Consider the following 115242-nt stretch of genomic DNA (forward strand, 5'->3'; position numbering starts at 1 on the left):
TAATGCCCTCGGGCCCTGAGATTATGTAAATAAATAAATAAATAAATAAATAAATAAATAAATAAATAAATAAATAAATAAATAAATAAATAAATAAATAAATAAATAGCGTACTCCACCAGTCGCTCGCGATCAAAGACAGAAAGGTCACAAAATAGCCTCGACGGGAAGGGAAGTAAATATGACGCTTTGTTGTTGTGAGGGATCAGCAGATACAAGTCCTTCAATATGTCTCACCCGAGGCCAGAATGTAAGTGTCGTCCAGAACTCCGAAAGGGGCTACAGAACTGCGCAGAAAAACAAGGAAAGGAACACAAACAGAACGTTCTAGAGTCTCAATGTCGTCCACCACTCTTCGTAAGCTCATGTTGCGCACAGTTGGCTGTCCTCCAAGGTTTTAGCGACATATTTGTTGTCCTACCCTCGACAGGCACTTTGGTGCACGTTAACTCTATCTCCAAACAGAGGACTGAATGTTGACCGACGAAGTAGTGTCTCTTTAAACGCACGTACTTTCCTACGTAATCAAAGAGTAAACCACGACGTAAAATTTATCCAGCGTATAGTGCCGGCTAATGAGTGTCTCTAAAGCACACGGACCTTCTAGACAAATAGCGCACGATATTTAGCGGAAATAATTGATTTTCCTTAAATTTCGTGATTGGTTACCAGCAAGACAGAAGTTGAGGGGAAGATGATGGCTTGGAGTGATGAGAAATTGCCGAAACGCAAATGTATCTGGCGCCAGCGTTTCTTACAAGAGTACTTGTCTACGTCAACGGGTCACCCCATTCTTGAGCCGATCGGTACGCACCTCTGGTTTTCGATAAATATATGTGCAAAAAGGAAAGCTCTTCATTGAAATACAGATAACCATGCAGGCGTAAATAAGGGCTCCAAAATGAGAGAGATAGAGAGGTTTATTTACAGAAAGGCTGAGAGGTCGGCCTAAGCGACAGCTTTGGCCTGCTGCTCTACATTGAGGAAGGGGAAGACAAAGATGAGATGAGGATGTTGTAGGTTGCCGGCGGATCTAGCCTTGCGAAACTTGAAGGCAATTGCCCCGCCCGGCAATTGCCTGCAATGGCAGACAAAGAGTAATGAATGACGATCGTAAATTAGGGAGATGAGTATCCAGTCACACTGGGGCAACCTTGAAGTCGTACATCCAGTCCAGCGGCTTGTAGGAAGGCTATGACCGCTCTCACGACCACGGTTGCACTGTTGGCGTCGGGCCAAGCGCCTCACACAGCCTCATCAGTTAATGACACATTATGAAATCGTTCTTGGAGGAAATCAGTTTCTGTCGTTCACGTGCGTATGCTGGGCAGGCACAAAATATGTGACGAAGTGTTTCTGGTAGGGGCGTGCGAATATTCGAGTTTCGAATTCGAATAGTACCTAATCGAATAATTCGGTTGGACTTTCGAATACCTCGTATTCGATCGAAGTTTCGAATAATTCGGCAGGACGAATATCTAAAACGCGACAAGGGCCAATGGCGCGACTTGGTTAGGGTGGGGTGGCTAAAACTAACGCTAACATCGTTACAGTAGGCATTTCGTTAAAATTTTCACCGATATTCTGCTTCGAAAGGGATGGCATGTTTACTTTGAAAGAGATTATGCATTTCCGCAAGAAAAAAGAACCATGAGAAAACTGTCAAGCCCTTCACAACTTCGCTTCCGAAACGAAGGCACGGAATTCTTTCGTAAGTTCGGTTGCGTATGCCGCAAGCGCCGTAAAACGTCCAGACTTAGGCCCGCGAAAACCTGGGTGGCTGGCTTCACAAGAGAAAATTTGTTCGCGCTGTGCAGTCGCCACTGCCGCACTGCACCACTCGTTCAGAAACTCCCATCGTTCCGGCGCGCAGTTCAAACGCTGCTGTGTACGGGCGCCCGTAGATTTTTGGGTCCGGAGAACTCATGACGATGAAGCAGAACATTGCGGTTGTCAAATAAGCCGCATTGCGTGACTATAAGGAAAAAAAAAATCACAGCATATCCACGGAGTGAATGATGATGAGTGGGCGAAGCTGCGGAGGTTCATCGGTAAACCGTGAATCTTCCGTGAATTCTGCCCAGTACATCATCACCGACGTGAGATCGGGCGCGTTTATACTAAAGGTTCGATGAGTTATGACGACTTGCAGCTCACTTTAATTTTACATGTACGCTGTGAATTTTCATTGTTTAGAAAACCATTGCTTTAGAAAACACCTTGCGTCTTTCGTTAAGCAGCTGGCGTCTTTTTCGTTTTGCTTTAGAAACATCTGGCGTTCTTTCGTTTTGTTTTTACAAAACATCTGGCGTCTTTCGTTGGTTTATTTCATCAATCAACGGCGTTTTGAACAAAATTTTTATTGTTTAATCACGCACAGGAGAAATCTCACCAGGCACTACCTTGGAGGTAAACAATGGCTGCTAATGGGAATGAGAGACAGAAGAAGTCGGCTTTTAGCTAACACTTACACTTCTACAGAGACAGAAGAATTCGGCTTTTAGTTAACGCGCACGCTGCGAATTTTTTATTGTTCAACAACGCACAGGAGAAATCTCCCACCGGCACCACCTTGGAGGTCAAAGGGTAAGACTTGTTACTCACTACTACGAGCACGACGAGGGACGAACGGGTGCCGCCTTAAGGAGCTTCGCCCCTAAAACTCGCTACCATACCCCCGTCTGTTAGCGGTTAGGAGGTTAGCAGTGCCGCTGCTGACTGGAATGGAGGCTCTTCTATCAACACGCCTGCGCGCCCATAAAAGATGAAAAAAAAAAAATTCCACAGCATATCCACGGGGTGAATGATGATGAGTGGGGCGAAGGTCTCGTACGGCAGGATCTTGGCGGCGGCGTCGCGCAGCTTCACGCCCAGTACATCATCAACGACGTGAGATCGGGCCGGTTTATACTAAAGGGTCGATGAGAGTCATGGCGACTTGCAGCTCACTTTAATTTTACATGTACGCTGTGAATTTTTATTGTTTAATCACGCACAGGAGAAATCTCACCAGGCACTACCTTGGAGGTAAACAATGGCTGCTAATGGGGAATGAGAGACAGAAGAAGTCGGCTTTTAGCTAACACTTACACTTCGACTTCTACTAACGTTTCCTACTGGAACATGCCAATGGCTGCTAATGGGGAACGAGAGACAGAAGAAGTCGGCTTTTAGTTAACGCGCACGCTGCGAATTTTTTATTGTTCAACAATGCACAGGAGAAATCTCCCACCGGCACCACCTTGGAGGTCAAGATCTGGTACTAGCGTTAAGACTGGTTACGCACTACGACGGGGACGAACGGGTGCCGCTTTAAGAAGCTTCGCCCCTAAAAAAAAAAAACACTCCCGCACAAGCGCGTAATAAAGCTGTCACTATACGCCATAGCGTCCTTGATTTTTCCCTTGTCTTGCCGTAACTGGCGGTACACGTTTCGTGTAAACATACACTATTCGATATTTTTGGCCACTATTCGGCACTATTCGATTCGAGATGAAATTTCACTAATTGCACACCCCTAGTTTCTGGCACTTCACAGTGATCACAATTGGGACCGGTGTCACTGCAGCCGATGATATGTGCATAACGTTCTGAACACAGCGAGGGGGACAGAAAGGCCGCATAGGAGGGCGTGCAAGATCGACATATGTGTACATTGAGACACACGGAAACAAACAATCTGCAATCACTTCATTTTGCCCGCGTGCGCTCGTCCTCTCCATCTGCCCCTATGGCGCACTAGCTTGCCCAAAGCTACCTGGAATATTCTGGGAGGCGCTAACTCAGCTCAGTAGTTACCCGTTCCTGCCCGGCGCACCGATACGTCGCGCTCCCTCGCGTGCTTTCCTTTGGTCCCACACCGTACCGTGCACGGGGTCGCGATAACATCCTACCATGGACACTTGGACTTTATACGGAACATTACGGCGACGGCAACTTTTTTGGAGTGTCGCATGAAGTCGCAACAATAAATGATGTATTTGTTCTCGAGACAAGTCAAATGACGTCATACGATATCTGACTTTTAAAGCAATACAAGCTATAGCCACGTTTTCATACAGATCGCTTATATGAAGCATTTTTCATGCCGTGAGATACTTTCAAGTGAACAGTACAGCTCACTTATGATAATGAGCTCATTTTGAGGAGGATTTGTTGACCCAAATTTGTTCCGTCACCGTGCACCCGGGCATTGCACATAAAGAAGATTGGTGATGGTCGATCAGAAAACACAATTTCTATGTAATCGACACACCCAAGTATAAAACGTTCGAAATGTCCGTGCGACGTGGCCCTAAAGGAAACAAAGTCCTCTAGTGGTAGTATAAATCAATCTCGCCTGCTTTTCCACGACAGAAAGGCCGTGTGGCTTAAACCCAAGAAACGTACAAAACAAACGCAAATCTCCGCGCTCCCGACGGCCTGCGATTTCGACGGACCATCATGGCGACAGTGGCGCCGCCTTTAATGTGCAGGCCACATCCGGCGATTAAGGGCGGGCACTTCCGTGCCACTCGCTTCCTCCTCCCTACTGGCATTCCCTACGATTCGGTGCGCGCAATGGCTTGCAGGCGACTCACGTCCCAGCGTAGATGCGATGCGCACCGGTAGCTGGCGATGACGGAAGTCAACCACCCGTGGCTTCGCGACAGCACTCTCCCAATGGAGCGTTTTCTCTGTCGCCGAGATTAAAGCAAGAAAGAAAAAAAAAAGGAGTGCCTAAACCATGCGCTTCAAAAACATTCATACCGATGACGAGAGGCACGCATTATCAACACTGACGACTTTATTTTTGCATGCGGGTGCGAGTGTAGGTCAGCTTTTGATGGAAACCCACGCAGGCACTGCGCGACTAAATGAGAGCTGGTCGCCGTTCTCCAAACGGGTGGGACGTCATATTTAGCCACCCCTTTGTACACACAAGGCAGACAAAAGGAAATGAAAAGCATTAAAGGGACACTGAAGAGGCAAACGATTTTTCTCATAGTAGTAAATTGCTCTTCCACAATTCCAAAATCACCACGCTTGCCGCGAGAAGACGCTTGGTGTGCGAGAAAACTCGCAAAAAAAAAAAAAAAATGCGGGCGGCGACGCCCCCTTGAAATTCCCGCACCAAACGTCGTGACGTCATAGATTTTGACGGCATCTACTAGGTCCTAAGTAGTTCTTAATCACTAAAAATGAAGCACATTGTACTCTGAGGAAGCCATAGACTTAACATACCAAGTTTCAGAAAATTTAGTTGAACCAATGTCGCCACAATACGAAAAATACACTATGAAATCCGTGACGTCAAGTGCCGCGATTTCGGCGCGAAATTTAAAATGAAACTTTGACCATCTCCTACATTTAATAAGCCTATGATGGTGAAATTAACGACATTCAGGGGTGCAACAGCCGAAATAGGATTTGGAGCAATTTTTGGAGCAGTAAAATGTTGCTTTTGGAGCACAAAAATCCAAATTTGGAGCAGGCTGCGAAAAAAACAAACCTGAACTTTTTAGTCCGAAATCCCAAATTTGGAGTAGTATAACAAAGAAGGCTTACTTTTAGAAAAGAAAACAAAAATACGTAAAAACCATTCAACATCATCTAAATCGTGCACAGTGCACATGAACACTGCTATTTCAATAAAAGCAGTGTGTTGAGCCACCCCACGGTGCGAACAATGACTAAATCAGTGCGAACTAAGTCCACATTAACATTTGCAGGACTTGTCGAATAATTCGACAGGCACTGGAAATGCTAATGTGGACCTGCGAACCTGGCAACCTGGAAATTTGGGAGATTCGTAAAGCAGGAGCAAGTGGGAGTGGAGAAAAAAGAAAACTGGCATACGCTTTTGTCTATTGTTTACAAAGGCCGCAGAAACGCCAAACACAACAGCTCCAAATGATTGCCAATAATATTTTAGACGTCAGCGATCATACTAGTACTCGTAATTACACGGCGCGCGCATGAATGAGTAATTAAGGAACAAAATGTACCATGTCCCTGACAGCTGGTACTAAAAGCCCCTTCTAAATCTCAGTATGCTTTTCCGTAGGACACCTGTGTACTGCGGCAAAAGTGGCTTAAAAAAACATTCTGCACGTAATAAAACAAGCATCAGGAAATTTGAGAGCTACTGTCCTTTTCTATTGCGATAGCAACTATATGGACACTCTCGACAAGTTTTTGCCGCCATCTCCCGTATAAAGTCCAAATTAATAACATATCCCTGTGCATAGTATGTTCTATCGTGGGCAAAAGCGTGCGACGATCGAACGGGGCTGAAGCAGATATCAAACGAGCCAGCCCATCTCCGTCGCTCGGGAAGCCTGCCATCGAAGCATAGAGGAAACGCCCCGCCCGTCTTGAACGAGCATGAAAAGACGCGAGAGGGGGGCGGGTGGCTGTCGCTCGAGCAGCAACTTTTAACTTTGATTCTAAGGGCGTGGGCCCGATCGCTGACGCGCGCGCTATCTCGGCAGCCATCAGCGGGCGGCTCGTTTATCCTGCTACGTGCTGCGCTGTCAGTGCGAAGACGCTGTGCAGAAAGAGCATCTTTCCCTGGAAACGCCGTATTCTCTTACACCAACGTTTTGTAGAGTTACGCGAGATCGGATACAAAAGGGTTTGCTGCCAGCCTCACTTCGTATAGCATTACAATTTGTTGCTATCGCATTCACTGCTTCGTCCTTCCAGTGAAACTGACTTTTTTCTTTTATTACGCGGGGGGTTAAGGTTAGGGTCTGCGCGTCTGTATTGGATGACGATGCCCACACTGCAGATGACCAACGCGGCCTCCATTTCTCGCTGAAATTGGCGCAAGTGAGAAAATTTTAAGCTGGCCGGGCATTTTGGCGCAGCGTGGCGCAATTTTAACAAATTTCACGGTTTTGGCTCAGCTTGGCGCAAAAATAAGGAATTGTATCAAATTGGCGCAATTGGCGCAGCTGTTGCATCCCTGGTCACATTACAGCTCTCACAGTAAAATTTATCAATGTAAACCTGTTCATTGTTTCACTTTAGTGCTCCTTTAAGTTAACTATTGAGGGTCAATTTCAGTCGCCCTACTGCCTTTCGGTGACCTTAAGATGACCTTTACTGCAATATATATGGCCTATAAAACTACGATACCAGTGCGACATGTAGTAGCCTAATACATCATTACCGCTATCAATGCTAGAGCATTTCATTCGAAAGCGCGATACTTTGTTACCTTGTCTCTATAGTCTCAATGGTTTCCATATCGGAGACTACCGTGACCTGCTATTTGTTATGAGGTGTTAGAGATGATACAAAGAGACAAAGAACATGAGAAATGGCGGAACAAAAACTAATAGCTAATCAAGCACAGATGAAAAACAGCGCTACACCGTTGTGTTAAAATGCATAAAAACACACTATTCATGTGTGGCTGGAACACCGTGCGTCCACAGAACTGACGCGCCTCAATATGCGCTGAACTGAACACGGCTGATCATATGAATATATATCTATCATTTGCTTCAGAAAATTATTGTAGCCAAAAGGAGCACAGTGGTGACGCCCACGAGTCGTCTGCACAGTAACTTCAGACAGAACAAGTTAGAATCGCAGAATTTTGCACTGACCATAGGCGTGCGCAGGGTTCCCCATTAGAGGGGGGGGGGGGGCAAAGTCTCATCGCAGCCTCCCCCCTCCCCTTTAGCTGAGTCCAAAGTCATGATTTGCAGTGGATGAAAAAAAAAAATCAGTTTCACCACAAAGGCGAAGCAATGAATGCGATAGTAACGAATTGTAATGTTAGACGAAGTGAGGCTGGCAGTTAACTCTTTTGGATCCGGTCTCGCGTAACTACAAAACGCTGGTGTAAGAGAACACGGCCGCTCCAAGGAGAGATGCGCTTTTCGCACAGCACGTAGAAGGTTATACTAGCCATCCACTGATATATATATATATATATATATATATATCGTATGCTTAATCATGAGCTACACAGACGTGACAGATCTCGAGCATTTTTGTCGTGAGGCACCCCATGCGGTCACCGTGTGCTCTGTATCTCCAACAACAAAAAGCTCTGTATCTTATACCGGTGTCACACGCGCACTTTTGATCCCGATTAGGGGTGATCTAGATCAGATTTCTTGATCGTGATCAACTATCATCGCTGTTACGCGGTCCCAACTAATCTGGATCGAGTTTGGCGCAGACGTCAGTCAAATTGCGATCTGGGACACAGACCACGATCAAAATTGCCCGTGTGACACCAGTACTAGAATCGGCGCCCAGATTTTGGTCATTCTGGATATCGGAATTGATACGTTTCTCGAAACCTGACTAACCCTGTTCAAAGGTTTATTGTTGTCCCAAAGACTTCGTCAGCACGATATCGAGCCATTTATTGCCGCTGGCTCTAAGGTTCCATAAAATAATTTTCTAATATATACTACGTAAGGCATACGGGCACCGCCATCATGGGCTGTTAAACGAATGTTTTCATGTGCATTTTTCAACAGTTTCCAACAGTTTTCATGTGCATACGCCCACCGTAACACTGTTCGCTTAGTTGTTCAACATAAAACACGTCAAGGTTAACAGCCCAGCATGGCGGCACCGAAACCCGTCCGTAAGATAGTCTATATGTAATTGAATTTTTTTTCGTATTGCTCCATTCCTCGGCCTTTTTTCTGGCTTCCCCGTGAAAACAATCTGTCGGCTAGTATACTTTTCATAAACGGAAGTACTTCGACATTACAAAGTAAAGTGCAAATTTTACTCAGTGCATTATATTGAGGTTTAACTGTATTTGATGTAGCTGTTTTGAAGAAATTACGAAGTATAATACAGGCTATAGCATCTGTGATCTAAATTATTTGGATGGTAGATATACACAATGCGATATCAACGTCAACCTTCATGGAACTGATTTAGCAGGATGTATTTTTTATGCATGAAATTCAACACATTAAAGGGACACTAAAGGCAAATATTAAGTCAACGTTGATTGTTGAAATAGCGGTCCAGAAACCTCGCAGTGCTACTTTTGTGCCAAGGAAGTGCTTATTTTGAAATAAAATCACGTTTTACTGGTCCGCATCGCGTTAGCGCACTTCAAATCACCCGCCTGAAAGCGGTCTCTCTCACGTCACTGTTGCCGTGCCCAACGTTGCCCGCCTTTACTGCGCGGCGGCGTGCACCATTCGGGCATCCGGCAACATCACATGCATGCGGAATTTTGTCGAACTATCTGTCAGAGCGACTTTCACGAGTGTGCAAAACATACGCGGCAGTAAGCGATACCGAAACTACCACTGAGACGCGACCGCGTGTGCGAAGCAGGGCGCCGGGCGAAGCGCAGTTCGGCGAAAACGGAACCTTTGAACCACGTGCCGTTCCCCATGGCAACGCCAAGGAGGTTCTTTTTTCCATGAATCAAACAGAAACGAACAAGCAGCATTTTATTACGTCTCTTGATGCACGGAAGATTCTTTTTTTTATTGGCTAGTTAGATTATGAGTAATTAATTGTAGTTAGACTCTCTCACGTCATCGGGATCATTTCCAAAATGTCCCGCTCGTGGCGCTCATAGTGTGATACATTTAGCTTAATTTCTCGGTAAGTAGGGCACTGCTGTTGATAATATTGCCGTTTTTTTGTCACAGTGAAGCTCATACAATGAGCTTTCACTCTGACATAAATTGTTATGCCTTTAGTGTCCCTTGAATGCACTTAGAAGGATCACGTGGATTGATTTTCAAAACTATGCTTGCGACACTTTTTCATAGATATCAACAAACGCTGGGCTCATGAAACAAAGCATGATTACATTTATTGCTCTCTTGCTATATGACAGTCACGTAGAGTTGTGAAGGATCCGGTTGAAGGCATTGTACGAAGATTCCAAGTCAAAGATGAGTTGGCGCACTTGGCTCTCATTCAGCTCGTCCGAAGCGGCCATTGACGACATGGTCTGCAGCCTAGTTCGTTGCAGCAATGAGCAACAACAGCACACAGTAAGAGACATGACTTGGAACATGTGCACCAATAGCATCCGTACATATGAACTACTAGCCTTCAGAAATGGAAGCCAAGCTTTACAATGAACAATGTTAGAGAGGCATTTAAGTCGCCTTAAGTGCATTGAATGCAATATCAGCACAAAACAGAGAGAGACACGGATCCCAATGGTGCGGCCGGTGAAGCCGTGGTGTGCCTGGGCGGCATGTCGACTATATCGATGCCCACGTCACGACATGATCGACCTTGCAACTTAAGGTAGATTGCCACGTGATGTGATAATTGGTCATGTGCTTAATAGGGTGAAGTCAATTCTGGTAGTGGGCTAGGATATGTACGTAAAATCCTGGCAACGCCCCTCCTGTGAAAAATCTGAGACTAATTTTATAGTCTTGGAAGGTATACACAGCGTACAAGTAGAGTGTAATGTTGAAGACCCACTTTTTAAACAGAGCAGCAGATTCCCATCATTGGTCAAGAAATATTTAGTATCGAGGCAGCATGTTTGGATTGGCGCACTCCTCTGGACCATTACTATGCATACTATTTACTGACTTAACTAAACAGGCTGCAGTACCCTGAAAATCCGAGTTTCACATTTTTATCAGAGCAGCGCATTTCCAAGACAAAGCGCATGTCGGCTGCCGACACTTGGCAGCACCTGCCCAATGCAAATGAGACAGAATGCCAGAGGCGGACTGCCGCCACTCCCTCGAAATGGAGGACATTGAGCAATGGTGGGAAAAGAACACTGCAATGTAAGTAGCTCCACTCACACTAGTTCCTTCAAAAAGTTTTCGTTAACATGTTTCTGTGATGCATTCTGCTAATTCTATGAGTGCTTCTGGCACTTTAAAAAAAGGTGATTCAGGGCTCCTGAACAAGACACCCAAGACGACATCAAAAGACATGCTTGTACAGGTATATCTGTGTACTCATGCAGGAGCATTAACAGAAACTGAAAAAAAATAAAAACTGGAACAACTTGTACTTTTTCTTTGTAGATAATATCCTTGCTTTTAGATTCAACTATCTCATTTTGCCTTTGAAAAATGAGAAAACTTTCAGTCACATATTTGATGCATTAGCCAACACACCTGACATTTTCACTGTCCCCATGTCAATTACCCATTTAACAGAACTGCTGGTAGTGCAGTAAACAATTAAACGAAGGTACACATTTACATAAGAAGGATTTTCCCTTGAAGGTAAGACCCCATAAAGAGAAGTTTTTATCTTCAAGCATGTTTCTTACCATTCATCTACCTTGGCTTTGCCTTCAAAGTTGGCTGGTATTAGACTGAGCCGGCTCATGGTCTCACTCAACTCTCTCAGGTCTGGTTGCAGCTGCAATAGGCAAGGCAATGATCAACCAGTCTGCCAAACACTCTTGGACTATCAGCTCACCTCATCCATGGATTTGATCTCCAGGCGTAGCTTATCGATAATTGTGATGAACAGCTGAAAGAAAAAGGCCAGCAGTTGGAGAAGGCGCATGGGCGAAGTGTGCCCTTCACCTCAGCAACAATAACCAGGCATACACAAAAGAAACAGACATGTGTCCTGCCTTTTGAAAAGAATGAAGATGGTACCGAAATAGCACTATTTCACTTAGTCTTATACTGTACAAATGAAACAAACAAAGTGTCCCAAGTTCATTTTCGCATTTGTAAGCTACAAAGCTGGTCCGGCGTCAAGAGGCACAACCTAACAAGACAAGAAAGGGAAGGTCACGCATACCAGCATGTCCGGTGCATTTTCTCCTAGAGCAACCTACACACGTTTTTCAAAATTCCACCTAACACATGGCCTTCATTATGACAACCTTCACATAGTAACACGAAATAGCTTCTCTTTCAACAACTACGTTTATTCTGTCATACCTTTAGAAATGTCTCCTCATGGCATAACCTCTTGTATTCAATAAGGTAACCACCCAAACAACCAATAGACATTATATCATCATTCACCCTCTGCACCCTACCGCATCATACCTTGAGCATGCAGACTTATGTGTCTGTGCACACAATCACTGGGTGGCTAAATGTGTCTATCACTGTACAAGACCAACAGCTAGCTGCACACTCCGAATATTGCCAGGCTTACAGCAAAGGAGAACCAAAGGTGCCGTGAGACATACTTTAAAGCTGCCCACAAACTCCACCACATTAGGCTAGTCTTTGCTGCAGTGAAGTAGTGAAATACCGACACAGAGAGCGAGGTGATATGGTGCACTGGCACCGCTCTTACCGACACAATGTCAGCAATGCATTTGCTTGTGTTCCCTTTGTCATCCTTGATGGTAATAGGCCTGTCCTCACGGATTCGTTCCATGGCAGCAGGGCAGTCCAGCTACGCACAAACCAACCAATGGGAAGCAATAAGGGAGAAGTCAACGAGCATATGAAATTACCAGGCGCGGTGCCAGGACTTTTTTACTGGGGGGCACCCACAACAAGTGGGTGCCCCCCAGTAAGTTTCAGGGGGGCAAGGGGGGGGGGGGAGGTAGGTGCAAATTTTAGGGGGTAAGTTGCCCCCCCCCCTGATGCTGATCTGGAAATGACCTAAGTTGCTTACGAAATAGGCATGACGGTTTATCACTCCCTGCTTCCTGCACGTGATAATACAGAAGCCTTGGAAAGCTGATAGCAATGAGTGTTTTGGAGGGAGCCTTTGACTACGCTTGCTAACGACATTGTGCATTAAATTCTGTAGAATGTGCTCTGCTTTTTGATGCATTTAAGCTTGTGCACACCATAGCTGTAGTCCCACAAATTATATTGCATGCAGCTTTTGATACTGTGACATGACTGCCTTTTAAATTAAGGAGGGGAATGGTTCGAGAGCTCATTTCTTTGTCAGACACAACCTTATGAAACCAACAGGCAATGAAGCCAAGGAAAGTATAGGGCAAAAACTTGCTTGACCCTCACAGTGTTATGAAGCTCGGTGGTGCCTAAGAAAACTGTAATGCTGCACACCTCCTAACTGTTTTACTACGGTAAGCAATGCATTCCTAGATTAACCTTCCCTAGGTCTCATCGGTCTACATTAGCCTCAAGGAACTGTTGTGAAGTGGATACCACTTATCTGCAGCCAGATTTCTAGTACCAACAAATTGTGCAAGAGGTGCTGCTGGCAGCTCCACCAGTGAAACGAAGGTGAAAGTGCAATTTAATGCATGTTACTTCTCAGCATGCATTAATCACAGGTGCACCATTGCTGCCATGTGTACCTGCCCTCACTATTCTGTTCAATCCATGAAAGCCCCAGAATTTTAGTTGCTCTATTGTAGTTTCAAGGCATATGGAAGCCCCTTAGTTGAAACAAGAGCCTTTAAGTTGATTAAAGCTCCTCAGCTTCCAAGAAAAGAGAAATTAGCCAAAAAAAGGAAAGCAGGCCTGCACAGTATGAATGCGTAAAGCACAGGGATGTGTTTAGTGCAGCCATTAAGAGAAGATTTGCACAATACCAGGAACCTTAACCTAGATCAGACATATTTTGAGATGCATTCTCGTGATAAGCAAATAGACAGGCTGACAATAGAGTGAACTTGGGCATGTTGGTGCAGCATAGTGAAACACACAGCGCAAAATTATGATGGGGACACAGGAAGGACACAGCGCTGTGTGTGTTTCCTTCGTGTGTCCCTGTTGTAATTTTGCACTGTGTGTTTCACTAGACAGGCTGCTTGTAATTCTAATGAGGGACTGCCCTGGATGTAGTCCAAATTAATGCGAGCTGGAAATAAAGCTCAGCCCAATATCTCCTTCAATGTGCCGCCAAGATGATCAGTGATTCTGTTTAGGTATCGTAGACAAGAAAGCAACAGTGGTCGCACATTTCCTACACGAGGACTCACCCGAAAGGCAGCCATGAAAGCTTCCACTGTAGAGAATTCTGGTCCTTGCACCTGCTTGAATGCTGCCTTGTACTGGACCAGAAGCTTTGAACAAGCAGCAGTGTACCTGCGTTAACGTTTTTGGTTGCACATTCCAATTAGGCACAAACACAAGCACGCACATAATTACCAACTTACTCTTTTGGCGTCACGCAATCTTTAATGTAGGCCTTCTCTAGGCACTGAAGTGTGTTGATTACAGCATACAAATCAGCCATGTTGTCATACCTGTTCGAAATAACAAAAGTATCAGTTCACTCCACGCGACATGAAAATCGCGCAGTTTCGGAAAGCTCACATAAGCAACTGTGTTGCCACTTTGCTTATTTTGATGTCACCAAATACCAATATGAAACAGCTGTGTTTTGGAGGTCTGAAGTTAGTTCCCTGTAACTTTCGATAACTGCACTGTCATAGATATGGCCTTCCAAGATTATTTCAAGCGGAAAGAAACTACTTTCATGAGCTTCCATTTTTGTGGTATACTAGACAGCTTGCTTCCAGACGTTATCGTTCCGTACGAGACAGTCGGCTATTTCACGAAAACAAAGTAAGCGTAAAGCCTACAGCGAAGATTATTTACAGTTACGTAAGATGTGAGCCGCAAGCGACAGCTAGGATCTGGTCGATAAGAACAGGCTTGCACAGCTAAAAAAAGAAAAACCGTATCGCTGCAGGACTCACTTCTCACGCTCCCGTGACGTTCTCTGAAGCCGAACTTCTTCGTACAGCTCAGGACGGTGCTCTGAAAACGAAACATCGGTGCAAGGTGAATGACTCAACCGTAGTTCAGGGCGGAACAGGGGCCCGTACCTTGGTTGTTGGTTTGCGACATGAGAGCTGCGAAGGAAGCCATGATGTTGTACTGCCGCTCGGCTCGAACGATTGCTGGGCTTATTAAGCGGGCACCGGTACACGTTCACCGCGTACAGCTATCGTTTATAACTGTCAAAAGCGATATGCACCACCGCTGACATACCACAGCTTGCAGAAACAACAGAGCAATCAACTTAGCATTGGCTTCTGTGTTGGCTCGACTTGGCATGACAGATAATTATACGTGTGGTTTTATACAATGAAAAAAAAAAACAACCAATAGAAAATAAATCAGGCTAAATTTTTTTATATATGATTTAAATTTTGTTATTCAATCCATTAATTAAAAAAACATACATGTTTTTTTTATATTGAGGGCGCTACATACAATTCTACTTCAAGAGACTCGGTAGCTTTGTTTCTCTTGCAGACATGTAGCTGCGTCACATCCACAGTCACATCCAAGGCTACTTTCTTTCCTAGCTAGCAAGCGAGCTTGTGTTGGCGCCGTGAAACGATGGGTCACGAAAACATCTGGTATTCCCACCCCAGGAAGTATGGACCTGGCTCCCGGTACTGGTAAGTTGATAAATGCACTACCTGCTACTCGTTAAACGTTTGTTCGGGGAAATATATGTTTTCATTAAACTGCTGCACGTCTCTGAAATGCCTGCAGTCACTAGGCCTAGCGTCTGTAGTATCCACGTGTGACCATGCATTGTATCTTCAGTTACTGTGACAAAGCCGCCGCGCTGTTAAAGGTTTTCAGCCAGCATCAGCAAACGTGTGCTCGTTACCAAAATTTGGTCCGTTACAACACTGTACCATAGAACAGTTTTTGGGTGTGTGTTTGATGCCCGGTCGGCGCTGCCGGCCTGGCATTCGCGGTGTTCAGGGTTCGTGCTTGACGCTTCCGCCCGAGGCTAAAAAAACCTAAGAAGCAGCAGTGACGACTGTTTACACATATATTATGTATACACGTGTTTGTCCTGGTAACTCAGTGAATGCTTCGTGGCAACGTCATTGTGAGCACCCTTAGCTGTCGATTACGAATGTGGCTGTTACATGTACCCGGTTGCAAACGTTCATGTGGTCGCAAAAAGCCTTATATCTTTTCTTTTTTACAGCCGAGTCTGTGCCAACCACCACGGGCTCATCCGCAAGTACGGCCTGAACATCTGTCGCCGTTGCTTCCGACAGTACGCAGCTGACATTGGATTTAAGAAGGTAAGTGCTTCAGAACCTTTCCCGTTGCATTCTACGTTTTGTCTGAAGCAGTAAATTTTTGGTTAAAAGCAAATGACCGCGTTTAGAGCTTGTGTATCTGGGACGTTGTCTTCAGTAATCACGCAAAGTTAAACACGGTGAGACACCCGATTCGAAATGCTCTATTAATTTCCATCAACATTGTAATACATGCATAACTAAAGCTTGTCTCTTCAGATACTTTCGCAGTTAATTTGAGAGTTAATTACATAACGAAGTAAAACGGGTTTTTCGGAGGCCCATGGTTTCATTGATAACTGGATGAGCCATTTGTATGCCATTGTATGCATGGCGCAGAGCATCTACAATCTTCTGACATAATCATTGCCTACAGTGTTAATGTCGAACCGTCTACATACATGTATGCACTAGACTGCTTCATGTTTGTGTTGAGTAGTTTTTGCGCTAAAAGAATACAAAACTGCAAGGTGGAAGTATGAGGCCCGACATATCATTCCAGAATAGCATTTCTCAGCCTGTGGCGACTTGCATTGCCAGTACACTGCAAAGTCTAGTTAATAGCAAGCATTCACTGAGCTCCTCCCGCCAGGCGGCGCCAGCGAGTCCGATGCTGTGGTCATTCAGTGATCTGGCATATGACAGTCTGATGTTTGGCGGCACTGCACCTCACTACTCCATTTTCTTGGAAAAAATATCAAAACATATTTTGTCGAGAACTTTGGCTGTAGTCAAACGATCACATCCGCGCGCGACGAGTATGGCGACTGCCACACTAGAGCGCACCCCTTGCGGATGTCACGTGAATACCTCCTACATGAAGCCATAGACACAGAGAATACCCTTGGTTCTTTTGACACCCCTCAGCCAATCCAAATGCCCTCGTGCCGTCCTTTGATTATTTTTTTTTTTTAGGTTCTGCTGATGTCCTTGGTTATGTTCGCATCCAACTTGACCATTGAAGGCTGATCTTTGTGGATAGGGTCGATATGATCATTATAGGGGTCATACTTTTAAAGGAAGCCTATTCTATGTCCACTGCAAGATTAAGGCCTCTCCTTATAGTCTCCAAAATTTGCCATGTCCAGATTTCATTTTACGCTCGCATATTTCTTAATTTCATCACACCATCTTTTGACATCCTCTGCTCTGTCTCCAATCTCATGGTCTCCATTCATGATCTCATCATTACCCGCCACGGTGGTCTAGTGGTTATGGTGCTCGACTGCTGACCTGCCCGTCGGGGAGATGGAATCCTGGTCGTGCGGCCGCACGTTCAGTGGGGGTGAAAATGTTAGACACCCATGTACTTAGATTTAGGTGCACGTTAAAGAACCCCAGGTGGTCGAACTTTCCAGAGCCCTCCACTACAGTGTCTGTCATAATCATGTCGTGGTTTTGGGACATTAAACCCCCAATTATGATTTCGTCATTCTGACCATAGGTTATATATCCTTTGCATTGCATGGCCAGCCCATGTCGTTTTTTCCCCCCAATTGTCTTGTGATGCAGCCTAGCGTATTCCCATGTCTAATGTTACGCCTGTGATTTTCAGCGTCCATCGCAGGCAGCTAGGTTCTTAGCTTCTTGACTCTCCTTGGCAACCTCAGTTTCTGCTCCATATATTACTACCAGCAGTATGCAATGGTTGCATGCTGTCTGCTTTAGTGGCAAGTTACCAGTCATGATATGGGAACGCATGTGCTCCAGCCCATCTTTATTCTGGGATGAATTTTCTTTGCATTAAAAGCCCCCTTTCCCCTTAGTAATTGATCTAGATACATATACTCGGCATGGATTTTAGGGTCCAGAAAGCAAAAGGAAAGTGACACCAAGATTTGTCTAGATGCTGCTGACCAATTCCCCTGCATATATGTACCTCAGACCCAGTACTACTAGTGTAACACAAGAAACTGCACTGTGTTAAACAAGTGTACTCCTCATCATTGAATTTGAAACACAATTGTATATCTAGTCAGTTGCAACCACCACAATGTGGCAATAGTCATAAATGTTCGGTACATGTCTTGAGGATACTAAAATTAGTTTTACAACACTATACTTGCGGACAACTTTTCTTGGCAATGAAGGGAAGGCTAGAGAGCCAAACTGCGCATGTGCTACCACTGAAGATTATAGTCCCACAATTGCGTCCATGTTTTCTGCGTGAGAATAAAAAAAACATTACTTTATTTACTATGGGACGCTGTTTGAAGAGGGTCAGCGCGCACCAAGGAGATATTTATATTTGTTTTGCTTTATGCGTTGTCATTTCGCGTTTTTGCACCTGTGAAAACGTCTCACCTTTTACGTACACCTCACAGTCAAAATGGCGTCTTCGTCTTCGGGTGAGTGCTCATCACCCTCCTGCTTTTCCAACAACTCGCCGAGGGAGCTTGTGACGAATTTCACTAAATGTCTGTGTAAGCCTGTGACGGCCGCTCGAATAATCAAATGGCCGTCACAGGAGGTACGGAGGGTTCACAAATGAAAACTAAATTCGAAACGCGCCGACTGGACTACTTCGCGGAGCAGTACGTGTGCAGTAGCTCCGCGCCTGTAGCCTTTCCTTCGTTGCCAAGAAGAGTTGTCCGTGAGTATAGCATTAATTGTTTGTTACGTTAAGAGCATTTATAGTTTCATTACGCAATAATCAGACGTGGTCCTACTCGTTCCAGCATAAAAGCTGATTTTACATAACTTGTCCTTTAATCTAAGCACGAGCATGTCAAATAGGTATGATTGTTGTGATGCAGTGCCTGTGCTCGTAAAAGTGTTGTTTGCCAAACAATATCGATATTGCAAGTTTACTTTGTTGCACAACTTGAAATCAGTTGGATTAACTGTGCACATAAATGCCAAGATCTCATGCTTCGTAAATTCTTTTTCTTTCAGCTGGACTAAACTCTGGAGGTGGCGACTGTGGGATGCTAATTAAATAAACCACCAGCCTGCCTAAGGCAGCCCTGGGCCAAAAAAAAAAAAAATGAATGCCTCAGAGCCTGTTTGATTGGGAGTATGTTTATTGTATAAAAAAAAATAAACGTGACACACCGGGACTACATGAGGTACAAGCAAAATAGGAAGGCACTTCTGAGCATGCTTTATGGCCAGCCCCAGTCGTCTGGGGATGACTAGGGGGGGTGCCCGTTGTCTACATCTGGGCTCAGGTACATCTGCAACCAGCCAAGGAGGGCCACAAGAAATGGCCCTGTGCACTGCAAGAGGCTCCTTTTTTTTTGTGAGATAAGTATTGCTGCACAAGTTCCTTCAACCTGTGATACATTGGCGAGCCCGATGAATTGAGAACTTGGCATGTAACACCATCGTAAACACTTGGCTCAGTAGTACGAACTTTTGCAGGTTACAAACATAGCAAATTCGCTTTACAAAATCACTTTCATAAGTGTGAAGCTACATGAAAACAGGAGTCTTTCAAACAGTAACTGGTATGAGAAATATTGTGCAGCTATACCATTGACTTCACAAAGTGCTTCCACGTTCAAACATACCGGAGCATCTTTGGTTTTGCGGCTTGATTAACAAGAATACTACAGTGGAAAGGCAACTGTGGTGGATTTGATACCCCATCTACGTAAGGGACGTTTCTCTATGCCTTGGGCATACAGTTTACCTTTCGTCAGAACAAAAATTCTATACTAGGGAAAATCTAACTTTGGCATGCACTGAAACAGGTGGTTAATGCAACAGGAAAGGTGCAAGGCATAACCATAAACTCTGGGTTTACTGGACAAATCCAAATTTCGCAGTGCCAGTTAATGAACGCAGACTTCACGTGCCTGCCAAATTTGTCAAGAAGTACAATACTCTAGGATTGAAACGGGACAAGTCGGGGTAAGTAACGCGCATTCTTTAGTTTCCACAGCCTTAAGTTTGGGTCACATCGGCGTAATTTCAACTCGAACACGTAGTTCAGAGGCAACATCTTTAGAGACCAGATTCGTTGCGATGTGCCGTGATTATCTTGAGCAATTGCGCATATCAGTGGTTATATTAAAAATTTTAGATGTCTGGTTTGAATCCACAAGTACTGTACTTTGTTCTGCAGCCAAGTAAAAGGGACTAACTGCATTTTATTTCAGCATAACATGTTGTCGATGTGTGTTAATTTCTTTTTTCTAAATTCGTAGCAGAATTAGCACCAGTTATTGGTCCTACATATTTACAGCCTATTGCAACTTGAACTTCACAGGTTGATCAAAAGCAGAACAGGAATCCGCATTGCAACCTCTATGGCAATTCCGTGATGCGAAATTTCCATCCAGTACAGCTCCCATTTTTGCAACCTTTGAGAAGCATCTGTGCATGCAACACTTCGTCGTTTCACACAGACTTTTAGGGGTGTGCAAGCAATTCATTTCCGAGAGCAAATCAAATTTCAAGCATGTTTTCAACACTGGAACAGATGTTTGCATGCTTGTACTCGCAAATTTATCATTAAACCACAAGTTGTCCATAAGGAACCAATAAAGAGGTTCTTTGCATGCACATCTCAGAGTACGAAAAACAGCACTGTACAGCTGGAAAACCCTTGCTCACGAACTGAAGTAGCCTGCTGAACTAAAACATAAGATGTTTTTATGTTTTATGCTTATACTATGCCCTTAGGGACTCGCTTGTACTTTTGCACCGATTTTACATTAACTTGGGTATCCTTGGCATTTTGCTATATTGAAGAAATATTGTTTACAAGCAGTTACGATGGAACTCCGAACAATGAAAAGTATATTATTCAATTAAAACTTTTTGAATAGTCTCGCACCACTATGCAAATTGCACATTCCAAAATTAACATGCAAGAAACTGCACATGCTCTCGGAGTATGCCCCCAAAATTTGAATAATACATCTGTCAGTGCTACCTGACCTGTAATCGTAAATAAACTAGCCTGCAACTCGATTATTTTCGGCATCAAAGTACCACTACGCAAATTGCACATTCCAAAATTAACATGCAAGAAACTGCACATGCTCTCGGAGTATGCCCCCAAAATTTGAATAATACATCTGTCTGTGCTACCTGACCTGTAATCATAAATAAACTAGCCTGCAACTCGATTATTTTCGGCATCAAAGTAACACTACGCAAATTGCACATTCCAAAATTAACATGCAAGAAACTGCACATGCTCTCGGAGTATGCCCCCAAAATTTGAGTCATACATCTGTCAGTGCTACCTGACCTGTAATCGTAAATAAATTAGCCTGCAATTCGATTATTTTTGGCATCAAAGTACCACTACGCAAATTGCACATTCCAAAATTAACATGCAAGAAACTGCACATGCTCTCGGAGTATGCCCCCAAAATTTGAATAATACATCTGTCAGTGCTACCTGACCTGTAATCGTAAATAAACTAGCCTGCAACTCGATTATTTTTGGCATCACAAAGTACCACTATGCAAATTGCACATTCCAAAATTAACATGCAAGAAACTGCACATGCTCTCGGAGTATGCCCCCAAAATTTGAGTCATACATCTGTCTGTGCTACCTGACCTGTAATCATAAATCAACTAGCCTGCAACTTCATTATTTTCCGCATCAAAGTAAATGCAATTCATCAGATGCTTCACTCCTTATAAATCCTTGGCCAACTTCAGACATGTAACGATTCATTCAGGTACAAAACATGTTCCTATCGTCAAGTGCACATAATTATGCAACATGGTCGACTTGCATTAATTCAAAACTGCTAAGAGATGGAGCTTTCTTTCGTCAGTAATGTATACGTTAGTTCGTGATAGCAGTATTGTGCAAATGGGTATGTGCACAATAGGTTCACCAGATATCTGAGTCAAATGTACTACTGGTTTGTTAATGCCAATTTTCAACAGTGCAGCTTACAATGATATAGTGATTCTGCGCCAATTCCTTTCCGATTTGAATGGCGCTCCTATTGCACTATCAGTAAGACTAACCAGTCATGAGTGGTATATATAAAAAAACGTAAGCGTTGCTGCTTTATACCAACTATACCCAGCTACATTTTGATCGGTTTGCTCTGTGCTGTGCTGTGAATGCGGCAGCTTAAACAGGCTGCGGCAGAAGGTATAACTTGAACTGTACAATTTAAAAATTCACTGGAACCATGGCAGACCAACATAAACATAAAACTAACCAAAACGTTAAATTGAAAGTAGTTTTAATTATTGCAAGTCAACTCTAGTTTGCGTGGTCGGCTAATAAACAAGTATCTATGCAAAAAGCATTGCAACAGCCACAAATACATTGGGAATGACGTACACCACTCTGCTATAAAACAAGGATGATGGCACAAGTGGCATAGCCGCAGGTACAACGAGAAAAATAAGACGTATTGCAATCTGGGTACCAAGCAGAGCGTGGGCCAAGCCCTCCTTGGCTTAAAAGGGGGTGCAGAAAAAGGCACAAAAATGAACACATACATCACTGGTCTCGAAAAAGGGGGACACCGGAATCTCACCGGGAACAGAGGCAGATCTCCCCTGGAGGTAGTCAACACTCATGTAAAGATAAAATATGCACGTGTGTATAAGGCAACATATATGGCTATATAAAAAAAGACTCGTAAAATACTTGGTGTAAAAGAGCTAAAGAGTAAAAACAGGTACATCATCTGAACACACTGAAGGTGCCGCGCAGGCAGCCGGCGTTGCGGTGTGCACCAATTAATTTCACCTCCATTTTTCAGGGCTTCCCCGCGCCAATGTTGACTCGACTTTCACCGGTATATTCAGGTACGCACGAAACAAAGTGCACTGCCATCAACAGGAGTGCGAGAAAAACATGCGCACTCCCGTGGCATTGAACATCTTGAGGTAGCAGCACATTAAGTGCCTGTATATGGACTGTGCTAAGAGGCATATTCAAGCACAAGAACTAATGGCCTGCTAGTTTTGAACATAGTGACAGACAATGACAACTGATGTCAGTATTCCAAACTTGAAAACACCATACTCTAAATATCCACTATTCTTATTACTATCATGTGATTGGCACTTGACTCCAGCAAGAACTGCTTGGAATGCTATAGTACGCATGCATGTACTCGCAATCAGGAGTGTGAGTATTTGTCTTTCCAATTTTCATTCTTGAAAGAAGGCCTGTGCAAGTGTGATTAAATCTAAGCGTATCTGCTGAAGCACATGCAGGGTGGGGGTGAAGCTCCCATGACCTACATGCTAGTCATTCAGTGTGCAACAGGTTGACATCATAAATTGGCAACAATGGAACAAATGCGGCTAATTTATCTGGCGTTTTAACAACTGCTGGAAGCAGAACTTTAGTAAAATGTGCGTGAAAACGGAACACTTGCTGCAATCACGTCTGTGCCTTCACACTGGCACTTCATGCTTCACTTGCCAGAGTTATTGCAATATGAAAAAAAAAAAAAGATTAGTTATAACACCGGACAAGGCTAGAGAGATCTAGTTCTGCTGCATCTCTTGCACATCATCACAGGCCTTGCAATAAATGGAGGACTTTGTTTTGCAAATGTGCAAAGACAGATCTTTCAGAACAAACACTGGCATAGTACACATGCAACTTGAACTGGCGTTACTGAGGAAGTAGATACCATAAACTGAGGAGATTTAAGGCACTGATAACCAGAGCTTCTGGCCTCGAACTTGAGCACCATCCTAATATTGACAACAAAATGTGCAGGACCAGTGCCATGCTACATGGTCTGATGACATCATTACTGCGTAAACATCAACATTTGTTTAGAAATCATCCTACATGGCGCTGCACCTGCCAGTGGTGTGGTGATACCCGCAAAAAGTTGAAGGAAGGATTATCACTCACAACCCACTAACTGCAGTTGTCATCCATAGTAGTAATAGGGTGACTTCTAAGTCACGCCATGGCGCACTTGAGCGTGTGTTTAGCGTTGCTCAGTGAAGCTGCTCTCGTGCAACACACTTGACCCAACACGTACTGGAAGCAAGCCTAGCAGGACAGGACACAGCTGTTGTCAAGACTTTTCAGCGAGACAAGAGAAAGAAAGAATTTTAAAAAAGGGGGAGGGGGTTGTCGCTTGTCTACTGGAATGCCCGGCTTACAACCAGTGCATTCTGGCAACAAGCGCCGTTTGGGAAACGGAGACCATTTGAAAGGCTCTACTGGAAGGCCTGGCTGAAGTGTGGCAGAGGTGGTGGAGGCGCTGCAACAATGCTAGGCCCGCCACAATAACCACCCGTTAACAAAAGGGTCGGATTGGCCGGCGGAGGAGGCGGGCGATGGTGGTGCGGTGGTTCCTCAGCCATAGTGGCAGCCGAGACGACGCTCATGGCAGTTGTGGAGGGTGCGAAGGCCGTCGCCCAGGGGGCAGCGGCTGCCTGGCCATGGTGCGTCTTCTTGGTGTGACGGACCAGGTGGTCCTTGCGACCAAACTTCTGCGGGCAGAACTGGCACTGGAAGTTGCGCTGGCCCGTGTGCACCACCAGGTGACGCTTGACGTCCTTGCGCGTGAAGAAAGAGCGCTCGCAGCGGTCGCACTTGAAACGGCGCTCGGTGGGCGGCTTGACGAGTCGTGAAGAGGCACCGGAGTGCACCTTCAGGTGCAGCAGGACATCTTCACGGCGTGCGAAGGCCGCGCCACACAGGCGGCAGACAGGGTCGCCCGCCTCCGCCGCATGCAGTGCTGAGTGCTTGCGGAACGAGAGTGCCGAGCTGTACTTCTTGCCGCACAGCGCGCACGTGTGCAGCGCCTTGTTGGGGTCGTGTACCTGCTGGTGCGTCTTGAGGTGGTCCTTGCGGTGGAAGCGGCGCTCGCACGACGGGCACTGAAAGGGCCGCTCACCACCGTGGATGAGTGCGTGCCGAAGCAGCTTGAACTTTGAGCTGAACAGGCGTCCACAGCCCGTGGTCGGGCAGCGATACTGGCGGCCCCCCGCCGGCCAGCTCTCAACCTTCATGCCATCGGCGGAGGCCTGCATACATGCGCACTTCTGTTTTCCTTAGACGAAACGGACAAATGACAATCAAGAACTGCACTGCGGAATGCCACCTTTGCGGAAGACCCGAATGTGTCAGTAACAACTAAGACAATCACGGATAAAGAATACAAGGTCAGGCACAAAGATCCTGAAAATAACAATGGAAACATGCTTCATGTGCGCTTCACAGCAGTCGCAAGTATTGGCTTTGGCTTGATGATCTTGCAAAGTAGTGGATTCGTGGGATATTTTTCGACCGAAGGGCATTGGTGCTTTAAGCAAGAAGGCTCGCAGCCCACACAACCCAACGAAGGTATATTTACTTTTTAAAAAAATCTATTCGCTGCAGTGTTTGTGCATGACGTCACACCTGAGTCTTTGGTTACCTGGACAATGAACGACAAAAGGAGTGCTTTCTCACATCTGTTTTTGCATCCATTAGGGTATGCAGCTCATGGAATTTCTCAAATATTGTACTCGCTACTTTAAATACAATTACGATTTACAGACCTGCCGGCGTGGCTCTTGTGGGAGTTAATGGCTCGAAAACACGCCGCACGTAATTTCACCGTGCTCTACTCGATAAGGCATGCACATTTTCGAACTTGAAGTAATGTTGCTAAAGGCGTGAGGAAGCCTCGTGTGAAGAATGATGTAGGGGCCTTTCGTGTTCGGCCTTTGAACGCCAGGAATCAGTGGAACGTGGAGCAATTAAATGCATGCTGCATTTTATTTCACCTGCTAAAGTGTCAGCTGACCTAACATACATTAACACGAATGTCTCGAAAAAAAAAAAAAAAAAGAAACGATTCGTTCGCATGACCAAAAAAGAATTAAAAAATTAAGGCACCTCAACGCGTGCACCAAACGCCGTCAAGCTCAGTGCGCCGGGAAACATTCCTACCAGCCGAATACAGCATCCAGAGGCGCTAAGTCGCGCACAAGAATTACGTCGCATGACAAAAAATCTATTTAAAACCGTACGTTTAAAACGAGCGCCATAGGCCATTAATTTTAATACCGCACACTGCGCATGCGCGCCACGTGATCACCACATCCGGTGAAAGTGCCGTGGCTTCCGGCGAGCCGAAGCCAAGCACAAAGATTTGGTGCCCAAAGTGTTAAGTAGGCCATGCCCTAAATCCGAGTTTCAACATGTGCGCGGGTTTGCCGGCACTATCACGTGTGCAAGTGCGAAGCGTGTTTAACACAAAATCTGCCGAAAGCACTTAGTACTGCTTTCTGGATGCCGATAATGTCTTGTCCGTCCGTTGGGTAACTCACGCTGATCGGTGTTCAACGGGTTAAATACCTCGCCCCTGAAGATTGCCGTAAGTTCGCCTTTGTGGTTGCTGCTGTTGGTCAGATGGGGCGTCTCCTAAACGCTATTTGTGTTATTAAACGGAATGCGATCAGCATGTGGATCTGCAAGTCTGAAATAGCTTTCACTAGCCGCCAGCGTGGGTTTTGCAGGCGTCAGACACGTGCGTATCGCTCGCGAGTCCCGCCCGTTGTGCGACACCGCGAGAACCGTGGAACTTGAGGTTTTTCTTAGCTGCAATCAAATACGGCACCAATAAAACGGCTGATCCGCAACAAACATCATTGTCGCCGTGCACATGCAGGATGCGGTGTAGCCCTAACTTCTGCTGCAGCGGAAAACGAGTCACGCAGAAGTTCCGAGTGAACGGCAATAAAAAACGGTGCTACACTGCGCTCATTTGTAGAAGACTCGTGCATGCACAATGATGTTGACGACATGCTAATAAAGTACAATCGTACGCACCAAGCGTGGAGCCACTGCCCTTGAAAACGCTGGTCGAGCAGTGCGCAGTGCACGCTGCGGCTACACTGCTCGCAACATCTTGTTCACGCTGTTTAGCTTGCTACCTCGGTGACTAATCCGTTCTGTAAACTGTTTTCGCGTGTTATTTTATTACAGTTGCACAAGACGCAAATACTTAACTAGAGTAACTTTATTTCACAGGGGTCGCCATAGGTATGCCGAGGAAAGAAAATGGCGCTGTCGTGACAGTCGCCTTGTACTGTAGACGAAGGTAAAATGCCTCATGCGACGGCTCATTATTTCCGTGCGTAGCTTAGGATCGTAGAAGTCGGCGTTGGTCCGCTGCTCATTCAATACAAAGCTCGAGTTTTGCCGAGCGTAAGTAAGGTTAATCATTTTCACTTGGTGTCCCCGCAGCATGATGACCCGCACGTCGATGAGGACGCAGTCTTTGGAGCATGAAACTGAACAGAGAAATAATAATCCCTGTTTTAAGGTGAGCAACCGCTGCGTTGTTAAAATGCGACGTCTTAACAGGTACCCAGTTTATTGCGTTGTCACATTTAGGTTCGTGTTGACTTTGCAATTGCAGGAACAGAAGTTGAGTATGAAGTGCCTCGAGGACAACGGTTACGACTATGACAAATGCCAGGCCTACTTCGAGAACTTCAAAGTGTGCAAAGGGTTCTGGGTAGGCCTTGTCTTCTAATGCGTAGCGTTATTTGAAGGGTCGGTCCGAAAAGTTTGTCCGTGGCCGAAAAAAAAAAAAAAATGCGGGCCGATACCCGCGGTGGAGGCAAAGCAGACTCCGCACAGTGCATTACCAAGCCGACCTTTCCCAAAGCACGAGTATAATGTACAGTTTAATCCCAGTGTGTGCACACATGACAACGGCCTGCGGGTGTGTATATATGCGTTGTCTCTAATACCATGCGGATATGCCGGCCACTCTACCCACAACACCAGCAGAGGCAAGCCAAACGAACACAGCTTCACGCATATCTTGCATATCCCATTTTGCCTATCTTGCATACCACATTCGCACATGCACCATGCTGGAATGATACTCTTCGTCTGAGTACTCCTGCAAACCACCTTGCCTTGTGAGCAATTCACGATGAATGCGCTGTTGAAACTTCAAAAACACACTCTTACACTGCTTGTAGGGGTCACCTTGATGTCACAGATGAAGAAAACCAGGACAGAACTTTTATGTTGATGGCTGTGTGGGTCAGTCTGTGTTAAAGGACCCAAAGGAGTTTCAACAATTTTGTACAAACACACTGAGCCAGTAGAGCAAGTCTTTGGGATCATTAGCAGGCTGATTTGAGCTCTCTGCATGAAGTGTGTAATTCATTACAAGACTTTCGAATCTGCGAATTCCTGCAGATCGTGGCATGACGGTCTTTTATCTGCACCTGCCTATGGCTTGTTGCATGGGTCCAATCTGATTGAATTCTTCTTGATAATTTTTCCCACCTAATTGCGGACAAATATCGTTCATAATAGTTCGACACAACCATAATAAAAACCAACAGCCAATTCCCCTTCTCTCGTTCGTTAATAATAGTTTGAGCCCACTATAATTGGCTGTGATTAGAAAACTCACAAGAGAATACAAAATCGCAATTTAAAACTACACTTGGAACCTTCCAGCGGACAGTGAATGTCCCTGTGTTACAATGTGCTCCATGTTGACGATGATTCTATGGCCTAAATGCTGGCGCAATTTTAGAAAACCGCTCTGGGGACCCCTTAACATGAAAGGATGCCTGCAGCATACTTTTTACGCTACCACGGCTGAGGCAAAGCACGTTAGGTTTCCGCGGACAGCAATACGTTGCCACAGATCGTCCGCACATTACAACACTACTTTGCAATTAAGCAAAAAAAAAAAAAAAACGAGAAGGCTTGAATTACTAAGCACCTTTTTTTCTGTAATTATAATGAGTCAATGTCCCAGACTATCAATATCACAGACAGCAGCATTCTGAGTGGCTGTTTCAGTCATGCATCTTATGTACAAAAGCATAGCCAATAAAACAGACTGTGAAGCTCTCTGAACATTCATAATTAGAAATGATCTATTTATGAGTGCCTCACACCTCAGTAAAAATAGAAAAGTGCCCATTTCACCATGTACAAAGAAGCAGCTGAAGTGCGTGATAATTTCAGCTGGCCGTTGCCAAGGACCGACGAAGAAAAGGCATACATCCTGCACTGCCACCGCTTCAAGAACGCGACAGCGTCAAGCAGGAGTACCTAAATCAAGAAGCGCAGAGACGGCGGAGCAGTGGGCAGCCAGGCAGCTAGCTGTTCGTTTATTGGCTACCTAGCGGTTGACCCAGCGGTGCACGGTCTCCTCCCAGTCCGTGTTGGCCGCCTCCTCTTCGTCTTCGGTGCGGACGTAGCTGTCGTCGTCGGTGGTTCCTGGCTGCAGACAGCTGGGAGACAGCTCCTGCGGGCATGGCAAATGTCTCGTAATTGCCCAGTAGTGCCAAGGCTGTTTGTCGCAAAAGAAGCATCAGGCAAAACAACCTTGGCTGAGAGGGCATACTTGAAAGACTCAGTGCTGATCTGCGCACAAGTATGGTGTGATTTACAGAGGCTGTGTATTCGCCTGCACTGGCAGGGTTATGAAGCTGCTTACCTACAAGACAAGATAAAGGATAAGTAGGCCTTATGTTATAGCCTTCAATAAAGACTGAATAAGCCATGCATGTACTTTAGGGTTGCTGCAAATGCTCTAGTCTTGACCTCCTCAAAAAAACGTCGCATTACGGCATTATGTTAATAAAATTATTTGTTGTCACCTGTTCTGTGTTGACAAATTGAAAATTGCATAGTCCACGTGTAGAACATTTCAACCAAGAAATCCTTGTGTTCACGCCACAACAAAATGGGTGACTGTACAAACTTTAAATGCGCTCGGAAATCTCGTGCTTTACTCAAAGCAGGAGGAAAAGAATGATCGAGTCACGTTCGGACATACTGTCAGTTTGTCTGCACTCTATAGAAGTGGCAGTGTAATGTGCTGTTAAAATTTTTTTTCCTTTGAGCTTTACAGTATCTATGCACACATGAAAACAAGGTCATCAGTGAGGCGTTTGAAAAATAGTAAGTTTAAAAATAGCAAATCACTGAGCAAATAAGCATGCATTGGGCTATATCATAAGAAAATGTTAGGCTTGCAAACACGTATTGGGCTGACAATGGATGTACCTGTTGGCCACTGCTTCAGCATGCAATTCTTGTGCATTGGCAGCCACTGAGTGAAAAGTGGTGCCAAAAGCACCTGCCTAACTGACTGACTGATAATATCCAGCACTGCAAATGCACCTAGTTCAAAAGTACACTCGTGAGCAATATGAATCCTCATACTAAATCCTCAAGCAGAAAGGTATCTCTTGCAATTAAAGACGTCCCATTCATATCGGTGCATTACAAGTAATTGTTGACTAAACACGAATTCGGTGTTCCCCTGCAGGACCTCATTAGTTATTTCAATCAATCAATCTCGTATTGCTCACAACTGTACTCTGTGTATGGCTCGGTGAACAAGTTACCTGTGGGCTTACATCTGGGCAGCCGTTGTGCTGGCTTCCATCAACATCGGGTCCAGGCTGGGAGGCTTCATCTTCAGAACCCACACCTACGCAACAACATTCACTGGCATATGTACTTTTGCCAGCACTGTAGTAAAATAATGCTGATGTGGCAATATCTTAACTAGGTTTTTCAAAGGTGGAAATTAAAAAGTGCAGCTGACATTATACAGGTGGGCACATCTTGAATACAATTAAAACAGTCAAAAGTTTTGTGCAGCTTCGCTAACGACTGCTGCTCAGCCTCTCCTAATGGAAGCGCTAGCAGACTGCTCTCAGCAAAATATAGTGGACGTGCCCAGTGTTGCCAGAGCACGAAGCATTATGAATATCTAGGGATGGGCGAATATTCAAACAAATATTACAATATTCGAATTCGCTTTGACACGAATTTATATTATTTGAAATGGATGAACAGACGTATATTTGACTGTATAAAACCACATTGAAGAGCTTGTTTCACTGCAGCACGGGGCTACTGTGCTGTGAAACCACCTCTCCAGAAAAAATCCGCACTGCCGCGAGCCCACACTTAAAGAGGTGGTGCCACCAAATTTGTGATTTGCACGTTCTTTGCTGTAAGCGTTTCCTATAGCTCCAGGAAGCATGATACACGCACCAAGATTCATGTATTCTCGCTAAATAATTTAATATCACCGTTTTATGTGGATAACTTTCGGTTTCGGTTTCTGGGCGCCAAGGTTGGACAGTGACGTAGAAGTGTAGGAGGCTTGGTCAAGTGACCACACAAGGCTGTGACACACTCAGCCAGGGCGCGATCGAAACTCGGCGAGTGATGCAGCAATCAATGTTTTGCTGGTACTACAGTCCCTAGAATATAGTATATTCTAGGGACCATATCGGTAGGTACGTTGCAGACGGTTGCAGAAGTGGCGGACGTCCGGAGGTCACTCACGTCACTACAGCAGATCTGGTGCGACGTCACTACAACTTTCGTTGCCTTTCCTATAGAGCTACTACGTCAGTGTTGGCGCGCTAGCGATGGGTCTCGATCGGGAGAATGGGCATTTAGGTACACTTTGGGAAGTGAATTAAAATATATTCTAAACGTTTGCTGTGTCCGACCCTTCGTGTGAAGTGTCCTTGCATACAGAGGAAACCCACAACAGACTTGTTATAGCCTCGAAATTTGATGGCACCACCCCTTTAAGGTTAAATGTACATATTATACCCCTGTCACACGGCACATGTAATGTCATTCGCTGCGAATGACATTCAAAACGAATGTCATTGCGATCTTGCGTTCCGGGTCTACACGGCCATATGAAATGACATTCGCAATTGATATCAATGTTTATCGGCACGCGGCTGTGATAACAAAAAGTTACAAATTGTGCTTTTAATTTACATATTTTTTCTTGCTTCCGGGGTTCGCATCCATGACTGGCAGATATATATCCAACACGTGCGTGCAACTATCGCTACGGCTACCGCGGCGTTGCTTCACCAAAACAACAGTGAGCGTTTGTAAACGCGGCCACATGGCTGACAGGAGGTGGCGCTAGCGTCAAGTCGGAGTATGGGAAAGAGAATATAGCTGCGCAAATTGCTTCCAACATCGCGTTGTACGCAAAAAAGTTACCGGAAAGTTAACGACAATCTTTAACAAGAACGTTAACATCGTTTACATATTGCTTTAACATGCTTTAAGATATCGATGTCGCAATCTTTTGCCAAGCGCCTGTTGACGAGAGTACACATGTCGCGCCTGAATGAGTTTGGTGAACTCATTCAACGGGCAAATGCCATTAGGTGTGAATGTCATTCGCTATGCCCATGTAGCAGCAACAAAAATGGCATTAACACCTAATGACATTCGCTGCGAATGGCATTACATGTGCCGTGTGACAGGGGTATTACCTGCACCTTAACTGATTACTTTTTAAAATTAAAAGCACGTTATACGGGCTTATATGTGCTAAGTATAGCAGCTTTTAAAATGACACATTTTATCGCTTATAACTTGTGCCCTGTTATGATTCAAATCCTACCACTATTGGAATTTGCTTCCACTTCACTTGTAACCGAAAAAAAGTGACATTCGCACACAGCTAGTTTCAATTCTTAGAAATATTGTGCAAGTTAGTTGGGTCATGACAAAAATGCTTATTTTTCTTTATTATATACTACTCGAACTGTGGAATTCAAAATTATTCGACCAAATCACTATTCGCTTCGAACCTCAAGTTTACTATTCGCCCATCCCTATGTATATCCCTTTTGTACACTGAAATTTACTTGGACACGTTTGTGCATTGCCATTTTGTGACTTTTTGTCAGCAATTGGTGCATGATATATGATCCCCACTCATGCAATACCCCTTGCAGAGCTGCAGTAGGTAAAAATAAATGAGTAAATCAGCAAATTACCTGAATGTAATTCACGCACGAGTGATGACATGGCGTGGGTGACTGAGTCGGCAGCAACGAGCAAGTGGTCGCGCAGCTGCCGACCCTCGGGTGTGCGGCCAAAGGCCATCTGCACGTCCGCACCCAGGCCCACCAGACTGTCCGGGGTCTGCAAGTGTGCGGCCACTATGGGTGGCCGCTCGCGTGGTGATGCAGTGGATCGGGGAGAGCTGCCAGGCGTTGACCGGGGACTCCGCTGATGGTTCTGCATGCAAAAACTCCAGCTTGTGACACTAACTCTGTATCCTACACACAGGTGCAATCAAACTACGAAAGTTAGCCTGCAGGCACACAAAAGTCTTGCGAGCACAGTCTCCTGTGGCCAGTCCGAGCAGCACTGTCCTCCTGCACTATGTACGTACACAATCAAGGCAGAATGTCCAGACCCCCCTGAGCCCCTGATTTGTGTGATTATGTTACTTTACTCAATATTGTTGATGTCATCTCCACAGAAATCATCCATGAGTTTCAAAGTTTCATCCTAAAACCTGGAATACAACGATGAGTGTCAAAAGCACACAATAGGTCAGGGATCTGAAACATGCGGCCCACTGGCTGCACGTTAGCGGCTCGGCCCGAACATGACTGCACATGTATGTGTGTGTGTGTGATTTATTTTTTTTCAATAAGTATGTTCACGAGGTACAGAAACGTGACTGGTCTCAAGCATTACTTTCGTGAGGTACTCCATGCTGTCACCATGTGTTAAACATAACTTTGGAACACAAACTTTATAGTATTTCCGAATTGGTGCCCAGATTCCAGTCATTCTGGAGATCAGTATCGATTAGTTTCTCGAAACCTGACATCAAAATCCCTTTAGAAATTAACTATGAATGAGATATAATATAGGAAAGGCCTTGTTTCAGATGGCGACGTTAACTGACGTTTTGTTGATCCACACCCCCCGGCTGTAACCTTCTTCAGTCCCGGCCCTCGAGGCGACTAAATTTCGTGACTGTCGCCTGCCAGCCCCGGTGAGCTTGAGACCCCTACAATAGGTGATAAGCCACGTTCAAACAATGTGAAGCACGAATGATGACAGTTGTTTGAATTGACACACGTGTGGCAGGTATATAGTCTGATGGTGTGTTAGTTTTGCTGAAGGAAGAAGTGTTGCCTAGTCCAGTGGTACCTTGAGCATCTTCATGAGGGCCTCCAGCTGGAGCATGAGGTCCCTTCGGCTGTCCTGCAGTTGTGCCAGATGTGCCTCGAGATGGGCCTTCCGCTGACGCAGTGCCTGCAGCTCCCCGACCAGCGCGGGGCTGCCAGCACGCATCGACTCTTCTCGCTCCTGCTGCTGTCGTAGCCGCACTATCTGGCCCATCATTTCTCTGCAACATCGAACATGATGGTTTTATGCAAATCCATCCATTCGGAATATTCCCCATTACATTATTTGACAGTAATTACTATTCAAACCGAAAAATTGAGATCCACACCAAGCCAACAATTCCTTCAGGCAGAGGCTCAGCATCTTACCAGTGTTTAACAAATGCTCTTAGACAACAAGACGCAAATTCTCAGCATTGAGAGTGCCAGTGCATCGCACGTCTCAAAGGCCACACAAAATGAGTGGGCTAAAGGGACCACGTGAGTGCGTTACTAAATAGTGCAGGATGTCAAGAGGCAAGCGTGGCCTGGGCAGGACACCCTTCATACATGACTCATTCCAGCAATGGTAATGCAGCGTGTTGCAATATTGTTTGAATGCTAACCAAATTTACGTTACAGTCATTGCGAGATGGGTTCAGCCAGAATTTTTCTCGGTGGCCCATTGGCTAATATTGTTCATAAAGCAAAAATTTCGACGATCTCTTACACTATCGCTAGGACGACCTGAAGAAGAAAGCCTCAATGGGGGTGCATTAAAGATGGAAACGTCGTGGTCAGAATCCGACAAGCCGTTTGGCTCGTTGCGTCTCATTTTGCACATACCTCTTCTGCCTACCACATAATCCACCAGGTCCTGGCTCAGCCTCTTCCATCGTGTGCCCTTTCCACATTACTCCACAGCCGTCAGTAGGCCAAGTCGCACGAATGTCACAGAGATGAAGTTATTAACGCACAACTCGTGTGCCTTGTGCCACGCTTGATGGGTCACATGGTGTTTTTGTACCATTTCATGCTCACGCCTTCATGCCACCATCGAACGAGACATACAAGATTTTTGCCTTAATAAACCATTTAGAGCCAGAGAAGTGCTCTGAGGCAGCAGCATGCTTGGCGAGAGAAGCCACCTGTTTTTCGCCTCCAACTGTGACAGCAGCTCCCTTTGCCTTGCCGTGTCAGTTGAGCCAGTGGGCCTCTGTGCGAGGCGTGCGGCGTAACGGGCGATCAGTCTGTGCTCCTCGTCTTGCCCACTGTCCATGGGTGGACCGATTAAGGAGGGGAGGCCATTATGACTGGCCGCGGGAGACGGAGGCCTGCAAATAAAGCGACACGAGGTCACTGCATAGTTACCGGCATCGAAAATAGAGAAGTGTACGCCATTAACCACTCATTCTATTCATTATGGCAGGCTGTACATTCTGCACTTTGTGCCTTTCTTCTGCACAGTTTCTGTGGAAAGTGACATGCAAGATCCCTGCCTGCTTCAATTCTTCGATAACCCTTTACAACATGGCGTCCTCGTTTGGAGACGAGACTTACTTTTGCCATTTCCGTGCATCGTTGGCAAAAAGGAGACCATGAACACCGAGCTAATGGTAAATTCAACATTCTTGTTACCTAAAGTTCCCTTATATCGCTTCTGCTACACACAACAATCGCTTTGGTGAAGGCAGTACCACGTTTAATGAGACGTTGGATGTGGGGTGTTTCAGCAAGAAATTCAAAATATTTTTTTACCTTTTTGGGAATGCTTGCCGCCACCACATTACTACTGCACGTGGATTGAGTGGGTTGTTAAATTTGTTTCCTGAAGAAATATGGCACAACTGGCTTCACAATATGTATATGGATAATTATGTTCTTGCAATTAATTGCTATAACATACACTATCATTTATTCCAACACTTCCACTCGCTTTAAACTTACTCCCCAGGACCTTAGCATCAAATTATGTAAATTTCATGGATTTATAATCACACATAATGCGTATCTAAAGGGGATAACTAGAATGCCAGCTTTGAGCCTTTCATTGTTCTCGAGTATTCAATATGACAAAGGCTGAACACCATACAGTGTTCCATCTGGTGTTCTCACAGGCAGCAAAGCCATTATATATTTTTGTTCAATATCCTTACTCACTGGATATTTTGCACACTTAAAACAAATATTCCTTCAGGTACGTACACTTATACACTGTCCTTAACGGGTTAGGGCTATGAGTGCAGTGTCCACCAGTGCACAAAAGGGTGGCATGCAAGAGATGCTCACACAATGTGTGCCAAATCCAGCGTGTGCTCCTCCTCCGGGAAATGCGGCAGTGGCCGGCTGGGTCGCTCAGGAACACACCGGAATGACTTGCGCAGGGAGTGACCGAGCTGCTTGCTGGCCGATTTCTGCCCAAGAAAACGAGTCTGTTTTTTGTTTCTTAACCCCTACCAGTACTTTATAACCCCCCCCCCCTTCCATCATAGTTCTGTAATGATCTCTTGGAGAAAAGAAAAAATTAACCTCCACTGAGGTGAAATCGCAGACATTCTCCACAATGGAATTACAAAGAGCTACCACCCATGACTTTTCCGCAAGACAAAAGGGTCCCACGAGGAAGACCAAACAAATAACAGTAATCGTATAAATGTAAGCAGTCGATTATGCCGCTCACTGGTGTGAAAGTCCAAAGACTAAGGCAGACAAGTATCGTGAAAGGGATAGAATTAAACAGACGAATAATTTGTACAGGTGTAACATTCTGATAAAACAGGGGAAGGTTGGAATATTATAAAAGATCAAACAGTGGTCAAGCGTGAAACACATGTGTGGGCACTGGTGATCTAGTTTTATTAACAAAGAGGATCACATCTTGTAAGTGCAGTATGTGCAGGCACTGTAATGTGCCCATTTATAATGTATGCCTGACATTATGTGAACTCTTTGGTTGTTCAATTTTAAGCAGTGGCAGTGTTGTACACATTCCTCCAAAACAAGAACGCGTTCCCGTTACACTGAAAACATTGGAATGTGTCAATAACATTACATTTGTTTTTTTACATTAAAATGTAGTGTCGATAAATCTCGAGTCAAAATAAATAGCAATTGAAAGGTCACATCAAACTACGTATATTATACAAATTTGAACATTGTCGCAGCAGGTTATATGGAAATAAAAATAATCTAAAGAAACGCTCCTAGTGGAATTTTTTCAGAGAGCATTGGACATACTCCAGCATCGGATTAACTTTCCCGAGGAGTCCTCATTTTCTCCCCTTCGGAGCGGCTATGCGGTGTCCGCTTGGACCTCGCACAACAGGGGGCTGCCGTTCCCCTCTTCGCGATTCCCGCCTTGTGAGTCGACCGTGGCCCACAAAACCACCCCTTTCTGGTGCATTAGTGCAATGCACCTTCATAGCGCAGTGCTGCTGTTTACATGAATGCGATGTGCTTGAAAGGCGATTCGACGCGCTTTTGTCACATTCGTGTAAACAGGGCTATTGCCATGTGACAGGCAAGCAGTAGCTTTTTGCTCCGCATGCGGTCACTCATTCACCCTGCTCTGCATGACATGCCGCGTACGTGTGTACATCTTTTCAATGCCGCGGAACATTTACACAAGGAACGCCGTTCCCTCTGTCATTCCTACGTAAACGTAACGAGTTACCGTTACTGTTCCACCAATCCTCAATAGAACAGTGGCATTCCCCAGTTCCTCCCAAAAGGAAATAGTTCCTGGAATGTCGTTCCTTGGAACGCTGTTTTGTACAACATTGGTTTTGAGCACAAGAAAAAAAAAAATTGAAAGGAAAAAGCAGAGACTCACGTAGACAGCATACTCCTTCATCTCGTGCTGGTTGGTGTGCGATCCCGAAGTGCGGCCCCGCCAAAAGCAGTCCTGGCAGAGCTGGTAATTGTAGCAGCGCTGGCACTTGTACCGGAAGCCCAAGAAGGAGTCACGATTGCAGCCGTCACACTGCACCGGGTGCAGCACTGCACCACACACAGCAGGGCTTTGCTACACCACTCTAACTTGCAGTGCGCCTATGACAGACATTTTCAAATATGTGTCTCTAAAGTGGAAAGTGGAGCCATTGTATACTGCCAGTACTAACATATGGGGCGGAAACTTAGCATTGCTGCACATAGTCTGCTGTTGCTTAGGCGCACCGTAATTCATGCTTAAAGATAGAGCATGTATATTATTGGGCATCCCTGATTTATTTTGTATCTTGTGCTTATTTCAAAGTAATAGGAGACTGAGAGTGGCTCACAGCAGCCAGTGGAACCGAAAATGCACATTGAGCCGTGGTGCATGCATGTGCTGCGAACAGCTCTGCACGAACACTGCAGCAGCACACGCTTGATCAACACAATGTTGCATTTTGAGAAAGGGCCTCACTTGTTTGCCAACGTATAAATGCTATCACGCTCACTTTTGCATCATTTGTTGCGTGTATGACTTCATAGGTGCTGCAGATAGAAAAATTCTGATAAAAAATTTTTCATGGTGTTTTCCACGTTACCATTCTATGATTATCCAAAAAACAGCAGGAAGGGGAAGATGGAAGCTTTCAATGAAAAAAAATCCACAAACAGGGAGTGGGTGCTCGAGCCGGCGTTTCGACAAGTGGCCTTGTCTGTTTTGACAAGTGGACTCAAGTGGACTTGTTCCAGCCTTGAACAAGACAAGTCCACTAGTCAAATCACCGACTCGAGGACCTACCTCCTGTTTACGGATTTTTTCATTGCATTCCATGATTACACACTCTGACTAGTAAGCTCTCCGTTGCGCTAAGTACACTGGTGAAAATTATCACGAAGAAAATATTGTCAGGACCAAAGAACTGTGTTTCTAAAGGAAACAGGTACCATAAAAATTGGCTATTTGTCCCTTTAATTACGCATTAGCTTGCTCAATTTGTTTTGGGGACAGGCAGTGTGTGTTCACTAGTGCTTGAACCTAACAGTGATCAACCCAGAGATTGTTCAGATCCTTACCATTCTCGACATTGGCCATGCGATGGAGAAGGGGCATCCAAATCAGGCACTCGGGACCCCCATCGCTGGTCAACACAGACAGGAACTCGTTGAGCGTCACGCGGGACTGCACACAGTTCAACCCGCAACATCTCTTACCAGAGAGAGCAGAACAATCTTCATTTTTTATCATCACAGCTCTTTCCACCACTTGGCTGCGACTGTTTTGCATTATGTCAAATCATTCTATACTTTCGCAACTCTTTATTCTTTTTTTTTTCACACTTCGGTATGTCTATCCTAGTGTCATAAGTTAAACCTCGATGTAACAAAGTAGGTAAAACTGGCAATTTACTTCATCATATTGAGACTTCATTAAATTGAAATTCAACCTTTCATGCAAAGTATAGTCGTCGAAGGATTCATTCTGCCAATCTGAAGGTGAGGAGAGCACTGAGGTGCATTTTTTGCCCCCAACCGCTGCCTTTCTGGAAAACAAGCTGCTCTGCTGTGGTGGCCACTCCCTGGTGTGCAGCACGTGATTTGAAAAATATGTTCACAAAAGCAGCATGCAAGTCAACCATATAACCACTGGCACCAGTAGAAGTTTCAATTTATTGCCTCGGGTCTTACTCTACTATACCCATGAAACTTGTTATGTTAAAATCACGGATAAACACATTTCATGATATTCGGGTTAAAAATGCACTGTGTTCAATAGACATGCAGAAACAATAAATGAAATACTTCATTATATCAAAAATTTTCTTATAGTGAAGTTCATTATATTGAGGTTTAACTCTACAAGTGATGGTGTTCTAAATGTGTTAAAATGGCAATCGAGCTGGAATCAAACAAATATTTCTACACTGGTGCTTTGACCTACACTAAAAGCATCTCCAACCATCACTCTACGCAACCAACAACAGAATGCGCTGAAAAGTACTCAAGGGCTCTGTTATGACGTCATGCCGACTAGTCCAAGCATGCTGGAGCATCTTTGATTATCAGAACTACCTAAACCAACAGACAATTAAGCCAAGGAAAGCATAGGAGGGCATTACTATTTGTCATTTCTTTAACTGTAATGATTTTTGATTAAATTGAAAGGAATTAAAGTGGACGAAAAATCACCCTTTCCATCGGTGAGATCTGAAGTCACAACCTTCGAATTATGCGGGTTCAGATCCCACTGATGGAAAAGATGATTTTTCGTCCCCTTTAATTCCTTTCAATTGAAGTCAAAACCATTAACACTACAGTTAAAGAAACAACAAATAATGTCCCCCTTGGCTTTCCTTGGCTCAACTGTCTGTTGGTTTCGTTCATTGTGTCTAACAAAGAAATGAGCCCCTTGAACAATTCGCCTTCTTTCGTACTTTGATTAGGTGGTGGGATCGAATCCTGGCCGCGGCGGGTGCATTTTGATGGAGGCAAAATGCTAGAGGCCCGCGTACTGAGATTTAGGTGCACGTTAAAGAATACCAGATGGTCAAAATTTCCAGAGCTCTCCAGCACGGTGTCCCTCATAATCATATTGTGGTTTTGGATCCAAAAGCCCAACAATTATTATTATTATTCGTGCTTTGATTATATAAGCATAACCACCGAGGATAATCTACCTGGTGAAAAATGCTGGTTGGCAGTGACTCGGTATAGTGGAAGCTGGGTGACTCGAGCACAGAAGCGGGCAGCACGAGGGCGTCTTCCAAGAGCTGTCCAAAACGGGACACGGGCAGCCGTCCGCTGCCATCAGCCAACAGGGAGAACAGGTCTGGGCAGTCACGGGGCCACATCCACTGGTGTGAGGCTTCAATGCGCCACAGTTTGCAGGCATTTTCCAGGCACAAAACTCTCCACAAACCCTGTGGAGTTACAGAATGCAGCCCCACCTTCATTGGTTACGCTGGCTGAGGTTATTGTACGAGACTTCATGCTGGCTGCGGCACCTAGCTATGACCGAACTGGTTCAGCTCCCAATCACAGTTGAAAAATCAAGAAATCAAACAGAATGCCGGCAGCTGGCATTGGCATTGGGTTGAACCTGGCATTGGGTTAGTCGATTAAACATGATCAACTTTGTTTACTCAAAATTACAAAAATACGAAACAGAGCGTGAAAAAGTTATGCACAGAACGCTAGCACAAGCTAAATGTTTGTGCAGTCTTCTGCGCTTCTTTCGAGTTCGGCTTCTTCCAGTTCGCAAACAGCTCTTCACAAACACTCGTTTAGAAACAGCTTAGAAACTGTTTGCAAACAGTTGTGCTCAAACACTAGCACATAAAGTTGTTAGTTTGCACCAGTGTTACATGCATGTATTTTTTTAGCTGTGTCCAGTATTTTTGTAGCTTTGCACAAATAAAATTGATCAGTAAAAATTTGCAAAGAATTTTTGAAACTGCAAACGCCGGAAGAAGGCACCCCCAACAGGTGTTATACATATATATTAGTCAATTCCTCATACGCCCAGTATGCCAATATCCCCACCCCTCCTTGTAAAAACTACTAAACATGCTTTTTGTGCTAAAGCTAAGTCAAATGTCTAAGTTTACTCCCTGTAGCGACCACCTTTCGTATGTCTTCCTTCATGATTGATTAGGCCAAATTACATGCGTATGATGAACTAGCTCAAGCTATTCATTCACCTCTCCAGTTCAAAGCCTAACATCCCCAATTACCAGCTGAACTTGGTCCAGACACGTGGTATACTGCTAGAACAAATTTCAGATTTTGATCACAACAATGATTTATTTTGCGTGCCTCCCTTGATAACCAGCCACTTTGTCTCGCAGCTCTCCTCAGAGAAGAACATGTTTCTGGGCGAGTTGGTGCTTACTGCTAACAGACATTTTTGCAGTGCTTAAGCACAATCACAAAAGAAAGAAACACATGACGACGGGACAGGCGCTAGGACAAGCTCTCCTCAGAGACAGGACACAGGTCGGAACGACATGACAAACTCCCCTCAGAGAGTATGTCCTCCTGTTTATACGTTTAAGGAATGCACAAGAAAGAAAACTGCAAAGCATGCCAGCAGAAATAAATATATGCATGGTTATTAGCTGGAAGAGGAGGGTGCACTCACAGCGCAGCTTGTCCAGCAGCTTGCCCGCACACAGGATGGCCAAGGCCACCTTGAGGGAGAGCACCCGCAGGCAGCCCTGCTGCTCCCTGCACACAGGAAAGTAGTTTTGTAGGCAGCTCAAGCATGACATCAGTATTAACTAGAGTGAACTACCGGTTATAAAAGCAGTATGTCAGCCAACTATGACCAGATGGCTCTAAGGATGGTGAAGTGCATTATATAATAGTAGTGATCTGCTTTGCACCTACACATTCTATTGCAACTGCAGCATTTAGCCCATCACATTTTTTGTGACACAGCACTTTCATATCAGTTTGCCATGCCAAGTAGTGCTTCTGTAATAGATGCCCCAGTTGGAGATGGTACCACACATTTAGTTTATTCAAACACTGTGTACAAACCAACTCGCAAACCCACAAGATGTCGCAGTGCAACGTTGCTCCTTACTGGGGCTACACCACAGGCTAGAATGATTAGATGGTACTTGAAAAAAATATAAAGAGGTCTTATGCAAAAACACGAAATGCTATAGTCTTACCCTGTAACAGGCAGTATACTAATCCAACTAGGACAAGGCACGTGTAGAACACTTGGAGACGGTTGTGGCTATGATGGTACTTGAAGCACAACATAGATGACAACACAAGTACGTAGAACAGGTAGGACGAGTGCGTCTTGTGACCTTCTTGTGTCATTGTCCACTTTGTGCTTCAAGTACTGTCACAGAACCTCACAAAATCGCCCGTGTTTCTGTTCGATTGCGTCTGCAGATTATGAAGTGGCTGCGTGGCGCAAAAATGGTCAGAATTTCAAACATAAGGTCACGAGTCCTTCTTCTTGAGAGAGCTGGACTTCAGGCAAGAGCGACAATTACGCACACATATGCCCTACATGGGGGCACGAGGGCTTAAGCCTCCCCCTTCACATACCCGCAAAAAATGTTCTCGAGGAGGTTGTGCCCCCTGGAAATTAAATTAACATAAACACTGAAACAGTATACAAGAGTGTGGTGCCACAAGCTACCTCCTCATTTCAAGGAGGACAGCACCCTTAAACATCATCATTATCGTGAGTAAAAAGAATTTGCAATGGGACCCAGTGAGCGGCTTTTTAATAGAACACTTAAGAGAAAAAACATTTTTCTCATATTAGTCAATTACTCTAAATTACTCTATTAGTAAATTACTCTAAATTAATCACCACACTTGCAGTGAGAAGACGCTTGGTAAGCAAGAAAACGTGCAAAAAGAAAATCCGGGTGGCAACGCCACCTTGAAATTCCCGCACCAATCGCCGTGATGTAGATTTTGACGAAGTCTACTAGAGCCTATGTAGTTCCTAATCGGTAAAAATGAACTACATTGTCCTCTGAGGGGGCCAGAGGTTTAAGTTATCAAGTTTCAGAAAACTTTGTTGAGCCAATGTCGCCAAAATATAAAAAATATACTTTGAAATCCGTGATGTCACGAGCGGAGATTTCGGTGCAAAATTTTAAAACTAAACTTTGACCTTGGTTTTCTCCCTTATTAACAAACCTATGACGGTGAAATTAATGACATTAGCGTTCTCAGAGGACAATTTCTCAATCTAAGCCGATTCATTGTTTCTAGGCTTGGACAAATATTCGAGCATTTCGAATATTCAAACGAATAATCCTGTATTTGAATTCGCTTAGACACAAGTTATATTATTCGAAATGAACGAATACACGTACATTTGACTGAATGTACCCCACCCCCCCTGTAAAGGTAATTTCACTGCAGCGTGGGGCTGCTATGCCATGAAACCAGCTATCCAGTATAAATCCACACTGCCGCAAAGCCACACATTAAGGTTAAATGCACATATTACCCTCATCACGATTAATAATTTTTTAAGCATGTTATATGGGCTTATATGCAATAAATCTAGTAAATTTAGAATGTAATGTATTTTACCACTTATAACTGGCACCCTATGCTATTCAAATCTTGCTATTATTCAAAGTTGCTTCCAATTCACTACAAACCAAAAAAGTGAAATTCACAAATGCCTAGTTCCAATTCTTAAAAATTATTGTGCAAGTTAGCTGGGTCGTCCCAAAAATGCTCATTTTTCTTTATAATCTGTGATATATACTATTCGAACTATTAGGTTTGAAATTATTAGACTAAATCACTGTTTGCTTTGAATTCGCTGCAAACTTCAAATTTACTATTTGGCCATCCCTAATTGCTTCGTTTTAGTGTCCCTTTAAGACTGCCGCTAAGCGAAAGAAAAAATGTTCTCGAGTGTGTAATACTGACGGGTCATAGCTGGCCAGCAGCCAGTTGAGCAGCAGGCTGACGCAGTGGGGCAGATCGAGCTGCTGGCTGGGAGGGAGGCGCTTGTTGAGCTGGTAGTACAGGGAGTTCAGTAGGGCACGCACCCGCGTCACCCCAAGAGGCGCTTGCGCATCCATGGCATTGAGCGCATTCTCACGGAATGCCTCAATCAAGTTCCACAGGTCCACTAAATGCACTGCACGACATTCAATGGACAACCATGTGGCCCCTAGACATTGCAAACACATAGTTTTATATCCAGGATTTAAAATGCCTAAGCATGTATGTTGTCATGCAGGCAAAATAATGTACAGTACAGCCATGTATTATAGCATAGCCATGAGAAAGGGAATTGAGAGTGAGGAGGAAAAAAGGAGGAGAGGGAGGGTAAAGCATAGCATAGCCATGTCACTTGACACGGGGGTCTTGAAAACGTTTTTAAAATTCTTTATTGATTGAGATGAAACTTGCTGAGTTTATGTATGTTGTGTGCAGATTTCAAATATACAATTAATTTTCTGGTATGTGTAGCTCTTAAAATATCAAACAGTTTATGTGCTTTTTGGGAGCAAGAGTTGCCTAAACTGAGAGAGCTACAAAATAAATAAGCACATCAGAATGACCTGGAATGAGCACCGAATGCAAGAAAACAAAAAAAGTCACAGTTTCGCCGCAACGGCGAAGCAATGAGTGCGATAGCCACAAAATGGAATGTAACGCGATGAACGGAAAGCAGCTCGAAATTTCCAGTGCATCGCTCGAGCCCAAAGGACGCACGAAAAGAACGCACACAGGACGAGCGCGAACTATCATGCGTCACAGCTCGATACTTGAAGCGCACTGCTGAAACATAAAGCAGGACACACGAACCGAACGAACAGGTATACACAGGACGAGTGCGAACTAAATGTTGCAGTTGTTACCTATTTCTGTTTGAACAGCGCGCTCCTTTCGCAAACGCGGCGAAGTGACCTTCGTACGCTCTGTGACTTCAGCGCGGACATCGTGGGGAAAGCACAAGACATACAACCCCCTGCTCCACCCCCCCGTCTGCCCTCTTCTTTCCTTGAGATAAGCGCACGAAGGCGACCACGCCCTGTAGGGCGAAGAGCCTCGGCATTCGTAGCAGCGGGGCGACGACCTTTAAAGCGTGCCCAGCGCGCACATCGCGCCATCTGGCTGGTGAGTAAGAAAGCACACTGAAGTAAATGGTGTATATAAATAGGTTGCCGTTAGCATGCTGAAAGATGCTACTCTCCGTGGCTTAGCCGTCTACTAACGCCGCGTGTTTCGGAGCAAGAGGTCGGCCGTTCGGTTCCGCGCGTCGGAAAGTATTTTTGAATTATTTTTCTTTGTGGCTTTTCTATATATATATATATATATATATATATATATATATATATATATATATATATATATATATATATATATATATATATATATATATATACACATATATATATATATCTATAGGCAAAATCAGCCGAGACTGTCCGTATAATTGCTATCGCAATAAAAACAAGAATAGATGTTCTACACCTACATGAACAAATGTTGTGGTATACTGAACATTCGTGAGTGAGTCTGTGTCATTTCAGTCACGAATGTTCAACGTATCATAACTTTTGTTCAAATGAGTTTAGGACATCCATTTTTGTTTCCTTGTGTTCAGTGCTCATTCCAGGTTATTCTGATGTGCTTGTTCACTTTGTAACTCTCTCAGTCTAGGCAAACTGTAGCTCCAAAAATGGCACATGGAATGGGTGACATTTTAAAAACTACATATTGTACTAGAAAAACAATTGCATATTGAAATTAGCACACACATATACATAAACTAAGCGAGTATCACCCAAATCTATAAGGAATTTTTAAAGAAAGTTTTCATGCCCTTAAAAATAGTTTTAATATCTGCAGCCAGAAGTCTCCCTATAGTTTGTTTCCACAGGGTCATTTACTGCTATGCTTCTCAACCAACCACTTTCAGAGCAAACTACTTTGTGTTTGTGCCATTTCATTTAGGGGCATTTTAAAATAGGATCGACATTCAGGGGCATTAAAGGAACACATGCGCAAGTTGTCATACAAAATGATCCATGTTATTTTGAGGCACGACTTAAATAAAAGTTGGAAAAGTACATTGAGCACTGACATTTTCAACACCGTTTGTAAACAAATGTTGACCCAAACACACTTCCATCAGAGGACCAATTGATGAGTTGGTTGCAAGCTACTTTGACAACCCCAGCTGAGACCTTAATAGTGTCAAAGTACGAGCAAATACACTGAGAATACTGTAAGGCAATAAATATTTTACAATATTCTAGGAATATTACTAAACCAGTTTCTTACATTGACACCGTTTCTGGATGAAGCGAAGCTTGCAGGCTGTTCGGTAGGAGGCAAACCGGATCACATCAAAGTTCTGGTTCTCTGCACAGGACATCAGACAAGCAATATTACATGAGAAAACAGCATGCTATAAAAAAGTTTAATGTGTGTTAAAAAGCGTGAAATGCATTTCTACGATTATCAAGCATAACGAGCACCACTGCAAGAAGAAGGAGTCAACCAAGCACTGCTTTCCGTCTCTCACTGCATTAATTAAGTTGCCAGTATCACCTATGGCATGTGGTAAGGTATGTGGCCCGTACAGGCTGGTGCATGCCCACATCCCTCAACTGACGCCTCTGAGCCTGCTCTCAAGAAATGCTTAACATTTGAAGTTTCCAGGAACACTGACCTTATCCAATGAGGTATCTCTGCATACACTTCTAGTGGATACTCACAAGCAGAGCAGAAGATTATTGCCTTTGCAGGCTGCACACGTGGAAAGAACTCCAGGGCAAGTGTACAGCGCAAAAGATGAAACCTTTAAGCGCACAACCAGACGAGGATGGTGAAGATGATGGGAGACACGCAAGCACCTACATTGTTTTCATCACCGTCCTTCCTCATCTGATTGTGCGCTTAAGCATTTTGCGTGTTACCAAATTGCTCAAAAAGCCACTTTAGCAAACCTAATAGAATGGGTGCTGAATATTTTGTTGGGACCATGCAAAAGCTAATGTGGCACAGTGTGTTTCTAATTGCTGTAGAGGGTGAAAAAACAGAGCTCACTCATTTCAGCCATGAGCAACTTGACATCTGCCCCTGGCTCTTCATCTGGGTACTCCATGTTGACCCCTGTGATCTGGTTTTCCACCAAAAGAGCAGACTAGCGTCACACGTCAGTCAACTGTGGCCATGTGTCAACTGGCCAGCCGCCCTCCACTGGCCCATAGCACTGCAAACACAAGTTGTTTGTAGTCATCATCTGTTAGACTGCGTCTTGTCGATTCAGATTATATGCAGTTGGCGCTGTACTTTTCTATCTACATGTTATTCCTTTCAATAAAATTTCAGTTGTGAGCATGAGCTTGTCCTTGTATGTTCTTTCTTGTCTCTGTTAGGGCAGCGCTACCGAATCATCGAAATGGAAGGCTTTTCTTGAATGGCAAAAGTATGCAGTTAACGTTAAGAAGGGGAATTTTTTTTCGAGGGACTCGTTTATATGTTAGACACAACTAAATGAATCAAACAGACAACTAGGCCAGGGAAAGCAAAGAGGATGTTAACATCATATAATAATAAGAAAAAACTGTTGTCTTGAACTTTAGTGTACAAATTTTGACATAAATTGAAATGAACTGAAGTGGATGAAAAATCACCCTTTCTGTCGGTGGAATCTGAACCCACAACGCTCAAATTACGCGCCCTCCGTCATGGCTCAATTGGTAGGGCATCGGACACGTAATTCGAAGGTTGTTGGTTCAGATACCACCGACAGAAAGGGTGATTTTTCGTCCACTTCAAATTATTTGAATTTACGTCACAATTTGTTAAAGACAACACTACAGTTAAAGACAACAGTTAACGTCCTTTATGTTTTTCCAGGTCTAATTGTCTGTTGGATTCATTTAGTTGTGCCTCAAAGTACGCAGTCTAACTTTGTTTAATAAAAGAATTTAACCAATGTGCTGACAAGCTCATGTCATACAAAATATACAAGCTGAGACTAGGCCACATACAAAGTAATTTTGGTGTTGCAGAAACCAGGTCACAATCGTCTGCCAAATTTATTCAGGTACTTGTATGTCATAAATGTGCAGTGGAATTGGAGACCATTTGAAAATGCTCTAAACAGTTCAGAATTAAGATTTCCGATGTTGTGAGGGATGAACTCGCGATGATAACTCTGTGACAGAACACAACTGACTGCGAGCATCGGGAAAAATAAATCAACCACAGCTGCACGGACACGCGTTTTCAGCCTCGTGCTTTTGCCAAGAATGTAAAGACACTGCTGCCATTCTGCTCTCTGCGGTGCTCGTGAACTGAAGATTCACTGATTGCGGGCGATAAGCGGCTTTAAAAACGTGTGCTGCAATGCAGCGACAATCCGCTCGCGTTGGAAAGCCAAGAAAAGACGGAAATAAATGCACGGGAGATTTGTCGCCAATGCCATACTTGGGCCCTCCAGAGATATCAATGTAAAGTCACTGCTGCCATCAACGCTTCATCAGAATTTGCTCAAGATGCAACAACTTTTATAACTTCTGGAAAACTGTGGTATGACATCTTTTTGTACATGTTATAATATCCGCCTTTCTGTAATACGCTTAATGGGGTCTTCAAATAAATGAAATGACATGCGTAATCAATTTCAGGTCGACCACTTTGGCAAGCTTTGTAGTTTACCATATGCCCACTTTTTCACTGAACTGCCGCAAATAACGCTGCCAAAGCGCAAATAACGCTGCTCGCACACTCTTGAACATAACCTAATCATTTCATTTTTTTTCAGACAGAATCTAACCACGACAGCCCTCCCCATTTGGTTGTGTCTATCAACTGTTCGCCAATGTTTTTATCAATAACATAGCTTGCAGAATACTTAAAAGGAATGAATAATTTTTTAAAAACCTGCTGTTCATTCCAAGCATCACAGTCCAGTCAAAATTATCTCTAAATAAATTAAACCCTCTGCATTCTTTGTTCCCGTACCTGACCAAATAAACACTTCACACTTTTTGAAAAGTTCAGGCACTCTGTAATTATAAGCACTGGCATAGACCAAAGTCATTTGGCTTTACAATTTCAAGGCATTTCAATTTTAGAAAGGTCCCTCAGTAACCTAATTAGTTTACTGTGAAATAGTTCAGATAGTTAAGTGACTGCTCTGGGAGATAATCAGAAGGGGATTGTTGGCACTGTAATCACCCTCTCGCTTCAATTAAATCACACGCCAGCTGCAATAATAAAAAAGTTCAACACTTGCGCAAATTTGCTTCATTAAAATGTTTGTTTTGGGACGGTTTGAACTTCGAGTTTACAACTTTTTCATCACATCGCAGAAAGACGAGTTAGGTTAGTTTAGGTTAGGTGGTTTCGGTAACGACAGCCCAACAACCACAAACTGCCGATCGCTACACTAAGCCGTGTACGCACATGTTCAACGCCATCATTTACACTTCTTTCTCTCCAAAAATTGGGAGGTTCTTAGCGTAAACTATGAACATGTGCCCGTCTGAAGCGATCAAGCGCATTTAGAAAGCGAAACTCCGCGTCGCAGGGCCCACAGTACTCACTATTATCAGGCAGACCGTGATCGTGCGCTATTTTCTACGACACGGAGTAAGAACACGGCCTTCAGGCCAACTAAATAAGGCTGCTCGTGCACGCATGAGTAAACGAGAAGCCAGCGGTTGGCGCTGATATCTCTGGAGGGTCCAAGTATGGCATTGGCGACAAATGTCCCGTGCATTTATTTCCGTCTTTTCTTGGCTTTCCAACGCGAGCGGATTGTCGCTGCACTGCAGCACACGTTTTTAAAGCCGCTTATCGCCCGCAATCAGTGAATCTTCAGTTCGCGAACACCGCAGAGAGCAGAAATTTGGCGCCGGGTATGATTCCGACGCAGCTCGGTGATAGGCAAGTAATAAATTCAGCGAGTTAACCGCTACGTGCCTGTTGTTACGCTAACGCCACGCCCAAGTCTAACACAGCGTACTTTTTTATTGGGAACTTATGTGTCCCCGTTCACGGAATGCGCGTGCGGACTCGAAGAGCCGTGGAGTAGGCGCGGCTGAAAAAACCACCGCCCGGGAAGAAGGGACGAGTTTGGTTTGAAAAGCGACGAGTACACTACTCACAGGAAAGGTACAAAATCTTCAGCCATTCATCAAAGCTTCCGCGCGGTTCAAATTATTTTTTTCGAGATAGTTTTCTCAGGTCTAAGCGATCGACTAACGTCAAACATGGAAAAGGCACGCCATTTTCGCGTTGCGCCGAAAACAAACAAGAATTCTAAATTTTAAGAAAAAGACGCAAAGCAAGCTGGCACCCACACATTATTACACGAAGAGTTTGTTTTATGCGACAGTAGAAAAGTTAATTCACAACGTTTAGAATTATTGAGAGATGATGGCGTACAAATGCATGGCCTTCGAGATTAATTGGCACTTGTTTACCAATCTTGGATGGCTGCGTAGTTACAACGTTGGTTGTTTGGTAGCGCTACGTATTGCTACGCTTCAAGGATTGACGCAACTACCATTACTTGTCTTGCTTAGTAGGTAGAAATGCATATATTGCATAGATATATAGGACAACTAGGAAAGAAAACAAAGTCGCGTTATGGCGACACTAACGTAATTTAACTTTTCAAGTGCATTCAACACCGTGGTGGCCTTGTGGAAGCCAGTACCCTGCCCACATGTCAAAAAGGAACAAAGTACAAACGGTGTGAGTGATCCTGTAGCATCTACCTGCGAGTGATCGCGGTGACCGTTCCTGTGCGCCGACGCCTACCTTGCGAACTTCTTAGTGGCCTTTTCCTGAGGCGCCCTTTCTACCCTGAGAAGATACCACTTCCTCTTGTGCCCACGAACTCGATCTCAACTATGTCGAGAAAACGTTGCAGTGTAATCACGCAAACTGTCCGTGTTGTACAGGACGTGTAGCTGTGCGCGATCACCTGTGAACAAGCGTGAACTTCATTTGGAGGTCGCCGGGATGGGTAAGTTGACCGTCACGCCCACTGTCAATGTAGTTACCATTGCAAACGCGTTAGCGCAATCGCCCATTGCCGTGAGGTCAAAGACGAACAGCTGTGCTCAGGGGCGCGTAATTCGATTGCCGGAGCACGCATACCGGTATATCGCGTATGTCCGATTATTTGGGTGCTGCTGCCTTCGTCATTTTGACGTAAGCCTCTGTGCTTTTCGGCAGTTTGACCGCACTCCTGCCTAGAATGACACGAATCCGCTGAGCTGAACATGTATATGTGATACCACGTTTACGGTAGCTGTAATTTGCTCGCATACCGCGAGAACGAGCAGCGTATGTTCACAGCGATGCAGCACGATCCGGATGTGGAACGGCGGCACTTGCTTTCGGGTAGCAGACAGCGTTTACCGTACGAGCATGGCGGATCCCGCGTCTCCGCGGAGTTGTCTCGGTTTAAAAGAAGCCCGTGGGCGCTCGAGTTTCCGTGCCGTCGGGAGCCATTGGTCCGCGACCCGGGGCTGTGTGCGTGTGTGTGTGTGTGTGTGTTAGTTTCGCTGCAGCGCAACTGCTGCCTGCGCAGACCCTGTGACGAGCGCGCTGTTGGGTCGATACGCGGACGGAGGAGAGAGCTCGCTCGGCGCCGCATTGGGAACCGCATCGCATTCGGTGTGCCGCCACCGGGGGATCCTGTGTCCTTTTAAGGGGATCCCAGAGGTCGTGCCTTCGCAGCTCCAGAACGTCTGTCGTCGCCAGCTGTTTTGATCGCCATGCTTACCCCCGTCCGACGATGCATCGCCTTCCGATCCGGACGAGGCGACGAGATCTCCGCTGGCGAGGCCTCGCAGCCTCTCTGCGTGTTTGCGTCCTTACGGGCAGTCTGGAGCTTCGGCCGACTTCTCGGTTGAACGCGAGGCTATGCGACTCGTGCCGTAGTGGTCCGTAGTTTGGCGCGGCGTGTCCACGGTAGAGCGACGTCTGGGCGCTTCACGTATGTACTGACCGCCATGTAGATTCATAGCGATTTAGCTGCAGCGAACCACTCGTTTTTTCCTCGTTTCCGATTCGGTGCACCTTCTCGAAGAAAAGAAAAAAAATAACGGCTCAAGAGACATTCTCTCCGGCGGCACTAACACACGCCCTTCGTGTATCCCACCATGTAGGAGTTCTCATTGATAATCGAATTCTGCGAGAGAAGCACTAGTTTCTGCATGTTAGAGTAGACCATCCCTCCGTAAAGCGCTTGATCGCGTAGGCACTCTTAACTCGAAGCGGCATGTCCTTCCTGACTCCGAGTTTGCGCTGGTGTATGGAAAGCCAATGGGTTGGCTCCATCCTCAAGCAGTGCGAACAACATGACTGTGAGTGCACCCTCTTTAAATCAGTGCATTGTCACGAATGTATCAGTGCACGTTGCATGCACATCTTCAGTGACATCATAAGGACTTGAAGCCTGTGAGCTCCATTGGCTGCCTTAAAAGGTGGACTCGATGAAGCTCACCAATTTCAACGATGATTGATGGTCATTGAAAGTGCGGATGTTACAGAGACATAATAGCCTTGCTTCGAGAAAAATTTCCCATTGTGATGCTAACTCACTTCTCCACTGTAGAGAGCTTCAGCTCTATTGTAGGGTAATAGCTGGAGGGGAACTGTAAATTGGCTTACACAAGACAAGCACCAGCAAATAGTTTTAGAACAGTTAAGATTGGTAAGCGACCACAAGCAAAAAAAAGACTGCGTAAAGAAAATTATATGTTCAGAATGTTATCTTCCATGGCGAATACTGTAAACTCTAGCTGCTAATTTTTGTCTGCATTGACAAAACAGAATATGGGTATTCAATATGCGAGTTCCACTGATGCTCTCTTGTCTATATGTCAAGCAAGTGGTCTTGCACTACATTTTTATTTTTTCTCTTTGTTGTTGGTTAGCGTGCAAAAAAATAAAGTTTCCTTTCCACTGTCTAAACTAGTACTAAGCGGTTGTTTTATGTAGGGATGTGCGAATATTCAAACTTTCAGACCACAGGTCACTACTCTTTCGTATGTTGTGTTGACGTGTCTAGACTGCTCTCCCAAGGTCAGTCAACGCTTAATTTTTTTTTATCTGTAGGTTGCTGTGGATGTTGCGCGGCACTACGGCCCCGCTACAAGCGGTTGGTGGACAATATTTTCCCAGCCAACCCAGAAGTGAGTGATGCAACTTTAACCTCCGGCTCGTTCTTAAATCGCACTTGCCCGCACTCGGGAAATGCAGATTGTGAAACTCTTTCTTATGTTTTCTATATTTAATTGTGCTAATTCTGTCGTGGCATTGTATCTTCTCATATGGTATTGAATGCATATGCAGTCTTTCCCTCATGAAAGGCATATTACTTTAATAAGGGTGGATTGAGATTTACTTGTGTAGCATATGTGGGGCAGGGTGACTTGCATAATGTGAAAGAAAAATAAAAAGCGTGGGAACATAGACAATAGTGAAAGGACAATGAATGTATGATTGATGAAGTCAAGGGTCGCACGAAATCTTGTCTGGTTTTGGATGGTACATTGGTGAAAACATTGAAGGAAGCTGACCAAGGTGAAAAATAATTACTGAAGTTTCGGCTTGCACATGGGAGCCTTGTTCACAATTGTGAACAAGATTGTGAACAAGGCTTCCGTTGGGGAGCCGAAATGTCAGTAAATATTTTTCACCTTGGTTGGCATCCTTCAATGTTTTCATGAACATATGACTGCATCCAACTTCTTTCAAATATTTGTTGAGAATATTGGTGGAGTGCATACATTAGGCATTCTGAAATCATGGCAGGCAATCTGCCGCTGTCCGTAAAGCGAAAAGTATGCAATAAATGCAGAGTGCCAGGGCTAACATGTGGGGCTGAAGCTTGAAGGATAACATAAAAACCCGAAAATAAGTTGAGTACAACGCAGCGCACAATGAAATCAACAATAGTAGGCGTAACATTAAGAGATCAGAAGACAGCAGAATGGGTCAGGGAACAAATATGGGTAGCGGATATCCTCATTGACGTCAAGCGAAAGAAATGGACCTGGGCCGGCCACGTAATGTATAGGACAGAGAACTGTTGATCAGTTAGAGCATTGGAATGGATACCAATGGAATGGATAAGAAGCTGAGGATGGCAGTGACTTAGATGGAGCAACAAAATTAAGAAGTTCACAGGGATAAAAGGACAAGAAAGGGTAAATTCTCGCACAAGAAAGGGTAAATTGGAGATCATTGGAAGAAGCCTTCGTTCTGCAGTGGCTGAAATAGGCTGCGACTGCAATAGGCTGAGAATAGACTGCTACAGGCCGAGAATTATAATGATGGTGATGATGATGATGATGTTGCAAAAGGCTGTTGGTGCCTCGAAAGGAAGCTGGTGCCGAGAAATTAGTGGATCAACCTTGGGGAGTATCTTCATGTTTGACCAGATTAATTTCAACATGTGAGCAGCTGCACTCTGGTTATGGTAAGTGTGCCAGACATTATTTAATCGGGCTAGACCATAGAGTTTCCTAAAATGACCTAGAGGGAACTCTGGCGCTGCAATCGTTCAGCCACCATGGGAATGATGGGTAGTACATGGATTTGCCTATACTCGCCGACAACGTTTCTTGGCACTGAAGGGAAAGCTACGGGGGCGGAGCGTCTGCACATGTACTGCTACGCGAAGTAGTCTGGTTTGGCGCGCGTCTCGTAACGCTGTGGAGTGTGATGACTAGTGTTGCACTTCGACGCAAACGCTGCTTAGCGTCTAAGGTACGGGTAAAAGGCGCGACTTTTTCACGCACGCAAAAACGCAAAGTGACAACGTGTAAAGTAAATGAAATGCAGATATCTCGCTTGTGTGCGCTGCGTTCCGTCACAAAAAGCTACATGTAGAAAATGAAGGAGCACTTTATATATCTCACGCAGAAAATACGGACGCAATTGTGGGACTACTTTCATTAGCGGTAGGATACGTGCATTGTGGCTCTCTAGACTTCGCTTCAATGCCAAGAAAAGTTGTCGGCGAGTATAGTCTTCGTGCTGTGGGCTTCGAACGCACTTGTTTGTGGCTTTGTTTATTGCTATGTTTTGGTTTTCTTTCGGATAAAAGAATGGATCGTTGTGAACTTCGTGACCAGATTTGAATCGGTGAGCCTAAAGAAGTTAAAGTGGTGAAGTGAAACTGCTGATTTTTGCTGAACTTCGTTTTGCGACAAAGCGGATGCAGGCGACGCGGAGCCAAACGGAGCCGAAAGAACGAAGTTTAGACAAATCCGTGTGCTACCCATGATTCCCATGCTGGCTGAAGCGCGATGCATTGCAGCTCCCATAGACACTAGCGCCAGAGTTCCCTCTAGTAAGTATTGTAGGAAACTCTATGGGCTAGACTACGGACTACGCCTATTAAGTATTTGTGAAAGTAGAAGCTTATGTGAGGAAGGTGGTCCACTGTTCAACTGAGTAAGGTTAAATGTAACTCAGGCCAAGAACTGAGTAAAGGAAGGAAAACTGTTGTAATTCTTTTTTTAATTTCAAAAGTATGCCCTATGGCATACACAATTAAATATATAAATGGAGGCCTGTAGTTAATTGGGCTAGTGGACGTCATTGTACTATTTCTGTTTCAGGCTCAGCTTTCTCTTAATGTTGTCTTTCTAACCTTGGCATGTGCGCTTACTCACGTAACCAAAGTTTCTACATAGGAAATGTTTCATTGATGATAAACAAGTTGGAAGTATGTGCCTTGTTGTCCCTACACACGGGGTGTCGTGTACAAGGACAACTTGCACGCAACAACTTTTACACAGACAAGAATAAGTTGTTGTCCTTGACACAGGGCGTCGCAGGCTCTAGCAACACTTTGTGTTCAAGAATTTTTCATCTCTTCCAGCTTCTATCTTCCCGTGATCTTCGGCCTTGTTGTCCTTGTGTATCCTTTGTTGTTGAAAAGTTTCACTCAGCATGTGATAGTATGAACTCTTAAGAAAAGCTTGGGGAAAGGTGCTAGAAGAAGGAAATGATAACATATAATTCTGCTGACGGGAAACACAGGCATTCTTGGTTGTCATATCAACTATGGTTGCCAGTTGTTTTTTTAACGCTACCCGACAACACCACTTTCGGTTGGTGACTGGGTAACCAGCAGTCCCTTCTGTGTCTGGTTACGTTTGAGGTCAGAGCCGTTGAATGTCATTCCCTCTGTTTCTCACAACTATTTCAGGATGGCCTGGTACGCAATAACATGGAGAAGCTCACATTCTATGCGCTCTCCTCACCTGAGAAGCTGGACCGCATTGGCGAATACTTGGCACTGCGGGTCTCCCGTGACATCTCACGCCACCGGCTCAAGTACGTCGAGATCTCGATGGAGGCCATGGACCAGCTTCTGGTCGCCTGCCACGCCCAGAGTCTCAACCTGTTTGTCGAGAGCTTCCTCAAGATGGTGCAGCGACTGCTGGAGTGTCAGAACCCAGATTTACAGCTGCTTGCTACTCAATCGGTGCGTCGCATCGACATAGACCGCTAATTGGTCATTTTAGGTTGTGTGCTTGCGCATCTTTGCCTGTGTATTTGAAATCATCCATTTGCTGTTTTCCATTAGTAAGTGTGGTGTGCTACAACTGAGGACAAGGCAGTGGGCTACACAGTGTTTCAGCTAACTTTTGCCTAGTATTACAAAAACAAACACATGCGCTATGCATGTCGAATTGGCACAGTATTCTTCTGAGCTGTATGCAGCAAGTCGGGAGATTTTTTCCAATCCGCCAGGCTGGGTAATTAACAAAGATTGCATAGTTAACTTTCTAATCAGTAACTGTAGCGAAAAATCTGGAATGCAAAAGTTGTAGCACTTGTTCTGAAATATCAGAATATTTCACCCATGCTAAGATAACTGCCAATCCGATAAGCTGGGTAATTAACAAAGATTGGTTTATCAACATTTAAAATAGTAACTGTAACGGAAAATATTTATTGTGAAAGGTTTGTAACGTCTGCTCAGCAACATCGGATTATTTCATCTATGCTAAGATAGCTGCCGTGTTTAATTATCTTCCAGCTTTAATTTAGGATGCGTGAAATTAAAAAGTATTCTTGGCACAAGTTAGCTGAAACACCCTGTATGTTGGAAACTGGAATGGCTACATCCCAACAGAGGTGGCATGTAAAATTGGATGTGTGCTTTACTTTTTTTGGTGAACTGTTTCCTTTAGCCACATATGGAAGGTTTTGTAACAAAAATAGAAATATTGTAATATGAGTGAACTGCCAGCTCAATGGTGGATAATGAATCACGTGCTGGCCCTTCTGCTGATGCAGATTTATCTTCTTAAAATGAACTCTCGAACGAGCCCGTACGGACCCCTTTCAGAACAGATGATCCTAGGGCCATGCAACAGTAGTGAAAAGGCTCTGTGAGCAATATTTTTATTAACTCCTTTTATGGTTGGTGTCCGTTTTTAATTGTCCTCAAGCAATAAGAGTTCTTTTGATATTTTTAATGGAGAGTAGGCGCACCTCTAGGCTACAGAAGTAACATCTGTGCATTGTGGCATAGGTGAGGTGTATTACCAGATCATGTACACCCTAATTTCTTGTGTATAACATGCCCCTGCATATAGCGTGCACCTCAGCTACAACCCTCTGAAAAATATTAAAATATCCACACATATTGCTGAAACAGTTTTTCTTGCAGTGCCACGAAGCACTGCCATGAAACCACCTTTCGCACTGAAATCCGCATATCAATTGTACCTCAGTATTGGCTCCGGATTGCCTGTATTTTTTATGCGTGTTATGCGCGAGAAAATACGGTATATGTTGTGCACCTACGTAGTTCTCTGTATGCTATCATCATTATTTGCGCTTCCTTTCTACAAAGCACTCTACAAAGCACTAGTGTATCATGTGTGATGCATTTTGTGCCTGAATGACGTTTCCCAGAGCTACACAACCACACAAATGCTTGCGTGGTTGTGTGTGCGCATGCGAGTGCTCCATTAAAAGAGGTGGGTTACTGACTAGCCCAGCAGCAGCTTCTTTTACGTGATGGATGTATATATTAAAGTATAAGAATACAGTGTTTTTTCTTTTTATCAGTATGTTTGTCCTTGTTTTGCATTGTTGACAGAGTTTGCCAGCTGCATTCAATGCTGTGCACTGAGTATGTGTATCTGTTCCTGTCCCACGCGTGCAGTTTGTTAGGTTTGCCAATATAGAAGAGGACACGCCATCATATCATCGACGGTACGACTTCTTTGTGTCCAAGTTTTCCTCCCTCTGCCACGACAACAATTCAGACGCCGAGCTGAGGAAACAGTAAGTGCATCTGTTTGTCTGACTAGTATCCTGCACATTGTTAATTAAAAGGTTGATGAAAAAAAATAAAGGGAAAAAATGAATTATGGTGTATAACGGTGAATTACAAGGGCTGTCATCAAAACCATATTTCAGTATGTTGAAGATTCGTGAGTGAAATTGCAGCCCGACATCGGCTCACTCACGAATGTTCAACGTACCATAATTTTTGTTCGGATGGGTTTAGAAGATTCATTCCTGTTTTGTTGCGTACAGTTCTCATTCTAAATTATTGTAGTATACTGACCCACTTGTTAACTCTCTCAGTTTAGGGCAATTCTTGCTCTCAGAAAGCACATCAGATGTCTCATATTTCAAAGCTACATATTGCACTAGAAAAATAACTGCATATTTAATATCAGCACACAGATATACATAAACTTGGAAAGTTTCATCTAAACTGCTCAAGAAGTAAAAAAAAAATTTAGAGCTTGATATAGTGATGGCAGGAATGATCGGATCGAGGGAGAGTTCACCAAGGAGGAGCTCTGTACAACACCAAGGAGCTCTGTAGAACATTTCGAATGCATTTTTTAATGTAGCAGAGCTTTGTACATTTAGGAGGGGGGCTTTTGTGAGACGAGGCTCTCTCGTGTGTCTGCAGGCTGCGTCTAGCGGGACTACGGGGTCTGCAAGGAGTGGTCCGGAAGACGGTCAGTGACGACCTCCAGGTCAACATCTGGGACGAAACCCACATGGAAAAGATTGTGCCTTCACTGCTGTTCAACATGCAGGATGCCAAGTGAGTTGCGCAGACAAGTAGTCGGAGGCTTTGCCTCCCAACTTAGCGTGCCGAGGATTGCAGCTAGATATAGAATCCAAAGAAGGCAGAAGTTCAGGGGAAGATGGGAGTGTGAAGAGGTGAAAAATTCTTGTACATTGGGTCTTGCAGGAGCCAACATTTCGATTAGCAGTCTCGTCTTCTTCAAGACTGCATATAGAATTGCCACTTTTGTTGTAGCATAAAAGCGGCAGCCAGAAACTGTGAGCAGGGGTACATTGTGAAGTTGTTCGATTTGTTTGAAGGTAGACCACATTCAAATGAGGAACAATGAAGTGTTTTGACCGGTATTGTGAAACTTCAAAAAGAGTTTTGCATAACGGTTACTTTTAAGTGTTTGAAGTTTCGACTCATGCAAATATGCCGCAGTGGCTCGCTCAGCGGCTGCTGCCTTTTGCTTCTGAGCATGGGGTCAAGGATTCAATCCCTGTTTATCACAGTCACAATCTAATGGGGGCAGAATTTAAAAGCATCACCGTGTCTAACATTCAGTGCATGTTAAATAAACCAATATAGTTAAAGTTAATCAGGAGCACTACAGTACAGTTTTTTTTTTTCATCTCCTCTATGTATCGTGAGAGCATTAAAACCAGTCAGTCAGTTATGGGGTATGCTCTGTATGCAGTAGGGCAGAAAGGGAGGTCTGGTTCTAGCCACATTCAATCACTCTCACTCACCAAACCCACATTGCCAGTAAATTGTAACTTCAGCACATTTACATCAATAAGTTAAAATTGCAACATTTGTTCAAGTGTCACGTATCGCTAAGAGCAAGAGGTACTAAGCGCTAGGTGTGCTTAGTTCCCTCTGCACCCCTAGTACAAATGTCTTTTGGCACACGTCATTGGTCGAGGCTCATGCAAACATCAAGAAAGGAGGAGGTACGTGCATGCCTCAACCAGTCACGTGCAGCAGAAGCAGAAATGTTTGTTTGTTTTTAGAATGTCTGCGAGATTGCGCCCTAGGTTGAAGGACGTCTGGTCTGTAAATGGTAACACTTAAGGAAACAGTCAGTCCACCTATTACCAGCTTGCGGCCAGGTGACAAACTCGTTTCCAGAAAGGGCAGGTATTCCAGGTGGCACTCTAAGAGTTGCAGCCAAAGAGAACATGAAACCTGAGGAATACTCTTTTATAGCATTTTTATTTTCTGAAAGAGCCCGATCTTTGCCCCAGAAAGGCAGATACATTTTATATGGATCTGATACAAGTTTAAAGGAGTACTGAGACGATTTTGAGTAACAGAGAGTTGAGCTACTTTGTAAGTATTCATTCTAAAAGATAGGGCGTGCAAACAAGGACACAAGAAAGAAGTCAACCACACCTCCTTCATCTCACTCTTGACAGATGTTCCTTTGGTGTGGCGCTTTACAACTGGCTAAACTTTCAGAAAAAAGTAAATGAGCTGTGCTGGTCAAAAGCTCGACAGGTGGTAAGCCAAGTTATGGTTAAGTAAGCAAACTTACCATGGCATGTTGAACTCAATCCAGTTACCCCTGCAACTGCTGTTACTCCAACAGAAATTGTGGTGCCCTCTGAAGTAAAATATCCAAGTAACAATACAGCTGCATTTTTTTTTTGGGGGGGGGGATGCCTATTTGGTCTCACACTGCTTTGGATAGAGTCATTTGTTCCCTAGCTTGCAAGAAAAAAAGAACATGCACACTCATGTCTTTATGTTGACATGAAAGCCACGAAGCTGCAAGAAAAACAGGTGCTACATTTCGCTCTAATTTGAGGAAGTGTTGCTTCATCCACATATATAGCTTTTAGACCTAGTGTTTCATTTTTGTACCTAGCTACTACTGTTCAGTAACGCTACTTTACTTTGCTCTAAGCAGCAGCAAACTATTTCTCTTCATTTCCTTCCAGCTTAGAAAAGGCAAGAACTCCTTCTGTTCACTCACAGCAAGGAAGCGCGGAAGGCGGCGGCACTGCCCAGACAAGGTTTTGGTTTGCTATCATTGCATTTTTCTCACAAGTGTCGCTGGGCATAACGCTACTGTAAGCACAACGAGAAATAACGGCACCAGATTGCTTAGTCTAACCCCTGTAAGTGCTCCATAACGCTATACAAAACTTTTGAGGGTTTCTTACACTATCGCCAAGACGACTCGATGGCAAGAGCCTTAGTGGCAACGCATTAAAGACTGAAATGTCACATGAGCATCCGACGAGCCTGGATGTTCATCATGCCTCGTTTCATACTTGTCAAGACTCCTCTGACTTTGCATACTTCTTTGGTCTACCACACAATCCACTAGGTCCTGGCTCAGCATCTTCCATAGCGCCCCTTTCACATTATACTCCATAGCCATCAGTAGGCCAAGCCACACGAACGGCACATTAAAATACTCACAGTTTCGCAATGACGAATTGAGTGCACAGCTTCTGTGGCTCGAGCCACGCTTGAGAGGTCACGCGATTTTTTGTACCGTTTCATGCTCATGCCGCTTTTTTCTTCAAAGGCACCGTTGCATAAGCAAATACGGCTTTCGCTATGAAAAAAAAAACAGATAGGTCAAAGATGTGAGCAGCTATTCTGTGAGAATCTGAACTTTTGCTCATGCAATCCGACCGCTGCTTTCATACGTTTGACAGTGCGCGGGCTTCGGAGACGCCAGATAGCCCCCAGGTGGAGACACCCGTCACCTTGGCCGAGAACTGCTTCCGGGAAGTCATGGGGCGAGCCACTTATGGTCACATTGCATCCGTCATCAAACCGGTTCTGAAGTGAGTAGCAAACAACGTGGCTTACACTGCCTTGAGTCATCACTGGCCTGGGAACCAAATGCACTGCTCTAAGTGGTTAGCTGCATGTATGTCTACTAAGCCACATCTTCAAACTCTGCTTTAAGAGTTTAAAGACTGCATCTGGGTGCTATCAAGACATTTCCAAATAATAAACTGCTGCATGCTTGAGCAAATTAGGATTCTGGCTCTGATAAGTGGGTCATTAGTGACTTATTGCCAGTTGGAATTTTTGTGTTTCAGTACTCCTTTAAAATTTGCTTAATATCTTGATAAATTTGCCCGATTACCTAGGTTTCTTTGCAGTGTATGAGACATGGGCATGTAGCAGTACTGATTTTGAGCACTTCTATCATTTCTGTTTAATCCTAACATCAGAGTGAGTTATTGGATATTTTCCATTGCTTTTTTACGAGCACCTGTGTACTTTGCTAGCAAGTCGTCACTCGTGGGCGCACAGAAGGGAGCACTACTTGTTTGTTCTGTATGTCCAGGCACCTGGACAACCACCAGCTCTGGGTACCCAACACCTTCTCTGTGTACACATTCAAGATCATCATGTACTCCATACAGGCAAGTGAAATGCTTGCCCAACTGTACATTGTTCAACTGCCTTTTTCAACTCGATAGCGTTATAGGGCCCATGTCGTGGACTATCTGGTGTCGGTGTCAGCGGCACTGTCCGTGATGCAAGAAATCCCGATGGATGCAAAGAATAAGTATCTGGGTTCAAGCCGTAATTGAACCCAGGAATTCTATGTGGCAGTCAACTTATTGCACTACATAGCCGCACCAATGTTTGAAACTGCATTGGAAAAAGACCATATACTGGCGTGATGTCGGGCGATGAGTTGGGTTAATTGATGTTATACTGCGTGGCAAAAGTGTAGAATGGCAACAGACATCACACCTGTCAATTGCATAACAAGTGTATGGTTTAAAGCTGCCCACCCATTACAAAGGGCTCAGCCTTAATTATCATCATCATCAGCCACATTATAAACAAAGTGTACAGCTATGTAGGTATGCATATTGCCTTACAGATACTTCACAAAATGATCAAATATGGCATAATGGATACTTCACAACTACAGTTGCAGCAAGCACTCTAGGAGAGTTTACAATGGCCAGTCTCTCAATTGCAGAGACGTTCCTTCCCTCACTACACGGTTGAAGTGTCCACCGAGAAGCGAAGCATTGCAACTGAATGAGAAAGCAGTGCGAACATGGCCTGATAACGTTATCGTGTTCCATTGCTTGGCTTAAGCCTTCTGCTAGGTTTTTTGCTAGAAGGGTGCCCTGCTTTTGATGGAAGGGTGCTTTGCTACTGCCTCTGTGAAGGATGTCCTTGGAATCTGTATGTCTGTATTGTATTTGCGCACAGGCACAGTACTCTTATGCGGTGATCCAAATCCTGATGAACCACCTGGACGAGATGTACCGACTTGAAACTGGTGCCAGCACTGCAGACGAGACCGATCAGGACCAGGGTACCCCCATCTCCAAGGGCCCCAAGGTCCGTACGGGCATCGTCAAGGTGCTCTTCCACATTGTCACCATCGCAGCCGGAGAAAGTGTAGGGCCCTCTGTCCTCGAAGTGTTCCATTCACTGCTGAATCACCTGCGGCATTCAATCACCATCCGCAGGTGAGCACATGTCACTTGCACATATTTATGTAGCAAAGGTGAGAGACTAACGTCCTTGATGTCTTTACATTTTTTTGTCTCAATTTTCGATGTAAGAATGGCCGCGCCAAAGCCAAAGCAACATTAGTAAAGGCATTTTTCATTTTTAATGCATGTTAACTGCATATTCACTCAATCGAAAATATCCAGACCTTTATAATGTGCACATATTGTACCATTGACAAGGTTTTCGTTAGTTACAAACCATGAGCTTCCAGACAACATGTACCAATTTCCCAGTGTAGCATGAAAGGGGTACTGACACCAATTTTCGAAGGCAAGTTTACTCTGCCATACAAATGTCCTGTATACAGAGACGGCTCTGTGCAAGTGTGAAGCTCAGTAAATGCTGATAAGGTATCTTATTTTGACATTAAAGTCGATTTGCTCATGGCACACCTACTGACATTGACACTATCATGCCAGGCTACAGTGTCAATTATGGTGACTTCACCCACCAATGTGGCTAGTTGTGATTATGTCAGGTACTAAAGCATTCAGCGTGGCCACTTGTGCGTCACCAACGGAGCCACGGAGCGGGGCAACTGTGGAAATGTCACAATCATCTTGCACGAGCACGTGAATTGAAGTCCAGTCGAGTCGAAAAAACTTTATTGCAAGGGAATTCAGGACCTCCCAAGCCCCTGGGTCCCCACGCGGCCCCATCACACTCAAACGTTCGTCTAATAAGTCCATGACGTTGGCAGCCCAGCGGGCGGCGATCTTCTGCCTTGCCGGGTCCGTGGAGCGTAGCGAGGTCTCCCAGTCCTCCCAGGTTTTGAGTGGCACCGATCCGCCGGGAGGAGGAGAAGACGGACAGGCCAGGAGAATGTGGGTCAGGTTTGCCCTCGGTGCATTGCACAGAGGGCAGGAAGGTGGGATGAGTCGGTAGTGGGAGAGGAGGGAGGGGGTAGGTAAGGTCTGCGTTTGCAGACGGCGCCATAGGTGCTGTTCCCTGGTAGTAAGGGAAGAGTTGGGGCGTGGGTATATTTACCTTTCAGCACCAGCGTTTGCAGTGAGCTCAGAAAAGGTACACGCATGCTCCTTCGAGAAATCCTCCATGAGATCCACCTGTGCCCGGTTTCTCGACCCTCGGGTTAAAGAACCAGCGGCCTCACTGCCAGGGTTTCTCGAATGCGCAGGCACCCAGATTGAAGCTCATACTGTGGTGTGATGTCAGGGTACAGTAGGAACCGAAATTGCCTTTTAGAAACATACTGTAATTAGTTTTTAATAGTGCACTCGCACTAACCTGCACATTTTCTGGGCTCTTGAGGGCTTGTCCTTTCGTTCAACACAATAGAACAACAACTGAAAATTTTCATATCAGTACCCCTTTAATCTTCCGGTAGCTGCATGACAACATTTTCGTTTTATTTCCCGTGTGTACAGCTCGGACGGGAGTGATGTTGAGGACGAGCGAGAGTTCCAGGAGGCAGTGATTGCTACGTTGGGCGAGTTTGCCAACAATTTGCCCGACTACCAGAAGATAGAGATCATGATGTTCATCCTGGGCAAGGTGCCCGCACCCCAGGGCCCCGACGATGGCCTGGATGCCCACGACGGCCATGTGGCACCTAACTTGAAGGATAACTCGGAGGTCTTGCTGCAGCACATCATGCTCAAGTCACTCCTCACTGTAAGCAGCATCATCATCATCATCTTATCATCATCAGCCTAACTACGCCCACTGCAGGGCAAATGCCTCTCCCATGTTTCGTCAATCAACCCGGTCCTGTGCTTGCTGCAGCCATGTTATCCCCGCAAACTTCTTTATCTCATCTGCGCACCTAACTTTCTGCCTCCCCTTTGCGCACTTGCCTTTTCTTGGAATCCAGTCTGTTACTCTTAATGACCAGCGGTTATCTTGCCTTCTCACTACATGCCCTGCCCATACCCATCTCTTTGTCTCGATTCTGACTGAGATGTCCTTGACACCCGTTCGTTCCCTGACCCACTTCGCTCTCTCCTTGTCCCTTAAGGTTACACCTATCGTTTTCCTTTCCATGGCAAGCACTTTCTGGAAAATATTATGGCACACTTTTTCTGGCGTCAGCTTACTGTTATCAGATGCCTTAGAAAAGACCTTAAAAAGCCTTACAGAACAAGAATATTGTGACTACTTTTCCACAACACAACAGCACTTGTGGCAGACATCAGTGCCTATGTGATAAGTGCCAATAAGGGGGTTAGCTAACTGCAATGTGCCTTTTTTTGAACTACTTAAAGGGGTACAATGATATTGCATGACAGGTGATATCCAAAAAGATGGCAATTACAATACATTTTGCTTCCGGTGCTTGCAGTGTGAAAGCTTGCCCTTTAAGGCTGGCTTCCATTAATATGATAGGGCCATCCCTGAGGCTGTGGTTCGGGCGTCGCCCTCTAAAGTGAACCAGTGCACAAAGTATGTTAACTTGCTAGAAATCCGTTGGCTACCCCCAGCTTTGAGGAATAGTATGCGGTCATAAATGCACTATTATTCCAGCTGACATTTATTGAAAAGAAAAGGGGGACGGAGTGTTTCTTTTTTGTCCCTCATGTTCTGTGGTGCCATTTGCTATGACGATGAATGAACTATCCCAATAATGTGTTTTTACCAGTGTTAAGTCAATTGCTGAAACATCAGAGGACAATCTGGTGCCAGCACATAGCTCCAAACTGGAAGTTATGATGTCGAAACACCTTCTGGCTATTCGAGATGAAAAATTCTTTTACACAGGGTGTCGAAATGTTCGCTCCTTGTGACACCCCGTGTTCAAGAATTTTAAATCTCTTCACACTTTCATCTTCCCCTGAACGTCCACCTTGTGGCGATTCGTTCACATGCCGTAACACATATACGATGCTGTGATGTGTACAGGTGGGCCAAAAGTACCGGACAGTGCAACTGAGCCAGGCATTTCCAACAGCGTTCCTGCAGTCCCTGCTGCGCATGTCACTGGCCAGGGACCCCTCCGTGCGCCTCTTGGTGCAGAACATCCTTCACACGCTGCTGGACCGGCACAAGAACCTGAAACATCTGAGCGTCATGCCAAACTGCCAGGTAAAGCCCGAAAGGGGCCCTGAGTGACACTCGGTTTAGGATACTTTTTTCATAAGCTGGCCTGCTACGTGACAGTCTAAAGGCAAGTTTTTTCTGCTTGATCTGGAGTAAGTTTCTTTCTTTTATAGCAAAAGACATGTTTTCTGCTAGTGAAAAATAGAGCGCACCACACTCGCTACCATGGCTATGAGTGGTGCTGGCTAACGCTTCCAGGATTATACACACAAAAATACCCAATAAAGTTGACAGGAGAAACGACCATCATCGTAGCACTATTGGTAAAGCAATCAGACGCATCATGCAAAGGTTGCGGGTTCATTCCCCACTGACGGCAATTTGTTTTTTCATGCATGTTAATTCATTTCTATTGTATGTCACAATTATAACACTACACAGGAGAGAATGACAAAGTGGCAAGAGGTTACATCAATGCACGTCTTGACATAGAGCAGTTTCTTGTCTCTTTTTTCTTTGAACACATTGCTTCACTTTCGGTGTGATCACAAGCAAGCTAGCGTAACTACTATGTGATCCTAGCACACTGCAGAGCATTTTGGCAGCATGTGGCAGCAACCTGCGGCGGGTGTTGTACCTATGCAACGCAAAAATGCTCAGATCAGCCAGTCGTTGTGTCCTTCCATCCATTGACGTAGTTGATGACATAATTTGCCGAGAGAAGAGCGAGTGGTAAATCTTTGAATGTAATTCAGATGAAGTCTTTTAAATGTAATTGTAGATTCTCTGCTGTGTTCAGTGCTATAATATTTGGCTTACATGTTCACAGGATCCTTGACTACTGATCGGTAGCATCTTCTGAACATGTTCAAAAAGTGTTACAGGGTCCATTTAAAAGTCCTAGTTCTTGTAGTGCTGGAGAAACTAGCATCTGCAACAATTCTCTGTTGCACCAGGGAAGCGTTGTGAAATTGGAGGAATCTTTCTTGTCTACGGTTTTGGCTTGTGGTCGAACAAGTTTCATTGAAAGCTTCGTCACTTACTATGGACACGTGTTGAGCCTTGTATGTCTCATGCGGACATGGCCTGGAATAAAAACAACAGCAGTGAAACAAAACAAAACGGTGAAAAAAATTATCGCGCGATTTCTCAGGCAAGTAAAGCTATGCAAAGCAAACCAAAGCGTGATACTAGACAAAAATAATCATGATCATAGTCATCTATGCGATCATGACAGAGCCATTAATTATTAGTGAGAGTGTAGTAGTGACATTTAATTAGAGGTAATTAGTGGCCGTTAATTAGTCAAAATAATGAGTGAATGTTAAGCACTTATTAGTAGGGGTGTGCGAATATTTGAAATTTCGAATATTTTTCGAATAGTGTTTGCTATTCGATTCGATTCGCACTGAAATTTTACTATTCGAACTATTTGAACTTCCCAAAGACAAATGCAGTCAACGTGCGGTTGAAAGTGACCCCTTCAGATTTTCAATATGCTTCACCTCATTACACTCTCGTATTGCGGCAAAGCTGCCTTTCAAGCTCCGTTACGGTCAAACTTAGCCAAGAGACAAAGTACGTTTGAAAGTGGTCCCTAGATTTTCAACATGCTTCACCTCATCACACCCCCGTATTGCGGCAAAGCTGCCTTTCAAGCTCCGTTACGGTCGAACTTGGGCAAGAGACAACGTCTGATTGAAAGTGGTCCCTAGGTTTACAATATGCTTCACCTCCTCACACCCCCGTATTGCGGCAAAGCTGCCTTTCAAGGTCGGTTACGGTCGAATTTAGCCAAGAGACAGTCAACGTCCGTTTGGAAGTGGTCCCTAGATTTTCAATATGCTTCACCTCATCACACCCCCGTATTGCGGCAAAGCTGCCTTTCAAGCTCCGCTACGGTCGCAAACGTATTTACTCAAGAAAACGCTGGTTACAATATGGAGATGAAAGATGTGGCAGAGTTGGGGGCTCAATTAATGCTGTCTTGGACCTGACATTTGGGCAGGAAGTCCGAAAAATCGGACGCCGAAGCTTTTTAGCATCCAAAATTTCAGATGTTCTTATATATCGACGTCTACAAGGCAGATTTGGAACTCCGGACTTGAAGGGAGCACAGCCTTGTCTGCCACATCAGTTGGCCTTCCACAGAAGTTGAAAGAGAAGGAGAGGCTGAGGAAATGACATCTCTGCCTATCACGTGTAAAGTGTTGTCGGCAACACTTTGGTTGCACCAAATCATGTACATAAATACAATTCGGCCTCTACATTGCCTCATTCTTGATAAGAAAACTATGAAACACCACCCCGCCAGCGCTTCATCAACCTAGCGAAAAGAAACACTTTCATGTTGCTATCTCACAAGAACATACTTAGGGATTCTCTGCAACTTTTTCTGTAATTTCACTTCGAATTATTCGAAAAATGTTTGAGAAATATTCGAAAATTATTCGAAATTATTCGATTCGATTCGCACTCAATCTTTATTATTCGAATTTGCTTCGCACCCAAAATTTTGCTATTCGCACAGCTTTACTTATTAGTGAAAGCAAAGGCCCCATAGTTGGTTACAACCTAAGAAAGAATGTAAGCTCCGTCAACAGGTATCACTGTCCCTCCCACAGACAATTTGCATAATTGCTCGATCCAATAGTGCTTACTCATTTTTGTAATGTCAAGCACTTCTCAGGGTGATTTAGATAGTTTACTTTGCCAAGCAGACACACGTTCTGTCGCGGCTTTTAGATTGGAAACTCGAATGTCCTGGTAAATTTCATCAGGGATTCTGACATCGCTGTACAGCCAAACATAATGCTTTAGGTTGTAACGAATAAACTCGAATGTCCTGGTAAATTTCATCAGGGATTCTGGTATCGCTGTACAGCCAAGCATAATGCTTTAGGTTGTAACGAAGAACCTTTAGCTATTAGTATGCGTAGTATTTACATTAGCCGAGAAAAAGTACTTACAGTTCGAACAGAATCCAGCTAGCAGGACTGTCTTTCAGAGGTGAATGGCAGGCATGCCGTTCTGTGGGCAGAGCCCACATTTTTTATTAGATTGTAATTGAGTATAGGGCTTTCGCCTTCAAGTTGTAGCGAATGCATAAGTGACCTAGTGAGTTCTTGTGGCCACGCAGGACCCAGTGGGTGAGCTGCACGTAGAGAAGTGCTCGCGGCAGGACACAGTGTTCATGAAAAAGAACGGGCCGGACCTGCTAAGCCACATCTACGAGAATGCCCAGCTGTCCAACAACCTGCCCGCAAACTATCAAGCGCTGTATACAACACTGGCTCTGCTCTGCGTTGAGCTGGGCAGTGAGGATGTGCTCATCGAGCTGCTACGACTGATGTTCGCCATTCAGGTGATTGCGCACTGCGTTGTTGCTCACTAGTGAAGCTCACCGGTAATTTAAGCAGATTACTGCAGAGTAAGTGCTTGAATACTGTTTTGTCCAAGCCACGTGAATTTTATCAAATGCTAACTTTGATTGTGCATCGAAGTAGCACAAGCAGCATACTGTTGCTAGTTTGGTGTCGAATGTTTTTTTTAGTACTGGCTTGATTATTTATGGTACTCATTCTTTAATTACTCCTAACGCCTTGGTAATACAGAGAGCACTATAAAAAGAGAAATCACTAGTAGTTTCAATGGAGAGCAGGCAAAATACAGTAAAAGCCCATTAATTCGAACTCGTAGGGTACTATAAAATTGTTCGAATTAAGCGGAGTTCAAATTAGCGGGTGGGCGCTGGAGTGAATGGACATCGTGCCACACTGTATGGGCAGAGCCCAAAGAAGCCACCTCTGGACTAGTTATCGCGAATTAGGCGCTACTGCAAGTTTGTGGCATGTGATTTCGTAAATTAGTTTCATGGAGCTCTAACAGCAAACAGAAATGAATTGATCAGTCAGTGATATGCCAGAAAGAAGCACCGACATACACTCATGTGAGCAGTGAGCCTTATGTCGAAATATATGACACTATTTATGCTCCAAAACACATTTATTTACATAGCAGAAATAACGCAATCAAAATTAAAAGTAATCAGCAATTTGCATTTGCTTGTGTTTGTCGCGGCTTGATGAGCATCGTTTGCAGCTTGCCCAAGAGCTCCAGCACAGCGTTTGAATTCTCACCTGCCGAGAAAAGCTGCTGTTTCATTGTTTTGCATAATTTGGTTTAGTTGTGATCACTCGGAGCTGTCTTCTGTGAGCGATGAAAACCGTGGGCTCCCAGTTCGAATTAACCGTTCTCAATACCGACGCATTCGAATTATCTGGAGTTTTCCCCCATAGAAGTGCCGGGATCGGGGTGTCAATTCAAATTAACTCTATTAACCGAGTTCGAATTAACGAGCGTTTACTGTACTCACTGCTGATAAGCAACAACACACATAGGTGACTCTATTTGGTGCTAGCTTTAGGTTTAAAATGGACAGCACATTTATTGGCACAATCACATATATGTATATGTGTAATAGATTCAGGAAAAGGATGACAAATTTTTCTGAAAAGTTTACTTACTACACGTTTTTGGCTAGTGGACCAGCATTCGCCATATTAGCACAGACACTGATGACCAACTACTCCGATGAAGACTGGTCTACCAATCAAAAATGAGTAAATGCACTTTCCCAGAAAGTTCGTTGTCCTTTTGCTGCACGCACGTACGCTCGTATGCATGCACACACGTGTGTGTGTGGCTTTACCACAGAGCAGGCGTATTTAGCATTAAAGTCACCTGAATGCTCTGTACTGATGTCAGTGGGCTCGCAAACATGGATATTGTGCACATGATACGAGTGTTCACCGTCCGCTCCATGCAGGACCTTCCCAGCAGCGGTTTGGTGAGCATGAGTGGTTCCCACATGGCATCCCTGCATGCCCTGGTGGCTGCCTTCATGTTTCTTGCTGGACAGCTCACCTCCATTCCGTCTCTCTGCACTCACGTCACAGAGGTGAGTCAGTGAGCAGTTGTTGACATTGGTAGTGTGGGCTAATTGGTAGCTTATGTAAGCTAATTGGTAGCGTGTGCTCCGTCGTGTGATGTGCAGCAAAAAACAGGGCAGTGAAAGACAACAGATAAAACCCAGCACTGTGCTTTTTTAGTTGCTTGTGAGCCCTGTTTGCGATATACATCACACGAGTCTGTTCATGCAAGGAAGTGTGTTCAGCTCACTGTTGAAGACTAAAATGAAGCAGTTGCCTGTTTGTGTCACGTGTTCCTCTTCTGCAGCTGTCTGAAGCTCTTGCAAAACGATTTAACATGCATACATGCATTTAATTATTGCTCTAAGAAGATAGAACTCCTCAATGTTCCATTTAATATTGTGATGTGGACCTGCCACAGTGGTAATGGCGCTCGACTGCTGACCCGCAGGTCGTGGGATCGAATCCTGGCCGTGATGGCCACATTTCCGATGGAGACGAAAATGCTTGAGGCCCGTGTGTTTAAATTTAGGTGCACGTTAATAAACCCCAGGGGGTAGAAATTTCCAGAGCCCTCCACTACGGCGTCTCTCATAATCACATCATGATTTTGGGACATTAAACCCAAACAGTTATTAATATGATGTCCAAAATGCCCAGATTTAACAGCATTTGAAATAGTACAGCAGGCTCTTCGAATCTATCTGTACAACAACGTTAAATTTTAATAAAGTTAAAATGATGTGTCTTGTGAGATGTTGCTGCAGCTGTGAAAATTAAGTAGGACATATCTTCATGTCCCCACATTGCACTGTATTGGTGCTGTTCAAGTTTTAATGGTGTGCTTCTGTGTCCTTTTTGTCAACTAAGAGGCTGAGCTGTGCTTTTGAGTAATTGTGCTTGTGGGCACTGCCATTTATTCCTTCATAGCTTAAAGAGCCCTTAAACCACCCAGAGGTTGAAATTTAGTGATGGTGCTGCAGTTGTGCATGGGTCTATAATGAACACATAGGCTCGAGTGGAGTTGCACGCATTTGATGATTTACTAAATACGGCCCTCGCTTGTTTCACTCTTTCCTTCGCTGCGCTCCATTCATTGGCTCGTATCTACTGGCCGAATAGCCGTGCGAGGAGGATAAGCAGGGAGCACGCATACCTGCAGGCAGACAAACAGTTTCTTTCTGTTGCTGACATGACCAGATTCTCCTGGTGACGTTATGACCTACTATGGGGATTCTGAAAGATGCAGAGAGGAGCACATTATTTTTTTTTTAATTTCATGGCGCATAGCACTGCCGCATTTGGCACTGCTGATCATGATAGCACTCTGAGCTCGATGGGCACGTTTACTTGGAATGTAAAAAAAAAGATGTCAGAGGCGGTTTAGGGGCCCTTTAAGGTTTGTCTTAAGTGGTCAGTGTACGCCTTCTGGGTGCAGGTGATCAAGGTGCGACGAGAACGCACGCCGCAGTTGTTGCCCCAGGGCCCACCCTTGACGGGGCCGCTGGGTCAGGTGCCCGAGCAGGCACTCTTTGACCGCAATGTAGTCGCAGAGGCCCTGCGTAGTACGGGGCACGACCCTTCGAAGCTGTTCACCCCGTACGCACCACGCCACTCCAGTGTTCAGGGAGGTGAGTTGCCTTGCTGCCACAGTCCGGCTTTTATGTCGCCATCTCTCGCCTTCTTCCTGATGCGTGCCTCTGTTATTCATGTTGCCTGCATTTCAGAAACTTAATATTGAGTGTTTACTGATCGGTGCCTCTTTTATACATGTCATCTGCGTTTGCCACTTAAAATTAAAGGCTTTATTTGGGCTTTCTAATATATTAAGGTGAAAGCCTTGTATGCCTCATCAAATGCAGAAATTGACTTTGTCAATACAAGTGATAACAAGAGTTACCATCAGCGATGATGTCATCGTGACGTCGCATGATGACGTCATCGCATAAAATTGTCGCTTGGTCAAAGGTGGGTGGACCATGGAGGCAGTGCAAAACCAGGTGAGGTGCAGAGAGCTTGCAATGCCTCCGATCCTGGAGGCAGTGCAAGGTGCAGAAAGTTTTTGGAGGGGGGCAGGGGAGGATCTATACATCGACTGAGAAGAAAAAGAAGATGGCTTTTGCCTTCGAGTCATCTTGTGCAAATGCATAAGGGTGCCTGTGAGTTTTAACAGCGAAGCTGTTTTAGCTATCCATAATTTCGACCCTGTCACAAAACCTTGCTGTGCCGTCACCATAGCAACTGCCAACGCCTCGGCTGTGAGAACACCTGGCATGACCTCGCAACAGCCGCAGTGACATCACGCCAAGCCACGCATGCGCAGTAGCAACCACTGCGCATGCACGGTAACTACTGAGCGTGCGCGGCGGCGCTTGCTCAGTAGTTACCATGGGGCAACTGAGGATAGTTCATACTGCCAAAGAAGTGGCTGCACTTCGCGAAGCAAGGCTTGCTGCTAAGCGGGAGAGGCAGCGGCAACTCCAAGCCGACCCTGCATACGCAGCCAGGATGGTTTAGAACATGAGTTTGTAATCCTAGGTACCCATCAGCTTTGCCGTCTCTTTAGCATTGCGCCTCCAGTGCAAGCTAAGCTCATTTTTATGAAGCTTCCTTACATGACACCTGAGAAAGCCTTGTATTGTAAGACGTGCAGCTTTGCAGAACCATGGCCTGTACTCCAGCAGAACTATTGCAAAACTCTACATCTTCTAATACAAAGAAGGTCTGGTGCTGAGTATACTGTTTCTTATTGCATAAAAGCAGCTTCGTGTCCCTGATACAGATTGCTTTATTGTAACAGCTCTTCTGCAAGCTAATTTGGATTCACTTTCCTAGAAGTGGATGTATCACGATGCACGAGGTGGCCAAGTGGTAGCAGGTCATTGTGACGCTTTTAGCACTTGCCGTTTAAGCTGCCACATCAAGCCATACATGTAGCCGCATAGTAGATGGTAAAGTGGGCCAGATGTAGTACGAAAATGTCACTGATGTTCTGTTCCTATGCGACTACTTTCTGTCACTGCGGGAGAAAACTTTGTTAAAGCTGCAGTTCTAAAAAATAAATAGGAACAATCAGTGTATTGTAAATAAAACAACCTGTGATTACCACCTTCACTTAGTAGCTATTGATGTTTTTGGCAAAGGCATGGCTGCCTATTAGTAAAAAAAAACATGTTATCAACATTGATCTCCAAATTATTACCTTCTTGTTTCCATATATGGAAGTTGCACTGGGTGTGAGGAAAACCTCACATGCAAGTTGGATACAAGAAATCGGTCAATCCGCCCTTTTCACGACGCCCCTGCACATGCGCTATACCCTTGCGGAAAGGTCGCGAAACGTCTCTTCATCTCGGAGGCTTTGCTTCTGGCAATACCGGTTGTCCCGGCCCCTACCAAACCGCTACCAAAACGGCACAGGCAAATGTAAGAGGCGGATTGCAATGAACTACATAGTGTGTTTTTGGCTTTTTTTCTATTAAGTTTACAATACAGTCCACTATTGAGAACACATTTACACTAGTTCATCAGCAGCTCAAGAAAGCCATTTCCTTGTAAATGTGAGGTAGACACCTCTGGTTTATACAAACAAATATAGTCTGCTGTCCTTCATGTCATATCTTAGCTGTTTCCAGTTAAACACTAATGGTATGTGCGCTTTGCAGCTAATGATGCTGTCTCCCTGGCATGCGTATTTTGCAAATGCGTAGACAAATTGTATGTGTGTGATGCAGTCCAGTTTAAAGACTGAACTCTTGGACAACTCTCATTGCAAGTCTCATCTACGACCACCTGTATTCCTTGAGAAAGTCATTTAGAAATATTCTTGCTGCAAGTCTGTAAAACTAGCTTTGCTATGTATTGCTTTACGGACTTGCTTTGCCAAGTGCGTAGAATTGAAACAGCCTGTGTGTTCTCACCACAGCAGAACCAGAGCCCACTTTTGTCACAGCAACGGATCGAATGCATAACTTTGCGTGCCGGTGCCTTAATGTGGGATATTTTCTCAATGTTTGTGCAGGGGAGGCCAACGTAACCCGAAGTGTGAGTGACCTGAACTCGAACAACATTGAAGTGGCCAGTGTCAACTCCTCTCCTGGCTTCATTCGAGTAAGCAAGCATGTTCAATATGCTTTCGTACTTTCAGTACGCGGGTACTTGTTACAGCATAGAACTCTTACATAGTGATTGGCTAGCCTAAGCAAGCTACAGTCAAATCTCGTTACAGAACTTCATTAATCCTAAAATTCGTTATAAACATATATTCATGACGCTGCACTTCGTAACCCCTTGCAACATGCGTTATGATTGACTGTGTATAAGTGCGTGAAATTTACATAATTTGATGCCAAGATTCTGTAGACCCAATTTGAAGGGAGTGGAAGTGTAAGAATAAATTATTTTGTATTTTTAGCAGTTACTTGTACTTGCAAAGTAATTGTATAATTATTGTACAGTCAGTCATGCCCGATTTCTTCATAAAATGAATTTAATGACTCAATCGAATTACATGCAGTAATCTGACAGCAGTAAGCATTTCTAAAAAGGTAAAAAAGATATTTCGAAATTCCTGTCGAAACACCCCTCGTGGAGCATCTCGTTAAGCATGGTTACTGCCTTCACCAAAGCGATCTTGTGTAGCAAAATATTTCACCCCGAAGTGATATAAAGGAACTGTAGGTAACATGAATGTTTAGTTTACCATAAGCTCCAGCGTTCGTCGTCTTTCTTGCCAACAGCCCCGCCACGGTGGTCTAGTGGTTATGGCGCTCGACTGCTGACTTGAAGGTCGCGGGATCGAATCCCGGCCGCGGCGGCTGCATTTTCGATGGAGGCGAAAATGTTTGAGGCCCGTGTACTTAGATTTAGGTGCACGTTAAAGAACCCCAGGTGGTCGAAATTTCCGGAGCCCTGCACTACGGCGTCTCTCATAATCATTTAGTGGTTTTGGGACGTTAAACCCCAGATATTATTACAGTAGAACCCCGCTGATACGTTTTTGAAGGGACCGTAGGAAATAAACGTAAGAGACGGGAAACGCAAGAGCCGAAAAACAGGAAAAACGGCAAAATATTTAGTGGTACAGAATTTTATTTCAATTCTTACGAGCAGCACGAAAATTGGCGCGCTCAGCCGCGATCTAGTCGATGGATAGAAACGCGGAGCTTAGGACAGCCTTATCCACAGAAATGTAATCAACGTATGTGATTTTTTTAACACCAACAGCTGTAGGCATGAAAGAACTAAGCACACGCAATCACGACCGGCGCGGCGAGTCCGACCGCGAACCGCACGCACGACCATGCGAGCTCCAACCAGCTCGAACTCCTCCCGTTCTCCGACAAATAACGATGATGATGAGTCTACGCCAACGCGATGGCAGAAGTGAATGCCAATCTCGAAGGCCTTGCTTTCGCAAGCAATTACGTCATACACGCCATGTTTGTGCAATGCAAATCTCAGAGGCTATGCTTTTATCAATAGTAAATGCCAATCTCGAAGGCCTTGCTTTCGCGAGCAGTTACGTCATAGACGCCATTTTTGCAATTTGAATCTCGAAGGCCATGCTTTTGTTTGCATCAATTGAAAGATTCTGTTGCTTGCGCCTCTCATGCGGCTAATATTACGGTCAAACGAGGCCAAGCTGCGTGAAAATGCACCATGGCCGCTCTCTTTGGTATTCACTCGGTCGGCTCCGGGCGCACTTCGCGACGTATCATACGGGAACGGTCCGACAGTTACGACGTAACAGCGGGGTTCCCAATACATTGTATCCTATGGGAGGTATGCCGGGACCGGCGGAAAACGACGTAACAGCCGGGAAAACGCAGCAGTGAGGAACGTAACAGCGGGGTTCTACTGTATTATTATTTCTTGCCAACAGTGCACGGGAATGCCAAAATGAAGTCGTGTTTCCAAATGAGGACGCCATGACATTATAACCAATAATTTGTGTTATCGAGGGTTGACTGTGTTTATTACCTCCTGTTTGCCATGCTGTCTGAAGAGATTAAAGAAGGCAAGACTCCTGGCATGACACTGTTGTCAAAGAGTGTGATGCACTGGTGATAGGAGCATTGGATTCCTCCCTTTGTGCAATGCAGAAGCATCCCGAGGAGGAGATAACAGTGGAGGCCCTCAAGAAGATGATGCAGGAGCCGGTCAACTCACAACAGGTGGCCGAGGAGCAGCGTTACAAGGTGCTCGAGCGCTTCCGCAGCACGCCCTTCCTCGAGCTGCTGTCCAGTGCACAGCAGCATCACCAGGTATTCTCATCATAAGACGTCTCGGTCAGGTCATAGGCATTTCGATATCCCACTGACTGGCACGGAATACTAGTTGTCCATGATTGATTTTATCCGTCGCAGGCACTGCCTTCTGCGTTATGTGTGCGTTGAGTGCACAGTCGTCTTCCTCGTGAAAGGGAACACGCGGTCACGTGGTGTCGTTCACTTGTCACACAATGCAAGGGCAAGATGTGAAATGGAAAGCAGCCCCATTCTTAGTACTACCTGCACCCTGTCTCACTTTTTCAAAGGACTTATCCCACTTTCTGAACATTTATTATTTGTTTGTTTATTTTCAATCTGCTAACGCACCTTCTTATTCTACCCCCAACTAGGTGAAAGTAGCAGTTTCTTTTAACGAAAACGAGCCCACTTTTGTTTTGTTTCTTTGTGCAGTGTTTCCAGTCTTCCAAAAGTAGTTGTGTTCATTATGAGACTGACCTACGTGCAATCGCAAAGCTGCAGTTAACACAGCATTCCGCTTTGTACAGTGTCCCCTTAAGGGGGGACATGGCTTGTGGAGATATTTTGCTGTACCTTATGTCCGAACCTGATGAAACTAAATGAACCTGTTCAGTTTTCATGCTGATTTCAAATATGCAATAATTTTTTCTCGAAGGTCAACTAGTTTATGAGATACACAAAGCTGCCTCTCTATTGTTTGCAGAGACGGTAGGAAAGAAAAGTCTGTTCAGCAGGAAGTGAATATTATGAGATCGCTAGATACTGTAATATGCAATAAGTGCAACGCTGCAAACAGTTTTTGAATCAAGTAATACTTAGTGATTCTGGAATTGATAAAAAGTATGTACCATGACTACCATAAAGGAAAAATTATATCAAATTTTAAAATTTTGCTCTCGGCACTTTGTGGTACACAATTTAGGCTTTATGTTAAAAAAATAATTCCAACTCTAACTGTTCTAGATTATAAGGTATAACTCTGTCAGGCTAAATAAGTGAGCCAAAAAGAGTCAGCTCGTACTTGTTGCATAGATCCAAACTGCGAATGAAGTACTGACCTTACAAGGCTTAAATTAGGCTTTACATATGAAAGAATAGCTAATACATTTCAACAATGTAAAAAAATAAGTTTTCTCTTTGATGACTTCCTTGATCTCCATGTTAAGCTCAGATTGCTGGTAATTGTATTGCGTAAAATGCAGTGTTGTAACACGAGGCTTTGTAGCTGAGTGCAGTGCTTTCTTTTGCTGGAACCAAAAGTGTTTCGTTCTATCAAACTTGTACACAAAGCAGCCTACATCCATCCTGCAGGCTACAATGCAAGCTGCCCAATTTTTCGAAGCATACCGATGTCCACCAGGCGACAACATTGGTTCGCAGCACGAAGGGGTTGATCAGAAAGACCTTATGAGATTAATAAAGTGATCACAATGGCAGCCTTTGGTTTTCTTTAAATTAAAGATTGCTTTTGTTGTCTACCAATTAACATCTCGTAAAGCATGAAAATGTGAATGATTTATGGTCTGCTCAGTAACTGTTTATGCACGCAATGAATAGGCATATGCTAATATTCACAAATTTAATTAAGTAGTTAGTATTTATAAATATCAGTAGTTTCTTAATAACTTTTGAATATTTCAGTATCTTCAACTGTGCTTAATCAAATATAAATTACATAGCCATGGAACATATAGTAGACATAAAATAAGAGAAGTTATGGAGTGAAATAGACTAGCATGTCAGTCAAGGAGACAGGCTGTACTGGACGAACCACAATTATTTGTACTCTCCTAAATATCTTGGGTATGCAAAAGAACTGCATATTCATTCCTAGCACGCCTTATGTGCTTATAGGAAGCAAGGCTTCTTAGTATTCAGTGTAAAGACAGAAACTTGCTCATGCTAATAATGCAGCAACATAAACATTGTTTTATGTTAGCGGTGAATACAGGTGTCCATTATATCGACCCCCCCCCACGGTGGTCTAGTGGTTATGGCGCTCGACTGCTGACCCAAAGGTCGCAGGATCGAATCCCGGCCACTGCGACTGCATTTTCGATGGAGGCGAGAATGTTTGAGGCCTGTGTACTTAAGATTTAGGTGCACGTTAAAGAACCCCAGGTGGTCCAAATTTCCGGAGCCTTCCACTATGGCATCTCTCGTAATCATATTGTGGTTTGGGGATGTTAAACCCCAGATATTATTATTAGGTGACCATTATTCAGAAGTGTGCAGTATTGGATTCGATTCTGACATTACTAACTCTATCTAAAAAAATGTTAGTTCCGCACCCCTAATAATGTGTTCACATTTTGTGCCTGCAAGAACATGCAAGGGGGCAGTACATTTACATAACATCTATCTATTAATGGCATATAGTAACCTTACATCATCCCATCTGTTATGGCTTCATAAGTGACTATTAAAGACACCTGCTTCCTTTAATGATTAAATTTTAGAGTTTAATATGGAAGCCGTGTAATAATTTGAAAATGGTTATTGATGTACATCAATCATTTCTTAATTTAAATTACAACTAAGCAATTGGCACTGTTATGCAGCAAAACAAGTCTTTTGCAGTGCTGCAAAGACTGAAAATTGGTTTTTATAATATAAGGTGGATTTTTTTCTCATCGTCTAAAACTAGTTGATCCTGGCCAGTTGTGAACCACAGATTTGTAGCGAGCATTGTTACTGATAAAACTTACCACTGTGACTACTGATGTAGCATGAGAAGTATCGGAATCGAATTGATACTTCAGCCCTGGTGTATTCTTCTGCTGGAAACTTAATATGAAAAGAATAAGAATGAGCTTTGGACTGTCAGGCAGGCCTGACTTTTAATTCCCGATGACAACTTATTATCACAAGGCAATGACTTACGGGCTATGCACTGCCTCTGTTAATTTGTTGAGCAAGTTGTCAGTGCTGGTGTTCCTCCTGCATCGTGGAATTCAGTTTAGCATAATGGAGTTTGCAAGTGTTGTTAGGATGTAGTTACGTACTTGTGCAATACATAAACCTACCTCTGTGTGGAAGTCACCAGTGCTTTCAAAAAACATATTTCGGACCATCACATTTTAACCATAAACCGGGGGAAGACAAATCGCAAGCTATATTCCAAGTTGTACACAAGGAAGATTGATTGCAACAATTTTCTTCATTTATAACCGTTCGTCTTTTGTGCACGATATGTGCAATTTCCAAGAGTACATGTTGATCACCTGTATAATTTTCAGGCCATTGACCTCCAAGGCAAGCTGAAGGAAATTCTGGGCAAGCTGCCAGGTCCCATGACCGGCCAGAGTTCTTCAGGCAGGCACTCTAGTACGACAGCTGGCCTGCATTCGCTAAATCTGGCTCAGGAGTCCCACACAGCCCCGGTGTACGAGATCAACTTCCCTGAGCTTTTTGTCTTCTAGTTCTCACATTTGATGGGGGTACTCTCCCACATACGGTGCAATAAAAGAGTCTGTTTTCTTGGTCTCTTGGTGCTTACCTAGCATCCAAAAGCATGAAGCTTCTGTCATAGACTACATGTTGTAATGTTAGCTTGCTAGCTTGAGCAACTAGTGCCCATCAGTATAGAATGTACCCTCACTCATTTTTGCTACTTGTAGTAAACCAAGAATGACAAAGTGGTGTTTTCAACTCATTTTACAGAATGCAGAGTACTGAATTATGCTGAGGCAAAGTGCCTTAAAACTGATGCAAAAGCCATGAGCACGTGAAAATTTTAATATACAGTCACAAAAGTCTTATGTTGGCTCTGGTGAATATTTGAGAAGCAATGCAAAGACCAATTTCCGCGAGAAGGAGTAAAACTTATAACCACAGTGGTTGTTCAAAAGAATAGCTTCTCACTAACATGTTGGTCGCAAACTTAATTTCTTTATTATAGGTACATGCAGCACCAAGGTCTGATTTCTAGTGCAGCTGGACTTTTAAGTAGTAATAGTTTGAGTGCCTCTTGTGGAACATGTTTCAGAACAATATTTGCAGCGTAAGGTTCAACACCAGACTCTTCACCTTGTGCACTAGAATGGCTTAGTGCACTAATACTATCTGCAGGCAAGGTTTTTGCCCAGGTCAAGTTTGAAAACTCAAAGGTTGTTTGTCGGACCGGCCCCTCCAACGACGCACCATCCGTGAGGCTAAAATTTTCGTGCGCACTAAGGACATAAAGCGCTTGTCACGAGGTCCCAAGTTGGACTTGTGTTCCACAGCATCCCAGCATTCAGACGTAGGTACAGGCTGGTAGAATGGTGGTGCACCTGGACGCAACCTGATACAGTATGGGTGTTCCATGGGGGGTCGGTAGGACATGATCGATGAAAGGGCTAAGAGAAGAAGAGCAATGAGGAGTATTAGAATCAACTTTGTGTCGTTATCCAAGTGCGATGCCTTGAGCGTGGCTGCTGTGTTGTTGACATCCGACGCATTGTAGTCCAAAGCCTCCCTTCGAGCTCGCTTCTGATGCACCCAACCGTAGTCAATCTGAAAGGTGTCCCGGAGCATTTCGGAAGCCAGAATTGGCACTGTGACGGGATGCTTTGATGGTTTGGATGTAGTACTTTTTTTCCACAAGAGTCTTGCAATTCCAGCTGCGAGACCAGGCCGACTTGATTTACGCACCTCTGTAGTCAGTGCAATCTTACTTGCGCCATTGGTGGTGTTGCTGAAGTTCGTGCCTTTTGAAATTCCGAGGGAGGTATTTTGTTTGAAGGCACTTAGGAAGCTCTCTACAGTGGTATCGAAAGGTTCGGTGCTTTTCTTCATGTTCTTGTTTTTTATTCCTGAGGTTTTGGTAAAAAAGTCGTACCGAGAGCCAACTCCAATTTCTGCACTTGCCCATGCACGTACGCTTTTCACAAGCTCTGTGGTTTTTGTACGAACGACGTCGGCCGTGCATCCTTTTCTGCGAGTTGATACGCCAGAGACGTTTCCCGCGCTTGGTGTGTAGGCCGTTTTTTTCTTATTGCGTATAATGACGCTGCTGCTGATGTTAGTCGTCTTTCCTCTGGACACGACCACCGAATGAGACACGATGATGCTTCCATTGTCCGTCCTCTCCACCGTCAGCGGCAACGCGATCGCGGGAACGAATAAAATAAGTAATGCTATAAACATGGCTCACCATGTCTAACCATGGCACCGCGCCACAGCTCGGTGCAGGTCTTGTTTATGCACCGGTATATCTGCATGCGTATACACATGCACGTCCCTTCCACCTCTTGCGCATGATCACGTCATTGTTTTCTTTCATTCTTTCTGCTTTGAGCTCGCGATAAAAATATCGCAAACAAGAACCGATCCGAATCATTCAAAGTAGGTCAGCGATTTCGCTTGCAGTATGAAAGCAGTACCTCGATCCATCTCGCTCAAACCAACGTTACTAGAATGGCCCAAACCGCAGAACACCTAACATCATCTCGATCGCGATTGAGCCTTGTTAGGAATGGAATTTCTTCGCCGCGGTTGGTTCTCTAACGGCTCTTGCGCAAACATTAGTTCATAGCCTGATGCATACGAGCTTACGTTAGCTATTTGGTCGTTACTCCGAGAAAACAACGCTTCGTTCACTAAGTTATCAAAGCGTGATTTGAATGCCGAGCGCACCGATGCCGATGGTGATGGGTGCTTGGCCGTCCGTAGAAAAAGGAAACAAAACTGCCAGTCTCGCAGACAATGACGCGTCTCGCAGGCCGTGCATCTATAACTTACTGCTTCTCTGCTTCACTACGGACACTCGCACCGCAGGTCCGTAGTCCCTTGATTTCGACATCCCCCCCTCCTGCTCCCCGCTCTGCATTTTTCGCATTTGCTCCGGAGTCCTGTCTCGATGATTAAAAAGTGTATGGGCGCTGTAAAAATGAAAGCCTGTAATATCGATGTATTTCATTTTTAAGGCGAAAGCCTTAAATGTCTCATCAAACGTGAAAATTGACCGTCCATCGTCGTCCCGTGGCGTCGGCGTCAACACGAGCGATGCAAAAATGATCACATATGATGACGTCACCCTATGACGCCCAAAATTTGTGACGCCATCAGAACATCACGGTGACGTCCCATGATGACGTCATCGTATGACATCGTCGCTTGGTCAAAAGTTGGACCGATCACGGAGGCATGCGGTGTAAAACCAGGTGACGTGCAGAAGCTTAGTGCAAAACCACTTTAGGTGCAGAAAGCTTTCGGGGGAGGGGGGGGGGGGGAATAGGATTAGTGCATCGACTGAGAAGAAAAAGAAGAAGATGCCATGGCTTTCACCATCGAGTCGTCGCAGGACTTTCCCTTTCCCTGATTTTCTTTTTTAACCCAATGTTTCAATTGACTGTAACCGCCGGCTTCTTGGCCAATCCCCCGGTGTGGGTGTGAGCCAAATGCAAGGAGCAAGTAAGCAAGCAAACAATGCATACGAAACCCTGTGAGTTTTGCATCAGCTAATAAGGGGAAAAGCACGACGAAACAGTGGTGGTAAAATATTTAGTGGTTTATTCGCCATGCAGCATATAGTGTGTGTTGTTTGTTATAGATACAGATTCGAAATTCCCCTGTCTTATTCTAGGCTAGATCAGTGAAGTCTGTGGCTTTCAACGGGGAGATCTTATCAGCCAGCGCCCGCTTGTACGCCGTGCTGAATGCGTAGGATATGTGCCTCGGTGCCCGAGAGACTACTTCGCTTTCAAACTTCTGCCTGACTTCGGCGAGGTAATCCATGTCTTGTGCCAGAGGCTTCATTCTGGCTGTCACCTCGGTCACCTGGAAATCCGTAATTTGCGAACCTGCAAGTACACGCGAATATAGGGAAGATGATTGGCATTAGAACTTATGTATCACGTTTTCCAAGCGTAAGGGAGAAAACACCATTACGAATTCGCTGGCTGACTTTCAAAACGAATAAACACCATGTGCGAAAGATTCCACAACACACACACACACACACACACACACACACACACACACACACACACACACACACACATATATATATATATATACATATATATATATATATATATATATATATATATATATATATATATATATATATTGATAGTAGGCGTTTAAGAGTTTAGGTACGGTGAGCGTCTTAGAGGCGAGACAGCGACGGGACAGCAGTCAGTTCCCCGAAACGGAGCCAGCACGAGCACCAACCACAACAACCGTCTTCTTCATCGTTCTCTACGGTAACCGTATTTATCACTACAATATATATATATATATATATATATATATATATATATATATATATATATATATATATATATATATATATATATATATATATATATATATGTAACGTATGAACAAGGCGATGGTAGGAGAAGGCGACGAAGAAGAAGTGCGCGTGCATTAGAATAAATGCATGGCAACTGAACCACGACGCGTCTCTGTTTTGTAACGTTACACAAGTCGACAGGATCGACCTCATCAATCTGCCATGGCTAAGCCGAAGCCTCCACTCAACATACCGAAGTACAAGGGAACACCAGAAGACGTCCCCGTCGACAAGTGGCTTCTTCTTTTCGATACGAAGGCGGTCGAGGCATCGTGGACACACAGCGATCGGGTCAGTCACTTCAGCGAATACATCGAAGGGGAAGCGTTCAAGTGGTACCTAACAGAGATTTTCGGCAAAGGCGAGACATGGGACGATATCAAGAGCGGCATGCAAAACCGCTTTGCTACGACCGACGGAGATGCCTTTCGTCTCTTCATTCACTACCGGCTGAAAGGAGGGCAGACCATCAAGGACTACTACGACGAGAAAAAACGACTGGGCTCCTTGGCCGACCTTAAAGAGTGCCACATCATTTCTGGACTGACTGACGGTGTTCCTCCTGATGTGGAACTAGCGCTCGCCGGACTGTCTTTCACCTCGTCATCAGAGTGGCTCGCCGCTGCTCAACGGGTCGAGACATCCTTAAAACGGGTGAGAGGAGTTTCTTTTGCTCGTAATCCTGGCACTACATCAGGAGCTTCACGTCTCTTCAGCAGACCGCAGCAGCCAACGTTGACTTCTCGACCGCGTGCCCCACAAAACGAATGTAGATATTGCTCAGCTGCTGGCTTCCCACGGCAGTTTCATTGGCACAACGAATGTCCGCGCCGCGGCAACGTGTCCGCTATTGAGACTAGACCGGGAAACGAGGAGAGCGACCCAGAGTTTCATTAATACGCTTCAAAGCTCTCATCAACGGAAGGTCAGTAACTGCAATTCTTGATACAGGAGCCACCATTACTTGTATCAGTGAGGATGTGTACAAACAGCTCAAACTTCAGTTGATGAGAGACTCCAGCATCACTGTCCAGCAAGTTACTTCAAGCATTCGAACTTTGGGTCGCGTAAACATTCATTTGCAAATTGGGAATGTAACAAAGAAAGTTTATGTACACGTTCTGCGAGGCATGAGAACGCAATTAATTCTTGGCCTAGACAGCGCTTCGTACTTCAATCTTTCTGTAAATTTGGAAAGCAAGTCAGTGACGCAAGGACGTCAAAATTTGAACCTACCGGATCATAATGAAAAGCAAACCATTGAAGCCCCACTGATGAACACCCTGACTTCGGAAAACTTATCAGAGCGTGAATCTGCGGTGCTCGACTCTCTTTTAAACAAGTATGACGAGATCTTTTCGAAATCCCAAACAGATATTGGATGCATCACTACTGAGCAACATAGGATCGCACTTACCAATGCTGTCCCAATTCATCGAGCACCATACAGATGTTCACAGGCAGACAAAGCGGAGATTAACAAACAAGTTGACGCCCTCATTAAGCAAGGGGTTGTGAGGCCTTCGTTATCCCCCTACGCCGCACCGGTCATCTTAGCGGAAAAGAAGGGCGAAGGACGTACTCGGCTATGTATTGACTACCGCAAGCTCAACGCCATAACGGTACCCGACTATCAACCAATTCCACGTATAGATGATATTCTTGACCACTTGGGAAAGGCGGAGTTTTTCACTACGTTGGATGTAACGTCCGGATACTGGCATGTCCGAATGCATCCCGATGACGTTCAGAAAACTGCGTTTGTCACGGCTAATGGTCATTATGAGTGGTTGGTAATGCCGTTCGGGTTAAAGAACGCTCCGGCTACATTTGAAAGAGCCATGAAATCAATAATAGCCAAACATCAGCTCACTAATGTTAACAACTACTTTGACGATGTGGTCGTATACTCGGAGACATTTGACGATCATATACGACACCTTGAGGCTTTATTGAAAGCTCTTAAAACCGAGAACGTAAGACTAAAACGAAAAAAGTGCCAGTTTGCAAGATCCAGCATTGAATATTTGGGACACAAGATTTCACATGGAATAGTGACACCTAAGCAAAGTAACGTGGCTGCAATACTCAGATTTCCGACACCTAAACGAGAGAAAGATCTCCAGCGTTTCCTGGGCACTGTAAACACTTACAGACAGTACATCCCTCATTTCAGCGATATTGCTCTTCCCCTCACGAAACTACTCTGCAAAGGCAGCAAGTGGTCGTGGACAGAAGCATGCGAGCAAGCCTTTCGGGAACTGAAGGAGCGAATGACTGAAGAACCGGTGCTTCGCATATACGATCCTTCTATACCATGTACTGTGTACTGTGACGCGTCTGCCGAAGGCATTGGTGCAGTGCTGAAGCAGCCTGACGACAAAGGCAAGGAACATCCCATTGCCTATTATTCCCGCAAACTACTGAAGCATGAGATGAACTATGCTATTACAGAGAGAGAATGCCTTGCCATTATAGATGCCATTGATAAATGGCATTGCTACCTTCACGGAAAGCCATTCACTGTCGTAACGGATCACTCTGCACTTCAGTGGTTGAAGAATGTTAAGAATCCGCAAGGTCGTCTCTTCCGGTGGTCTTTAAAGTTGTCAATGTATGAAGTCAACATCAAACATCAAAAAGGCGTAAGCAACGTAGAAGCGGATACACTCTCCAGAGCCCCCATAGTTCAACTTCTGTCACACGACGAACTTCAACGATGCACCAATGAGCACCCAAGAGGACCGTATTCATTGGAAAACAACATAGTCATCGTCAAAAGAAAAGGACTAAGGAAGATATATGTGCCACATGAACTGCGCCCTACCATTCTTAAGAACGCACATCAACATTTTGGGCATGTCGGAGTGAAGAAGACACTGTCACTCCTGTCTCCACAATACTATTGGCCGGATATGGTAACCGATGTTGCCACCTATATTCGGCATTGCGATACATGCCAGAGATGCAAGAAGACGAAAACAAAGAAGTATGGGACACTTGAATCACTGCCTCCAGCTGAAGAGCCTTTTGACCTCTTCGCAATGGACACCATTGGAGGATTTTCTGGATACGGCTCATCAAAAAGGTTTATCCATTTGGTTATTGATCATGCTACTCGCTACGTATGGGCGTTCGCTCATAAAAGTGAAAACAGTGACGCCTACATCTCATGCCTGAAAACCATTTTTGCTGCGGGAAAACCAAGGAAGTTCCTTTCAGATCGCGGAACGGGATTCACTGCAGGAAAATTTAAGCAGTTCCTAAAGCACAACCGAATACATCAACTCTTCACTTCATCTCATCATCCGCAATGCAATGGTATGAATGAGCGGACAAACCAGACCATTGTAACCAGACTTAAATGTAAGATCAATGACGAGCCACAGAAGTGTTGGACAAAACTGCTCTCGGAAGTAATAGACGAGTACAACAGAACGCCCCACGAAGTTACCGGCTACGCACCTTCATTCCTGATGTATGGAATTCCATCGTATCCAACTATTCTGGAACAACGAGAAGAAACTGTTGAAGAAGCGCGGAAAGCTGCGGTTCACAATTCCATCGCCTACCACAATAAGAACAAAATCATCTATGATAGGAAACTTCTCCCGATTGAGTTCCAAGTCGGTGACTTTGTCCTTTACGAGACACCATGGCATCCCAACAACGGCAAACTGAGTTCCATCATGGAAGGTCCTTACAAGATTCTACGCAAGGTCTCACCAGTGAACTACGAGATCGACCGCTCTGTGTTTCCTTTAGGTAGAAACTCTGATATTGTTCATGTTAGCAAACTGCGGCGTTATTTTGTACCTTCTGAACTGCGACTTTCTCGGGGGGAGGGGGAAAAGTGTAACGTATGAACAAGGCGATGGTAGGAGAAGGCGACGAAGAAGAAGTGCGCGTGCATTAGAATAAATGCATGGCAACTGAACCACGACGCGTCTCTGTTTTGTAACGTTACACATATATATATAAGAGATTATTGCTTCACGAATCGACTGCCGCAAAATTTTTTAGAATCCGTCAAGTACTAGCGGAGTTAGCCGCACGCTTGAAGCGCTTTCTCTCTCCTTTCATATCTATCTAGCGAGCGCGCTCAAAGCTACGCAGGGAGGGGGATGACAAGGGGGCAAGAAGATACGGATTCGCTCGCTGGATTTCAAGCAAGACGGACGTGCCGACCGCGATGTCCTGGATTACTCCTCGTACCTCTCGCTGACCGGCGCCCCGTGACGAACTCCTCGCCCGCTATGCCGTGCGCCGCTCATCGACGGGGCCTTCACCGATGTTGTGCACCGTGCCTCTAGCTGTGTTTCGCGGACCCGTCCCTGAACTCCCGTGACCGTTTCCCCATCTTTCCTGTCCTCTTTTCTCTTCGTTGGATGGATGTGCTCCTATCACTTTTCTCTCTATTTTCCTACTATTCTTTTATTCCCTCCTTACCCCCCACCCCCACAAGGCACTGCACCGTGTCGCCTATAGGCAGACAGAAATTAGGTGCATTTTTCTTTTCCTGAATAACCACAGAAGAAGAAGAAGAAGAAGAAGAAGAAGAAGATACGTCCCTTCTTCAGCGCGAGCACTTTCTTTTTCATTTTTTCTTCGAACGTGTGGCTTACTTTCAGTCGCAGTAAAACAGCGCCGGCCAAAACAACAGCCCAGACGAGGAGAAAGACACGTAGCACAAGGCGCACTTAACTGAAAGTTTATTCAGTATTTGCACAGAATACATATACTGCCTTCACATGAATAAGAAGAAAGAAGGTTACAAGAGATATGACAGTGCATCACGTGGTCATTCATGCTTTCGGAAAAGGATGTCAGATTTCTTGCAGGAACCGTTTTGCAAGCGCAGTAGGAGTGACCACGTCATGCACTGTCGTATCTCTTGTAACCTTCTTACTTCTTTTTATTCATGTGACGGCAGTATTTATTCTGTGCAAATGCCGAATAAATTTTCACTTGTTAGTGCGCCTTGTGTTACGTGTCTTTCTCCTCGTCAGGTCTGTTGTTTTCGCCGGCGCTGTTTCACTGCGAATATGAACCAATTAACTAGCCCAAAAGTACACTTTGAGAAGTTACTTTCAGTGTAATCGCGAGCGCGCACGCGGGCACGTAACGGCATCCCACGGCGGCCACGGTAACTATGCAGCACGCGGTGCTGAAATCGTGGACTTGGGTATATGGCGCAGCAGTTTGGCTATATGGCATCATTTGTAGAGAGAAGAGGGAGCGATTTCTAGATGACTTCGAGAATTAATTGCAAATTCCAGGCCGCGTGCTGCGCTATAATGTTTGGCTCGCGTGTTCACAGGAACCTCGACTACCGATCGGCAGCGTTTTCTGACCATGCTGGAAAAGTGTTGAATAAAAAGTCACAGTGAAAAACATAACATTTATTCTGGCGTTTCGGCCGGATAAATGTTATGTTTTTACTGTGACTTTTTGTTCACACACACACACACACACACACACACACACACACACACACACACACACACACATATATATATATATATATATATATATATATATATATATATATATATATATATATATATATATATATATATATATATATATATATATATATATATATATATATATATATACAGGCTCGTAGCCAGGGTGGGTGCCCTAGCCCCCCCCCCCGAAATTCTTATGGAGGAGGATGTTTTACCGAAAATAAGCAATGAAAATAGGTGTTTTTCTAGAATAGTCAAGGTCTCCAGCATGTGACCTCCCCCCCCCCCCCCCCCCCCCGAAAAATATTCCTGCCTACGGGCCTGTATATATAAATATAACAGCAGTGCGTAGACCCACTCGAACCATGCACCTACCGCAAAGCTCACTCACGGCATAATACAATACTGAGACGTCGCGAAAACGATATTGCCGAACAGGACTCGTATAATCAATCTGTCATAGCTCAAATGAATTACAGCGTGGCGTACATTCTGTGCAGTTGTCCTGGCGTGCCTCGAGCTTGAAGTAGATGTTGCCGGTGTCGACGAGCAGTTCAGCGACCACCGTGTTGGATCGGTCGTCGACGATTACCTCGACGTCGTAATGAGCGACGACACCCCGTAGGTTCAAGTTGCACCAGAGCTCGACAAAGGGGGCGCCGTTTTCCTGGTCTCCGCGCAGTCCGCAGTCTCCGATTCGTCGCACCTGCATCCGCAAACAGGGATTTATACACACACTGCCCCAACACCTTCCCGGGGGCATCCCGATGCCACTCCGAAATTTATTCCAGACCGACCCACTCCCCTGCCCTCTTACAGACATGCACTCATCCACACACTCCCGCGTTCTCGTAACGTTCACATGCGACATAGGGCTTTCGCCTTAGTGAACGAAGTGTACGCAAGAGAGATGACGGTTATTCCTCGCGGACAAGATAACTCAAAAGGAAGACTCCTGCACTAAAATAAATAAATAAATGAATAAATAAGTAAGTAAATAAATGAATGAATGAATAAATAAATAAATAAATAAATAAATAAATAAATAAATAAATAAATAAATAAATAAATAAATAAATAAAATCGAATATTTGGGGAGTATTTTTGCCATACAACTATAATCTTCATCTTGCTTGCTCGTGTTTCCATTCTTGAAAACTCGGCTCTCGCCACTTTCCTGTCAAGAATGCCGTGTCACGCTGATAGCGCGCACGCCGCTAGTGACCGGAAAGTGCCGGGACTACGGTGATACGCAAGGAAAGTACGCGAGGTGGATGACGAGTCGATTATATAGTTGCGTGGCAGAGATACTCGACAAATACTCGATTTCTTCTCAAAGCGTACTCGCGGGAGCTCTTTCGATACTCCGCGGCTTGCCCGTTCAAGGTGAGCGAGACCTCTCGAAGAAACGTTGGACGAGCAGTATATACTCCCGCGAAGAGGAGTTTTCATTGTGCCCTCGAGTGTGCAATCCTCTTGCCCAGAAGATCAGCCATCTTTACTTGAACGCTATGATCCGAAATAACAGGTGAGGAACATTTACCACGCTATAAAAAAGCGTAAGAGAAGTGAAACGAACCCATGCACACTCTTATATACATGCACTCTATATAATAAGAAAAATATCGAGTATTTGGGGAGTATTTCTGCCACGCAACAATAATCGTCATCTGGCTTGCTCGCGTTTCCTTCCTTGAAAAACCGGCTGTCGTCACTTTCCTATCAAGAATGTTATGTCACGCTGATAACGCGCGCGCCGTTCGGGACCGCGGAGTGCCGGGACCGCGCGGTGATAACGCGAGGAAAGTACGCGAGGTGGATGACGATTATCGTTGTGTAGCAGAAATACTCCCCAAATACTCGATTTTTTCTTAGAGTGTAAACAACAAAGGGCGTCATTGTGGTGTCTTTCTGTACGCATTCTACACTCTGAGAAAACGAGTATTTGGAGAGTATTTTTGCGACACAACGATAATCGTCATCCACCTCGCGTACTTTCCTTGCGTTATCACCGCGGTCCCGGCACATCCCGGTCACGAACGGCGCGCGCGTTATCAGCGTGACATGGCATTCTTGATAGGAAAGTGACGGGAGCCGGGTTTTCAAGAAAGGAAACGCGAGCAAGCCAGATGACGATTATTGTTGCGTGGCAGAAATACTCCCCAAATACTGGATTTTTTTCTTAGAGTACACTACAGCGATAGTCGTCATCTACATGCGTGTATTTGCTCGCGTTGCTTCGAGGTCACGTACGGCGCGCGCGCTATCGGCTCGGCGTGACATAGCATTCTTGACAGAAAACTGGCGGGAGCAGAGTTTTCAAGAAATGAAATGCAAGTCAGCCAGATGACGACTTTCATGGGGAGTGGGGGGCAAAATGACACCCTAAATAGGCCTTCTTTTTTAAGAAGGTTGGTGAAGATTCTTGTTGTGCTGCAAACTTAAAGGGGCTCTGCAACACTTTTCCAAGTAACCATCTAATAAATTCACTAAAGGAGTTTATTGCCTCACGAATCGACTGCCGCAAAAAGTTTTAGAATCCGTCATAGCAGAGTTACAAAGATTTGTCGCACGCTGTAATTGCTTTCTCTCTTCTCTCGTCCCGACGAGCGCGCTGGAAGTCCCGAAGGTCGCGGGATCGAATCCCGGCCGCGGCGGCTGCATTTTCGATGGAGGCGAAAATGTCTGAGGCCCGTGTACTTAGATTTAGGTGCACGTTAAAGAACCCCAGGTGGTCGAAATTTCCGGAGCCCTCCACTACGGCGTCTCTCATAATCATATCGTGGTTTTGGGTCGTTAAACCCCAGATATTATTATTATTAGCGCGCTGGAAGTAAGCAGGGAGGGAAGGCACGGGGAAGAGAAGTTACGTCACGCACGCGTCATGACCTTGAGCACTTTCTTCTTTCTTTTTTTCCCTTCGAATGCGCGGCTTACTTTATGTGTTATCGCGAGCGCGCGAGCGGGCACGTGGCTGCTTCCCTTGGCGGCACGCGGTAACTATGCAGCCCACGATGCTCAAATCAGCCAATGGCCGTGAATTTGGTATAGGGCGCGGTCATTTGGGTATGTGTCATCATTTGTAGAAAGAAGAGGGAAAGATTTCTAGCTTACTTTGAGAATTAATTGTAAATTCCAGGCCGCGTGCTGCGCTATATAACGTTTGGCTCGCGTGTTCTGAGGAGCCTCGACTACCGATCGGCAGTGTTTTTTGACCATGCTGAAAAAGCGTTGCAGGGCCCCTTTAAGAAAGGAAAGGGAAGTAAGCCAGATGACGATTATCACTGGGGGGCAAAATGACACCCTAATTACCTAATTAAGCAAGCCCTCTTTTCTAAGAGGCTTGGTGAAGATTTTGGTTGTGCTGCAAACTTACACCCTAAAAGGTGTATCGTTTTTTTAAGAGTGTGACGTTAATGGAAGTTGTCCCATGCAGGTATGTGCACACTCACTCTTCTGCGAAGGTTGACCAATGTACCGTTCTGCAGGTGAAACTCGACGTAGCCCGCGAATGTCCAGTTGTGCTGGTTGTCCACGTCGAACGAGATGTCCGGAAGCGGAAGCACGTCTACGCCGGCGCTGGTCAGCAGCTGATCCAGCACGAAGTCGATGTGGCCGGGACTTGCGTAGGCGTAGACTGCGCGATGAAAGCACGCTAAGAAGTTAAATCGACTGCTCACCCGAAGGTCACGGAATCGAATCCCGGCCGCTGCGGCCGTATTTTCGTTGGAGGCGAAAATGATTGAGGCCCGTGTAGGTGCACTTAGGTGGTCGAAATTTCCGGAGACCTCCACTACGGTGTCCCTCATAGTCATATCGTGGTTTTTGGACGTTAAACCCCACCAATTATTATCATTAGAGCGTTGAAGTGCGACAGGCAAAAAGGGCCGAGGCCAGCGTTGATCGACGCTTCTTTCCATATGCTATCGAGAGCTCATCACATATGCAGCGTGTCGCCTTGTGATTTGTGAACTGCGTTTCTTTGGCCTACCGTATATGCCCACTCTCTCACTCTCTACCAGCCCTGGTAGCATTGGCGCAGCCAGGGGGATGGGGTGTTTAATCCCCCCCCCCTCCCGGCATATAAAAACATAAAAACACAGCATACATAAAGAATGGTTAGCCCCCCCCCCCCATTTCCCTCCCGTCCATCGAAAAAATTTCTGGCTACTCTTCTGCCTAGTAAGAAGTTGTTAGTGACGAAATGGCGGCTAACGTTGCCTATAGTGGTTGCTAAATGAAGGCTAATGCTGGATATATAACGTCGATTAATGTCGGCCATTGTTGGCAGATCGATGGTAAGCGTTGCCTAATATTGGATATATGTGGATTATCCTCTTTGCAACGCTGTGTTCATGCAGTCTCCATTAAAATCCCTAGAGGTTTTTCTAAAAATCTAGGGACTTTAGTCTCGATCAACTATAATGTTATTGCATATACGCATAGACCGCAACCTTAGTACGCACTTCCTGCTTTTTCTTCTTTTTTTTTCTGTCGAACAAGTCTATCGCGATTAAAATTTGAAAGTAACTGTTTAAAACACAACGTTGCCCTTTCCGAGATAATTTGCATCTCATTCTTAGAGCCTCCAGATTCGCGTAAATCTAACCAGTTCACCCCAAAGAAAAGTCTCACTTATCGGGGATTATCTCAATAATCATAATTTATCGTGCGTGTTTTGTTGCTTGTTTCTTTCTTTTTTAACGCTATTCACGTGATAGTACATTGATAGCGCTGTCATATGGGCCTATCAGAGTGAGACAGCGTTCCTTACCTATGAGAGGGGAGCGCAGAGAAGGAAAATGCGCGTAATACAAGCGACGAGATTGAGATATTCGATTTTTCAGAGGGATGGCCTGTGCGCGAGTGCTTTACGCGATTAATTCGGGATACTTCAGAAGCTTTGTCGATCTTGCACTTCATCCTTTGTTGAAGTTATGATGGTCCATGAATTAATTAATCGGCACTGTATATGCGGCGTCGCCTTTCTTGCTATGAACGCAAGCATCCTTCACATTATCAACAACATATCAGTGCATAGTCTGGTTTGCTGAGCGTGGGTAATAAATATGAGTATGTACGCAGATTAGAAACCTATCAGACTAGAAAAAAAAGGAGACTGAAAATGAGGGGGAGAGAAACAAACGAGAAATATTTCTTGAGAGCTGATTTTTTTTTTTTTTTTTTTGAGTAGCTCTTAGAAGATTACTGAGACCTTTAAGCCACGAGCACAACACTCGTGACAGCGCAGGTCAATGTCTCCGATAGGGCCGCAAGGGTCAAGCACTTTCTCCGGTGTTTTGGAAGATTACAACTCTTGAAGAAGATGTAAATTTGTGATATCTGATGTTTACACCGGGTAAGGTCATATCTGAGCTTCCGCTGTAAAACTTAGCGCGTGCTATGTATTTAAAGGAAAGTGACAGTATTATCGGCAAGGCACGGCCCTGAAATTTCAGTTTTTCTTGAAGTACGTTCAATTTAATTATGCATCTGCTTAGTCCGTATAATATGCGCTCAGTGTTTAACATTTGCAAAGGATTCGCTTTCGTAGGTGTGTGTGTGGCCTGTCGAAATATGTGTACGGGGAGTGGATGAAAAATATCGGCAAGTGGAAGCAAGATGAATGACACGCCGTGTGTTTTGGTTCTTAATAATTTGTTAATTTTCGTATGTACAATTGCAGCCGAGAATTCCTCGTCGCGTTTTTATATCCACGTTACGCGCATTTGTAGCATTGAGTAACTTGTCTCTGTGAGTGCTTTTTATACGCAATATATTGTACCGAAATGCCTCAAAGGTGTCGTCAACTGGAATATCCGTCCCAAATAACATGGTGCGATTTGGGTTATTCCCACAAGCAGTGGCGCAGGGTTCCCCATCAGGAGTGGCGAGGGTTCATCGCAGCGCCCCCGCACCCCTACTAAGTGAATGTATGGGTCAGAATTCGCCCCTCCCCCCTCTTATGTTACTAGCGGGGGCGGCCTCCCAAATAACGTGTCCCCCCCCCCCTCCCCCGTGCATGCTCACAAGTTGAAAGCTGGGATAGAACCAGAGGGGCACGTGGAACCCACGGGCAAACGCCTCACCCGAAATTTCGTTCTGGGATAGAATAAACAGCATAAAACAGCACTCGTCAACACCCGCGCCTGCACCCACCTCCCCTTTTTTTTACAGTATAGGGCGTGGCCCTCCGAAGAAACAGCCTGTCACTGGCTAATTATCCAACCTACCTGCAAGCAAAAGCACCGCTGCACTGCGCAAGGACATCATCTCCTGTGAATGAAGAAGCAAGAGGTCAATTGACTTTGCCCCAACGCTTTTGCATAGCTGAGGGCCATGCAATGAAGCTGGTGCTGAAGAAAAGTGCCAAATCAGTTTAAGCTTACAAGGTACCAATTAAAATCTATGCCCTCGTTCATATCACGATAATAGGACAATTACAATTGTTAGAATACAAAATTAAAACCAGACGTCTATTCTTGAATTGTGTTCGAAAGTCCAGCGCTCGATACATCAGTGAAATGCACATCACGAATTTCAAGTTTCTTTTTGTTTTTTTTTCTTGTAGTATAGTCAGTCCAGGTGTAGTAATTGTTCTCGACGTTTCCTAAGATTGGTCTCTGCCTTTTTTAGAATGCATCAATACACAATGACACAGGCGCGACGGTTCGCGTAGTATTACACGGAATCGAGTCTTTCTGGTAACTTCTACCAAGGAGGCTTCATAATTATAGGCTAAACGGATAGTATGATGACCGATTGAGCAATCGGAAACTTTCTCACAAGTTTACCTCTATAACACGAAGAAAGAAAGATAGCTGTAAATATACATAAAAGAAACGCGAGGTGAAAATAGTAAGATTTCGATTGAATCCGTCGTTACGTCCCCTACGGCAGGGGGTACGACTTTCTCCCGAGAAATTTCGCTGAGATGGCTTATACTTACGAGATGTTGAGGTCTGGACGTCTTGATATCTACTGGCCGGCGGTGTCTGTGATGCGCTCTCCTTGTAGTGGTTTCAAGATCAACGTCCGCTGATAGCCGCGGGGACAATCTCAAAGTTTGGAGAAGGCGTCTTGCGGAGCGGTTTCTTTCGCGGACGTCAGGCTCTTTTATCTTCGTCACACAAGGTAACGGTCACTTGAGACGAGCCCATTGAAGCGGAGGAGACGTTTCATCCCACGCTTTATCTACGATGATCGCATCGCACCAGTGTGTGTAAAAGCGGTTTGGTTAGAACTTGAGTACATGTGCACTTCATTATGTGCTAACCGTAAGCGTATATCGTTTCGGTTAATTTTACTTAATATTTACTCTATTTGTACCATTTGAGAGAGGAACGAAGCGTACACTAAAAACGGCAAAGTATGATTCCCAAGAAGAAACAAAGAGAACTTGCGAGTTACTACACTCGATACATACATTACGATATTATTTCGCAACATTTCGCAGAACGGCCAAGATTTGGCATACACTTTAAAAACTTGGAGGACGCTTGAGCTTCGCCTTCAAGAGTAGAACGCAATAGCGTAATCGAGCCCCGTGCGCACCGCCTTTCGGAAAGTTTGTGCGCGTGACGTTGGCCGTTTCAAACTATCCCTGCAAGGACTGTTGCGAAGTGCCCACTACGTCATATTTGTACCTTTTGCAAATTGGTGAAGCACTCACCACGCGCAACTGCGCAGCTGCGCACTTTGTAATGGTTAGGCAGCTTCAAACCATCCATTTGTTGCGCAATTCACATGTTTTGACTCCTGTTGCGATTCTACGATTCTACCTCGCAACATTACATGCGCTAAGTAAACTCCTCCCACTACAATAGGACATGGTTACTAGCATATGCGTGAGCACAGGGGGGCAGGAGGGGGGGCGGCCGCCCCCCCTAATCACCTAACAGGGGGGGGGGCGAAATCTGCCCCATACATTGACTTAGTAGGGTGAGGGGGCGCTGCGATGAACTCCCCCCCCCCTGATGGGGAACCCTGCGCACGCCTATGATTACTAGCGTTATAGACCTTATGCAAAATTGCTGCCATCTAGCGGCCGCAGTGCGCATTTCCGCCATGTTGAAGGCTAAGCGCGCTCCGCATGTGCACACACGGAGCGTACTTATCGACGTGTGGCGGCTGATAGGAACGGCAATGCCGACATATTTTGGTGTGCCGTGTTGCTGAGATTGAGGAAAATGGAATGCTGAAAAAAGGTTAGCAGGAATCTAGCCTCCATGTGTTATTATAGGTTTTCTTGCGGCCGACGGGAAGCGGCAGATCGTTCCGTTGCTCCGGCTATACTGCTTACGATTAACGCCGTATTTTCGTTCGCCGTTCTTAATATATGCGGTATGTGACAGCATTGGCACTCATCGGAGAACACTCTTTCGTGTCATGCCAGAACGAGACAGTTTTCGCGCCGTGTACTTTTGCAGGCACAGGCAAACCGACTTCGTGTACGAGCTCCAAAGCTGCATCGCGGCTACTGCCTGCGCTGCTGTTGACAGCAGGGGTGTAGCCAGGGGGGGGGGTGGGGGGGCTCAACACTCCCCCCTCGAAAATTTTCAGTTTGCTGGCGTATATATACACGCGCACATACAAACGCACGCACGAACATCGATAAAGTATGGTTGAACCCCCCCCCCCCCCCCCCGGAAAAATATTTCTGGCTACGCCCCTGGTTGACAGCATTACTTTATTTATTTCATTTCGATAACAATTACATATTAGACAGACGCGTCATCGATTCTCAGCGAAAGAACCGATTGTGCTGAAACGTGTTGTTTGTAGTTTGTTTTCGACTGTGTAGTTTAAAAAGGTAGCGTATTGCTTCACTATGCGTATTTTTCAAGCATTTCATGTGCTATCACTGCCGAATTCAGAGGGGCGGCCCGGATGGCCTGACACCCCCTACCCCTGCTTTCTTTTTTTATTTATACCCCAAGAAGAGCACATGTCAGGTTCTCCCAGCTGACGCTGATCGCCCTTCGGAAAAAAATCCTGCATCCAACCCTGTGTGCTATGAAATATTAAGAGATGCTTTTGTGTGGCACTTTTCGTATGAAACTGAAAAAACATGCTGTTCCCGCAGATGTGTTACATTCAACCATCGGTGCGCTACCGTTGGTTGCGCGCTGAGATGGTTTCGTAAGCGTTCAGTCGGCGACGCAAAACTGCCTTGCTGCAACGGGTTGAAATTGTAAGGCTCGAGTAGGCCCCGAAAGCGACGATGTGAACGCGAATACTCTTGGCGGATCGTGTTATTTACGAGTACATGTCGGAAGGCAATTCAGTAAAATACTAGCTAATCGGCGCCTACTTTCTGGAGTAGCTAACGCGTTTCATGTTCACTTTTCACGTGCGTGAAAAGCGGACCTTTCTTACATTTTATTCGTGCGGTAGCTCTATGCAAAACATACATCAGTGACTACATTGTTTCAAAAACAACAAACAGGACAGCGGTTTTTTCTTCTTTAACTAAGATGCACAATACATTAGGTCGACGTAGCTGTCCCGTATGAAATACACTTTGAAATGGGTCAACAGCACTTTCTTACCGTCATCGCTGTGCTCAGCCGCGTCGCGCGCCAATGCCTCCTCCCAAAAATCCTACACCACACGCATGATATTCCGATAGCTATGTAACAACGCTTCATTCGCTACACTAAAAACAGACAAAATTTATAACCAAGCGCAAAGCTTCAGTCTCAGCGATGACAGGCTTACATGTGACTCGGTGACAAACATGTACCTTCTTCTCGTTGCGAGGTAGTTCTTCACACGTAATAATTGCCAACGTAAAAACTAGGAAATGCCGGTAACGTGTACAGGCTCGTCTGACATTTTTATGCCCCGATTGCCGACTATCAACGCAGATACAAGCAAGAAGTTATAGCAACGATAGCAATACGATTCGGACACAAGCCTCCAACATGGCGCCGAATCAGTAGTTTCGTCAAACCTCCGACAGATGGCAGCAATTTTGCATAAGGTCTATAGGCCTCCAACGCTCAAGTTTGCGCAGCGCCGTCCGCCGCCCCAGCGGAGAGAGGGGAAAACTCCGGTAGCTCGGACGGGTCGCTCTTGCTTGGTTTTCCCATCGCGCGCGCGGAGAACGTGCTCCCCAGGGCTTTTATCTCGCATTTTTCACGCTATGGGTGCCGTTTTTTGTCGTACTTCAGTGGTTATTAAGGAAAGGAAAAAGGCACCTAATTTCTGTCTGCCTATAGGCGACACGGCGCAGTGCCTTGTAGGGGTGGGGGTAAGGAGGGAATAAAAGAATAGTAGGAAAATAGAGAGAAAAGTGATAGGAGCACATCCATCCAACGAACAGAAAAGAGGACAGGAAAGATTGGGAAACGGTCACGGGAGTTCAGGGACGGGTCCGCGAAACACAGCTAGTGGCACAGTGCACAACACCGACGAAACGGAGAAGGTCCCGACGATGAGCGGCGCACGGCATAGCGGGCGAGGAGTCCGTCACGGGGCGCCGGTCAGCGAGAGGTACGAGGAGTAATCCAGGACATCGCGGCCGGCACGTCCGTCTTGCTTGAAATCCAGCGAGCGAATCTCGACTTTTTTTGTCGTACTCGAAAGCAGGCACGCAGTCCTGCTGCATTGTGAACTGTCACAAAAGTTTAAAAATGTCGAAGAGCCGAAAACTTCCTGTCATGTTCTACCGTTTCCAATGCAAGCAGTGCGAGGAGCAGAGGCGTCAAGAGTGGATTATGGCAGTTCGCCGCGATGCCTTCGCGGTCTTGTCACCTTGAAGCAGTTTTTGTCGTACACAGTATTACGAATATTTTAGGAGGTTAATATGGCTCCAGCCAAGTTTAAGAGAGCCCGACGTTTCGAGACCGATTCGGTCCCTTCCTCAGGGGTTGACTGGTTTGGTCATGGAAGCTTCTCCCCGACTTGTTCCACCGCGGCTCCGGATTTCCCTTTCCCTCACGTCTCGGAGGCCGTGAACGTAAACCGAGGGCATTGTTCCCAGGGACCGGTTCACATTTGCCGATGTGTTTTGAATGTGCCACGACTCGAGCAAGAGCCTCCTTCCCAGATTCCTTTCTGTTTCCAGAACAGAAGCGCCGTCGAAGTCGATCTTATGGTCGTGCTTTTCACAGTGCTCTGCAAAGCGCTGCGTTGCATTTCCATCTTCCTTACGTCGTTCTTATGTTGGCGCATTCTTTCTGGGAAGCACTTGCTCTCGCCTATGTATACTAAAGCTCGCTAATTATGCTGTCGCCGATGATGCCAATTGGTTTTCTAAGTAGTGGTTGTTTAGGTAGCTGTATACAAATGAAAAAATCACACCATCTCCCGCTAAAGGGGACCATGAGGCGATGCGAAGCAGTGTTTCGGCATATAGAGCCCGCGTTTCAGAGGTGGAGTGGTGAGGGGGAAGGAGGAGAGGGGAAGTGGAGAGGGGGAAATGAGAGGGGGAGGGGAAATGGGGAGGGCTGAGGGAGAGGGGGTGAGGGAAAGGGAAGGGGAAAGGGGAAGAGGAGGGGAGGAGAGAGGGGGTGGAGAGGGGAAAGGAGAGGGGTGGGAAAGGGAAAGGGACGGGGGAGAGGGAAGGGGAGAGGCGATGTGGAGAGGGGGAGGGGGGAGGGGAGAGGTGAAGGGGAGAAGGTTTGCGCATGCGCAGTAAGGGTGGTCACGCCGCACACCACCACCACCACCGGATTGAACTCCGCTATAAGATGCTTCACATCTAAGGAAATAAAATAGAAATTTTACTGCTAGGAGCATTGTCTAGCCAAGGAGGTTTAAAAAAAAACTTCTGGAGTGGAGGTCCCCTATAGACCTTATGCAAAATTGCTGCCATCTAGCGGCCGCCGTGCGCGTTTCCGCCATGTTCAAGGCTAAGCGCGCTTCGCATGTGCACACACGGAGCGTGCGTATCAATGTGTGGCGGCTGATAGGAGCGGCAATGCCACCATATTTTCTTGTGCCGTGTTGCTCAGATTGAGAAAATTGCGGTGCTGAAAAAAAGGTTTGCAGGAAACTAACCTCCATGTTATTAGATTTCCTCACGGCCGACGAGAATCAGCAGATCGTTTCGTTGCTCCGGCTAGTGCTTACGACTAACGCCGTGTTTACGCTCGCCGTTCTTAATATATGCGGCATGTGACAGCATCGGCACTCATCAGAGAACACTCTTTCATGTCATGCCGGAACGAGATAGTTTTCGCGCCGTGTGCTTACAGGCACAGACAAACCCGCTTCGTGTATACGAGCTTCAAAGCTGTATCGCGTCTACTCGCGCATGCCTGCGCTGCTATTGACATTACCGTGTTTATTGCATCGCGATAACAATTGCATGTTAGACAGGTAGCTCGTGCGCGTCATTAATTCTCAGCGAACGGACTGATTGTGCTGCAGCGTGTTTTTGTTTGTAGTTTGTTTTCGATGGTGGAGTTTAACAAGGTAGCGTTTGGTGGGATGCTTTGCGCGCGTATTGCTTCACTATGCGTATTTTTCAAGCATTTCATGTGGTGTCACTGCCAGATTCAGACGGGTGGCCCGGATATCCTGACCGCCCCCCACCCCTTACTTTTTTTTGTTTAATCTATACCCACAGAAGAGCACATAAGTTGTTCCCAAAAGCTGATCACGCTTCGGAAAAGTCCTGTATCTACCCCTATGTGCTAGGGAATTTCAACAAATGTTTCAAGTGCACGGCACTTTTCTTATGAAACTAAAAAAAATGCTATTCCGGGAAATGTGCTGCATTCGACTGTGGGTGCACTACCGCTGGTGGTTTCGCAGGCGACGCAAAACTGCCTCGCCGCTACGGGTTGACATTGTAAGGCACCAGTAGGCCCCGAAAGCGACGATGTGCACAAGCTTTTGGCGTATCGTGTTATATGGGAACACATGTTGGAAGGATAGTCAATAAAACACCAGCTGATCGGCATCTACTGCTTGGAGACAACACTTTTCATGTTCACTTTTCACGTGCGTGAGATGCGTAAATATCTTACATTTTAATTTCATACATAACACACGTCGGTGACTAAAGCTGCCAAATATTTTTTATTTAAAAAATAAAAACGAGGACAACGCCTTTAATTTAAAATTAGACGCACAATACATCAGCTCGACATAGGCTGTCTATCACGAAATACGTTTTAAATTGGGTCTACAGCACTTTCTTTCCGTCATCGCTGTGCCTAGCCGTGTCGCGCGTTAACGCTTCTTCCCATCCGTCCTATACTACACGCATGATATTCAGATAGCTAACAACACTTTATTCGCTAACATTGAAAACAGACAGACCAAATTGGTAACCTAGTGCAAAGTTTCGCTCTCGACGACGGCAGGCCTACATGTGACTCGCGGTGTCAAACTTGTATTTTCTTCTCGCTATGAGGCAGTTCTTTACACGTAATAACCGTCAACGTAATAACAAGGAAATGCCGGTAACGTGTACAGGCCCTTACACACTCGTCTGACGTTTTTATTCCCCGATTGCCCACTATCGAAGCAGATACAAGCAAGAAGTTATAGCAGCGACAGCAATACGATTCGGCCACAAGCCTCCAACATGGCGCCGAATGGGTAGCTTCGTCAAACCTCCGACAGATGGCAGCAATTTTGCATAAGGTCTATAGCGCTAGTGAGCCTCTATCAGGGGCGGATCCAGGCGCTTGCTTTGGGGGGGGGCGGTTGGTTGTTGGGGGGGGGGGAGGGGGGAGGGGGCGTTGCCCAACTTTAAAACTTCACGTTAGTAACCAAATGCTCATTATTTTTGTTCTCAGTTGCATTGCTCAGTGCCATTTCATTATCTAAAATTTCGCATATTTCCGCTAAACATTGGGGAACACGTATCAGTGTTGTTGGTAAGAGGAGGGTGAAAGAGGGAAGGGCAGGCCACCTGCTCGATAAATGAGTATTCCCACACGGCGAGCTCTAGTATTCCTTGAACGTAGTTTCGGAGTAAGCCTCCCTTTGTTACCCCGCCCCCTCCTCCCCATTGCCTTTTTTTCTGGCCGGTCGTGTTGCCAGAAAATGCCCTTTCTATCTCCGCAGCCTAAGGACGGTCAAACGGAGCTTTCGGAGTCGCGCTCGATTATACCCCGCGCACGTGCTCTCGGAGGCTTGCTCGGTACTTCGGCGAATATAATTCACAGCACCACTGCCTGCCTTCCTTCTTTTTTTTTTTTTGGACCAGCCGCTGAAGGTTGACTAAAAGGTAACTTGTTCTGCACGCTTTGTGGGACCACGGCCGGGCTAGACTGCACGTGCGCGCTCAAGCGCGCACGTGCAGTCTAGCCCGGCCGTGGTGGGACGAAAGATGCCAGTTTGAATGACACAGAACAGACTCCTGTCTCTGAGAAAAAGATGGGAGAATTTGAAGACCCCTCGCTTTGCTGAAGAGCTGATGGCCCTGGGAGTGGGGAGGAAACTTTAGCTCGCTTCCATAAAGGCAGCAGTTGCTTTAGCAAAATAGTTGAGGCTTGTGCTCGTCGGTGCCTATTTGAAAGATGCAGGACGCAGAAGAAATCTTTTCTAGAAAGCCTGTTTCGCTCTTAACAAAAGCGCTGGGCTGTGTGAGGGGTGCATCCCTAGTCTCGGTTTGGGATGGACACAGCGACCACCTGAAAAAATTCTACGTTCTGAAAAATGGCCTTCGGTGAGGTGAAAAGCGGGGGGGGGGGGGGGGGTTGGGTTGGCTTATAGCTTTGGGGGGGGCGATCGCCCAATCGCCCCCCCCTGGATCCGCCACTGGCCTCTATAGCGTGGCTCCGTGTTTCTTCTTCTCGTCCCCGTCTCCTTTTACGCTTGTAATCATGTCCTGTTATGCTCGATACCAACTAGCACAACTTTCCGCCTTAACTGTCCTCCCACTGCGTGGCTTTCTTATAGCGTTATTTTTTTTTTTTTTACGAAGCAATTTCTAGCACTGGCGTGGCTCCATGGTAAAACACCCGCTTTCCACGCAGGCGGCGCGGGTTCGGTTCTCACTCGGGCCGAAGATTTTTTTGTTATTCAAACGAAGATTGTAGCAACTGACTTGTGAAGTTGGCGAGGTAGTATGCGCTGGTATGAAGATAGCGGTCTCACACACAGAGGAGGCAAACAAAGGTAAAGGCTGTTGAATGCCAACAAGGGCCATATTGCAATGAAAACTCTGCCGGCAATTTTGCAGTGAGAGCCTTCAGTACAGCACGCATGTGTTTTTTTTCCCTTCTGCTGTGCCCGAAGCCGTAAAATATCGTGATAAACGCGCGGCTTGCGTGGAATATTATATCTGCGGACTCACAAGAATAGAGTCTTGTAAAAGCGGTACTTTAATAAAACAGTTAAAGGACTTGGACTGCTTGGAATATATGTGCGACCACAGTTATGGGATATCCGTACACCCTTGCCATTTTTTTTAATAATATCACGCTACCGTTGACCCCTGGACATGGTAGTGCCTAACACAGGCGAGAAGTAACGCCAGACTTCCTAAATGATGCGCAAGCGCAGAGGGCACACTTGTGTGTGAGTGCCATGCTACGCTCTTTCCTTATAGTGAACACAACTATAGAGCACTGCACGGGCCGTGATTATCGGCCCGGACCCGGCCCGGGCCCGGAACTCGTTCAAGTTTACCCGCCCGAGCCCGGCCCAGTGATTTACTGCGCGACCCGAGCCCGGCCCGAACCCGAGAAAAAATTTGGCCTACCCGGCCCGGCCCGGCCCGACGGCAGATCAGGCCCGACAGAGGCCCGAGATAATAATATAGGTTGTGTTGCGAGAACATAGAGCCTATAGCAAAGTGTTTTAAGTAGCAAATATCTATGCTACTTTAACCTACGGTAATTTCGTGTAAAACGGGGCTCACGGTGGAAACAGTTGAGTGGACATAATGGGTACAATGAATTTTTGTTCGGCAGTGGTATACTATAACCTTTTTTTTTTTTTTTGGAAATGCAATGGGGATCATCAAGAGCGTTTTGTAGCAGATATTGCAGCAAGGAAAGTGATTTGTCATGATCAGTTTCGATGGGAAGTGCAAGAAAAACAGGAGACAGAGAACACAATGCTCTCTTCAATTTGTTTTTATTGCTATCTTTACCGAAACTTAAAACATGCTCTAACGACAAAGCCAATCGTGCACCCTTCTGGATATGTAACACCTGTCTTCGGCATAGTAGCACCTTGCCACAGCAATATAGAGGAAGAAAGCCAAGTTTATTACCTTGTTGTAAATACACTAACCTAGATAAAAATTATAACGAACCGTACGTGTGCACCACGTGTACTTTTAGAAATACGTATAGGCAGCCGAAAGGACGAAAAAAGTATTTGTGGTAGCATTCTTTTCATATATCACCAGTGGAGGATCCAGGGGGGGGGGGGCGATGGGGCGACCGCCCCCCCCCCAAAGCTATAAGCCAACCCAACCCCCCCCCCCCCCCCGCTTTTCACCTCACCGAAGGCCATTTTTCAGAACGTAGAATTTTTTCAGGTGGTCGCTGTGTCCATCCCAATCCGAGACTAGGGAAGCACCCCTCACACAGCCCAGCGCTTTTGTTAAGAGCGAAACAGGCTTTCTAGAAAAGATTTCTTCTGCGTCCTGCATCTTTCAAATAGGCACCGACGAGCACAAGCCTCAACTATTTTGCTAAAGCAACTGCTGCCTTTATGGAAGCGAGCTAAAGTTTCCTCCCCACTCCCAGGGCCATCAGCTCTTCAGCAAAGCGAGGGGTCTTCAAATTCTCCCATCTTTTTCTCAGAGACAGGAGTCTGTTCTGCGTCATTCAAACTGGCATCTTTCGTCCCACCACGGCCGGGCTAGACTGCACGTGCGCGCTTGGGCGCGCACGTGCAGTCTAGCCCGGCCGTGGTCCCACAAAGCGTGCAGAACAAGTTACCTTTTAGTCAACCTTCAGCGGCTGGTCCAAAAAAAAAAAAAAGAAGGAAGGCAGGCAGTGGTGCTGTGAATTATATTCGCCGAAGTACCGAGCAAGCCTCCGAGAGCACGTGCGCGGGGTATAATCGAGCGCGACTCCGAAAGCTCCGTTTGACCGTCCTTAGGCTGCGGAGATAGAAAGGGCATTTTCTGGCAACACGACCGGCCAGAAAAAAAGGCAATGGGGAGGAGGGGGCGGGGTAACAAAGGGAGGCTTACTCCGAAACTACGTTCAAGGAATACTAGAGCTCGCCGTTGTGGGAATACTCATTTATCGAGCAGGTGGCCTGCCCTTCCCTCTTTCACCCTCCTCTTACCAACAACACTGATACGTGTTCCCCAATGTTTAGCGGAAATATGCGAAATTTTAGATAATGAAATGGCACTGAGCAATGCAACTGAGAACAAAAATAATGAGCATTTGGTTACTAACGTGAAGTTTTAAAGTTGGGCAACGCCCCCCTCCCCCCTCTCCCCCCCCCCAACAACCAACCGCCCCCCCCAAAGCAAGCGCCTGGATCCGCCCCTGTATATCACACCACTGCTACTCTATACTGTCCATATAAGTTTTTTGCGGCATATTTTATAGTTTATTTCCTCACGTGTTATTGTGCACAAAATCAAATTATCTAGAGATTCCGGCTTTAAGCATGCCATCCACCGTTGCATCACATATCCTGCCACGCTGAAGCTTCTCGCACAGCATGCGCTAGCCGCAGGGTTGCACACCTGCCTTGCGAATTGTGAAGGCGTCGGCAGTCGTTCCACTGGAGCAAATTTAGGATGTCTTTGTGGACCTCTGTAGAATGAACGTATACTATATATCTGTGCAGCTTATCCCTTCATTTCTACCGTTTCCGAATGTCGTGACACTATTCAATATCACCTATAAAACTCCTCTTTGAAGGCAATTCTCTTTGCACTTTTCAACAGTTCAGTCAAATGAGTCTTCGTCCCATTGTTTTCATTTTCTTTATAAGTGTGCTCTCAAGCTACACAGACATGACAGGTCTAAAGCTTTTTTCTTTCTTTTTTTTTTTTTGTCGTGAGGCATCCCCTGCGGCCACCGTGTGTTGATACCTAACCGTGAAACAAAACTCTGTATTTCAAAATCGGCGTCCAGATTTTAGTCATGTTAAAGATAGGTATCGATATGTTGTTGGAATCCTGCCGCCAAATACCCTTTAGAAACGATCCATATGTAATATATGGGAAAGGTCTTCTTTTAAATGCCCCGCCACGGTGGTCTAGTGGTTATGGCTCTCGACTGCTGACCCGAAGGTCGCTGGAACGAATCCCGGCCGCGGTGGCTGCATTTTCGATGGGGGCTAAAATGTTTGAGGCCCGTGTACTTAGATTTAGGTGTACGTTAAAGAACCCCAGGTGGTCGAAATTTCCGGAACCCTCCACTACGGCGTCTCTCATAATCATATCGTGGTTTTGGGACGTTAAACCCCAGATATTATTATTCTTTTAAATGGCAACGTCAGCTGACAATTAGTATGACCTAGCGCGCCCCCCCCCCCTCCCCCGCAACGGCCTGTTAGCTGAGTTGGGCTTGAGACCCCTGAAATAGCGGGAAAAGGCGAAAGTTCAAATGTTAACAAATTGGGCACACAAAACAGGCTGTGCATGTCCATCTCGCGTCACATGACCACTGGGGGCCGTCACGGAGCCACGGAAAAAGAATGCGTCTGTATAAGAATTCTATGTAACGAGACTCCATGCAGTCCTTTCGTTTTAGTGGAGGGCTGGAAATTTCAAGAACGCTTCCCCGCTTTGGAGCTCTGTGATCACTCTTGCGATAAGTTACAGGTATATATTTATTATATTACATTTATTGCTGCGATTACATAATAACATTTGGGATATAAAATGATAACGAATGCAAATAAAGCGCAGAATAGCGAGATGTTAACTATATAAGCGCCTGGTACATCTGCTTTTAGCAAGGAGCAAAGAAGTTCAGTACTTGTCCCTAATAAAATTTCTCCAAATAGCTTGCCCCACATAAAAAAAAAAGCGTTTCTTTTTTCGAGAGAAAATGTGAAACATATATGTATGCACAACGTATGTGGAACAAACTTGAAGGGGCACTAGAAAGAAAGTTTTTTTCTGTTATCAGCTCTTTTGCAATTCCTAAATCACCATGCTCGCCGGGAAGTGAGAAAAAGCGCAAAAAGATAAATGCAGGTGGCGACGCCCCCTTGAAATTCGCGCAGCAGATGCCGTGACATCTTAGATTTTGACGGCGTCTACACGACGAGGCAAAAAGGAACTCCCAAGGCGCTCACGCACCTTTGCACAGTTGACAGCGCCAGCAGGACACCATGCGCAGGAGCGGATATGGCTACACCTGGCCGTGACCAGGCGTCACACATCTAACCCCGACACAGAGCCGCTACCGCGCATCAACCGCGGCGGTGGGGGTTCCCCCAAGCATTGATACCCATTAATGACCGTACAACTTCAGGGCGGAGAACGGCCAGGCATCGCTTGTACCCGTTTGACCGGTGGGTGTCCGGCGGTGGGGTTTGAACCCGCCACCTACCGCAGCCGAGCCAGACGCCCCTATCCATTAGGCCACGGCTGCGGTGGGTGTCGAGGCTCCTGGCATTGCCATTTGACTCTACTATAGGTGCGATACCCGCGTTCGATACTTTTTGACAACTATTCCTGGCTTCAACCGCATAAATCGTGGATCGAAGCTAGTTTCCAATAAATTTGCAGCTGTATGCAGTGAGCTTCGCTAGTTTCAATTTGTGATCTGCACACGATTCTTGCTCTACGCTATCCACATCGCCATTCATGGTCTTCCTCTTCTTCCTCATCACGAAGGCATCGACAGAAAAAGCGAACCTTCTTGATATTTTACTTACTCCTTTCCTTTAATGTAATATGCAACCACTCTATCTAACTGCTCGTCAAAATATGTTTCTTAATCTCAACTAAATATTTATACCTGGATATATAGAACTCCTTACGATGAATACCCGGAGTATGGAACCTCTATGCGAGTGGATGCGGGCGCACCGCCGTGTCGCGAAACCAGATGTCCGGAACAAGTAAAGATCATTGTTGCGATATCATTAAAGTGATGACAATTAGTTTCATGGCGTATTAGTAAAATTTACTGCGATGGGAAGTCGGTCAAGCTATCTCAAGTTTTATTGGGCGTCTGTTCTAGTATCCGAGAGGTCTTTAAATTCTTCAAAGTGTTCTTGAAGCGGAGCTAAGTTATGATAACGCTGCATTAATGTAGTCGCAAAAAAATTGACTTTCGACGCTTTTAGGACAATGTGCTAAATAAACTAATTGGTAAGGACATGCGTTACCTGAACTAGCGGTCACAGTGGGGCTTAGGGCCAATGACATGTTGGAAAGGCCAGTATATACGGGCGGATAACGCCCAACTTGGAATTAGCTAGTGAAAAAAATTGTCTGCATTATTGCCACCTGTCCTTGATGCCGCAGCCACATATATACCTTTAATCACAGCTGATTATACGCAAAGAGCAATGTACAGTCCCATCCACGTCTTTGTAGAGCGTGCAAGCCGCCAGCGTTGCTATGTGGGGCGACACCTTGCGGCGGTTGCTGGGCCTGACGTGGTGTATTTTTCTTTATTTATTTCCACTCACGTTCACAAGACTACCCACGCCGGTGGTACCGGTGGTCTTGTGGTTATGGTGCTCGACTGCTGACCCGAAAGTCACAGGATCGAATCCCGGCGGCGGCGGCCGCATTTTCGATGGAGCCGAAAATGCTTGAGGCCCGTGTACTTAGATTTAGGTGCACGTTTAAGAACCCCAGCTGGTCGAAATTTCCGGAGCCCTCCACTACGGCGTCCCCCATAATCATATCATGGTTCTGGGACGTTAAACCCCAACAATTATTATTATTAGTTCACAAGATTGTTCGGGTACTCAAGAGCATTTCGATTCTTCAGTGACTGGAATTCGAATGCTGGCTGCTCACATAATCCTACATGAACATAACTTCTGTATTAATTTCACCAAATCGTACATATGACAAAAAAAAAAAAAAAGCTCGCAGGGTCCTTTATGTATTCGCCTAAGACGCCTCGAAAGCCGTTTTTTTATATTTTTTAGTCACGCGAACGCCGCAAGGACGAAGCGAACTCGCATGCCTCGAGCCACGAGACGCGCGGGTACGTGGCCATGTGACTTTTATTGCGATAGCAATTCTATGGACACTCTCGACGGGCTTTTGCCGTTGGCGTCATTTTCCATATAAAGTCCAAATCGATAACATCACCCCGCGCATCGTATGTTCTACGCGCTAGTAAAAGCGCGGGAGCGCTACTGCGAGCACGGCTGAAGCAGAGATCAAATGAGCCGGCCCACCTCGGATCCGTCGCTCGGAGAGTGCATGCGATAACATCACCACGCGTTCGCGGCCTGCCGTTGAATGCTGCTCAAGCAGAGAGAAAACGCCCTGCCCACCTTGAAGGAGCGTGAAGGAACGTTGAGCGGGATGTCGCTCGAGCAGCAACTGTGAACTTTGATTCTAAGGGCGCGGACGCCATCGCTGGCGCGCGAGCTATCTCGGCAGGCATCAGCGGACGGCTCGCATACCCTTCTACGTTCAACGCTCTCCACGCGAAGAGACAGTGCGAAATCCCCTTCTCTCCTGGAGCGGCCGTATTCCCTTACACCAGCGTTTTGTAGAGTTACGCGAGACTGGAATTTAGCTGCCAGCCTTGCTTCGTATAACATTGCAATTTGTTGTGTGTGTGTGTGTGTGTGTGTGTGTGTGTGTGTGTGTGTGTGTGTGTGTGTGTGTGTGTGTGTGTGTGTGTGTGTGTGTGCGAGCGCGCGCGCGCGTGTGTGTGTGTGTGTGTGTGTGTGTGTGTGTGTGTGTGTGTGTGTGTGTGTGTGTGTGTGTGTGTGTGTGTGTGTGTGTGTGTGTGTGTGTGTGTGTGTGTGTGTGTGTGTGTTAAAACACTTGTAAATTACACGTAAGATTTTCGTTTGCTTAGTCAACAGTGGCTTATCTGGTCGGGGACGAAAGACACAAAATTTTAAAAGACGTTTAGAAACGTCTTTTAAAATTTTGTGCCTTTTACCTTGGCAACGTTTTCCTTTTATTTCACCACTTTTCGTTTGTGGCGTTATTCTTTCGCATGAAAAAAAATTGAGACGTTTCTGTTATGACTGCGGGCGAGTTATTATTTCATTTTTAGGAATCTCTGCTGCATATTATGGTCCGTAACACAGCCAGGAAGAAAAAAAAAAAACTTATGGAAGACATTTTTCCACCAGCAGCAGCCAGCAGCGTAGGTGATTGCGATGCGGTTTCGTTGGTGCGCTCGAATAAATTATTCACTTATATAAAGAGGAGTTCCCGACTCCCGTATCATAACATGCGCCCTCGACTACCAGCGCCGAACGGCAATTCACTCAGTCGTTTCATTTCATCAGTCTCCTTTGTTCTTCTTCTCGTTTTTAAACTTTTTTTCCCCTCCTCTCTCAACAACGAAGTTGGGGTGTCCTAAAAGTTGCCTCATGTCGGCCCATGCGCCGAAAGCTGGCTTCGCCACACTAAGGGTCTGAATGTGGAAAAGCCCGCTTGTGTTTCCTGATTCGTTGATGGCGTGTGGTCAGAAACTGCGACCACAGCCATAGGCATGAGCACAGGAGTGGCACAAAGGGGGGGGGGGGTAGGTAGCTCGATGTCATAAGAGTCAGTTTTGTTCATTTATGTGAAATCATTCGCTCGCTCGATCTGAAACGTAGTTTTCTTTCATTACACCATTCTTTATTTATAATTATAGTAAAATCTCGTTAATTCGGATTTCGCGGGACCGAAAAAAAAAAAAACGTCCGAATTAACGTAATGCTAAATTATCGAAAGTATTAATAAAACAATAAACAAGCGTCTATTAAATCAATGCATTTTCATTTTCTTGATACGTAAATCCATTACTTATTTTGAACAAGAAAAGTGTGAAAGCTGCAATTTTTGTCATTCGCGACTTCGTTCACAATGTGACCGCGGCTCAAGACCGCCGTGTCTTACGCCGAAGCGTGCTCTGACCCCATGCCTTAATATGTGCCGCCACCACCAACACCGCCACGCGTACATGACGATCATTTTTTCGCCGGAAAAATGGCCGGCAACTGATCGTTCGTCCACGGTCCACCACAATGTACAGTCGCGCTCAATATGACTTGCAACACGGGAGCGTGTGGCCTCACGAGTTTAAAGATTTCACATTCCGTCCACTAGCCCTTATTTCTACAACTAAACGCTGTTCTCTCACCGGGGGATGTTCCCAAATAAGAAAATAATATTAAGTTATAGAAATGAAGCAAGTTGAAGCTGTGCGCAAGGCCACGCGCTCCCGTGCTGCAAGTCACATTGAGCGCGACTGTACGTGGCAAGCGAGTTTTAGGCCAGCATGCGGACCGCAGCTGAAGCTCTTCATCTTCAACAGCTTCCACCAGGTTTGAGTTTTGTGACGTTTCGCGCGCATTGCCCGAAGTCGAAACGAAGCTACTCAGTGCCGCATCCAATGTGGACGAAACCGTGGTCGCTAAAGACACGATCACAGCGTCCACGCAGTTCTGAAGGCATGCACGCGGCCTACGTCCAGAGTCGAAACGAAACTGCTGAGCGCCGCATCTGCTGCTGAATAAATCCGGCTCGCTAATGCCCAATGATGGATGGCGACTACGCAGTTCTGAAGGCACACGGCGAAAAAGAAACTATACTACTCGTCGCAGCTTTGACCCTAGTTGCTATCGACGCAATCATAGATATCGCCCACGCAGTTCACATGCGCCGAGTAAATTCGAAAACGAAACAAGTTTACCGTAGCCGCTGAAGCCTTGGTCGAAAGCAACGCGATCGACTGCGGTGAGATTTTAGATGGCGACCACGCCCTTGAGAAGGCCCGCGGCCGTTTCGACGTTGTTCGCGAACACCGTTTTCGTTCCTTTGCGTCGCACATTTGCGGCGCTTCGTGCTTCGTGCTTCGCACGCTCCGAATATCGCCCGAACTAACGAGCCTGCTGAGTGACATAATGCAGCGCTAAAAAAACACACCACAAAGTAAGGAACACAAACAGACGGGACAGGCGCTACTCACAAGCGCTACTCACAAGTTGTGAGTAAGCGCCTGTCCCGTCGGTTTGTGTTCCTTTGTGGTGTGTTTTTTAGCGCTGCATTATGTCACTCAGCAAGCACCAACTCGCCCAACAACACGTTCTTAACCAGCCTGTGGCTAAATATTACCGAATTAACGAGAGTTTGATGACATTAAACAATGCATATGCTTGCCGGGACCAGAGCATACGCCCCAATTATCTGATTTTCCATATTAACGGGGTCGAATTGACTAGCTTTTACTGTAGACAGCCAGTTGGTCCAAGCAGGGCAGGCAAGAGAGGCAAGATGCACGTAAGTTTGTTGAGATCAGTTAGGCAGTTGCACTCCGATATGGTGCGTGAAAAAACATCAAAACTGTAAGACATCAGTTTTAGCGAAATACGGAGTTACGGGACGAGTCCGTAACAAGCGCAAACATTCTGTTCTGCCTGTTATAGGAGCGTACACAAAACTCACAAGACGACTTGAAGGCGAAAGTCATCTTCTGCTTTTTC

General features: G+C 45.3%; 6 protein-coding genes across 13 annotated transcripts; 2 read left to right on the forward strand and 4 right to left on the reverse strand.

The window, feature by feature from the left end:
• Positions 1-9774: 9774 nt before the first annotated feature.
• On the reverse strand, positions 9775-14920 carry LOC119406916 (vacuolar protein sorting-associated protein 28 homolog). Its single transcript, XM_037673700.2, has 8 exons — positions 14702-14920; positions 14573-14633; positions 14027-14116; positions 13850-13955; positions 12238-12339; positions 11395-11448; positions 11243-11334; positions 9775-9947 (listed from the first exon to the last, which is right to left on the reverse strand). Exons 1-8 carry the CDS (start codon positions 14742-14744, stop codon positions 9824-9826), a joined length of 672 nt encoding a protein of 223 aa, XP_037529628.1. The 5' UTR covers positions 14745-14920; the 3' UTR covers positions 9775-9823.
• A 4013-nt stretch (positions 14921-18933) lies between these two features.
• LOC119406918 (zinc finger protein PLAGL1) lies at positions 18934-26847 on the reverse strand. 4 transcript variants are annotated; one of them, XR_007417856.1, is made up of 3 exons: positions 26658-26847; positions 21445-24865; positions 18934-20810 (listed from the first exon to the last, which is right to left on the reverse strand). XR_007417856.1 is itself a non-coding variant. In XM_037673705.1 (2 exons), the coding sequence occupies exon 2, from the start codon at positions 24848-24850 to the stop codon at positions 24053-24055; it is 798 nt and encodes a 265-aa protein (XP_037529633.1). In that variant the 5' UTR covers positions 24851-24865; positions 26658-26847; the 3' UTR covers positions 18934-24052. The 4 variants fall into 4 exon arrangements, 1 of the variants encoding a protein (XP_037529633.1); XR_007417855.1 differs by having other exon boundaries at positions 18934-21284; XR_007417854.1 differs by having other exon boundaries at positions 20969-24865.
• Positions 25939-29469, forward strand: LOC119406919 (coiled-coil-helix-coiled-coil-helix domain-containing protein 7). 2 transcript variants are annotated; one of them, XM_037673706.2, is made up of 5 exons: positions 25939-26202; positions 26859-26928; positions 27075-27153; positions 27250-27348; positions 28833-29469. In XM_037673706.2, exons 2-5 carry the CDS (start codon positions 26873-26875, stop codon positions 28968-28970), a joined length of 372 nt encoding a protein of 123 aa, XP_037529634.1. In that variant the 5' UTR covers positions 25939-26202; positions 26859-26872; the 3' UTR covers positions 28971-29469. The 2 variants fall into 2 exon arrangements, with proteins under 2 accessions (XP_037529634.1, XP_037529635.1); XM_037673707.2 differs by lacking the exon at positions 26859-26928 and having other exon boundaries at positions 25940-26202.
• On the reverse strand, positions 28946-50495 carry LOC119406917 (dystrobrevin beta). Of its 2 annotated transcripts, none has more exons than XM_037673704.2 (14): positions 50353-50495; positions 47279-47444; positions 46511-46591; positions 44141-44354; positions 41856-41941; positions 40393-40544; positions 38792-38897; positions 37617-37783; positions 36074-36198; positions 34933-35118; positions 33828-34026; positions 32654-32897; positions 30236-30309; positions 28946-29115 (listed from the first exon to the last, which is right to left on the reverse strand). In XM_037673704.2, the coding sequence occupies exons 2-14, from the start codon at positions 47334-47336 to the stop codon at positions 28990-28992; spliced, it is 1818 nt and encodes a 605-aa protein (XP_037529632.1). In that variant the 5' UTR covers positions 47337-47444; positions 50353-50495; the 3' UTR covers positions 28946-28989. The 2 variants fall into 2 exon arrangements, with proteins under 2 accessions (XP_037529632.1, XP_037529631.1); XM_037673703.2 differs by having other exon boundaries at positions 30224-30309.
• Positions 50496-50788: 293 nt separating this feature from the next.
• On the forward strand, positions 50789-81448 carry LOC119406920 (protein EFR3 homolog B). Of its 3 annotated transcripts, none has more exons than XM_049420000.1 (17): positions 50789-51218; positions 53321-53397; positions 56427-56705; positions 58401-58522; positions 59166-59303; positions 61214-61288; positions 61943-62074; positions 62587-62665; positions 63477-63739; positions 65171-65415; positions 66640-66824; positions 69919-70143; positions 71608-71739; positions 73149-73341; positions 75732-75820; positions 77815-77976; positions 81201-81448. In XM_049420000.1, exons 1-17 carry the CDS (start codon positions 51215-51217, stop codon positions 81381-81383), a joined length of 2583 nt encoding a protein of 860 aa, XP_049275957.1. In that variant the 5' UTR covers positions 50789-51214; the 3' UTR covers positions 81384-81448. The 3 variants fall into 3 exon arrangements, with proteins under 3 accessions (XP_049275957.1, XP_037529636.1, XP_037529637.1); XM_037673708.2 differs by lacking the exon at positions 50789-51218 and adding an exon at positions 51814-52566 and having other exon boundaries at positions 65171-65417; positions 66642-66824; XM_037673709.2 differs by lacking the exons at positions 50789-51218; positions 61214-61288 and adding an exon at positions 51816-52566 and having other exon boundaries at positions 65171-65417; positions 66642-66824.
• Positions 81449-84489: 3041 nt separating this feature from the next.
• LOC119406921 (uncharacterized) lies at positions 84490-97833 on the reverse strand. Its single transcript, XM_037673712.2, has 5 exons — positions 97664-97833; positions 96948-96990; positions 94167-94351; positions 91204-91420; positions 84490-84746 (listed from the first exon to the last, which is right to left on the reverse strand). The coding sequence occupies exons 2-5, from the start codon at positions 96985-96987 to the stop codon at positions 84526-84528; spliced, it is 663 nt and encodes a 220-aa protein (XP_037529640.1). The 5' UTR covers positions 96988-96990; positions 97664-97833; the 3' UTR covers positions 84490-84525.
• Positions 97834-115242: the final 17409 nt, after the last annotated feature.

The sequence above is a fragment of the Rhipicephalus sanguineus genome, chromosome 10 (genome assembly GCF_013339695.2).
Source record: "Rhipicephalus sanguineus isolate Rsan-2018 chromosome 10, BIME_Rsan_1.4, whole genome shotgun sequence".
Classification (NCBI taxonomy): domain Eukaryota; kingdom Metazoa; phylum Arthropoda; class Arachnida; order Ixodida; family Ixodidae; genus Rhipicephalus; species Rhipicephalus sanguineus.

What these genes read in the sequence shown, in the direction of transcription:
- LOC119406921 (XM_037673712.2), bottom strand. Translation starts at nt 96,987, where the DNA reads ATGATGTCCTTGCGCAGTGCAGCGGTGCTTTTGCTTGCAG. An exon ending in AGCGGTGCTTTTGCTTGCAG is followed by an intron (nt 94,352 to 96,947) that starts GTAGGTTGGATA and finishes TTCATCGCGCAG; the next exon opens with TCTACGCCTACGCAAGTCCC. An exon ending in TGGTCAACCTTCGCAGAAGA is followed by an intron (nt 91,421 to 94,166) that starts GTGAGTGTGCAC and finishes TTGCGGATGCAG; the next exon opens with GTGCGACGAATCGGAGACTG.
- LOC119406920 (XM_037673708.2), top strand. Translation starts at nt 52,482, where the DNA reads ATGTCCTTCCTGACTCCGAGTTTGCGCTGGTGTATGGAAAGCCAATGG. An exon ending in GACTGATGTTCGCCATTCAG is followed by an intron (nt 70,144 to 71,607) that starts GTGATTGCGCAC and finishes CGCTCCATGCAG; the next exon opens with GACCTTCCCAGCAGCGGTTT. An exon ending in GTGCACAGCAGCATCACCAG is followed by an intron (nt 77,977 to 81,200) that starts GTATTCTCATCA and finishes TATAATTTTCAG; the next exon opens with GCCATTGACCTCCAAGGCAA.
- LOC119406916 (XM_037673700.2), bottom strand. Translation starts at nt 14,744, where the DNA reads ATGGCTTCCTTCGCAGCTCTCATGTCGCAAACCAACAACCAAG. An exon ending in ACGTCACGGGAGCGTGAGAA is followed by an intron (nt 14,117 to 14,572) that starts GTGAGTCCTGCA and finishes TATTTCGAACAG; the next exon opens with GTATGACAACATGGCTGATT. An exon ending in AGATCAAATCCATGGATGAG is followed by an intron (nt 11,335 to 11,394) that starts GTGAGCTGATAG and finishes TGCCTATTGCAG; the next exon opens with CTGCAACCAGACCTGAGAGA.
- LOC119406918 (XM_037673705.1), bottom strand. Translation starts at nt 24,850, where the DNA reads ATGAAGGTTGAGAGCTGGCCGGCGGGGGGCCGCCAGTATCGCTGCCCG.
- LOC119406917 (XM_037673703.2), bottom strand. Translation starts at nt 47,336, where the DNA reads ATGGAGTACCCAGATGAAGAGCCAGGGGCAGATGTCAAGTTGCTCATG. An exon ending in CATCCAGAAACGGTGTCAAT is followed by an intron (nt 44,355 to 46,510) that starts GTAAGAAACTGG and finishes AATGTCGTGCAG; the next exon opens with TGCATTTAGTGGACCTGTGG. An exon ending in TGAAGGAGTATGCTGTCTAC is followed by an intron (nt 36,199 to 37,616) that starts GTGAGTCTCTGC and finishes TTTCTTGGGCAG; the next exon opens with AAATCGGCCAGCAAGCAGCT.
- LOC119406919 (XM_037673706.2), top strand. Translation starts at nt 26,873, where the DNA reads ATGCCGAGGAAAGAAAATGGCGCTGTCGTGACAGTCGCCTTGTACTGT. An exon ending in GCCTTGTACTGTAGACGAAG is followed by an intron (nt 26,929 to 27,074) that starts GTAAAATGCCTC and finishes GTGTCCCCGCAG; the next exon opens with CATGATGACCCGCACGTCGA. An exon ending in AAGTGTGCAAAGGGTTCTGG is followed by an intron (nt 27,349 to 28,832) that starts GTAGGCCTTGTC and finishes TGATAATTTCAG; the next exon opens with CTGGCCGTTGCCAAGGACCG.